The sequence below is a fragment of the Staurois parvus genome, unplaced genomic scaffold (genome assembly GCF_062004578.1).
Source record: "Staurois parvus isolate SC_StPar_1 unplaced genomic scaffold, SC_StPar_1.0 ptg000346l, whole genome shotgun sequence".
NCBI lineage: Eukaryota > Metazoa > Chordata > Amphibia > Anura > Ranidae > Staurois > Staurois parvus.
This window is the reverse complement of record NW_028318142.1, coordinates 268093-385988: the sequence shown is the minus strand read 5'-3', so window position 1 is coordinate 385988 and position 117896 is coordinate 268093. Positions and strand designations below refer to the sequence as shown.

The 117896-nt window shown below is 41.9% G+C and overlaps 2 protein-coding genes across 2 annotated transcripts; one reads left to right on the top strand and one right to left on the bottom strand.

Annotated features, from left to right (window-relative positions):
- The first annotated feature begins 14433 nt into the window (after positions 1-14433).
- LOC149456866 (solute carrier family 2, facilitated glucose transporter member 5-like) lies at positions 14434-75841 on the top strand. The gene is made up of 12 exons (XM_089684323.1): positions 14434-14576; positions 35186-35284; positions 39595-39755; positions 41506-41630; positions 47650-47802; positions 51107-51232; positions 57777-57964; positions 62265-62375; positions 65977-66078; positions 68530-68605; positions 69842-69969; positions 75418-75841. Exons 1-12 carry the CDS (start codon positions 14529-14531, stop codon positions 75652-75654), a joined length of 1554 nt encoding a protein of 517 aa, XP_089540449.1. The 5' UTR covers positions 14434-14528; the 3' UTR covers positions 75655-75841.
- A 4706-nt stretch (positions 75842-80547) lies between these two features.
- Positions 80548-111795, bottom strand: CA6 (carbonic anhydrase 6). Its single transcript, XM_089684322.1, has 9 exons — positions 111643-111795; positions 107703-107885; positions 104256-104404; positions 104077-104172; positions 101617-101683; positions 99651-99808; positions 98201-98324; positions 95744-95848; positions 80548-94954 (listed from the first exon to the last, which is right to left on the bottom strand). Exons 1-9 carry the CDS (start codon positions 111728-111730, stop codon positions 94338-94340), a joined length of 1587 nt encoding a protein of 528 aa, XP_089540448.1. The 5' UTR covers positions 111731-111795; the 3' UTR covers positions 80548-94337.
- Positions 111796-117896: the final 6101 nt, after the last annotated feature.

The following is a 117896-nucleotide window of genomic DNA, read 5'->3' as shown; positions in this document are numbered from 1 at the left end:
CCCGTACTGGTGCACAGGCTGAGGACCTCTGTAGTGCTGATCTGCTTCCATTGCTATGGGAGATGGATATGCCCACAGAGAGAGTGTCAACAACTCCTGTAAGAGGCTATTCCACCTGCCACGTATACATGTATCATGACACGCTACATGCTAGACCTTCGTTATCCTTGGTAATGTTTGTACTTCACACCAGGGCAAGATCTAGCCTCTGATCTGGGGGTGCAGTTAAAGTGAAGGGGCCCACTTTCAAAACTAAAAAACAATACATAATGAACTGCTATTGTAGTTAGAGTACAGAGCACTGCAGCCAAAAGTATGTACGATACAACAGTAAAAAGTATTTACTACACAGCACAGCATGTAATGTACATATGTATTATACACCACATCATACTGAGTGCAACAGCCATGAGTACAGTCTAGGGGCCATTTGTATTAAAAGCCCTCTTTCCTTAAGCAACAGTCCCAAATGTTACCATCCACTGCTCACCTCTGCACCTCTGTATGCCCCCTGTCCACAGTCCACCTTTGTAACACCCCCCACACACACAGCTCACCTCTGCATCCCTAGTGTACAGCTCTCCTGTGATCCTCCCATCTATAGATGTTCTCTGTATCTCCTGTCTATAGCTCACCTCTGCAATCCCTGTTCACAGCTCTCCTCTGCATTTCTGCCAACAGATCACCTTTGCATCCCTATCCACAGCTAACCTTTGCATTGCCATCCACTGCTCACCTTTGCATCCCTATCCACAGCTCACCTTTGCATTGCCATCCACAGCTCACCTTTGCATCCCTGTCTACAGCTCACCTCTGTGTCACGGTCCACAGCTGACCTTTGCGTCACCGTCCACAGCTGACATTTGCGTCGCCATCCACAGCTCATCTTTGCGTCGCCGTCCACAGCTCACCTTTGTGTCGCGGTCCACAGATTACCTTTGCATCTCCATCCACAGCTCACCTTTGTTTCCCCATCCATAGCTTACCTTTGCAGTGCCGTCCATAGCTCAACTTTACGTCACCATCCACAGCTCACCTTTGCGTCGCCATCCACAGCTGACCTTTGCGTCGCCATCCACAGCTCATCTTTGCATCGCCGTTCACAGTTCACCTGTGCGTCGCCGTCCACAGCCCACCTTTGCATCCCTGTCCACAGCTCACTTTTGTGTCACTGTCCAAAGCTCACCTTTGCATCCCCATCTACAGCTCACCTTTGCGTCCCCATCCACAGCTTACTTTTGCGGTGCCGTCCACAGCTCACCTTTACATCACCATCCACAGCTCACATTTGCACTGCCATCCACAGTTCACCTCTGCATTTCTGCCAACAGATCACATTTGCATCCCTGTCCACAGCTCACCTCTGTCTTGCCATCCACAGCTCACCTTTGCATCTCTGTCCACAGCTCACCTCTGCTTTGCCGTCCACATCTCACCTTTGCATCCCCATTCACAGCTCACTTTTGCGTCTCCATCCACAGCTCACCTTTGCGTCCCCATCCACAGCTCCTTTTTGTGTCCCCATCCACAGCCCACCTTTGCATCCCCATGCAACAGCCAGGAGTACAGTCTAGGGACCATTTATATTAAAAACCTCCTTCCTTAAGCAAGCCCACTCCAGCACCCCCCTAGATACGGCTATGCTCCACACTGTGTTAACTCTTACAGAGCTGTCTTCATACCCCAATGTACTACTGACCCAGATTGGACACTACATGTGTGCTGGTTACTTGCATTACACTCTTTTAGTAACTTCAGACCAGGCAACAAGTTTCAAAATGCTTTACTGCAAAACACAAACATTACAAAGTCCGAGATGCAACACAGTTCTTCACTAATATCCCTAGTCCCTATATTAGGCTGGTGAGCTGCCCTGGCATACCTGCACAGGTACAGTCCACACTTGGAAATGTCTATGATTGGCAGAATCCAGGAGCTGGTATCTTCAGGGTGGACTAGAGGTTCCAACAGTCCCCCTCACATGGTAGAAGGCTCCTGAAGGCAGGTGATCCTGAACTCCAGTTGACAGCAATAAGCCCCAGAGCTGGCAAAAGCATAAGTACACAGGACCCAGACCACTATCCCTGTTTATAGGCACAGGACCAGTGGGTAGGGCCCAAGGAAGCCTACCAAAGAAAAACCCAGGAACACCAATAACCATAACCCTCCCATCCAGGGCAGCACCTATCTAGGCTAACATAAGTAACCTGCTTACAAGTTTCAGAAACACATCACTAATAATCAGGTTTTTTTTTCACATACAATAAGTCAGCAGCCTTATTACTGCAGATAATACAAATGAGTCTTTGTTTTGTAATTCTCTATAGCCAAATTTTTGTAACATAAACAGTGTGATACAAAGTTGAAGTTTAGAAGTTTTGCATTGTTTGGAAACAATATGCTACGATCTGGAATTTTCAGACCAAACATAGAGTATTTGTCAGCAAAATATCAAAGTATGCAAAACCAGTAGAATTAATTCTGGCACTGCTCAAATACAGAGCTATCTAGGATATGACAATGTTTACATCATAAATATTAGTGAAAAAAACATTTTTGAAACCCAAAAATATGATCAGATTTCAAAGTTATTAGAAAGCAGGGAAACAGTGACAGGAAGCAATGGTCTAACACACCTCCTTAATTGTCTCTGTCTGAATGTCTCAGTGCTGATGGCTATATGTGTATTTTTCACATATTTTGGTTAACCTTAGTATGTGGCTGACACAGATATTACAATTTCCAATGATAAACAAAGTTACTTTTAGCCTAGGGTGTAGACAGATTATACAGTAGATGAGTAATTAGATAAATTATATAAAATAAAGTTGATAACTGATCCTCTTATTAGTAGGTTCATGTTGCATAAAACAATTAAATTAGGTCTAAACCTCATATTAGTAGGTACATGTTGGAAAAAAACACTAACGTAGGTCTAAACCCTAAACAGATGACCTCTAGTTTGCTATGTACGGAGTGATAGGATGAAAGCGTCAAGTTATAGAAATTGCTCCCAGTATAAATATTTTATTTCTCACAATAAAAATTTCATCCTTTCATTTCTCACAATAAAAGGATGAAAGCGCCAAGTTATAGAAATTGCTCCCGGTATAAATATTTTATTTCTCACAATAAAAGGGTCTCATCAGTTAACAGCCAACATGGTTTGTACAAAATCCCAAAATGCACTTAGTGTCATTCTGCACTAGCTGAATATACCAGAGACCCCTCTGGTGCCCCATGGGGCAACAGAGTGCAAGCACATTCCAGCAAACAAATGATTTCTTTTCAGTACTTTCCTGAGACAAGCATCTGCAAGACGGATGCAAAGAGAGGCAGCGTGTCAGCCTTTGCATTCTTCTTCTTGTTGCTTGTCTCAGGAAAGTGCTCACAGCTGAGACAAGATGCAGTTATGAATCAGCCATCTCCTTTATAGCTGTTGTTGGACCAGCTATGGCAGGAGGGGAGGGGGGCAGGATAGATCTCATAACTAGGATCAGGAAGCAGTTATAAACCTGATAAAAAGTACTGCATGTACTTTGTCCCATAGAGGACAGAACTATAAAGTAAACATTACAATGATACAACTTTAATTTCAGAATAGAATTTGCTATGAACAATTTTTTTTCCTTTTAGAAAATATTGTTTTAAACTTTATTGGGGGGCTTCCCAGTTCTACTGATTTCCAATATCTCTGCAGTCACTTCCTGCCTACATGCATGCACTCCAGTGGGGACTGCAAATCTGAAATTCGAAATTGCTCAGGGCTGCCTTCCTGATGGTAATGGTGGAACATGCCTACGCAATAGGCATCAGCAGAGCTGCATATAGTCTCTGCAGGAAGCATATATGACAGGGTAATAAGGCATATGGGAGACATTTCTGGTTTTTGGATTTTTCAGTGTAAAGATTTGAATGTGGAATTCTGTATTTTTATGCAGAATGGAATTGAGTTGTGTAAAGCTGTAGTGGGGGAGTTCAGTGCGGTCCATCCTCTATGTAGATGCTTATGCAACCATAGACTCGCCATCTGTTTACCAGGATGACACAACCTGTTGGCACTGTAATAACAGTGCAGAATCTGGAATTAGTGTACGGCAGACACAATCAGTTCTGTGCTATCCAAAGTTCATTATATGAAATGGATCAAAACCTGGGACTAAATGAAGAAAGGAGAAACTGTGAAAGTAATAATAATGATTTAAATAATAATTTTAGCAGCTCTTGCACAATCAAAAAAATACTTTTGTATATCTATAGTGTATATCTATAGTGGCATGTACTTCCTGGACATTCCAGTCTAACAACTATTTCTACAGTTACAGTTAAAATTAATTTAATTCAGGATCCTGTAGCTGCATACAAGTATTAAGTTACAAGCATAAATTGTATTTCAGATACTTAAAGCCTAAGTTTAGTTACTTATAAATCAGCACAATGGACATTCAGTGAAAAATGTCCCCTGTGCTGCTGGCTGGTCTCTTAAAATCTGAAGTCCTGTTGCTTCGAGGTTAACACAGCTGCTGGACCTCAAGAGTACCTTCTATGCCTGCCTTTTCCACCCCCTCCTCCATTCTTAGAATCCTTAGCACTATCCCGCTGTAATTTAACTGGTTCTTTCCCACATTACTGCAGAGGCAGCCAGGTACACAGCAACAGTTCATTCACTCCAGCTCATTAAACAGTCTAGGCCGGGGATGTCTTTGTGTAATTTTATTGCTCAAAAAAACTTATAGACGGTGTAGTGTGATATGGGATTCCCCAGAAACACTGAATAAGGTAGAAAGACACTTCACCTTGCTAATCTTCCAAGAACAGTCTTTATGCAGGAGCAAAGAAAAATGAGTCCTTGCAGGAGCTATATCTCTCAGATCTGCCACTGGCACTTTTACCCAAAGGAAGACAACACACAGTCGCTAAGACACTGAGTTCTGATCAGTACTACAGACTCCCTGTTTGCCTCCTTCCAGTATCCACTGGATACTCTTCATGCTCATGAGGGGTTCATGCTCACAATGCCACAGGTCAGTCGGACTCCTTCCAACCTCCACCAGGACAATTCACTGAGCTCTCCAGAACAGGTCCTTAGGTGAAAATCTCTTGATTATCTCCAGGGAAGGGTTTTAGAATAGCCCACCCAGCTATGCCACAACTGGAACCTTGATAAATATGCAGCAAAATTCCAACAACCTACCCAGAGGAGCAGCACTCCTCAGGCTGGGACTCACCCAAGACTAGACCCAGGAAAGGGCTGCTCCATGTATACATTCTGATAAATGACAGCCCACTCCCTCCCTCCTTCTCCATGCCCACTAACCAGCTAAACACAATGAAGGCAGGATATTACATGCAGATTAATGAAAGCTTCACTTCCGTGGTATTCTAAGACACAGGCTGGAGGGGTGTGAAACAGACTGTGACTGGCAGAAACCCACTCACAACTTGTTATTTCCACAAAATAATAAAGATTGGATTTCAAATATATATTTGTCTGATAATTTAAAACAGATTATTGATATTATTTATTTATTTTTACTCTGTATCCCAAATGCTGATTTTGTTTTTATCTCAAACGTGACCAGCAGCAGAAAACTAGAAGCTCTTCCTGCCACTGTTTCCTTGCAAACAAGCTGGGAAAGAGCTGCGTCATGTGAGAGCTGTATATTGATTAGGAAAAGGGTACTTAGATTTTTTTTTAATTAAAATATTTACAGTGCCATCATCCATATACAGAAACAGAAGGGACAATGTAAATTAAACAGAGTGTGTTTAGTATCACTTTAAATACTTGAACTGGCCTATTAGGTCAGGGTACCACATCCCTTACTGATAAAGTTTAAGGAAAACAGAAAATATGCCAGGATTTTCCAGGGGCTACATATTAGGCCCTGTTCACATCTAGTTATTTGGATTCATGGGCAGAATTGGCACAATTCTGCCCTTGTTTCCAAACAGGGCAGTGGATAAGGGGGTACCACCAATCCTCCTGTACAGGGCCCAGGCTAGTGGGGGGGGGTCCCAGTCAGCTGTTTGAATCAGATGTGGGTAGAGGGGGTGGCTTCTTCTCCACTCCCTCCCGCTGGCTTTCAGATGCTGCAGAGAGCCATACAGGGGGTAGGTTCCAGTAATTGCCCCCACCACACCCACCACCCTCCCTGTGCACCATACATTTCCCCCTGCTGCCCAGGCCCCCACCCCCACAGTGCTACCGGTTTCCCTCCTCTTCTTTCCACCAGCATCTGCAAGCACACAATAGGATCCTTCAGGATGAAGAGTGGGAGAAGGGTTTGGTAAATATGACACATTTACCAGCCCCTTTCCTGAATGAACAGAATAAGTGATCGGTAACAATCACTCACTGTGTCCATTCATAACTGAAGCTTTTTTTTTTTTTTTTTTTTTGGTGAAGGGGCCCTGACAGGTTTGCTGTATGGGGCCCCATGGATTCTAACAGCAGCCCTGTTTCCAAATCATGCTAAAATCGTGACAAAATGTGTGATGCACATATGGATCCCAGTCCTTCTTAATGGTAACTAAAATGCAGTACAATTTTATCCATGATTGTGATGCAACAAAACACATATGAAAAAATGCTCCTGGCTCAAAGCTAAAAATTGATACGTGAGCTTCTTTGATGCAACAAATACGCATAGGGCAGCCTATTTAAGTGAATGGGCTGCCCTATGTGCGACATGCAGAAACGCTTGTAAACAAATCATGAGTGGCAACGCACATCCCCGCTACAAGAAATGTGAACATGGCCTTATATATACTCTTCGGAGTGCACGTTACAGTTGCACTCATTTTCCTCAGAGCTTAGTGAATGGGGTGAAGCTTTACTGAGTTCCATCATCCAATCACGTGCAAGCAAAAATGATTTTTTTTAAATTTTCCTTGCACCTGATTGGCTATTCCTTACAAAGTGAAGCTTCAACGCTTTCACTAAGCTCTGGAAATAATGAGTGAAACTTCACTTCCAAAGTGCACAGTCTATTTGCCTTCAGTAAATCCAGTTCCCATGACAATTGTCTAAGAGGGTTTTTTCCTAACTTTGGAGAGATTTCTTCTTACTTCTTCTTGTGTCTCCAGGACAAAAAAAATTGAGACAATCTTCCTCACTGGCACACAGAAAAAGGAGCTATCATCATTTTTACAATTAAAAAAAAAGTTTCATCAGGAGATACATTGTGATGATCGTCCAATATGTATGCATACCTTAATTCAAAGTTGTAGCTTCCTGCTAAACTAATGTCAGTCAAATATGCTGCTTTAAAGCTGCTCTCCAGGTACAAAAAATGTCATTCAAATATATTCCGCAGTAGCCACAGATGATATAAATCCCGTTTGTGTGCACTAAAAGTCTTTGCAAACTTAGATATTACTTTTTAAATGTAGTGATACCATCACTATATTGTATATAGCCTGTGCAGAGAGCAGAGCTGGGGGAAGGGCTCTTCAGGTCCATCCACTATAGGCTGCCTGCATTAAACTACAGGAGGGGAAGGAGACGAGACCAGTCACCCTGCACAAGAAGACAGGGCAGCAGTGACTGGTCTTTATTCCAGGCAAAATTTCACACTGGATTACTTCACAGACCTGAAAGAAAGACAAAAAGCACAACAAGATTCCAGTAAGAACACACTTGTATTTGAACAATATTTGCTTATCCCTGAGTTCAGCTTTAAATACACTGACCACTGACCTGTACTGCTCTGTTTATCTGGCCATTGATAATGCTTCCATTATTGTAGTATTAATCTGCAAATGCTTGATTATGATTGTTTTTAATAGTGGTTGCCAAAACAAACAGTACATAACACGGAGAACAGAGCAGATTATATTATTTGGTTTACTTTGCCATGAGCAATCTCCAACAGCAGACAGACTTTACCGTTCCATATCCAACAACAAACTGCACACGTTCATTATCAATACACTCACCTTTGAAGAATACCTGTGCTTTAATGTGTATGCTACCCTAAATATTTATTTTTTTCCTATGTGTGTGTGCACAAGTGTATTTATAAATCATAGTCTCTATCATTTTCATGTACTTCTTTGATCTAAAGTACCTAGTTGATCCTGCTAGTGACCTTTCTTCTTTGTTCTAAATGGACCACACAAAGTACAGAAGCTGATTTGTGCTTTAGTGGTCAATGTGAAACTTGAACGTGGACGTGAAATGTGACCATGGCCTTATATACACTTCAGAGTACACTTTACAGTTGCACTCTTTTTTACTCAGAGCTTAGTGAATAAGGTGAAGTTCTACTGAGTTTCATCATCCAATCATGTGCTAGCAAAAATGCATTTTTTTAATTTCCCTTGCACCTGATTGGCTATTCCTTACAAAGTGAATCTTCACCACCTTCATTAAGCTCTGGAATAAATGAGTGCAACTCCACTTCCAAAGTGCACAGTCTATCATTTCACCATAAACCGACCATGACCAGGTGCTCCTCTCAAGATTTCTAACAGAGGAGTGAAAAGAATGATCAGAAGAGTCGTGCAAGAGCCAAGAACCACTTGTGGACAGCTTTAGAAAGACTTGGAATTATCAGGTACATTTGTTTCAAACAAAACAATAAGTAATGCACTTAACCTCCATGGCCTGTATGCACACTCACCATGGAAGAATTACCCCCTTACAGATAGCTAAAAATAACAATGGTGTCAGTGGGAACTTCTCTTAGAATCAGAAATGACTCATTGCTCAAGGAACCCATGCTAACCTCTGCTGAAACCCTGGTTGAGAAACCCTGCTTTAAAGTCCATTTTGCTGTGATATTGGGGAAGTCATTGCTATATCTTTGGACAGGTCTGTTTTGTCTTGTTAGAGAATAGCCATTGTCCTGAAAGTATCCATCTGTCAGACCTTCAAATTGGTGACACCGAGGGGCGGACTGACCATTTGGAAACTCGGGCACTGCCCGAGGGCCCAGGGTCAGTAGGGGGCCCCATGAGATGCCCCTGGTACCTTTCTCATAGGCTTTCTTGAGTTTGGGCAAGGACACAGGGGCCCCATGATTCCCTATTGCCCGTGGGCCCTATGAGTTGCCAGTCCGCCCCTGAATTGACACCCCTCTCCTAAGAGCTCAAGTTCCACACCTTTGTAGGAATACTTGTCTATTCCTAATCCCATTCTGCCTTGTGCATATTTGAGCCAAAGAGATCTCTAAAATAATTGTAAAAAATGTGAGTTTCCTCACTTTATATGACATACAACCAAACGTATCTGTACATCTCACATTACATCTCCTCTGCCTTCAAGAATCCCCTTCATTACAGATCCCATAATAGGAAAGGGCGCCGCACTATCCAAGCCCAATCCAAGTTTGGTTGTTGTGTTGTTTCTTTTTTTCTCTTTTTGCTCCTCCCTTTGATAGGTCATATTATTAGATTATTATTATTATTGTACTCGTATTACACTGTATGATAGAAATGTGCTCTGGTACCTTAGCATAATGTTTTTAACTTTTTTTATAATGTGTTACTGTGCAAGTACATTAAAGGTAATTCAAAAGCATGTAGTTGTGGTGCAATATTTAGATACTGGTACATATAGAAAAGTGACAGCAAAAAAAGATTGAGTGGTCCATCAAGTCTGCCATTTGGTTTTCTTTGGGGGGTGTTTAGTAATAGGTAACAGATCTACATCTAGGTACAAGGTACTTCGATGCTACCCTGAGACTTTCTTGCCTGTAAAAAGTGGCTAGAAATTCTATGCGATTTGCAGTTTCAGATTTATTTGTTGATCTTTCTGCACAATTCTGGGCATTGCCAATAGGGATAAAATAAATATAGAATATTGGGTAAAGCCATCATAACTAGTATTTGGTCCCCTGCTTCAAAAGCTTTCTAATTTAAAAAAAACAGGAGAAATTATCAACATGGAGAGAGGGGTAATAGGAAATCTGATCACCTTTATAAAGGTATGTAGGCACCATGTATAATTATAGGTGTGCCCATATTGGTCTAATTGAGGTTCAGTAATATTTAATGGGATTGCCTCCATTTTAGTAGGGTTCATTACTCTGTGCATTTTATGTTTGTTTTAACATGTGCATTCATTGTTAAAATGGGACTTCAACCCAAAAGGGGCATTCTGCAGCCTTCTGAGACACATCACAGGTCCGATGAGGCTGCGGGTCCATTCACAGCGTGCTGCTTGACTCGAACGTGTACAGTGGGAAGCCAGCTGTGAAGCAGAAAGGAGTCACATCTGGCTTCCCACACTAGACATGGCAGCGCCAGGGTCCCAAACAGCGGTGAATAACTGGCCCAAATGAGGAAAGCGCTAAATGCCTGGACAGGTATGTGTCCTTTTATTGAAATCAGCAGCTACAGTATTTGTAGCTGCGTCCTTATCACCGTCATACCCCACACCAGTGCCATAATCACCACCATACCTCATACCAGCGTTCTGATTACCACCATACCCCATACCAGAGCCCTGATCACAGCCATACCTCATACCAATGCCCTGATCACTGCCATACCACATATCAGCATTCTGATCACCCTCATACCCTATACCAGTGTTCTAATCACCTCCATTATTATTATTATACAGTATTTATATAGCGCCACAGGGTTTGCTCAGCGTTGTACATTAGCGAGAGGGACAGAACATGAGACAATACAGTACAATATAATACACGTGGGGTTCGAGGGCCCTGCTCTTTCGAGCTTACAATCTAGGAGGGAGGGGATAGTGGTACAGGAGGAAGTGGCTGTGGGGGATGGAGTGGTAGGAGGAGTGGAGGAGATCGGTTGTTAGGTGAGGGTGGGGTAGGCTTCCCTGAAGAGATGGGTTTTTCGGGTGCGCCTGAAGGTGAGGAGGGTAGGTGACAGTCTGATGGATTGGGGTAGGGAGTTCCAGTGGATGGGGGAAGTCCTGGAGAAGTCCTGCAGTCGGGCGTGGAAAGAGGAGACCAGGGAGCTGGAGAGTAGGAGGTCCTGTGAGGAGCGAAGGGCACGGGTAGGGTAGTATCTGGGTATCAGGTCAGTTAGGTAGTTTGGGGCAGCGTTGTGAATGGCTTTGTATGTCAGAGTTAGTAGGTTGAATTTAATGCGTTGGGCAATCGGGAGCCATACCTCATACCAGCGACCTGATCACCACCATTCCCCATATCAGCATCCTGACCACTGTCATACCCCATACCAGCGTCCTGATCACTGACATACCTCATACTAGCGTCCTGATCATCACCATACCTCATACCAGCGTTCTGATTACCACCATACCCCATACCAGCTCCTGATCACAGCCATACCTCATACCAATGCCCTGATCACTGCCATACCTCATACCAGCGCCCTGATCACCACCATACCCTATACCAGTGTTCTAATTACCGCCATACCTCATACCAGTGCCCTGATCACCACCATACCCCATATCAGCGTCCTGATCACCATCATACCCCATACCAGCATCCTGATCACTGCCATACCTCATACTAGCATCCTGATCACCACCATAACCCATATTTATCAGCGTCCTGATCACCACCATACCCTATACCAGTGTTCTGATCACTGCCATACCTCATACTAGCGTCCTGATCACTGCCATACCTCATACTAGCGTCCTGATCACTGCCATACCTCATACTAGTGTCCTGATCACCACCATACCCCGAATCAGCACCCTGATTACCACCATACCCTATACCAGTGTTCTGATCACTGCCATACCTCATACCAGCGCCCTGATCACTGCCATACGTCATACTAGCATCCTGATCACCACCATACCCCATATCAACATCCTGATCACTGTCATACCCCATACCAGTGTTCTGATCACTGCCATACCTCATACCAGCGCCCTGATCACCACCATACCTCATACCAGTGTTCTGATCACTGCCATACCTCATACCAGCGCCCTGATCACCACCATACCTCATACCAGTGTTCTGATCACTGCCATAACTCATACCTGCGCCCTGATCACCATCATACCTCATATCAGCGCCCTGATCACCACCATACCCCATACCAGCGCTCTGATCACCACCATACCTCATAATAGTGTCCTGATTACTGCCATACCCCATGCCAGCACCATGAACACTACCATACCCCATACCAGCATGCAGCATTTTAGGGTCTCAATTTTCAGATATATATCCCATACTTTGTACACTCATACCTCATACTAGCATCCTGATCACCACCATACCCCATATCAGTGTTCTGATCACCATCATACCCCATACCAGCGTCCTGATCACTGCCATACCTCATACTAGCATCCTGATCACCACCATACCCCATATCAGCATCCTGATCACCGTCGTACCCCATACCAGTGTCCTGATCACTGCCATACCTCATACTAGCGTCCTGATCACCACCATACCCCATATCAGCGCCATGATCACCGTCATACCCCATATTAGCACCCTGATCCCCGTCATACCCCATACCAGTGCCATGATCACCACCATACCTCATACCAGCGTTCTGATCACCACCATACCCCATACCAGTGCCCTGATCACCACCATACCACATACTAGCATCCTGATCACTGCCATACCCCATGCAAGCATCCTGATCACCGCCAGACCAATGTCCTGATCACTGTCATCCCCCATACCAGCACCCTGAACACTGTCATACCCCATACCAGCATGCAGCATTTTAGGGTCTCAATTTTCAGATATATATCCCATACTTTGTACACTCATACCTCATACTAGCATCCTGATCACCACCATACCCCATATCAGTGTTCTGATCACCATCATACCCCATACCAGCGTCCTGATCACTGCCATACCTCATACTAGCATCCTGATCACCAACATACCCCATATCAGCATCCTGATCACCGTCGTACCCCATACCAGTGTCCTGATCACTGCCATACCTCATACTAGCATCCTGATCACCACCATACCCCATATCAGCGCCATGATCACCGTCATACCCCATATTAGCGCCCTGATCCCCGTCATACCCCATACCAGTGCCATGATCACCACCATACCTCATACCAGCGTTCTGATCACCACCATACCCCATACCAGTGCCCTGATCACCACCATACCACATACTAGCATCCTGATCACTGCCATACCCCATGCAAGCATCCTGATCACCGCCAGACCAATGTCCTGATCACTGTCATCCCACATACCAGCACCCTGAACACTGCCATACCCCATACCAGCATGCAGCATTTTAGGGTCTCAATTTTCAGATATATATCCCATAGTTTGTACACTCTATAACTTTCACACAGACTAAATAAAATACACTGTTTGGGGTTATTTTTACCCCCAAAATATATCAGAATACATTTTGGTCTAAATTTATGAAGAAAGATAATTTATTTGCAAAGTTTATAACAAAAACTAAGTAAAAACATTTTTTTTAAATTTTGGTATTTTTTCTATTTGTGTGAAAAACAATGATACAAATTTCATATGGGTACAGTGTTGTATGACTGAATCATTTTTATTTGAAGTCCAACAGCGCTGAATGCTACAAATTGGCCTGGACTGGAAGGAGGTGAAAGTGTCCAGACTTGAAATGGTTAAGGAACATATGCAGAAAACAGACTTTGCCAAATAACTTTCTACATTTCTTTCCATTTTTTCATGCGGTGATCCAGCCAGTCAGTCAGTGCTTTTTTTTCAAAAGAACAAGCTCTCCTGCAGATGTAGCAGTTAGTTGGTTGAGACAAATCATTTACCACTTACAAGGTTGCTTACAATGATCAGCTTTTATTTTTTCTTGTAAAACCTTTATCCCAAAAGGGAAAAAATGATGGTGTAACTGCTCATAAGGTCTAAGCTGGAGTTCAGCTTCATTTTGTTAGTGTATTTAAATCTGCTAGTGCATCTAACACTCCCCTCCCCAGATTAGCTATGCTGCTGTCCAAAGGTGGCCCTTGTGCTCCTTCATCCAGAGTGAAGGCACTCTAATACAGAAGATGTGTTACTGGCCAGATTACCAGGTGAAAACAGAGGGGAAAAAAAGCCTACAAAAATAATGCAGCCACCACATCTAATGATTGATAAGCCACAATATTTTACATTTTAGGTTTTGCATTTAAATAAATCAGACGCCTTTCTATGAACAATGGCAAAACAAGTAGCAATAGTAATAACATAATAAAAAAAAATAGTGAAAATAAATCAGTTATTAATCTATCCCTTAGGGAATTCATACTCTGCTCCTCAGGTTATAGTCCTATTAAACATTGATTTGGTTATTAAACTGCTAAAAGACTTGGATAACAGACAGACTCATATAGATAATTCTTTTGAAAATTCACGATTACATTTAGCCCAACACCATCCAATGTGGTTAAACATTATAGATAACAGCATTGCTTGCTCTTGTTTAGTCAGTGAGTTGTGCTTAATGGAGAAAAAAAATCCAGAACAAAACAGTTAACATCTCTTGATTTGATAACACGATCAAAGTTCAGAACAAAGGCCCACTGACGTTTTGTGTTTTCACAGTGGTGGCTGGTGGATTGTGAGGACTGAGGGACTCCTGCAGGAATGGCAGAGCTGGAAGACGGCAAAAAAGAGCCGGAGGAGAGGAAGGGGGTAAGTACAAGCACATCCCACCTTATTCTAACTGAACCAAAATAAACACTGCACTAAAAGTACTGCAAAAATAATAATAATAAATATGTAGTAACCAATAATTCATATTATGCAAACCATAAAAATAAAGTTTTCTTTTAAAGGGAAATGCTAATTGGTTTCTTTAGGCAACATAATGAAAAAAATACTAACATTATTATTATTATTATTATTATAATGCAGGATTTATATAGCGCCAACAGTTTGCTCAGCGCTTTACAATATAACGGGAGACAATACAGCAACAATACAGTTCAATACAAGAGGGTTAGGAGGGCCCTGCTCCTTGGAGCTCACAATCTAAGAGGGAGCTTAAAGTGTTACTAAACCCACAACAGTAAAATCAGTCTGTATATGCAGTAAAACATACTTGTTATACTCACTGTGGAACCCAAGGGGTTAATCCTCCGCTTTGTGTAGAAAGGATATTTGATCCTATCTTCTCTGATCCTCCCCTTCTTCCACTGTCCCCAATCCATCTACTGGTAGAACAGAGCATGGTGAGCAAGCTGCACATGCTCAGTTTGTCGTGTATTGGTAGAGAGTTGGGTTTTTTTCTTGGAAGAGTGCATGTGATCAACACAGGGCCAATCAGTGTTGTCCAGACAGAGGGTCAGGGGTTATCCAGCCTCATACTACAGTCAGGGGATAATTAAAACTCCTCTTACCAGCTTTAACCAGTGCTCTGCTGGACACTGATAGCAGTCACAAGACTGCTCTAACTGCTGATGAGAAAAAGTATTTAGCAGTTTATATTTAGTAAAATAATTGCATTTCCATCTTCTGTGTACTGTGGGAGACCAGATATAGTGAATACAGGGTCCTGGGTTTAGTAACACTGCATATAAATGCTGGACAGGAAGCTTTGCTGAGATTGTGCACCCAGGAGCTCAGCGATCTGTGTTGCCCGGACGCAGTGGATCACATTACTGCTGTGTCTGGGTGATCACATGGTGTTTTACCATGTGAGTGCTGTGACCAATCACAGCACTCACATAGTAAATGGAAATTAAAACTAAAGATAACGTCTCTCTGCTCTCTGTGTGAGAAAGGACAGAAATGACCCTGCAACCTGTGAGTGTACAGCAGCTTGTGAAGCTGCTTGTACACTCACAGACTGCTGTGTGAGCCACCCCAGTGTCCCAGACAGGGGCGGACTGACCATTTGGAAACTCGGGCACTGCCCGAGGGCCCGGGGTCATTAGGGGGGCTCATGAGATGCCCCTGGTACCTTTTTCATAGGCTTTTTTGAGTTTGGGCAAGGACACAGGGGCCCCATGATCCCCTATTGCCAGGGGGCCCCATGAGTTGTCAGTCCACCCATGGTCCCAGTTTAGTGTCCCAGTGTTTCTAATCATTGCCCCAGTATTTTCATAATAAATAACGCAGCCAGCCCATGTCACCTGCTCCAGTGTGCACAAAAACACCCCCATACACCATACCAGTGTCCTGATCACCACCATACCCCAAACTAATGACCTGATCACCACCATACTTCAAACTAATGCCCTGATCACGGCCATACCCCAAAACAACACCCTGATCACGGCCATACCCCAAAACAACACCCTGATCACGGCCATAGGCCAAACCAGCACCCTGATCACCGCCATATACCATAACAGCACTCTGATCACCGTCATACCCCATACCAGCACCCTGACCTCCGCCATATACCATACCAGAGCTTTGATCATGGCCATACCCCATACCAGCATCCTGATCAGTGCCATGCCCTATACCAGTATCCTGATAACCCCATATGCTATACTAGCGTCCTGATCACTGACATACCCTATACCAGCGTTCTGATCACTTCCATACCCCATACCAGCATCCTGATCACCGCCATACCCCATACCAGCATCCTGACCACCGCCATACTCCACACAAACGTTCTGATCACCACCACACCCCATACCAGCGTCCTGGTCACTGCCATACCCCATACCAGCATCCTGATCAGCGCCATGCCCCATACCAGTATCCTGATCATCGCTATGCCCTATACCAGTATCCTGATAACCCCATATGCTATACCAGCATCCTGATCGCTGCCATACCCTATACCAGCTTTCTGATAACTGCCATACCCCATACCAGCATCCTGATCACCACCATACTCCATACCAGCATCCTGATCACTGCCATACTCCATACAAATGTCCTGATCACCACCATACCCCATACCAGAATCCTGATCAGTGCCATGCCCTATACCAGTATCCTGATAATCCCATATGCTATACCAGCGTCCTGATCACTGCCATACCCTATACCAGCATTCTGATCACTGCAATACCCCATACCAGCATCCTGATCACTGCCATACACCATACCAGCGTTCTGATCACCACCATACCCCATACCAGCATCCTGATCAGCACCATGCCCCATACCAGCATCTTGATCAGCGCCATGCCCCATACCAGCATCCGGATCACCGCCATACCCCATACCAGAATCCTGATCACCGTCATACCCCATACCAGCATCCTTATTACCGTCATACTCCATACAAATGTCCTGATCAACAGCATAACCCATATCAGCATCCTGATAAGCGTCATGCCCCATACCAGTATCCTGATAACCCCATATGCTATACCAGTGTCCTGATCACTGTCCTACCCCATACCAGCCTCCTGATCACTGCCATATGCCATACCAGCAACCTAATCACACTCATACCAGCATCCTGACTACCGCCATACCAGCGTCCTGATCACCGCCATACCCCATGCTAACATCCTGATCACTGCCATACCCCATACCAGCGTCCTGATCACTAACATACATCATACCAGCTTCCGGCACTTTAGGGTCTCAGCGAATCAATTTTCAAATATATATCCGATAGTTTTCACACAGACTGAATAATATACACTGTTTTAGGTTATTTTTACCCCAAAAATGTAGCAGAATACATTTTGGCCTAAATTTATGAAGAAAGATTATTTGTTTGCAAAACTTTATAACATAAACTATGCAAAAACATTTATTTTCAGAATTTTCTGTATTTTTTCATTTACATAGCAAAAAATAAAAAACCCAGTAGTGATCAAATACCACTAAAAGAAAGCTCTATCTGTCCAAAAAAAAAAAAAGGATAAAAATGTCAGTATTGCATGACTGAGTAATTGTCACTAAAATTGTGATAGTACTGAAAGCTGAAAATTGGCCTGGACTGAAAGTGGGTGAAAGTGTTCGGACTGGAAGTGGTTAATGCAAAGGGGAACTTAACAGTAATGTTTTTTATTCTTGGAGAACAGAATCTTCTCAAACACTATTCCATACACAAGACTTAGTGTGACTTAACATGTATTTTTTAGAGAAAACCTAGATATACAGTACCTATATGTGTAATGCTAATTGTATATAATGTGCTAATAAGATCACAATTTCAAAGTGAAACAAAAAGTTCAGCACAACACACATAAAAATGTGCTAATCAACTGCAGTGAAACACAGTTCGTACAGTTCATGTTGTGTAAAACAAAAAAAAGTGCTTTGTGCCAAAAAAAAAAAAAGAGAAGTGAAAAAAGTGTCCACGTGATAATACATCCAGTGATGAATGAATAGATCTCCTCTGAAGTCATACATATTTAACCACCACCTCTGTGGAGATATCCTAAATGAACTTTCCAGACTGCTAGACCAACAATGATCAGCAGTCTTATTGCACTTAATGAGGGCTTTTTATCAGGGGGAAAGTGGGGGACCGCAGTTCCAGCACCTCCAGCACAGAATGTACTTGGTTCTGTATTCTCTAAAAGGTTGTCTACCAGAATGTGGGTAGGAGGTGGAACTAAGGGGTGGTGCTCATATGTGGGTAGGGGGTGGAGACAAGAAGTGAATCAGAAAGGGGGGGCTGTTCTGCATCTATGCTCTGAGAAAAAAAAAACTCCTTGCTCCAAAAGGATTTCCTGTAGTGTAGGAAATAATTATTGAAGCTCAACTCTGGGAAAAGTAAGAACCCTTTAAATTCTCATTTCTGTCTAGGGCAGGGGTCTCTGAACTTTATAGAAAAAGGGCCAGTTTACTGTCCTTCAGACTTTAGGAGGGCAGGACTGTGACCTTGCCCCAAACAATGCCCCATCTTTGGTGTCAGTGGGAGGAATTGTGCCACATCTTTGGTGTCAGTAAGAGGAACTGTGCCCCATCAATGGGTCCCATTGTTGGTGTCATTGGAAGAAATCGTGACCCATCGTTGGCGTCATTGGGAGGAATTGTGCCCCATAATTGGTGTCATATGGAGGAATAGGATCCCATTATTTGTATCAGTAGGGGGAATTATGCCCCATCATTGGTGTCAACGGTCCCATTGTTGGTGTCATTGGGAGAAATTGTGCCCCATCATTGCTGTCATTGGGAGGAAATGTACCCCATCATTGGTGTCATTGGGAGGAATTGTGCTCCATCATTGGTGTCAATGGGGGGAATTATGCCCCATTGTTGGTATCAGTGGATGAAATAGTGCCCCAAGGGCCAGATAAAAGCAAGCAAAGGGCCACATCTGGCCCTCAGGCTGCAGTTTGGAGACCACTGGTCTAGGGGATGGGTAAAGCATTTTTACTTACTGATATTCCTTTCCCCTGGCAGACAGCATTCCACCATGCTGCTCAGCATCCTTATGTCCAATGTAGGACAACAGACCCTAGACCACCTTAGAATAGATGTGAAAAGGGTGCCAGGACTGAGTTAACAGCACAGAGGAGCCTGCTACAGCAGAGGATCGGGTAAGTAAAACTGCTTTTCCTAGTCTCCGAGATATATTGCAAAGTGGGCGCAGCAAGGGAGCATTCTTAACTTTTCCACCTTACAGTGCTGAGTGTTTTTGTAAGCTCTGGAACAAATAGCATAGAATTCATTAGCATACATCTGAGACACCTTAGCTGTTCCTGTGTCCTCCCATGTGTGCTAATGCTCTTGACAAAGTGATGTCACATTCAAGGTCACAGCACTTCATCCAAAAATGGACTTAATCAGGAGCTATTGAAGGTGGCTTCTCACAAAGCACTATATACACCAAGCAATCGTGACTCTTTCCTTTCCGGTAACAACATTAGGTATGACAGTAAACGGTCCTTGAGCTTTGTTTTGTTAATTTATAAAGTGGTTAACAACTTGGTAGGAGTCTAGGGGTATACAGGATGCCAAAGGAAACTGTAAACATGGGGACAACTTAGAGCAACTATGTACAAAAAACAAAAAATGTGGACAAAAATAGTCTCTCCTTTAAGAGCATCCAAAGCTCTTTGGTGTACCTCCTCAGACCCCAGGTGAATCCACCTCTTCTGCCTGAGGGTATTCCTGGGCAAGGGGGCCCAAGAGCTGTAGATTTAGAACAGTCCCAGATGAAGACTAGTTGGGTATTGCACCTGAGTGCCCTATCTGGCCCATGGGATGTAGGAGTACTCACTCTGTCTTACCCTGTTTTATTGGTGGCTGCCTTCAGGGCTTATGCTTGGCTGGTTCCTTCCCTGTTTCACAAGCTGTCCTCCCAGGGAGACAATGGGACAGAGGAGATCCTCCCTTCCAGAATCCTGCCAGCAGGTAGGCTCCCCTCCCTGGGGTCCCTCCCAGGCTCCTCACTCCAGCCTTCCTCTCAGTCCATTTTCCACCTGACACTGCCCCCACTCCTCCCAGGCTCTGTGATACTTAAGGGTTGCCTTGGTCACCATGCCCAGCTTCCTGCCACGGGATTGGCCAAGGTCCCTCAAGCATACAGATCTGAGCCTTCTCCCCTCCTCTGTCCCTCCTCCAGAAAGCTCTCAGGTTTCTGGAAAGGTAGGAGGGCTCCAGAAGCTCTGACCTTCAGAACCTCCCTAGCCTGTCCTGAGGTGAACTCCTGCCTCACTCACAGGCTGACACATCCCAGGCTGCTACACAGCCTCTGCCTATAAAGAAAACAAACCAGCCTATCTTTGTTGTGGTGGTTTATGTAAGGATATATATTATTTATAAAGGGCGTGTCCCTTTCCCTTAGATGAAATATTACAGTGCCTCCAGCCGTTAAAATACGGCAAATATTTAGTAAACCAATAATTTGGACACTTTGATAATTTGATCACCACTTATTATTATACCTTGAATTCTTTTAGCCAATATGATTTCGTACCATACACACAAAATTTGCCTTATAATAGATAAATATAAAAATTTATTTATGTACAAAAATTATATATATATTAACACAAAACGCAAAAGACTGGTGATAAATGAATATTGGTACACACAATCAAAAATATATCCTACCAATGTAAGACACACTAATAAGGTCTCTAACTAATTACATCAATCACAAATTTTAAATGATATGATATTTATTAAATTTATTAATAATTAATAATTTCGAATATCTCAAAGGTTATATTCTTACAAGCCGTGGCCATAGGATTGCAAGAAGCAAGCCCTTGATATATGATACTCTGGTTATTAATATTCAATAAATTATGAAATATGAAAAAAATTTATAATATGGCAATAAACAATTTTTAACAGTAACACAGTATCTTTCTACATATATCTAACTACCCAATATTGTTATGATACACTGAGGTAATTTTATGATTCCACACAACAGAGAAAATAATTAATACAAAAATCAAATAAATATCTCACCACACCCGGAATTCAGACTAGGCAACTCTCCCGTGGATTTAGCTGGCAGTGGAACGCCTTTAGACTGATATATAGGGCAAGTGATAGATTCAGTAGGGGAGAATGTAGGAAGTTATAAGATTAGAGGTTTAAAGTTTTAGGAAGTTTGAAAAGATGGAAGAGTAGTTATTCAGCAGATCTTCTTCAGATGTCAGGTCTTTCCATGAGGTTTTTATGAGGGATCTCTCCATGAGGTTTTTATGAGGGATCTCCCATGAGGTTTTTATGAGGGATCTCCCATGAGGTTTTTATGAGGGATCCTCTTTTCTTAAAGCACATGGGCTTTTATATCCACTAGTCCATTGTTCTAAGATACCTTCCCACCAGGCTTCCTGATTGGCTAGTTGAGAAATGTGTGTACATAAGCTATTTCTCACCTGCCCGCCAGGTGGCGGTCATGTATCACAGAACAATGTGAGTATTTGAGATGACTCATACCTTGGGTGGAATCTTCAGGTAATTTCAGGAATAAAATATACGGCTCTATCCAGATATAGCAGTGATACCTATATTATTCTAAATAGGGACCATGGAATATAGGTGTATATTCAGTTATTCCTCCTTGAAGTACCATCCTGTTTGTTTCCTGATAAGACATGTAACTAATGCTAGTCTATAATACATCTTACTTCCCATCATCTCAATACTCAAATTAGTGATATATAGTTCCCATTGCTGAGTATTTAGTGGTGTTTAAAATCTATAACATCTTATTTATGATATGTTTTTGTAGTATATTTTTGTCATGATATACAGTGAACTTTTAGACTTAAATGTCCTGAATTTCACCCCTTTGTTTCAGAATCAACATTTTCTCTGTGTAGGAAAAAAAACTCTCTGTTTGCATGGCCCTTGTATTGGACTCATGGTAAACAATTGTTAATGCTTTCACCCTTGGTGAACAATAGTATATGGTAATAGTTTCAGAGGTCTGTTAGTTCATCACACTCTACAGGTTTTGGTTAAGCTTTCAACCAGTTGAGTTCCCGTCTCATTCTTGTTGAAATGTTTAAAAGTCAAAGTCCTATCTGGCTATGTGTTTGACTTTTCTGTATGTGCATTCTTCTCAACCTCCATATACAAATAGTCCTTGTTGACAGTTCAAACAGTCTTATTGTCTTGAAAAAGTTTTACTCCCCCATTCTCTCCATTTCTTTAACTAGAATTCTTGATGGTTCAACCAAGACAAAATTAACTCTTAGCATCCGGCTATGCTGAGCTGTTTGCCATATAATATTATGTCTTGATAAAAGTCATATTTTTGAGACATGATTCAAAAGCCCACAACAAATCCCCCTTTGTTTTTGGGGTATAGGCACGCGTAGAGGGGTGTCTGTATCGAAAAACATGAGTGGGACTTTTGGTTAGAGTGATCGTTCGTCTTCTCCGGTGAAGTGAATGAAATTAAAAAAAAAATTTTTTTTTTTTTTTTTTTATAATAATAAAATGGCAGCGGTGATGCTGGTTGGTCCTCAACTTGACTCGGCGTCTTTAGATGGACACTTCCGATGACGATCCTGGTCTTGTGATGAGGCCGGCCTGGCACATCCACCTTGGGGTCCATGGGTCCTCCGCACGACAGATCTCTTAGATGGTCTCCTAGGCGGGTCTTTTCCTCTGGACTGGCCCTTGGTGGCCTGGGACATCAGGTTATCGTCTCCGGATCGATCTCTGGCATCTGGTCTTTCCCACAGGACATTATAGCTTCCTTCTAGGGTCTGGTCATTGACACCTCCGATCGCCGGTCTGATCACAGTCTGGGCCTTCCTTTCTAAATTATTAAAATGAACAGTTTGAGTAATGGATATACATAAAATTATATTACTGGATCCTGTAAGGCAAAAGATGAATTATATGTTCAAAGGAAATATAAGAATGATCTCAATATCTCCAGATAGGAATTGGTGGGTTCAGTCTTCCAACAACTGCAATTGAGACTTCGGATGGCAAGCACGTAATTGATTGATGTGCACCCATCTATCACTGATTTCACCATACCGGGTAACCTGCAATTTATATGCGACCGGAGAGATTTTATCAATGATAGAGAACGGACCTTTCCAAGATGGAAGGAATTTCCGTTCCTTGATCTGGTCTCTTGCAAAGTTGTATAAATAGACCTTGTCACCAATCTCATATTCCTTCTTGGAGGTTTTGAGATCATAGTATGTCTTAGCACTAGTTGCAGCTCTTTCCAAATTTCGCTGGGCAAAGGCAAAAGCATATTGCAGATGTTTACGTAAATCCTCTATGTACTGGTGTGTGGTGGTAGCATTGATCAAATTTTGATCTGTAGTGCGATACAATAAGTGCTGGGGCAGTACCATCCGTCTACCTGTCATCAGTTCAAAAGATGACATTTTTGTAACTGTATTCGGAGTAGCCCTCAACGCCATCAGGACCAATGGCAGTTTGACATCCCAATCTTTGCCTGTTTCCTTAACAAATTTCTTAAGGACATTAACGATGGTCTGATTGTATCGTTCTACACCACCACTAGAGGCTGGCCGATAGGCGATATGCAATTTCCTTTTAACCCCCAAAATTTTCCACAATTTGGCCATCACTTCGCTAGTGAAGTGCGATCCTCTATCAGACTCTATCCTCTGAGGTAAACCAAAACGTGAAAATACATGATTTATTAGCAATGCAGCACATGTCTCGGAGCTATTATTTGGTGCTGGTATACATTCGACATACTTGGTGAATAAACATGTAACTGTTAACATATACCGATTTCCTCGTGAAGATTTTGTTACTGGCCCAATAAAATCCATCTGAAGGTCTGACCAAGGCATACATATCCCCCTCTTCTGGAGAGGTGCTCTGTGAGTTGGCTTGGTAGGTTGAAATTGGGGACATATTAGGCAACCTTGGCAGTACTCCTTCACATCACGTAACATATGAGGCCAGTAGGCATAATCCCGCAGGATCTCATACGTGATCTTCTCTCCACGATGACCGGAAGTGGGAGCATCATGGGCATGCTGTAGCATCAAACCTCTAAATTTAAGTGGGACGACCCATTGTTGTACGCCACCCTTTGAGGTTCGTATCAACAATCCCTGGTATAAAGAGAATTGGGATTTGGATTTCATTAAGATACGTAAATCCTCCTTCCCACTACATACTTCCTTATTTATGGGATTTTGGTTGGGATCTTCTATATGACTATAAAATAAGCCAATTATTGGGTCTTCTTTTTGGGCAGTAATTAAATCCTCACTAGGAGAATCGTGACTCCATTGTAATGCATTCGGATCACCAGCTGTTCTGGCCTGTTGCCTGGTGACAGCTTCAACCTGTACGGTACCTAAAAATTGATCAATGTCTAACAGTTCACCGGTGATTGCCCCTTCCTTGGCTAGAAAATCGGCCAGATCGTTCCCTTCTTTCTCGGCACCTAGAACCTTGGAGTGGCCTTTGGTCTTCTTGAAGTGCAGGGTGAGATCATTGGACCTTACCAGTTCATCGATGTGACAAAAGAGCTTACCATGTTTCACGGGTTTGTGATTACTCTTGTTCATGTTGTTTCGCCTCCACCTAGGGAAATACTCCACAAAACTATTCCTGACATAATTGGAATCGGTTATGATGGCACACTCTCTGATGTTGAACTCTATAGCCATCTCAACTGCTCTAAGAATTGCAGTAAGTTCAGCAACCTGACTGCTTTTTGGTCCAAGTTTGTATCCCACAGAAATTGGGGTGACACCTTGGGTCCAAACGATTCCAATACCTGCCACTAGTTGGAGCTGTTCCCCATCCTTGTGATGAAAAGCACAACCATCCACATATACACACGGCAGCTGTTTACAGTATTCTTCATCGTAAACCTTGTAGGGAGAGAACAGTTGTTCTTCCAGAAAGTCAGTGTCCGGGCCCTCCATAGCAGGCGTAGTTGCGGAACAATCATGGAGCTCGGCTAGGCCCTGGGCTACTGGACTTTCCTTGTTCTGTTTGTACCGAATTTCAAGAGGCCACCCTTGCAAAGACAAAGTCCAAGCAGTGATGCGGCTATTAGACACATTTCCTCCCTTGATACGTTCACTCTTTAAATACTGTAAAGGCTGGTGTGCCGTTTCAACAATGATTCTCTCTCCCTGAATGTAACTGCGGAAATTCTGTAATGCCCACACGGTGGACAATAGAGCTTTTTCACAGTCACTGAACTTTACTTCAACCGGGGACAAAGTTTTACTGGCATAGGCAATCACCTTACTGACATCATCACGTTTCTGGTAAAGAACAGAACTCATACTTACCTGCGTAAACCCTGTCTCTAGATAGAAATTTTTACCCCCTTCGGGATATCCGAGACACGGGGCTTGTGTGAGACGTTCCTTTAATTCCTTCATGGCGTCCTCCTGTTTCTTACCCCACGACCATTCGACATCCTTCTTCAGTAGGTGAAGCAGTGGCTTGCTTATCTCGGCGTAATTATCAATAAACTTACGCGAGTAGTTTACCATACCTAGGAATGATCTCAATTCTTTAAGGTTAGTAGGGACTTTACAGTTCAGAACCGCCTCAACTTTCTTCTTTTGTGGGTTCAAACCTTCAGCAGTAACTTCATGGCCTAGGAAGTTTACCTTCGTGCGACACCACTGGGCTTTTTGTAAGGACAGTTTAACTCCTGCTGCTTTTAATTGGCCCAGGACATGCCGAAGTTCTGTAATGTGTTTGGCCATATCTGTACTTTTGATCAGGATATCGTCCACATATGCCAACGTCCCCCTTTCGAAGGCGTCTGGCATGGCCTTGTGCATGAACACAGCAAATTCATGTCCGGAATTTATGAATCCGAAAGGCATTCTCACCCAACAATATTGTCGATTCCCAAAACTGAAAGCCAGTTTGTATTGGTCTTCCTCACTCACCTTTATGGTCCAATACCCCTGTGTACAATCCAAGGCTGTGAAAACTTGGGATCCTTGGAGCTGGGCGAGACATTGGTCTATGTATGGGACAGGCCATCCTGACATGTACACACGTTTGTTTAGCTGACGGAGGTCAGCGCACAAACGCCATTGTCCATTGGGTTTTAAAATACCCAGGATCGGGTGGTTGTAGGAGCTGTGGATGGGCCTAATTATACCCCTTTCATGTAACTTCCTAATAATCTCAGCTAGAGATTCATAGGAAGCTAATGGTAACCTATACTGTCTTACGAATACTGGTGGGGCATCTGGATCTGTTTGGATCCTAGCGATGTGTAGGTCAGTAGTCCCACAATCGTAAGAATCCTTGGCAAAGATCTCTTGGAATTCAAGGAGAAGCTCTCGGAGCAATTGTCGGTCGAGATCACTGGCACACGCGTCGGCGAGGGCCACCATCTCTTCCACTAACTCCTTGAATCCAGGAAAGCTTTCCGGCTGACCTATCTCATATGCCTCTTCAAGTTTCGTGGTGAGGTCATTGGGTATGTGATGTGTGTGTGTGTTCTCCTGCCATCCAGGTTCTTTGGGGTACTCTTGTTCTTTGATTGGGTGATCAAAGACAATTGATGTCTCTTCGATTCGACAGGTGCCATCTTTAGAATCGAATGGATAAATGGACTCTATGGTGAAAATACCCTCTGGTAATGAATGGAATGTTTGTTCAATTAATTGTTCCTCCGACAAATATTCATCGGGGATGAGTCCAATCACCTGGTTAGTGACCCCAAAGGTGTAATATTCAGTCTCTACCGCTAGACCAATAAGGGTCTCTTTGGGTAAGACGATGTCCTGATTAGACAGATTATGTATGTAAATGTACATCTGGGATTGATGTGTGTTGACTAGGGGCGTGTGTGTAATGTTCAGTCCCTCCCCCTGCATTTTATGGGAGAGGCATACTAATGCATCTGACCCCTTCAGTCTATGTCCCTTTTTAACTTGGATGGGGAGTATGAAATTATTTATGCCCTTAGGAATTGTAATCTTTTGGGCTACCTGGACTTCAACAGCATAAGGCATCTGTTGCTGGGATTTTAAAGCTAAGTCCAGATTTTGGTATTTTTCGGGGTCCCCCTTTAGTCGACTCCATAAACAGTCATTAATTAGGTCGATTTGCATTGCAAAGCGATGTAATATATCGTTGCCAAAATAAATTTTAGTTTGGGGATTATCCAAGACTAGGAACACATGGGTGGCTGTTTTGTTTCCTACAGTGACGTTTAAGAGACACCTAGCCATTGAATTGTGATCATCAGAGTCATCAAGGGAGTCTGAAATCCAATGACGCTGAGGTGTGGAGAAACGGATCATTTCCATTTCGGTCAGGTGTTTTATCAGCCCATGGCTTACAAAGCTGTGTTCCTGTCTCAAATCTAGTTTGGCATATTTTGACCTATTAAGACCATTTATCCGGATGGGGATAAACAAGTCGCTGTTAACCCTTTCAATACCTGTCAAGAATTGGGTATGATCTCCCCCTTTTCTTGGTTTATCCTCCTGATGAAAAGATATCGTAAGGATGTCATCTTGGAGGGAGATATCTTTTATTTTCTCTTGGGGAATTCTAAAAATGTGTTCCTCATCTCTTCTGATAGGGTTATGGTCATCAGGTTTGATAACCGTTACATCAGGAAGTTGGCTGTTCCTGAAATGGATTTCTAATGATCCAGGCCTTTCTTCCACCAGGTGGCAGTGTTGTCGGGAATGGGGAGTTTTAAGTTTCCCATATTTAATCGGGGTATTTACCTGTGACCACAGTACTTGGTCCACACAGTCAACTATGGTGTTCAGCCTTTTTAGGAAGTCCATCCCAATTATCATGTGGTGCCGGGAGATGCTGGCAATGATGATGGGGTGTCTCAGTTCCTTATTACCCAGTTTTAGTTTAAGCCAGGCGGTACCCATGACCTGTGAAGGGTCTCCACCTACACCAATCAATGAGCTGTCAAAGCTTTTAAGTCTCGGCTTGGTGGGCATGACATTCGCCACTTTATCAAAATGTGCCTGTGACATGATGGTGGCTTGGGATCCAGTGTCTATTAGGCCGACAATAGAAAGATCACTGGCATCCTGCACCTGTACTGTGGCATAATATCTCCCATCAGATTCAGTCAACTCACACATGAAATTGGTGTGGTTGAAGATCTGTGGGCCCTTCAATAACATATTACTAGCTCTTATCTCACCGCATGTGGTGGACACATTACCCTTATCCTCCCTGGTGGGATTCTTGGACTGTCTCAAGACAGAAGCACAACTAGAAGTTGGTGCTCCGTCTGGCTTGTCAATCCTGACGACTTCCGATGCCGCGACTATATTAGGGGCAATAGATGGACACTGAAAAACAGGAGAATCATTAATAACCAACAACTGGTCCCCCTTTGCCTGAGAACTAGCTTCTCCATTAGTAGGCGTGTCAGGGACGGGGCACACATCTCCTGTCATTTGACTCAGTGTCCTCCCCTGTTGGTTTAAGGCTTGGTTGCCTGTTAATTCTGTGACCCTTGGTTGGTCACAGGAGCTGCTCCTAAAAAAGGATTGGATGGAAATTGAGTGACAAGCCTGTCCATTTGTTCAGCCATTTTGCTGACCTGTGCCTCTATTTGTCCAATACGCTCAGAGGAGTCATTCTGTTGATTCTCCCTCTTCCTATACTTACGCTTGTATTTTGGACGGGACTGGTAATGAGACTCAGAGTCAGAACTACTGCTCTGGTCCCGACGCCATTGTTCTCTCTGAGGTTTTGGGGTCTCCCTGTTATTAAAGGGAGCCTGGGGTACTGTATCCCCCCTTTGAGCTTGAGGGTGTTCTTGGCGTGGAGGAAATCTTTGGAAGTTGGAGCTCTTATTAAAATTGGGGTTCTTATTATAATTATGGTTCCTGTTGAAATTGGGGTTCCCATAAAAATTCCCATGTTGGTTTTGGCGAGGATAATAGAACCTCTGAGGATACCATTGACTCCTTTGGTTCTCATCACTGTACTGACCCTTACCATACTTTTTATTCTTCTCACTTCCACTACCGTAGTTTCCTGGCTTTTGTCTATCCTTTCTTACCCACTGGTTTTGGGGTGCAAAGTTATGGACCTCCTTCACTTGCTGGGTTTGAGGTACAAATCTAGGGGAACCATTGGTTTTACCCCCACGGACTACTTCCGCATATGATTTCTTCTCTGCCTGCAAATTTGGATTTGGAGGGGAGACGGTAGTGGCTGCTACTATCTTGGGGCTATTTTTAGGTTCTCTTTTTATCCCGCCCTCACTGGACTGTTGGATCGAGAATAAATAGTCACTCTCTCTCACCAACCAATCAAGAGAGCATCCCTTTCTGTAATCCTTTGCAAGTCCCAATTTTATGTAAGCAGGTAATGCTTCATAGAATAGTGTCTTGAATTCTGGCTGGTTAGGATTGGGATCCTTTTCAGCCAGGAAATAGGCATTTCTGAGGACAGCCAGAAATTCTGCAGGGCTTTGGTGAGGACCACACTTTAAATTGTAGGCCGCAGCCTTGGCAGAGGTTACAGTTTTATAAGGCCCAAATTCCATGTGGCACTTATGTTTAACTTCTCTCCAGGACTGACTGGAATAGGCCCTCAAGGTCTCAAAGAATTGCCGGTATTTCTCTTCAAACACCCATGGCAGCAATTCTATTTTGGTGTGGTCATCTCTAATGCCCAGAATCTCTAACGTCTGTTCATATGTTTTCATGTGTTCGGTGATCTCAAGGGACCCTTTCTTAGAAAACATAGGAACAGTGTCCTTCAGGAACTTAATGACCTTTGGGGTGTCATATCTCCTGAATGACCCCTGGGATTTCCCTTCCTGCCTATATGAAACCTCATACTTTTCTTCTGAGCGCTCTGGAGTATATCTTGAAAGCCTAGGAGGTGACCTATATTCTGACCCTGACTCACTATCAGATACTTCGCTGTGATGCGGGTATCTCCGCTCATCAGCCTCTGGCTTGACTGGGTTGGTCCGTCTTTGGACCCCAGAATTTATTTGGGCCGTCAACCTTATAATCTGCTCCTCCAGAGTTTTCTGCTCAGATTTTATCAAGGTAAGTTCTGACTGGTCATGCTTATCCCCTGGGTGAACTTTAATTTTGACAGGAGATAACCTCTCTGATCTGAAGTACTCCACCTCATCTTTTAAGTCCTGATACTTCTTTTGAAGTTGTTTTAATTCCTAAAAGTTTCTTTCATATAGGTCCTGAGCACTTCGAAAGTCTCCGACCAATCTATCATAATGTTTCTCGGATTCGTCTAAACGAACACCGGCATGACCAAGCTTCCCTTTCAAAGACTCAATGTCCTGATTTTTGCTTTCTAACAAGAGGCAGGCCTCTGACAACTCTTCCCTTAGAGTCATGGTCCGCTGGGCAGCTCCAGCGGTCATGAACCATAACATGGGCCAAGCTTCTAGGAGAAGTCTGTCACGGCTTCTATCACTTTCTGCTCCAGCAAATGCTATTAAAAACCCAACAACCTGGCCCTTTTGGTTGAACAGGTCCTCAAAGGTGCTAATAGCCTGCTTTTTCTCTTCATCCACAAATTCCTTATTGCTATCCCCCAAACTTAATCTCTTGCGGAGATAATCTATTACTTCACATTCAACATACTTCTGCCAAGCACCGGCAGCTTTCCGAGCTGGCTTCATAACTTCCTGCTCAATGCCTTGAGCCGCCATATTTTCCTCGTTATGCTTGGAAGAGGTGGATCCGTGATTACTGGATGCCATTTTGATACAAAATATATGTTTGATAAAGTGTACAAATATACAATCACCAGTGCGTTTTGTGTTATGGTACGATTTCTATGTATCTCAGCAGTGCCTCCAAGTTTATGTTGTGGTGGTTTATGTAAGGATATATATTATTTATAAAGGGCGTGTCCCTTTCCCTTAGATGAAATATTACAGTGCCTCCAGCCGTTAAAATACGGCAAATATTTAGTAAACCAATAATTTGGACACTTTGATAATTTGATCACCACTTATTATTATACCTTGAATTCTTTTAGCCAATATGATTTCGTACCATACACACAAAATTTGCCTTATAATAGATAAATATAAAAATTTATTTATGTACAAAAATTATATATATATTAACACAAAACGCAAAAGACTGGTGATAAATGAATATTGGTACACACAATCAAAAATATATCCTACCAATGTAAGACACACTAATAAGGTCTCTAACTAATTACATCAATCACAAATTTTAAATGATATGATATTTATTAAATTTATTAATAATTAATAATTTCGAATATCTCAAAGGTTATATTCTTACAAGCCGTGGCCATAGGATTGCAAGAAGCAAGCCCTTGATATATGATACTCTGGTTATTAATATTCAATAAATTATGAAATATGAAAAAAATTTATAATATGGCAATAAACAATTTTTAACAGTAACACAGTATCTTTCTACATATATCTAACTACCCAATATTGTTATGATACACTGAGGTAATTTTATGATTCCACACAACAGAGAAAATAATTAATACAAAAATCAAATAAATATCTCACCACACCCGGAATTCAGACTAGGCAACTCTCCCGTGGATTTAGCTGGCAGTGGAACGCCTTTAGACTGATATATAGGGCAAGTGATAGATTCAGTAGGGGAGAATGTAGGAAGTTATAAGATTAGTGGTTTAAAGTTTTAGGAAGTTTGAAAAGATGGAAGAGTAGTTATTCAGCAGATCTTCTTCAGATGTCAGGTCTTTCCATGAGGTTTTTATGAGGGATCTCTCCATGAGGTTTTTATGAGGGATCTCCCATGAGGTTTTTATGAGGGATCTCCCATGAGGTTTTTATGAGGGATCCTCTTTTCTTAAAGCACATGGGCTTTTATATCCACTTGTCCATTGTTCTAAGATACCTTCCCACCAGGCTTCCTGATTGGCTAGTTGAGAAATGTGTGTACATAAGCTATTTCTCACCTGCCCGCCAGGTGGCGGTCATGTATCACAGAACAATGTGAGTATTTGAGATGACTCATACCTTGGGTGGAATCTTCAGGTAATTTCAGGAATAAAATATACGGCTCTATCCAGATATAGCAGTGATACCTATATTATTCTAAATAGGGACCATGGAATATAGGTGTATATTCAGTTATTCCTCCTTGAAGTACCATCCTGTTTGTTTCCTGATAAGACATGTAACTAATGCTAGTCTATAATACATCTTACTTCCCATCATCTCAATACTCAAATTAGTGATATATAGTTCCCATTGCTGAGTATTTAGTGGTGTTTAAAATCTATAACATCTTATTTATGATATGTTTTTGTAGTATATTTTTGTCATGATATACAGTGAACTTTTAGACTTAAATGTCCTGAATTTCACCCCTTTGTTTCAGAATCAACATTTTCTCTGTGTAGGAAAAAAAACTCTCTGTTTGCATGGCCCTTGTATTGGACTCATGGTAAACAATTGTTAATGCTTTCACCCTTGGTGAACAATAGTATATGGTAATAGTTTCAGAGGTCTGTTAGTTCATCACACTCTACAGGTTTTGGTTAAGCTTTCAACCAGTTGAGTTCCCGTCTCATTCTTGTTGAAATGTTTAAAAGTCAAAGTCCTATCTGGCTATGTGTTTGACTTTTCTGTATGTGCATTCTTCTCAACCTCCATATACAAATAGTCCTTGTTGACAGTTCAAACAGTCTTATTGTCTTGAAAAAGTTTTACTCCCCCATTCTCTCCATTTCTTTAACTAGAATTCTTGATGGTTCAACCAAGACAAAATTAACTCTTAGCATCCGGCTATGCTGAGCTGTTTGCCATATAATATTATGTCTTGATAAAAGTCATATTTTTGAGACATGATTCAAAAGCCCACAACATCTTGCAAACCTGGAAGGTTACAAATCTTTTCTATTCTCCTTCCTCCTATGTAGGCTACTGATAGGTCATCCAAATAGAATTATAATTCCACTTCTGTTTTCCATAATGTGCAAGTACTGTATGCATAGCATACTTACAACATTATGACAGAGTCACCTCTCTGTTCAGAGCGGCTCTACTCTGTCTTTTGCCATTCTATCCATAGACACTGTGCCCCTCCTCTTCGACCACTGTGCATGCGCACAGGAATAACATTGTCTGAGCACCAGGTTCCATTCTGGCAATCTCCCTAATGTTTGAAATTAATCAGTAGTGTACACTGCACTGTGCATGTCTCACCAGCAATGTTCATAAAATAAAAAATTCTTCGGAGTAAGAGGAAAGATTTTTTTTGGCTAAAGAGACATACAAAGTCTCTTCTGCCAACAAAACCTTTATCTCCTAGCAAATTCTTATGTAATGTTCTACTTTAAAATAGGAGCTGATGACCCCCAGACCAGCACTATCTACAGTGCCTTGAAAAAGTATTCATACCCCTTGAAATTTTCTAACTTTTTTCATGTTACAACCAAAAATGTAAATATATAGTATTTTATTGGGAATTTATGTGGTAGACCAACACAAAGTGGCACATAATTGCGAAGTGGAAGAAAAATGATACATTTTTTTTTTACAAATAAATATCTGAAAAGTGTGGTGTGCATTTGTATTCAGCCCCCTTTACTCTGATACCCCTAACTTTAATCTAGTGGAACCAATTGTCTTCAGAAGTCACCTAATTAGTAAATAGAGCTCACCTGTGTGTAATATAATCTCAGTATAAATACAGCTGTTCTTTGAAGCCCTCAGAGGTTTGGTAGAGAACATTAGAGAACAAACAGCATCTTGAAGGCCAAGGAATATACCAGACAGGTCAGGGATAAAGTTGTGGAGAAGTTCAGCGCAGGGTTAGATTATAAAAAAATATCACAAGCTTTGAACATCTTGCGGAGCACTGTTCAATCCATCATCCAAAACTGGAAAGAGTATGGCACAACTGCAAACCTACCAAGACATGGCCGTCCACCTAAACTGACAGGCCGGGCAAGGAGAACATTAATCAGAGAAGCAGCCAAGAAGCCCATGGTAACTCTAGAGGAGCTGCAGAGATCCACCGCTCAGGTGGGAGAATCTGTCCACAGGACAACTATTAGTCGTGCACTCCACAAATCTGTCCTTTATGGAAGAGTGGCAAGAAGAAAGCCATTGTTGAAAGAAAGCCATAAGAAGTCCCGTAGCCAGAGCTACAATGGAATGGTTTAGATCAAAGCCTATTCATGTGTTAGAATGGCCCAGTCAAAGTCCAGACCTAATCCAACTGAGAATCTGTGGCAAGACTTGAAAATTGCTGTTCACAGACGCCCTCCATCCAATCTGACAGAGCTTGAGCTATTTTGCAAAGAGGAATGGGCAAAAATTTCACCCTGTAGATGTGCAAAGCTGGTCAAGACATACCCAAAAAGACTTGCAGCTGAAATTGCAGCGAAAGGTGGTCCTACAAAGTACTTACTCAAGGGGGCTGAATACAAATATACACCACACTTTTCAGATATTTATTTGTAAACAGTTTTGAAAACCATTTATCATTTTCCTTCCACTTCACAATTATGTGCCACTTTTTGTTGGTCTATCATATAAAATCCCAATAAAATACATTTACGTATTTGGTTGTAACATGACAAAATGTGGAAAATTTCAATGGGTATGAATACTTTTTCAAGGCACTGTGTGTCAAGTAGTACATACAAAGAAAATTTTCTTGATAGTGACCAAAATAAGTGCAATATTACAGAACCTTTTACAACAAATACAGCTTTAGAAATGTTTTCTACTGGTAATCTACAAACAGATAAAGGTGATTTTTAGAAACGTACACTTCTTTTTTGGCCAACAGATGGGAATAACTGTGTAGGGTAGAAAAGTAATGGTTTGAACAATTGTCTTGCACAGGTGGATACTTCTGTACATTTATATCATGTTATTCTAGTAATGCAGTTAAAAAGTATAAAAAATTACCAATATATATTCAGGTAAAAATCTGTTCCTCCTTCTTTTTTAGCGACTGACAGCAACACTCGTCTTGGTGACTTTGGTGGCGACCATTGGATCATCTTTCCAGTATGGGTACAATGTGGCTTCTGTAAATTCTCCAACCCCTGTGAGTACTTAAAGAACCTCATTAAAAGCTATTTACTGTATATCTAGAATGGTAACATTTAAACTGTAGATCAGGGGTGTCCAAACTTTTTTCAAAGAGGGCCAGATTGGATGAAGTGAACATGGTGGAGGGCCGAACATTTTTCCGAACATTCTTTGAACCATTACAATTAAATGCAAATAAATTATTTTATGCCAAGTTAATTGCAAACGACATACTTTTCATTTCATAACATTAAGATCAACTGACAGCTGAGTTTTCACAATGTATTGAAAATAAATTTAAAAAAAACTTACCTGCACTAATGTGAAGGGTGAAAAATGTAGCTGGAGCTGAAGTCTCTGCTCGGCAGCCGGGAGGGGAAGAGAAACACATTTCATGCTGGAAGCCCGGACCTGACGTCACCGCCCTCTGTCGCTCCCAGCGTGGCGCAGTCACGCATGCGCACTGCTCTCAAGCAGAAGACTGTCTGCCACAGAAGGGAGGGCCGTGCGACAGCCGCATTTACACAGACCAGGGAGAACGCGCCGCAGTCAGGCATGCGCACTGCCCTCTGCTCTCAAGCAGAAGACTGTCTGCCATAGAAGGGAGGGCCGTGGGAGGGCCACATTACACAGAGCAGGGAGGGCTGTTGGAGGGCCGTATTAAACTGACCAAACGGCCGTAAATGGCCCGCGGGCCGGACTTTGGACATGCCTGCTGTAGATAAAGGCAAACTTATGTGGAAGAAAGTTAAAGTGGAACTAAACCCTCCTATCCTTTACAGCCAAGCAAGCTGCCATCTGAGCCTCTGTTTGATCTGCAGATGCCATGGTGCTGCACATGTGATCAGCTATGATACCAGCCATTTGATGGCCCGACAGTTAAGCTGAGACCTAACATAGGCACACTAGTTTAGTTATTACTTATGGCATGCCTTGAATATAACTGTTTTGGGAAACAGTGAAAGTGGTACTAAACCCAGGACCCTGCATTCACTATATCTGGTCTCCCACAGTACACAGAATGTGGAAATGCAATTGTTTTAGTAAATATAAACTGCTAAATACCTTTTCTTATCAGTAGTATATAACAGTCTTGTGACTTCTATCAGTGTACAGCAGAGCACTGGTTAAAGCTTGTAGGAGGAGTTTTAATTTTCTCCTGATTGTCCTGTGAGGCTACAGGACCCCTCACCCTCCGCCTGGACAGTGCTGGTTGGCCCTGTGCTGATCGAATGCAAGGAAAAAAAAAACTATCTAGGAATACACATCAAATGAAGCATGTGCAGTTTGCCCCAAGGCTCAACTATCAGGAGATGGATTGGGGACAGTAGAAGAAGGGGAGGATCAGAGAAGACACTATCAAACATCCTTTTTACACAATGCGGAGGATTAACCCCTTAGGTTCCACAGTGAGTATAACAAGCATGCTTTACTGCATATACAGACTGATTTTACTGTTGTGGGTTTAGTAACACTTTAAATTGATGGGTTTAGTTCAGCTTTCATCATGTTTTATGTATACATTTTTGTTATTATACACAAACACTTCTGTTCCTTCTCCTACACAGTGGAGTAGATTTACAGGAGAAAAAACTTAGCTAGTCCAATGCAATGGAATAATTTCCAGTTCTACTCTTGCATGATGTGTAATATCATTTAGGAGAATGTAATGGAGGGGGCTTAGATATGTGACTAAACATGGTGTACATTAGCTGCTGTCCAGTTACAATAAATAAAATAAAGACATTAAAAAAAAACTGCGAAAAATATGTAGGGTGTTATTCCTGGCATCTCCTCAAAATTTTAGTTGCTTGGCTGTCATGTTGATCCAACGGCTGCAATACATTCTAATTTACTAAAAGTAGAAAAAATATGCTGAACAGATCTGGTTTCACTTATTGCACATTTATTCTGGATGAGTGTTTCAAAAACAGTGAAGAACGTATTCAATACAGTACGACAAGTAGCGATTTCAGATGAAAGTTAGCAACGACAGTTACTGTATATGATTGTCTTTGTGCAGTCTTCCTTCCATCAACTCATCTTTATAAAACAATAGCTAGCTTTTAATTTGTTTGGAATTGTTGCTTTATGGAAACCTGGTGTAAAAGAAATTTGCACGCTGCTATTCTTAACCCTTACCTTTGAAAATTCAAATTATCTGGCTGTCATAAAGATGGTTCGACTTAAACTAATAGTAAAGCCTAACATTGAAGGAGAAGTGCAGCCAAAGCTTTTTTAGCTGTACTATTCCTGTGGATCACAGGAGTGCAGTCCTGTGACCTTTTAGCTGACAGTGGACTGAAGTCCGCTGACGGCTGACGTCACTCAGCTGGTCCAGGCTGAGGAAAGATCCCCAAAGTCGGGATCCACCCCAGAGTCTTGACTGGCACCTAGCTCAGCCTCTCAGAGAAGCCCTGAGAGCCTGAGTTGGCCGCTGTCTCCCCTCCACAGCCCAGTGATAGCTGGGGAGGCTGAGCAGAGTGCAATAATGTATTTAGGTTTTGTGCTGCCCTAGGCAACACAAAAATCGCTGTCCCCTGCAGAGAGAGCCTAAAAACAACCAACACCACCACCCCCCCATCCAAGAAAGCCTTCCACTCCCACCACCTTCCATACACTGGCCACCCCCACTCACCTTCACAGCTCCAGACATCTCCTGGGGAGAGTCAGGCTCTGCATACACCGTCAAGCAGCCCGCAGCCTCTCTCGGATTCCACCTGGTCCCCATGTTGCTTGAGTCTCTTCTTCTGTCCCTTCATCCAGGGAGTGGTGCTGCCCCCCCTGAAAAATTCCACCCTAGGGAAATGCCTTGTTTGCCTTGTGGTAAATACACCCCTGGCAGAGAGCGGTGACTGACAGTCACCGCTCTCTGCTAAGAGCAGCTGTGAGAACTCGGTGATCAGCGGCCATGTGATCGCTAAGTTCTCACCCTTAGGGTTGGCAGGAGATAGATGCAGCATTGGACTGATGCTGCATCCACCTAGGTAAGTATAAATAGGGGAAAATAAGCCCTACTTATTTTTATTTCAGGTACTTATATAGCACTGTCAATTTACACAGCGCTTTGCATATATATAGTACATTCACATCAGTCCCTAACCCTCAAGGGGTGTGCAATCTAAGGTGCCTAACTCACATTCATACATACACATACTAGGGCCAATTTAGACAGGATCCAATTAACCTACCAACATGTCTTTGGAGTTTGAGAGGAAACCGGAGTACCCAGAGGAAACCCACACAGGCACAGGGAGAACATGCAAACTCCAGGCAGGTGGTGCCATGGTTGGTATTTGAACCAAGGACGCTAGTACTGCCAGGCGGAAGTGCTAATCTTTTAGCCACAGTGCTGCCCTACTTCTCTTTTAACTATTCTTACAAATGTTCCTTCCCTCCTCCTCCTGTCTATCTTGCATACCCTGTATAAAAAAGACCTCTTTTAAATCCGCTCTGGTCAGATCTTGTGATCCTTGCAGCCATGGTGCCACATGCTTTGGATTGCTTCAGTACAACATCCTGCAGCTCAGCCACTAATTGAGCTATTAGGCTCTGTACATTTGTTTTAGATATGCTAATTCAAGGGCACTTGTCAGGGTCCAAACTGCCAGCCAAGCTCATAAAAGTGCAGGAAAGGGCATAGTGTAAGCAAGCCTTCTTTTACTCATCTAAGAGTCTGAGAAGAGAAATTAAAAGTTTGTACTGGTGATATTTCTTAAATACTGGAGTTGAGTCCAACTGCTGCAGAGCCTTTTCTATGAAAATGTCTACATTTCTTTTTTTTTTTTTTAATCCAATCAACTTTTATTGTCAATGAACAAAAATGGAACAGAGTTTACAGAATCTTCAATAATATTACTGCACCAGCAGAATTGTACATAGATAGAACAATGTGGATACGCAGATTCTGTAACATACAGTATAACTGAAGCAGTGACCAATCATAGCAGGGAACACATGGGTCCAAGGCTATCTTGATAATACATAACTTTTTTCCTATTACCTTTTATTCCTCCCTGTCTAGATGTATATATAAATGGGGGAAATGAACAAAATCAAAAACAAACCATCATGAAAAAACAACTGGTTCGCTGGAGACATCCCGTCAGAGAAAACTGAATACACATGAAAATGTCTACATTTCTAATGCTGGAGACACTCTTAAGATTTTACAGGACAATACCATCACCTAGTGGCCAATTTTAATTAAAACAGTCTTCGGACTTATGATTTATTTTAACACCTTCAAAGTAATTTATCTTTCATGTGTTTACATATATTTGGCTGTTATCATGCCTATAAATAATATGAATTCTTTCCCTGTAGTTCATGAAGACATTTTACAATGAAACCTACACGAGTCGCTATGGCTCTACCTATACTACAAGTTTACAGAATGTGTTGTGGTCTCTCACCGTGTCCTTATACCCACTCGGTGGATTCTTTGGCTCTTTAATGGTGGGGCCTCTAGTTAACACAATTGGGAGGTAAGTGTAGAATCATGTTCTAAGGATATCTAGAGAGAAACAGAACCATTGCCTAAATATTGTTCTATCATAGCAGTGTTGAGCTTGGGCATGTTCGGACTAGGATGAGGCCCTATATTTGTGAGCCCCCCAGGAAGCTGTCCTCTTTGTGGGCCAAACATCTGAAGCTGGGGCATTCCCCAGCCCACAGCTACACATATACAGTACATGCGGGAATGTCCCAGCTGCAGATGATTGGCCTGTACAGGTTGACAGCTTCCTGGCAGGCTCACTTACGTGGGTTCAGATCATAGTTCCAACACTAATTGTAAGAGGTTTCCCCAAGGCTGATGATAGAAACTATACAGCCAACCTGACAGGTACCTCCCCCTTAAAAAAAAACAAAACACATTTTACTATGTGTCAGTTATGAATGAACACAGTGAGTGCTTAGCACCAATCACTCATTGTGTTCATTCAGGAAACAAAGGGGATGGTAAATGTAACATATTTACCAGGACCTTTCCCCACTCTCCATCCTCAAAGATCCTATTGTGTGCTCGCAGATGGCGGTGGAAAGGAGAGGAGGGAAGCTGGTAGAACTGTGGTGGTGGGGGGCACACAGGGGGAAATATATGGTGCAAAGGGAGGGTGATGGGTGTGGCAGGGGGCAATTACTGGAACTGATCCCCTGTAGGGCTCTCTCTGCAGCAGCTGCCAGCGGGAGGGAGAGCAGAAGAAGCTAGCTTTCAGTTGCTGCAAAGAGAGCCATGCAGGTTCCAGTAATTGCCCCCCGCTGTGTCAATCACCCTCCCTGCCCACATCTGATTCACCCACCCTGCTAGCTTGGGCCCCGTACAGGAGGACCTATTTATTTATATTTTTCTCAATATACGAGGGCTTATTTAAAAGACAGTACAAGAACGCAAATGTAATTTGGAAGAACATTGGTCTTCTGTGAGATTTCAGGTTTCAGCAGAGAATATGAATGGAATATGTGCTGTAGGCCAAAGTAAGAGAGGTCTCTACAGACTAAGGGGAAAATATAAAAAATAAAAAGAATAGCGGAACTGTGTGAGTTTTTTTACCCCCCTTCACCCTCTCAGCCATCACTGATTTTTTATTAATTCTTATGCTTCTAGCATTGATAAATGGATAGGAAAGTATATAATATTTACTTGTTTTAAACTTTTTTTTTTTTACATTTCTTCAGTTACTTCCTGGTTTCCATGTCTAGGCAAATGATGTAACACCTCGCAGGAGCCTTCAGGAGGGGAGGAGGGTTTTTTTTAGTTAAGGACACTCTTTTGCTTGCATGCCTGAGATAAGGGCAGATGGATTCCAGGAAGTAAATGATACATGAATCATCTCCCCTTACTCAATATAGCCACTGCCAGAAATGCAAGGGGATGTTTTTCAGTGTGATTTCTCAGCAAAATAATGCATGGAGTCATGGATGGATGGCCGAGTTTTCTTTGAATATTAAAAACGAATTTAACAGTGTTTTTGGTTTGTAGTGCTCAGATGCAGTAGTGTTCGCTTTAACTATGAAATTAAAGCCAGTCATAAGAATTGAAGGGATCTGAACATAGTACATGGTGCAAAGTCAATGAAAAACACTATAAAACTGTCAGGATAAAATTAGTGTTTCTTTCATTGAAAATAACATATTCATGGTATATAAGAAATTAGGAAGTCTATAGAATGCAATACATTTTAATAAACCATGGGAGTTAAAAGTCTTTCTGAACATTGTCTCTGGTTATCTTAGGAAGGGAACCTTGCTGCTCAACAACATATTTTCCATTGTCCCTGCTATTTTAATGGGCACCAGCGTCCTGGCCAAGTCTTTTGAGGTCATCATTGCTTGCCGACTGATAATAGGAATCTGTGCAGGTAGGAAACCAACACCGAATAGACAAAAAGTATAAAATCATGGTTAAATCATAGGCTTGTTATTGTATGGGATGTAATAGTCCATGAATTGTACAGAGAAATAGGTGGTAGCCAAGGACCACAGGTTATTTCCCTATACAGTTACTTTTATCAAACGTATTAAAATGCAAACACCAATAATCCAGGTGGTAATGGTATTTAATGGAATTCTATTTTTATATGATTCTTTTCAAATATCCAAATGAGGAAATGTACTCCTAGATGGTTTGACTTGTTATGTGATTAAATTATAGTGATATTTATAGTGTAGCTATAAGGGAAAAGGCTAGCCTATGTTATATTTTAGGACAGTGTTAACGTTTTTTAATTGGTGAGAAAATGTTCCTATTGGTGTTTGTATCTGATACATTTTATAAAAGTAATTTTTATCACCATCTGTAATGTAAAAAAAAGATTCTGTCCGGTTTCCATTTTGAAATGAACAAAATAATATTGAGGCTTTGGGAACTTGTTTGACATCTTTATGAACATTTTATTTTGAGAGAATAAGAATCCTGCAGCACTGCTGAAAAAAGTCTGTGAACCTTCAGGGGAACTATACAGAAAATATTCCTACCATACTTTCCCAGGGCTATATACAGTGCTGTGTTGTGATGTGTTTTATGTGTGTGTGTACACACATATATATATATATATATATATATATATATATATATATACATATATATATACATATATATACAGTATCTCCTAGAAGTGAGTGCACCCCTCACATTTTTGTAAATATTTTATTCTATCTTTTCGTGTGACAACACTGAAGAAATAACACTACAATGTAAAGTAGTGTAAATTTGCTGTCCTCTCAAAATAACTCAACACACAGCCATTAATGTCTAAACTGCTGGCAACAAAAGTGAGCACACCCCTAAGTGAAAATGTCCACATTGGGCCCAATTAGCCATTTTCCCTCCCTGGTGTCATGTGACTCGTTAGTGTTAGAAGGTCTTAATGGGGAGCAGGTGTGTCAAATTTGGTGTTGTCATTCTCACTCTCTCATACTAGTCACTGGAAGTTCAACATGGCACCTCATGGCAAAGAACTCCCTGAGGATCTGAAAAAAAGAATTGTTGCTCTACATAAAGATGGCCTAGGCTATAAGAAGATTGCCAAGACCCTGAAACTGAGCTGCAACACGGTGGCCAAGACCATACAGCAGTTTAACAAGACAGGTTCCACTCAGAACAGGCCTCACCATGGTCGACCACAGAAGTTGAGTGCATGTGCTCAGCGTCATATCCAGAGGTTGTCTTTTGGAAATAGACATATGAGTGCTGCCAGCATTGCTTCAGAGGTTGAAGGGGTGGGGGGGTCAGCCTGTCTGTGCTCAGACCATACGCCCCATACTGCATCAAATTGGTCTGCATGGCTGTTGTCCCATAAGGAAGCCTCTTCTAAAGATGGTGCACAAGAAAGCCACAACAGTTTGCTGAAGACAAGCAGACTAAGGACATGGATTACTGGAATCATGTCCTGTGGTCTGATGAGACCAAGATAAACTGATTTGGTTCAGATGGTGTCAAGCGTGTCTGGCGGCAACTAGGTGAGGAGTACAAAGACAAGTGTGTTGCCTACAGTCAAGCATGGTGGTGGGAGCATCATGGTCTGGGGCTGCATGAGTGCTGCCGACACTGGGGAGCTACAGTTCATTGAGGGAACCATGAATGCCAACATGTACTGTGACATACTGAAGCAGAGCATGATCCCCTCCCTTCGGAGACTGTGCCGCAGGGTAGTATTACAACATGATAACGACTCCAAACACACCTCCAAGACGACCACTGCCTTGCTAAAGTCACTGAGCGTAAAGGTGATGGACTGGCCAAGTATGTCTCCAGACCTAAACCCTATTGAGCATCTGTGGGGCATCCTCAAATGGAAGGTGGAGGAGTGCAAAGTCTCTAACATCCACCAGCTCTATGATGCCGTCATGGAGGAGTAGAAGAGGACTCCAGTGGCAACCTGTGAAGCTCTGGTGAACTCCATGCCCAAGAGGGTTAAGGCAGTGCTGGAAAATAATGGTGGTCACACAAAATATTGACACTGGGCCCATTTGGACATTTTCACTTAGGGGTGTACTCACTTTTGTTGCCAGAGGTTTAGACATTAATGGCTGTGTGTTGAGTTATTTTGAGGGGACTGCAAATGTACACTGTTATACAAGCTGTACACTCACTACTTTACATTGTAGCAACATGTCATTTCTTCAATGTCACATGAAAAGATATAATAACATTTTTACAAAAATGTGAGGGGTGTACTCACTTCTGTGAGATACTGTATATATGTGGGTATGGGTAATGGCTCTCACCGTGGTTTCCTGGAGTCCCAAAGCCTTAGGCTTTGTGACCCTTTCCAGAGTGATACATGTCAATTACTTTCTTTCTCATCTGTTCTTGAATTTCTTTAGATCGTGACATGATGTGTTGCTTTTTTAGATCTTTTAGCATGCTTCACTTTGTCAGACAGCTTGTATTAAAGTGATTTCTTGACTCAACAGGTCTGGCAGTAATCAGGCCTGGGTGTGGCAAGTGAAATTTAACTCAGCTTTCCAAAAAAAGTGGTTCATCGCAGTTCTTTCCTGATTTAGCAAGGAGGAGGGGTGCAATTACTTTTTCACATAGGGCCAGGCAGGTTTGGACACCTTTTTTTCCTTAATAAATGGTAATTTAATAAAAACTGCATTTTGGATTTACTCGGGTTATCTTTGTGTAGCAATAAAATTTGTTTGATGATCTGAATCATTTAAGTGTGGCAAATATGCAAAAAAAAAAGTCAGGAAGGGGGCAAATACTTTTCCACAGCACTGTATATGTAGCATAGACCCCAAGCCAGTCTTGCTGTTTGTCTCAGGTTCTATTCCCTAAAGGGTGCACAGTAACCAGGCACACAGCAGTTTCAGTCTCACCACACAAAAACCAAGCAGAAGTTTCTTCTTTTGGATTTACTGTTTGAAGAAATTGAATGGGGAATAAAGTGAGCCTATGGGTACTCCAGAACAAGTGCAACTTTAACTGAGGACACTCTTTAACAGGAATTAACCTCTTCAGAGGCCTCTAGCACAAAGGGATATGGACGTACAGCTTCAGGGTGATCCCACACTGGAAACAGCCCTGAGCCAGCAAATCTGGAACAGTTTCTCACAAAAGGAGGTCATGCAGCAAAAGATTCTCCAGGATCTCTCTCTGAGGTCTGTACTCACTGTGTCCCTGTATACATGGATGCCTCCCTCCAGTATCAGGCAGACCCTGTACGGTGAGCCTCCAGGCCAGATCCTCAGCAGACTCTTCTCCAGACTGTTATCTCGGCTTCAGAAGTCTTTCTGAGCTGGGAACATAATGAACCTCCTATAGTCCTCAACTAAATGGCGTAGGAGGGCATACAGGCCCTCCAGGCTGGGTCTCCCTCCACCAAGGCAAAAGACCCAAGATGATTTTAGCACACCTCAGCCCCCTGCTGGTCACCCTCTGGACCAGGGATTGGCTGAGGCTGCATGAATATTCAGCTCAGGGTCCACCTTTCCCAACTCACTATATTCCAGAATTTACTGGAATGCAGGGGGAAGTAACGAGCTTGTAGCCAGCAGACCCTAAAATAGCCAAAAGCAATGAAAGAAGGAAAAGGATGAGCACTGCCAGAGCCCTACAAAATGACCTCCAGCAGGCCACTGGTGTGAATGTCTCTGACCAAACATTCAGAAATAGACTTCATGAGGGTGGCCTGAGGGCCTGATGTTAGTGGGCCGGTGCTCACTGCCTGGCACCATAGAGCTCGATTGGCATTTGAACACCAGAATTGGCAGGTCCGCCACTGGCACCCTGTGCTTTTCACAGATGAGAGCAGGTTCACCCTGAGCACATGTGACAGACGCGAAAGGGTTTGAAGAAGGCGCAGAGAACGTTATGCTGCCTGTAACATCATTCAGCATGACTTTTTTGGTGGTGGGTCAGTGATGGCCTGGGGAGGCATATCCATGGAGGCACGTACAGACCTCTACAAGCTAGACAATGGCACCCTGACTGCCCTTAGGTATCTGAATGAAATCCTTGGTCCTATTGTCAGACCCTACTCCTGGTGCACGCCAATGCCCAGCCTATTGTGGTAAGAGTATGCAGGCAGTTCCTGGAGGCTTATCCATGTAGGGATGCACAGACCTCAACAGGCTAGACAGTGGCACCCAGACTGCCATTAGGTATTGGAGTGAAATCCTTGGACCCATTGTCAAATCCTACGCTGGTGCAGGGGTCCTGTGTTCTTCCTGGTGCAAAGCAATACCCGACCTCATGTGGCAAGAGTATGCAGGCAGTTCCTGGAGGATGAAGGAATTGATACCATTGAATGGCCCCCACACTCACCTGACCTAAATCCAATAGAACACCTCTGGGATATCATGTTTTGGTCCACCCGACACCGTCAGGTTGCATCTCAGACTGCCCAGGAGCTCAGTGATGCCCTGGTCCAGATCTGGGAGGAAATACCCCAGGATACCATCTGTCATCTCATTAGGAGTATACCCCGATGTTGTCAGCCATGCATACAAGCACGTGGGGGCCATACAAACTATGGAGTACCATTTTGAGTTGCTGCAATGAAATTTCAGCAAAATGGACTAAGCTGCTGCATCATTTTTTTACTTTGATTTTTGGGGTGTCTTTGAATTCAGTCCTCTGTAGGTTGATAATTTTCACTTCCATCAAATGATGGGGCATCCTTATGTTCCTAACATATTACCCAGCCCATATCAGTATAGATATCCAGCATGATATTTTTCCCCATTGAGATATGATATGTTTTCAAAGTGTTTTTTTGAGCAGTGTATATATATATATATATATATATATCACAAGATCAAAATAAGATGCTAATTCCTGACCTATCCTCTAACATCCTTTGTCGCAGATCATTCACCATTACTTTGAATATACTGCAGGAGCTGCAAATTTTTCTGAGATCCTTTGCTTCACATTTACTGTATATCTACTGCAATGACAACTGACTAGCTATATCATAACTAAACCTATTAAAGAGGAACTAAACTCTTTCATAAATAACTATTTTTATTCCTTATGCTGCTAGCCTTTGTAAATAAATAGGAAGATGTTATGTTTGCTTGTTTTAAACTTTTTGCTTCTTCAGTTGCTTCCTGGTTTTTGGCCTAGATCAAAATGATGCCATACATCCGAGAAGTCTTCGTGGGCATTTTTTTTCTTTCACCTGGAGGAGGGCTTTCCTAGCTAAGCACACCCTCCTGTTTCCATGCCTGAGCTAAGGTCAGATGCATTCCAGGAAGTAAATGATATATGAATCATCTGGCATTACTAAAGATGGCTGTGGCTAGAAATGCTGGGGGGGTCAAAGTGATTTGTTAACAAAGTAAAGCATTGAGACATAGATAGATAAGTGAGTTTTCTTTGAATTGGTGACTTCCGCTTTAAATACTGTACATCTAGAGCAGGGGTGTCAAACTCAATTTCATCATGGGCCACATCAGCATTAGGTTGCCTTCAAAAGACTGGTTTTATCCGTAAGACTATGTATGCAGAGTTCAGGAGTACCACTATATACAGAGTGCAGGGCTTTAGGGGTGCGCTACATGCAGAGTGCAGAAGTGTGCTGTGTACAGTGTGCAGGGTTCAGCCCTCTTTCAAGGGCTTTCCACATCTCTTTTCCACCTCTCCTTCTCAGCTTTTACCTCTACAACACTCTGCCACTTTCCGGCTACAAAAGCCCTGGGTGTGAGGGCCACGTGAAATGACTTGGCGGGCCGGATACGGCCCCCGGGCCTTGTGTTTGACACATGTGATCTAGAGGATTAGTGGTGATACCAAACTAAACATGCAGTGTACTATGTTGCACTAAACATTGGCAGTCAGGTGCTGCTACAGGTGAATTATATTTGCATACACATATTTACTTTACATTATTACTATAACATAATTGATGTGTATTGATTTTTGCCCAGGTTTATGTTCCAATGTGGTCCCCATGTACCTTGGAGAAATGTCCCCTAAAAATCTTAGAGGAGGTATTGGGGTGATGCCTCAGCTGTTGATCACCATTGGTATTCTTATGGCACAGATTTTCGGGATCCGATTCATCCTTGGAAATATGCAAGGTAAGGGTTTGTGATATTTATAATACTACATACAGTAGAGAATCCACTTTCTCAGCGGTCAGCCCTCCTAGCCAACAAAGAGTTTTATTGGGCAGGCAACTAAACTAATAAAAGAAATGGATATTTTTACAATATGCTAAGAATTTTACAGTGTACTAAGAATTAGGTATGTTCATCCCAAGGATAGTACAAAGGACAAGGCGATATACAGTTAGTTGCCTATGGAGTAGGATTTTACAATAAGTTAAGAAAGGGGTTATTTACAGTAAGAGCGGCTGAGCCCTGAATGAGGTAGTGTTGACAAAGGTAATTGTTGAATTTGAAAAAAAAGACTGGGTGATGATCTTGCAAATAGTAATATGTAAATTTGTACTTACTAACGATTAATAGAATGGAATTATGACCCAGAGAATTGGTAATACTACCTTTGGGTGGTCCGCAAGGATTGTTTTTGTTCTGGTGTGGCTAACATTTTGCTTTGCCTTGCTATAGACCAGAATTTCAATTGTAAGACATTGGACTTGAAGAGCATCATGCTTTTCTAACTTTTTGTAACTATGTAATTAGAAGGAACCTAATAGTTGTAATGGTAAAATCACCAACTTCAGAATCTGCCTAAACATTTGATAGTAGCTCTGGAAGTTTGCTGCTTATAGATTTTATTGTAAGGCTCCAGAATTGGGTACAATTGTGAATAGTATAGAAAGTCAGCATGTTAGGCCCTAGAGTAGCTATTCTCTCCTAGGGGTCCCCCAGGGCTCACTAGGGGTTCCTCGAGCTGTTGCTGATTGACCACCCATTTAGTGATGTGTGCATAGTTCCAGGACTAGTGCCGCTTGACAGCCAGCTGCATGATCTCAATGATCTATTTCCACTGACCCCAGTGAATTGGTTTTAGCAGGAGTTCTCTAAGATCTGAAAACGACTTCAAGATTCTCTCTGAAGCAGGGGCGGACTGACAACTCATGGGGCCCCCGGGCAATAGGGGATCATGGGGCCCCTGTGTCTTTGCCCAAACTCAAAAAAGCCTATGAAAAAGGTACCAGTGGCATCTCATGGGGCCTCCTACTGACCCCAGGCCCTCGGGCAGTGCCCGAGTTTCCTAATGGTCAGCCCACCCCTGCTCTGAAGAAAACAAATTAAAAAAAGGCAGCCTTAGAGTGTTCCTCAATATTTAACCTACCCCATCCTGAACGTTGACACTTAACTATCCTCTAAAGTGAACCCTTAACACTAAATATCCCTAACACTGAATTTAACCCCTAATGTGAACTAAGTCCTAATACTAAACTAAGTCCTAATACTATCCTCTGGGCCTTCTGCACTGATAGCAAGCAGTCTTGCACCAAAAACATGTAGTGCCAACCAGACCTGTCCTGGGAATCTGCTCCCTTAGAGTGGTTTCACACTGCTGAGCTGTAATTTGGCTGCAGCATGGGTGCAGCACAGTGTACCCACTGTTTTTGTGCGGGTTACCCATGGTTTCCCACTTTCAGAAAACACAGCTAAAACACAGGATGTAATAGAAATCTCTGGGAAACAGTGGGTAACCCGCACAAACACCACAGATACATTGCGCTGAACAAAAGCTGCGGCCACACCACAGTGCAGCAGTGTAAAATAGCTCTTACAGAAACAATTTAGATTCAGGGGTTGGGATTTTGCGCAGTGGTTTAATTTAGACATTTTCAGTTTGCTACATTTTTTTTTTTAAAGAAGTTTAGAAAACCATTTATCATTTTCCTTGCACTTCACAATTATGTGCCACTTCATGTTGGTCTATCACAAAAAAAACCCAATAAAATACATTTACGTTTTTAGTTGTAACATGACAAAATGTGGAAAATGTCAAGGGGTATGAATACTTTTTAAAGGCACTGTAGCTGTTAGCTCTCAAAAATATTTTCTATATTGCCAAAGGAAATACTGCTATGTGTATACATAAATATATTTGTGTATAAACTGTATATAATATATATATATATATATATATATACACACTTTATTGCCAAAAGTATTGGGACACCCCTCCAAATCATTGGATTCAGGTGTTCCAATCACAGCCATGGCCAGAGGTGTGTAAAATCAACCACCTAGGCATGCAGACTGCTTCTACAAACATTTGTGAAAGAATGGGTCACTCTCAGGAGCTCAGTGAATTCAAGTGTGGTACTGTGATGGGTTGCCATTTGTGCAATAAGTCCATCTATGACATTTCCTTGCTACTAAATATTCTACAGTCAACTGTTAATAGTATTATAACAAAATGGAAGCAACTGGGAACAGCAACTCGCCACCAAGTGGTAGGCCACATAAAATGACAGAGCAGGGTCAGCACATGCTGAAGCGCTCAGTGCGCAGAAGTCACCAACTGTCTAAGTCAATAGCTAAAGACTTCCAAACTGCATGTGGTCTTCAAATTAGCACAACAGTAGTGTGTAGAGAGCTTCATGAATTGGGTTTTCATGACCGAGCAGGTACATCCAAGCCTTACATCACCAAGTGCAATGCAAAGCGTTGAATGTACTGGTGTAAAGCATGCTGCCACTGGACTCTAGATCTGTGGAGACATGTTCTTAGGAGTGACAAAACATTCTTCTCTGTCTGGCAATCTGATGATGTGACTGGGTTTGGCAGTTGCCAAGAGAACAGTACTTGCCTGACTGCATTGTGCCAAGTGTAAAGTTTGGTGGAGGGGGATTATGGTGTGGGGTTGTTTTTCAGGGGTTGGGCTTGGCCCCTTAGTTCCAGTGAAGGGAACTCTTAAGGCATCAGAATACCAAGACATTTTGGCGAATTTCATGCTCCCAACTTTGTGGGAACAGTTTGGGGATGGCCCTTTCCTGTTCCAACATGATTGCACACCAGTGCACAAAGCAAGGTCCATAAAGACATGGGTGAGCGAGTTTGGGGTGGAGGAACTTGCTCAGAGTCCTATCCTCAACCTGATAGAACAACTTTGGGATGAATTAGAGCAGAGACTGTGAGCCAGGCCCTCTTGTCCAACATCAGTGCCTGACCTCACAAATGCGCTTCTGGAAGAATGGTCAAACATTCCCATAGACACACTCCTAAACCTTGTGGACAGCCTTCCCAGAAGAGTTGAAGCTATTATAGCTGTAAAGGGTGGGCCAACTCAATATTGAACTCTACGGACTAAGACTGGGATGCCATTAAAGTTCATGTTTGTTTAATGGCAGGCATCCCAATACTTTTGGCAATATAGTGTATATTATATACATATATACATTTAGTGAAGACTTTGTGCCACTTCTAACGATTCTCATGCTCACAATCCACACAGGTTGGCCCATACTGCTGGCTCTCACCGGAATTCCTGCTGTACTAGAGCTTATTGTACTGCCCTTCTTTCCTGAAAGTCCAAGATACACACTGCTGCACAAGGGCAACGAGGAAAAAGCCAGAAATGGTAAGTGTTGCCTAATGTAGAAAAATGTATGTATTAACCCTTGCATGACAAGAGTATTTTATAAAGCTTAGATGCATTGACCAAGTCTATCAGTGTTGCAATGAAGGTTATTTACTAAAACTGCGTGGTGCAAAATCTGTTGTATCTCTGCATAGAAACTAATCAGCTGGGGACGTATTGCACATTTGGTGGTCGTGCCCGCGATTGATAGGCTTCTGGTCTAGGGATTTTGGTTTGCTACAAACGCTATTTCATATTACGGTCCGTAGGGATGCAAGGGTGGCCCTCCTGCACTGCCCAATTTTGGGTCTGTCTAGGTCTCAGCAGAAATTGGCATCCTAAATATTTATTTCGGCCAAACGTGCTATAGCTCAGGCTTGGAGAACCCCTTCAGTTGTCTTCCAGGGGGTGAAGGCCCGGATGAATGCTATGTTGATCAATGAACAGATGTCCAGCATTCTTCATGATTCTCATCCGAGATTCCTTAAGGTTTGGGAACCTTGGATATGTTATTCCTTGCCATCCCTGCCTCCTACCAGTTATGGCCTCTTATAGTTGCTGTCTGTGCTAGCCCTGGATCCGTGACTCTTCTAGTTTTCCTTTCCTCCATGTTTTCTTTTTGATTTTTTTTTTTCTCTTCTTCTTTCTTCTTTTTTCCTCTTCTTTTTCCAGTAATATGATGGATTGCTGCTGCTATTATTTGGTTTGGCTTTTTACCATCCCTCCTTGATGTCATTGGACATTCCGCTATTTGAATAATACAAGTGAGCAGAATGTATCTAATTATGTGTTATTGTTCTGCTCTGCCCCTGCGTGGGTGTATCTTGAGCTTGTTGTATTCCTAAAACAAAACTTTCTTAATAAAATATTGAAACAGAAACCGATCAGTTTCCAGATTTTGTTGTCAAACCTCAATTTAATAAGCTAAAATTAGAAGCTGATTGGCTACCATGCACAGCTACATCAGTTTCTGAATGCTCCAGTTTTAATAAACCTTCCCCAATGTGTCAGTTAACTTGACTTCATAACAATAACAGCAGGTTTGAGAACAAGGGATGGCTAGGAATAATCACTTACCTGGTTTTCTTTTGCAAGGTTTATTAACAATCTCAGATTGTGAGAGGTGGACTTAAAAAGGTATATTATAACAGTCACAAAGGTGTTAACATATACATTTATAGAAACATAGAGATAAAATCCAACTTAATACATCTTTGGTAATGTTTCCAGCAAACACACATTTAGTATGGATGAATTTTAAACAGGGTTGGTGCTTCCACTAGGCAAACTAGGTGGCCTCCTAGGGTGTACTGCCACCTAGGGGCGCCTGGGCTTAGCACACACTCTGATGTCTCATGTCTGTGTGACTGTGACCCAGCCGGCCATCCATCAGGTGAAAAATGTCAGTGAGTGATGACATCATCAGGATCCCACAGCCTGCTCTTTTAGTGCCTGCTGGTCCTGCAGATCTGTGTCAGTGTTGGTGGTGGTGTGTTGTGTCTGATCTGTCACTGTGTGGGATCGCTCAGTTTAGCTGCATGCTGTCACAATATTTTATCTCACGCCACTGCATGGGGAATTCTAGCCTGGGACCTGTCAGAGTGTGGATCCATCATCCTCCACTCACTGCAACTGTCACCCTGCCACTGCCAGCCACAGTTACAGTCTGTTTGTGATACTGATTTTTAATATTGGTGATGGCGGCATCTTATGGCACTCTTTTTTGCAAATTAAAAGAAATTTAGCAGTTTCATGTTTTGTTGATTTAATATGTTCTACTGTTTGTTTTAATTATTTTTTTTAGGGTGGGGCACAAGTAGCTGGTCTTGCCTAGGACATAAAATAGTCTAGCACCGGCCCTGATTTTAAATATTTAAAGTGCCTAGTACTCCTGTAAACCACACACTGTACTGAAACTGCAACACATGGAAATGCAGAGGTATGAATTTTGTCTTACAAAGATCCCAAAGCAATCAGTGTCCTAGAAAATTTAAGTAACTTTACTGGTTGCTGTCAGCTATGATATAAATATACATTCAGTCCTTTGCATGAAAATAGAGGACGCACATTTTTTATTCTTACAGTGCCTCATCTCTCATCTTTCTGAGATAGAAGGGGAAACAAATATTTAAAGTGTAACTAAACTTTATTTTATTTTGTTTAAATTAAAGGGGGTTATAACCCAGGTCAGTTTTTTTGGTCATCTGTGTCCCATCGGGGAGATTTACCTTCACTTCCTGTCCCATAACCAATACAGGAAATGAGAGGATATCCCTCCAAAGGGAAGGAATCCCGGTGTGTGACCAGGCTCACCAGAACTAGTGTCCCCACTGGAAGATTTCCCCTCTGTTACTGTTCTGATGTCAACCCAAAATTTGGGCTTTCCTTATACTTTCACTTTCAATGATAACAGTAAACAGGATAAATAGAGAGGGTTAATCTCCCTAAAAGGGGCACAGACAGAAATCAAAACTAATATGTGTTCTAATCCCTCTCCACTCTAAAAAAAAAAGAAAAACACATTTTGCCTTTAGTTATACTTTAAAATGCATCTAAAGCCAAAACATTTTTTAGTTATGGATGGAGTAGGGAAGGATTAGAACCACTGTCAATTGTTATTGTCCCCAGGTCAGAAAATGATGGATAAATAAAAAATGTACAGTTGTCACCAGAACAGGAATTCAGGGAAACCTTCCAATGAAGATTCTTAGTCCAGTGACAACTACTGTATGTAAGTGGGGACTTCTCACTCTGGCAAATTCTTGGATTTCCTCCACTTCCTGTTATGTCTTTGGAAAAGGAAGTAAAGAGTAATCTCTTCAATGAGCGTTTCTCTAATCTAACCAAAGCTTTGACTTTAGCCACTCTTTTTTTTTAATTCTTTGCATAAAGATTTTTGTATTGGAATTTACAGAAAAAAGATAGATTCTAACCAACAGATTTTCTATTTTTGGACTCAGAATTGCACTAATATTGAGGGATATCTCTCCAGTTGGGGCACTCAAAGGAGCACCCTATATCAAATTTGTCTTATTTTATATTCTCTGTAAAGAAGGGAACTAGTGAGGCACCCTGCATCAGACAACTTTAGTTCGATATAGGAACTAGGAACTCGGTTGACAGGGACCATATCCTATACATTTTAGCGGGGCATCTTCTGCTGTTGTGTGCTGCTTTATATAGAGGCAAAACAGAAATAATCAAAGATTTTCAATGTTCCAGGGTTGGAGTGGTTGAGGACTTCCAGATTAATACAAATGCTATTCTAGCATAAAATAACAGTAGACTAAGTAGTATTCTGGTCAATTTCCACATAGCCAAGGGTTCCACCAGACTCAAAAGACAAATACCTGGATCCTGAGGGATTGAGGTGTCATTTAAGGATGTGATATACTTTAACATTTGAGTCGCTTATTCTTCCACATGTCCAGAAGATGTGGATAAAGTCCATCAGTGCATCAGGTCTGGAGGAACTGGGTGAGATCCTTCCTAATCTTGCAAATGTAAGATAAGAACTGTGTATAATTCTAAACAAGCTAATCCCTGCCTGAGAGTAATTCTTGGAATGGGTACTCCCAGACATCTTCCCAATCATCATTGTCCAAGCTTGTAATATCCCATGGTCAGTGCGCCTGACACTTAGTCATAGTTGAGGTTGTGGGGTTTTACAAAGCCTAATAGATATTAGGGTGGACTTGTGGTAAAGACCCAGCTCGTAAAAGGGATTCCAGTCCAGTGATGGTCAGCTTAACTGTTGTCAAGCCAAACCGAGAAATATACGCATTGTGCAACTGGAGATATCAAAACAAATACCAGCTGGGAAGAGGATATTGATATTTGAATTCAGTAAAGGAGGCAAATTTATCATTGGCAAACAGGTCCCCTCAATACCTTTATTCCACTTGACACCCAAATAACTGAATCCAGGATCATGAGTAAGTGAGGGAGTGTAGGGTTATTCCACAAGGGAGCATGTGGGGACCATTGGTTAACAGGGGTTTATGCATATTCTAAACTCTATTTCATGCTTTGATTGTCATTCTCATAGCACAAGAGAGGCTGTATGGTGCATTACAGCCTTTATATAATGGGTGCTGCAAGGCCTCAAACAAACCTAAGTTTGCAGCTACAGTACAGCTGCAACTGAGGCATTTTAGTTATTGAGCGTGAGCCAACTATGCACTTGAGCATTGTCCTGCCAAAAAATAACCCCCTCCCTCAAACAATATCTCCCTTAGCTTCGAGAAGGAGCAAGTTCTATGTCTATATGTTAAAGAAGTTCTCTACAAACATGATTAAAGTAGAGTTCCAGGTAACCCTAACTAATCTTAAAAATTCTCCCTCCCTACTCCTAGCACCTCTGCTTGCTAACCTGTGTAAGAACGATGCACATACTTACCTATTTTCATGCTGTTCCAGTTCAATCACGTGATTCACCTCTGTGTCAGCCAGCGGCCAGATATAGGGGAGAGGTAGGAATGCTCAACATTGGCTGGCAATGCCTGGTAGTGATGATGTAACCCATAGGCTTGCTATGACCCATCTGTTGTTGGTGTTCCCTCTTCTCCACTGCAGCAGTGCTGGATAGACACATGCAGAACAAAAAACATTTATTTTGTTTCGTTAAGTTTCTAATTTAGTTTCATTGCATTCATAACGAAATTCGTTTAGTCTAGTTTACTAGTTTTCGACCCAATTCAAAATTTTTACAATGGATTCGAAGTATTCAAATCAAATTGGAATAAAAAATCCATTAAAATTCACTGTGAAGAATAGCTGGTTGTCAAGGAGCTGGGTGGCCTCCCGACTGCCATCGTGTCCTTAACAACCATGGCTCATCTACTGTCAGCAGGATTCCCACTCACAGCAGAATATAACAAACCAGTGCCAACCTTCTGGTCTGGTATGGATTTTAAGCAGAACCCCACGCCTCCAAAATCCATATCAGAGATTCCCAACCGGCACTCAGCGATCACCAAGGAACACTGACGGGGCAGAGATCTGTAAAGTTTCATTTGGGTGCAGCGTTGCATGACCGCGCAATTGTCAGTTCAAATAATGCAGAGCCGTATTGCAAACAATGCCCTGCTCAGGAAGGGGGGTAAATCCTCTGGAGGGCAAGTGGTTAATTAATAAATCATTTAGATTTGTTTAAATTCGTTATTGGTGTATTCAGAAATTTGGATACATCCGAATTTCCAAATAATGAAAAATTTGTCCAAATTTCAAATGAAGCACACATGTCTAGTGCTGGCTGACACAGAGCAGCAGATTGAACATAATTAAGTATATGCATATTTTTTAGATAGGTTAGTAAGCCATAAGCGTTAGGAGGGGGAGGGAAAATTTTTAAAATGAGTTATTTTTTCCAAGATCTGCTGCAAAGCATTGTTCAGTTTGCTGTAGAGATTATATTATACCCTAGAGGGCTTTATTATGGGTAGTTCTGGTATTTTTGATCAATAAGATATATTCCCTTTAAATCGAGGCATCCCATTCCATTTCTGAGATCTATTCTGTTCTTCCATGTTTTGATTTAGCCACACTTTAACGCCTTTCTGCTGACATAACACATATATGCAACATCACAGAGGTGGGCTTTCTTTCATGGTGCCAAATATATGCAGCATCTGAGTGTTTTTGTGGTGGGAAAGCACTTGTTTGAGCTCCCCTAGCAGGGAGACTGAGCTGTCACAGGCAGTTCCTGGTCCTGGATCAACAGGAGGACCGGCTAGGATTGCCACCTCATCCCTTTAAAACTGAACACATATTAATTACACATGTTCTCAGGCTAATTTAATGCAGATAAGGCATCAAGTGAGTTCATATACCACCTTAATCAGCCACAGAACCTGTGTAAATAATATGTGTTTGGTTTTAAAGGGATGAGGTGGCAACCCTGGGACCGGCTCCCACTATAGCTAACCAGTGATCACTAGTTTTAGAACATTCCCCTATATCTTTTTCCTCTGTGAGTAAAAAGAAAATACATTGCAAGTTTCTCCCCACTAGAAGTGTGAAGAAAAAAAATCCGCAAACAAAATAATTAAATAAATAAAGATAGATCAGGGCTTCATCTAGGTTAGTGTTAGGGTCAGTGTGTTTAGGTAGGATAAAAAAGTCAAATGCGCACTATTTCATCTGGGCCCTAATACAGGTACAAACAACAAAAAAATGCTCACATACAGTACATCGTATCCCATGGAGAAGTTCTATTAGGTTGTTTTTTGGAAGTGGATCATGGTAATGGTTAAAATTTTAAAAATACTAGTTTTTACTACTTTGGGGCAGACTTCATTTAATAATAATAAAAAAAAAATAGGAGCTATCCATTAACAAATACAAACACAAAAAGAACCAATTTGTACAAAATAAAGAGATAATGAATCATTAATCTGAATACACTTGTTAGCTATGTAGAGTTCTACATACGCAAGTTGCAAAACTAGATTCAGGAGTTCATATTTGTTGTAACTTTTGACATTTATAGGGGAGTGTTTACTCATTAAGCTAAAGTTCTGAACCTTCTTTATTTTTCACAAAGCCTTAAAGCGCTTGAGAGGTTGGGAAGATGTTGACAGCGAAATCCAGGAAATGTATCAAGAGGATCAGTCAGAAAAAGTAGAAGGACGCCTATCAGTCAAGAACTTGTGCTCATTTCGTCCACTGCGTTGGCAGCTCATCTCTATCATTGTCATGAATATGGGGCAGCAGTTGTCTGGAATCAATGCAGTGAGTGATAGAAATTATACTACTTTTCTTTCAATCTGATCATTTTAACAAATTCCCACTATTAAAGCTACATATGGTACAAGCATTGTTTTATGTCTTAGGCAAACCACACAGCCAACAGGTGGAAGGACAAAAAATGATCTGATTCTCCAATCCACACATTTGAGGTGGATGGGGGAATCCTTCCCGTTCTGCTATTGTGTGTTGATCCAGGGAATATCCGATTGCCTCTCGAGGGATCGGGAAGGAATTTTTTTTCTCTGCAGGAGTAAATTGGATCATGCTTTGCTGGGTTTTTTTGTCTTCCTCTGGATCAACTGTGGGTATAGGATTATAACTTTTTTTTTATGGTTGCACTGGATGGACTTTTGTCTTTTTTCAGCCAGACTAACTATGTAACTGTATTCTGACAGCAGAGAGCCTACAATGTTGGCCATAGCCTGCAGCACTGATCATTTGTTTAAAACCCGAAAGGTTGGTTGTACATAAGTCAACTTGTGAACAACCAGCTTGCCCATGCATGGATCGAAATATGGCAGGTCCCTGCTAAACCGGCCAAATTTTAATAAAAGGAATGGCTGGCTTTAGAATCTAGGCAAAATTGGCACATAAAAATCAGAACACGTCTCAAAGATAAAATCAATTGAGTTGCACATTTACAGCTTTTGTTTATGACCCTTTCAGTTATATTATCATGTCATTCGAAAGGCAATACATCTCAATTTAGATTGAATTAAATTATTTACTATCATTATATTCCGTACACAAAAGCTTACATGGTAGCTCTCAACAGCAATAAATACTGTACATGAATAAGTTTATCCACACATGCAATGGCAAGAAAAAGTATGTGAACCTTTGGAATTAACTGGGTTTTGTGCAGTAATTTGCCATAAAATGTGACTTGATCCTCATCTAATTCTGAACGAATGACAACTGCGCAGTCATGCAACATTGTACCCATATGAATTTTTTAGCATTTTTTTGAGACAGATAAAACTTTATTTTGGTGATATTTATTCACCACTGGGGTTTTTTTTTTTTTGCTATATAAATGAAAGTCCAAAAAATGTTTTTAAAAAAAGTGTTTTTCTTTTAAAATTTTGAAAATAAATAATCTTTCTTCATAAATCTTGGCCAACATTTATTCAGTTATCTTTTTAGTTAAGAAAAACAACACAAATTAGTTTATAACCAAAAATTATAATTTTTCAAAAAAAATTTACATTTTTATTTTATATTATTTATGTTTTTTTTTTTTGTTTTTGTTTTTTTACATACTGTCACCCTAGCAGTACATTGTTACCATAGTGACACTGTACTACTTGTGGGGGGTGATGAAGATTTTTTTTTTGTTTTTTTACACTGATGGCTTTTATACCCATAAAGGCTGTAAAAGCAATCATCTATCTTTCTCTCTGGCTGCATTCTTGCAGCCTTTGAGAAATACTGTGTGAGCTGTGATTGGTCACAGCTTGTCGCATGGTACAAGGCTGTTGTGAATAGCCTTGTACCATGTGATCTCTGTGATCATTCACAGATTTCACACGTAGTAAGCAATGATGTCAAAAGTGACATCTTGCTTACTACTATTCATGTGATCACTGATTGGCCAATCAGTGATCACATGATCGAGACTTCGCACAGAGGTCCCGTACAGTGATCGGTGTTCTGCTGTGTCACACAGGGAGTGTGCACAGGCTAATATAGCGGGTCCCGTTTATGAACGGCAACCCACTCCTACACTGCTCCCATTCAGCCTGAGGGTCCTGAGCGTCTGACATCCTCTAGTGCAGGGGCGGACTGACAACTCATGGGGCCCCCAGGCTATAGGGGATCATGGGGTCCTTGTGTCCTTGCCCAAACTCAAAAAAGCCTATGAAAAAGGTACCAGGGGTATGCCCCCCCACGCTCGCCTGACCTAAATTGAATAGAACACCTCTGGGATATCATGTTTCGTTCCATCCGATGCCACCTGATTGCACCTCAGACTGTCCAGGAGCTCAGTGATGCCCTGGTTCAGATCTAGGAGGAAATACCCCAGGACACTATCCAACGTCTCATTAGGAGCATGCCACAACGTTACCAGGCATGCAAACAAGCACATGGGGGCCATACAAACAACTGAGTACCATTTTGAGTTGCTGCAATGAAATTTCAGCAAAATGGACTTGCTTGCTGTATCTGTTTTTCATTTTGATTTTCGGGGGGGGCCTTCAAATTCAGTCCTCTGTAGGTTGATAATTTTAATTTCCAACAAATGATGGGGCATCCTTACCTTCTTAACACATTACCCAGTCGATATCAGTAAAGATATCCAGCATGATATTTTTCCCTATTGAGATCTGATGTGTTTTCAAAGTGTTCCTTTAATTTTTTGAGCAGTGTATATACAGTTGTGTTCAAAATAATAGCAGTCAGACATCACTAACCTGATCAATCACTGTTTTTGGTAGAAATTATATTTCTACATGGTAAATAATTTACTAGCAGGTGTAGTAGAGTAATAGAAATCCAACAGACCCAACAGTCATGACATGCATGCTGCTGATTCTGTGTAATTGAATCACTAATTAAAAGGGGCATGTTCAAAATAATAGCAGTGTGGAGTTCTATTAGTGAGTTCATTCATTCTTTGAAAAACAGGTGGCAATTATTGCCCTTTTTTAAGGAAGGAAGGCAGCAAACGTTGTACATGCTGGTTACAGTGCATTTCTCTGAAATTCTGAGGAAACTGGGCCGTTCCAGACATTGTTCAGCAGAACAGCGTACCTTGATTAAAAGGTTGAATGGAGAGGGGAAAACATATAAAGAAGTGCAGAAAATGATAGGCTGCTCAGCTAAAATGATCACAAATGCTTTAAAATGGCAACCAAACCCTGAAAGACATGGAAGAAAGTGAAAAACCACCATTCGAATGGATAGAAGAATAGCCAAAATGGCAAGGAATCAGCTCCAGGAAGATCAAAGAAAGTCTTAAGTTACCTGTGAGTACTGTTACAATTAGAAGACGCCTATGTGAAGCCAAGCTATCTGCAAGAAGCCCCCGCAAAGTCCCACTGTTGAAAAAAAAGACGTGCTGAAGAGGTTACAATTTGCCAAAGAGCACATTGACTGGCCTAAAGAGAAATGGTGCAACATTTTGTGGACTGATGAAAGTAAGATTGTTCTTTTTGGGTCTAATGACCGGAGACAGTTTGGCAGACGACCCCCAAACACTGAATTCAAGCCACAGTACACTGTGAAGACAGTGAAGCATGGTTGTGCAAGCATCATGATATGGGGACGTTTCTCATACTACGGTGTTGGGCCTATTTATTGCATACCAGAGATCATGGATCAGTTTGAATACATCAGAATACTTGAAGAGGTCATGCTGCCTTATGCTGAAGAGCAAATGCCCTTGAAATGAGTGTTCCAACAAGACAACGACCTCAAACACACCAGTAAACGTGCAACATCTTGGTTCCAGACCAACAAGATTGACGTTATGGAGTGGCCAGCCCAATCCCTGGATCTTAATCCAATAGAAAACTTGTGGGGTGACATAAAAAATGCAGTTTCTGAGGCAAAACCAAGAAATAGAGGAGAACTGTGGAATGTAGTCCAATCATCCTGGGCTGGAATACCTGCTCACAGGTGCCAGAAGTTGGTTGACTCCATGCAACACAGATGTACAGCAGTTCTCAGAAACAGTGCTTATACAACTAAATATTCATTAAGTGATTCAAAGGAAAGCAAAATCTTCAAATATTTTTCTGTTTATATAGTGAATGTTTGAGTTTGTAAAGAATAATACAAACACTGCTATTTTTTTGAACAGTGTAATACTCACTTTTCTTCAATTTTTTTAGAGGAACAACACAAATTTGATATATTTTTCTTCATGTTTTGATTTGGAATAGAATGTGTAGTGTTCCCAATGCATTTGTGTGTATGGAAATAAAAGCTATTAGAAGGATTTTGAGCTTTATTCACTTTTTTCAACACACTGCTATTATTTTGAACACAACTGTATACACTGATACATACAGTACATACATTGCACACCAATAAAATGTAAGCAATAGCCCTGGTAAGTAGTGTGAATGGGTTTAAATTAACGCAAATATTAGAAAAGTAAAAAAAAGGACACTAATAAAATATTTGCCTAAAAACCATATAATAGAGCATTAACATTTTTGGAAGTTTGTATGGAGTAATGGATAGTACAGCGCTGGGAAAGAAACTGTACTTCAATCTGTTAATACAGATACTTCTCCATTATATTTCATGTTTACTAACTTTTGTTTCCTTTCAGGTATATTACTATGCGGACAGTATATACAGAGCAGCTGGTGTGGCAGATGACACTGTTCAGTATGTCACAGTAGCAACTGGATCTGTCAATGTTCTAATGACACTGGGTGCGGTGAGTTCTGTGGTTGCCCAATGCCCATAGATGATCAGATTTATGCTAGGAAACAACAAGCAGGGAGGTATCTTCCTGTCCTATTCACTACAATATTTGACTGATGATGTAGGTGGCATATACATTAGGTGGTTCTTTGTTCCTATATGGTTCTTTTTTTCTAGGATCATGAGCTGAGATGGAAAACCTCTGTGTATATTAACACACATCTTAGAATGTCTGAGGCTTTCTAATGCTGTCCACACACTAGTAGAATTTCAAACAAATGTTTTTATGAGGATTCATGTGGACATACCTACAAAAATTAACGTTATATTTGATGACTTGATAAATGTTCAAAACTACATTCAAATGTCGTTTGCTTTTAACATTTGATTTTAGAATGAATGAACTTTCCCAATTGAAAACCACATACACTGTTAGAATTCTGTTTGTTCAAGAAAAATTTTCCAGCCTGCAACTTCACATTTTCTGCAGTTGAGAAAAAATGTCAGTTTGACCCCACTTACTCTTCAAATCAAATCAAATGACCACTCATAAAATGAAAAATTTTGAATTACTGTATTTTTCGCTCCATAAGAAGCACCTGACCATAAGTTTTAGAGGAGGAAAGCAAAGAAGAAAGCAAGAAGAAAAAAAATATTCTGAACCAATGGACTGCAGACATAGTACAGGAGTTGACCAGAGACGGCAGACATAGTACAGGAGATGACCAGAGACAGCAGACATAGTACAGGAAATGACCAAAGACTGCAGACTTAGTACAGGAAATGACCAGAGACTTCAGACTTAGTACAGGAGATGACCAGAGACTGCAGACATAGTACAGGAAATGAACAGAGACTGCAGACTTAGCACAGGAGATGACCAGAGACTGCAGACTTAATACAGGAGATGACCAGAGACTGCAGACATAGTACAGGAGATAACCAGAGACTGCAGACTTAGTACAGGAGATGACCAGAGACTGCAGCCTCTCCCCCTGTAGTCTTTTAGGACATGTGACAGGTCCCAGAAGACTACAGGACCATTCACAAAGCGCAGCACTTCTCGGACATGCGCAGTGGGCACCCGGCTGTGAAGCCGTAAGCTGTCACAGCCGGGTGCCCACACTGATGATGCCGGCACCAGGGGGAGAAGACGGACGGTGAAAAAACATGGAGAACACCGCTGGGCCGAGAAACAGGTAAGACCCAGGAGCAGGTAGGACCGAGGAGCAGGTTCTGCTGCACAGAAGAGCCGAATGGCCGGCCCGGTATTCTAACATGGCGGCGGCGACGGGGAGAATACCAGGCCGGCGGCACCATATTCGCTCCATAAGACGCACAGACATTTCCCCCCATTTTCTGGGGGGAAGAAAAGTGCGTCTTATGGAGCGAAAAATACGGTAAATTCTGCTAGAGTATGGCCAGCTTTAATGTCCTTTAAGGGGTTACAAAAAGATGTGACCATGGAAAGGAAATATATTTTTTGCGGAGTTCAATGGAGCAAATAGTTCCAGCACTGTGTGTCTTATTATCCTAAAGTTATTATCAAGATCTCCACTGTACAGATATCTCCCTCACCCTACACTTCTTGTCCACCTGCACAATCTATACTTCCCTGGTTTAACCCAGCTACTATAGAGGAGGTTGGTATACTTTTTTCTAAAGCCCACCTAACCACCTGCCCCCTGGACCCTGTTCCCTCGCAAATACTATGGTCACACTCTGGCTCTATCCTTCATTCTTTAACTCATATCTTCAATCTCTCCCTTTCTACTGGCCTCTTCCCCAATTCTCTAAAATATGCGCTAGTCACCCCCATACTTAAAAAGGCCTCACTGGACCCCACCAATCTTAGGAACCTAAGACCCATCTCCTTACTCCCTTTTGCCTCCAAACTCCTTGAACGTCTGGTCTACAACCAGCTGGGCTGCCACTTTATTGAGAATCACCTTCTTTACCCCCTTCAGTCTGGATTCCACCCACAACACTGCACAGAAACTGCTCTCCTAAAACTCAGAAACGACTTACTAACCGCTAAAACCAATGGTCACTATTCCGTACTCTTACTCTTGGACCTCTCCGCTGCCTTTGACACAGTTGACCACCCCCTCCTCCTCAAAAAACTTTACTTGGTCTCCGTGACTGTACTCTCCATTGGTTTTAATCTTACCTATCTCACCACATCTTCAGTGTCACTTACAACTCTACTTCCTCCTCTCCTACTCCTCTTACTGTAGGGGTCCCCCAAGGTTCTGTCCTTGGACCTCTCCTATTCTCAATCTACACTTCTTCCTTGGGTCAGCTGCTAGCTTCCCATGGTTTCCAAAACCATTTCTATGCTGTTGAGACACAAATCTATCTCTCTACTCCTCAGCTCACCCCATCATTTTCCTCACGTATCACCGATTTACTAACAGACATATCAGACTGGATGTCACAGAACTTCCTAAAACTCAATCTATCCAAAACTGAGCTCATAATATTTCCTCCCCCACGTGCTTCTTCCCCTGATTTCTTGGTCAGGATCAATAACACCACTATCAACCCATCCCTGCATAACAGGGTGCTAGGTGTAACCCTGGATTCTGAACTATTCTCTCAGGCTCACATCCAGTCCCTGTCCAAATCATGCCGCCTCAACCTCAGCAACATCTCCAGAATACACCCCTTTTTAACCAATGATTCCTCAAAGCTCTTAATTGACTCCCTGGTCATCTCTCGCCTCGGCTACTGCAACTCCCTCCTCATTGGCTTACCTTTACATAGGCTATGCCCCCTCCAGTTCATCATGAATGCTGCTGCCAGGCTCATCCACCTTACCAACCGTTCCGTTCAGTGTCTGCTACCCCTCTCTGCCAATCCCTTTACTGGCTTCCGCCCAACGAATAAAATTAGAAATAATAGCAACGACTTACAAAGCCATCCACAACGCTGCCCCAGCTATATCACCAACCTGGTCTCAAAATATCAACCAAACTGCTCTCTTCGATCCTCCCAAGACCTTCTGCTCTCTAGTTCCTGTGTCACGTCCTCCCTTGCTCACCTTCAGGACTTTTCCCAAGCTTCTCCCATCCTATGGAACTCCCTACTCCAATCTGTCTGATTATCTCCTAATCTATCCACCTTTAGACGATCCCTGAAAACCTTTCTCTTTAAAGAAGCCTATCCTGCTTCTAAATTGTAAACTGCCATTTATTTCCTCCATCAGCTCATCCCCCACAGCAATTACCTTTTGTCCCTTCCTTTTAGATTATAAGCTCCAATGAGCAGGACCCTCTATATTAAATTGTATTGTAACTGTAATGTCTACCTTCATTTTGTAAACTGTGCGCAAACTGTTGGTGCTATATAAATCCTGTATAATATTATTATTATTAATAATAAAAATAAAAAAGTGGAACTATGGGCAAAATCAAAAATTTAATTTTTGTCCATAGTTTCACTTTAATCTGTTTGCGTTTCTACTTCCATACAATTTTGCATAGCCTTTCAAAATAAATGCAGTCGTATTATTTTCTGTAACATGATTTCTAATTTTCGTCAGCTGTTGTATATTCTTTGTGAATGCTCTGTTGCCAATATAAATGTGTCATGCCTTTACTTTGTGGTTGCAGGTCTTCATTGTGGATTCATGGGGTAGACGACTGTTACTGCTCATAGGTTTCGGGACATGTTGCATTGCATGTATAGTGTTAACTATTGCTCTGATTTATCAGGTAGGAGTATTGCGGCTTTTTAAAGACTATACACTGAATATTCGGTCTCGAACACTGAATTGATCATACAGTTAAGATTCAAATTACTATAAATGGTTGCTTGTGTATCTAACCCTAACTCACAGGACCTCAGATCAGTGAACATTTTTACTTCATTAGCTGTTTCAAAAGCTTCCTTCCCAAAATGCACCTTGTTTTGCAATTATTGTGTTATAGTCAGTAGCTAAAACCACATCTCCATCTCTAACCATCCTCCTGGCTGATGATGTATGCCTACAGCCCTACGGAAAGCAGTGACAAATAACAGGTACAGCAAGGGCAGAGATGTAATTGATATGCGCACTGTTATTGACAGCCAGGGCCAGATCTAGGGGGGTGCTGTGGTGGGCTGTGCCCCCCCCCCAGCACTGTTATTGACAGCCAGGGCCAGATCTAGGGGGGTGCTGTGGTGGGCTGTGCCCCCCCCCCCAGCACTGTTATTAACAGCCAGGGCCAGATCTAGGGGGATGCTGTGGTGTGCTGTGCCCCCCCCCCAGATTTTAGCTGGGCCCCCCCCGGTTTCTCAGAGTGCATTCACTGACTCATGTGACCCATTCATATGGGGCCAATCCATTTAAAGGGGCACTCTGATGGAGACACCTGTCATAAGGGGACACTCTGATGGGGACACGATGTAAGGGGACACTCTAATGTGGACACCTGATGTAAGGGGGCACTCTAATGGGGATAACTGATCATATGTAAGGGGACACTTTGATGGGGATAACTGATCATAGATAAGGGGGGTGACAGTAACCACAAACCAGGCAGAGACAGAAAGAGCAGTTAAAATCACACCTTTAATGAGATAGCAAAAATAACACAGTCCAGGAGCATAGTCAAAACAGAAACCAAGATTTGGATGCCAGAGCGGGTAATCAGATGAGCCAGAGTCAGGAAACCAGAAGTCAGCATAGTCAGGAGCCAAAAATCAGGAACAAGAATTAGAATAGGGCTGGCTGTAGGCTGTACTAGTGAGGCAGGTGAGTCACTGTGGAGACGAGTGTCTGGTAATTAACCGACAACTGAGCAGCTTCTGAGCACTGAAAGAAAAGAGCTGCTCATAAATAGCAGAAGCCTATCCCTGACAGGGGGCACTGTGATGGGGACTCTGATGTAAAGGGGCACTGTGATAGGGACATCTAATATATAGGGGGCACAGGTTCTCTTTAATCATCCTAATCTAATGACAGCCTAATACATACTAATGTTTACCAGGTCATAACACTGTGTGACAGACTGTCAATGACTCATACATATTGTTGACATTATGTCCACTGGCTTTTATTTTTGTACTGCACCCCCAGATTAGATAGATCCGGCCCTGTTGACAGCCTGGCTTCACCTTGTATATTCTGTAAAAGGGACAAAATGGTGAAGCCCAAAGGTGAGATGCAGTTGGGAGGATCCTCACTTATACAAATTCATCGCCAACATTATGTTTTATGAACTAAAGCAGACCTTCACCCTATCATGTTATGTTGCCCTGCCTCCTCCCCTCTCCCCTTATACAAATGACATTTTTTTTTCACAAAGTATTTTATTTGTGCATTTCTCCCCTAGTAGACAATTTCTCCCCACCCCTGCACATGTATAGATGTGCCATGGGGCTAGGGTTTAGAGAGAGTCCTGTGGCATATCTTCACATGTGCTGGTTTCCCTGGGCATCTGCACACAGGCAGGATTTCCTAAAAACTTGAAAAGACTGCTATTAGGGTAGTCCAAAGTCCGAAATCTTCCCTGTCTTTGCATGTGTACAGAAAATCTTGTGTGCAGATGTGCCGATGGGCTCTGCCAGGACCCGAAGGCTGGGCACAGTCTGTGGTTACATCTGTGTATGTTCCAAGGGGGAGAGTTTTGCTTTAAAGTGAAAATAAAACATATAAAGATGGTGAAAAGTATAGGCAAATTGCAGATCTTAAAACTGTGGCCTATCTCTTGTAAATAAAAAAAAGTATTATATACAGTAAGTGTGGGCCACTCGGGGTGTAATCTCAGATTTAGAGTGGCAGCAGTTAGAAGAGTGAGAAATAACCCCTCACTCAGAATATACAGTATTTATTTTAAACCTAACTAAAAATTCTAGATGTACACACTAAAATCCATAGATACTGTAGATCAAATACACATATAAATCAATAAATTATTCATTCCAGGTATTTATATAGCACTGGCAATTTTGACAGCGCTATACATATATTTTACATTCATAGCAGTCCCTGCCCTCATCAAGCTTTTTAAAAGATTGCTAATTATGTAGAAGAAAAGATGCTTTGCTCAAAACTACAACAAATACTTAAAAAAAATAAATAAGAAAATCAAAAAGTTATTTTGTAAGGATTACACTCTAATTGTGTAATAAAATATATTAAATATGGATGTATATAATTGTTGACCCTAATTTCCATTTAGACCACTGTACATTGGATGCCATACCTAAGCATAGCCTGCGTGATTGTCTATGTCATCGGCCATGCCATTGGACCAAGTAAGTAGAATATAATTCTGGCTAATTAAGTGGGTAAACACAACATTAAAGCGGAACTACATTGCATCTGAGCACAACAAACCAAAACGGCTATTTTCATTAATTTGTATTATTCAAACCAAACGCATCCATCAATCCATGTCCCCATCCTTTATTTTGCTGAGAAAACACTTTGAAAACCCCCCCTAGCATTTTTGGCCGTGGCCGTCTTCAGTAAGGGCAGATGATTCATCTAGCATTTCTGGAATCCATATGCCTTTAGCTCAGGCATGTAGTCAGGAGGGTGTGCGTAGCTGAGAAAACTTCTCCCCCTTCCTGAAGACTCTTGGGGTGTATGCAGGGGCGTATTTATCACAAGGAGAACAAGGCTTTTGCCTGGGGCGGCATTTTTCAGGGGGGCAGCGGCATCTTTGAGGGGGGCAGCAGAACCTTTCAGGGAAGCAGTGCCACCCCCCCTAAAAGAAGGGATGGAAGAAGGGACACGCAGCATGGGGACCAGGTGGGATCTGAGAGAGGCTGCAGGCTGCTTGGTGGGTTATGCAGAGCCCGACTCTTGTTCCCGGGGATGTCCGGAGCTGTGAAAGTGAGTGTCTTTTCTCTCGCAGGGATAGGGGGGGGTTGCCAGTGTATGGGGTGGGAGGTGTAGTGGAAGGCTCTCTTCGGTGGGGCTAGGGTGTTGTTGGTCAATGTAAGGTTATCTTCGTGGAGGAGGGGGGGTATTGGTCGGTGTCAAGATCTCTGCGTGAGGGGAGGGGATGGTGATTTTTATGTTGCCTAGGGAAGCACAAAACCTAAATACACCACTGGGTGTATGACATCATTTCCCTAGGTATAAGAACCAGGAAGTAACTGAGCAAATGTAAAAAAAAAAGTTTAAAATAAGTAAATATAATATTCTTTCATATCTATTTACTAATGCTAGTAGCGTAAGGATTTAAAATAGTCAGTGTTGATTGAGAGAGTGAAGTCCCACTTTAAAGCAGAATTAAACCAAGAATTTAAAGTCCCACTTTAAAGCAGAATGTGAAAAAATAAAATGGGCTTCAAGAGCTTTAGGCTTTATGCCCTGAGGGTGTTGGTTAGTGTTAGGGTTTTAGGGTGGGTTGTTGTAAAGGATAGCTAAGGGTGTGGCACAATGCATATCAAAAGCTACTATTGTTATGCTCCAGGAGCTGAAATTTAGTGTATCGGTCACTCAATATGTAATATAAAATACCTTTTTCTCTTGTCCAATAGGTCCCATCCCTTACGTGATTACAACTGAAATGTTTCGCCAGGCTTCCCGTCCTGCTGCCTTTATGGTAGCTGGAAGTGTTCACTGGTTATCAAACTTCACTGTTGGGCTCATATTTGAATTCCTTATGGTAAGAGCATGTTCATTATTTATTGGTTGCTGAAACTGGCCACAGACATAATGATAAATAAACAATTATGGATTCAGCAATTCACTGTAAAATGAATATTTGACACAACAAAGATAAAGATACATTTGGCCAAACTTGCTGAATCTTCTATTAGGATCAAATGTTTTTTTTTTCAATGAAAACAATTGTTTATTGATCAAACACTTATTTGAGACTTAAATCAGAACTTTACCTTTAACGATCTGATAATAAAATAATCTTCTCTAGCAAGTAAGATACATTCCACATTACTAATTATACTACCAAATTAGTGTGTGTTGTAAATTCCCTCCAGCATTGTCCATGTTTCTTCTTGCTGGAGGCTGCCATTTTGCTGAAGCCCAGAGCCCCTGAGCAGCAGTAAATCTTTAGACTGCCAGCAGATGGCCTCTAGTGGCTTTGATTTTAGGCACAGTGCCGAAAACTAAATAGCAACTGAGCATGTGCAAAGCAGGGTGAGACAGTGTATTACTGGATTTTAAACAGTATAGGCACTTACTTTTAATGTTTTACATAGCTACAGTATCTCACAGAAGTGAGTACACCCTTCACATTTTGTAAATATTTTATTATATATTTTCATGTGCCAACACTGAAGAAATGACACTTTGCTACAATGTAAAGTAGTGAGTGTACAGCTTGTATAACAGTGTATATTTGCTGTCCCCTCAAAATAACTCAACACACAGCCATTAATGTCTAAACTGCTGTCAATATTTTGTGTGGCCATCATATTCCAGCACTGTCTTAACCCTCTTGGGCAAGGAGTTCACCATAACTTCACAGGTTGCCACTGGAATCTCCTTCCACTCCATCACGGAGTTGGTGGATGTTAGAGACCTTGCGCTCCTCCACCTTCCGTTTGAGGATGTCCAACAGATGCTCAATAGGGTTTTTATTTGGAGACATGCTTGGCCAGTCCATCACCTTTACCCTCAGCTTCTTTAGCAAGGCAGTGGTTATCTTGGAGGTGTGTTTGGGGTCATTATCGTGTTGGAATATTGCCCTGCAGCCCAGTCTCCGAAGGGAGAGGATCATGCTCTGCTTCAGTATGTCAAAGTACATGTTGGCATTTATGGTTCCCTCAATGAACTGTAGCTTCCCAGTGCTGGCAGCACTCATGCAGCCCCAGACCATGACACTCTCACCACCATGCTTGACCATGGCGGGGCCTGTTCTGAGTGGAACCTGTCCTGTATGGTCTTGGCCACCATGCTGCAGCTCAGTTTCAAGGTCTTGGTAATCTTCTTATAGCCTAGGCCAGTGGTGGGCAACCTTTTTTTTCAACTGAGCCAAATCTCGCCAAAACCACGATTGAAATTTATTTTGAGAGCCACATTTTTAAAACTGAAAATACATCCCCCATATAGTAATTCATCCCCCATAGTAATTCATCCCCCATATAGTAATTCATCCCCCATAGTAATTCATCCCCCATATAGTAATTCATCCCCCATAGTAATTAATTCCCCATATAGTAATTCATCCCCCATAGTAATTCATCCCCCATATAGTAATTAATCCCCCATATAGTAATTCATCCCCCATAGTAATTCATCCCCCATATAGTAATTCATCCCCCCTATAGTAATTCATCCCCCACAGTAATTCATCCCCAACATAGTAATTCATCCCCCATATAGTAATTCATCCCCCATAGTAATTCATCCCCCATATAGTAATTCATCCCCCATATAGTAATTCACCCCCCCTATAGTAATTCATCCCCCATAGTAATTAATCCCTCATATAGTAATTAATCCCCCATATAGTAATTCATCCCCCATAGTAATTCATCCCCCATATAGTAATTCATCCCCCATATAGTAATTCATCCCCCATATAGTAATTCATCCCCCATAGTAATTCATTCCCCATATAGTAATTCATCCCCATAGTAATTAATCCCCCATATAGTAAGTCATCCCCCATAGTAATTAATCCCCCATATAGTAATTCATCCCCCATAGTAATTAATCCCCCATATAGTAATTCATCCCCCATAGTAATTCATTCCCCATATAGTAATTCATCCCCCATAGTAATTCATCCCCCATATAGTAATTCATCCCCCATAGTAATTCATCCCCCATAGTAATTCATAACCCATATAGTAATTCATCCCCCATAGTAATTCATCCCCCCTATAGTAATTAATCCCCCATATAGTAATTCATCCCCCCATATAGTAATTCATCCCCCCATAGTAATTCATCCCCCATATAGTAATTCATCCCCCATAGTAATTCATCCCCCATATAGTAATTCATCCCCCCTATAGTAATTCATCCCCCCTATAGTAATTCATTCCCCATATTGTGTCAATTCACTTACCTTTGCTCCGCGCGTTCCTCTCGCTGTGTTCCCGCGCTGTTCCGGTCTTCAGGGCGGACTGTGAGAGGAGAGGAGTTCGTCACACTGCCCCGCCTACATCCTGACAGCCAATGTTTGCCACGCTCCGCGGGCCGGATTAAAAGGTCCGCCGGGCCGTAGTTTGCCCATTGCTGACTTTTGGGGTGGCCGCCCGAGAGGAGGGAGGGGAGCGGGCACCCGGCACACAGAAGAGCCGCATTAGAGTGTGTAAAGAGCCGCATGTGGCTCGCGAGCCGCGGCTTGCCGACCACTGGCCTAGGCCATCTTTATGTAGAGCAACAATTCTTTTTTTCAGATGCTCAGAGAGTTCTTTGCCATGAGGTGCCATGTTGAACTTCCAGTGACCAGTATGAGAGAGTGAGAGCGATAACACCAAATTTAACACACCTGTTCCCCATCCACACCTGAGACTTTGTAACACTAACAAGTCACATGACACCGGGGAGAGAAAATGGCAAATTGGGCCCAATTTGCACATTGTCACTTAGGGGTATATTCACTTTTGTTGCCAGCGGTTTAGACATTAATGGCTGTGTGTTGATTTATTTTGAGGGGACAGCAATTTTACACTGTTATACAAGCTGTACACTCACTACTTTACATTGTAGCAAAGTGTAATTTCTTCAGTGTTGTCACATGAAAAGATACAATAAAATATTTACAAAAATGTGAGGGGTGTACTCACTTCTGGGAGAAACTGTATACCTGCAAAAGGGACCAGCCTGAAGTGATCTAGCAGGACCTAATTTTCTGACTAAAGACCCACTTTAAGAGTCTTATGGCATGGTCATTATCGTGTTGGAATATTGCCCTGCAGCCCAGTCTCCGAAGGGAGAGGATCATGCTCTGCTTCAGTATGTCAAAGTACATGTTGGCATTTATGGTTCCCTCAATGAACTGTAGCTTCCCAGTGCTGGCAGCACTCATGCAGTCCCAGACCATGACACTCTCACCACCATGCTTGACCATGGCGGGGCCTGTTCTGAGTGGAACCTGTCCTGTATTGTCTTGGCCACCATGCTGCAGCTCAGTTTCAAGGTCTTGGTAATCTTCTTATAGCCTAGGCCAGTGGTGGGCAACCTTTTTTTTCAACTGAGCCAAATCTCGCCAAAACCACGATTGAAATTTATTTTGAGAGCCACATTTTTAAAACTGAAAATACATCCCCCATATAGTAATTCATCCCCCATAGTAATTCATCCCCCATATAGTAATTCATCCCCCATAGTAATTCATCCCCCATATAGTAATTCATCCCCCATAGTAATTAATTCCCCATATAGTAATTCATCCCCCATAGTAATTCATCCCCCATATAGTAATTAATCCCCCATATAGTAATTCATCCCCCATAGTAATTCATCCCCCATATAGTAATTCATCCCCCCTATAGTAATTCATCCCCCACAGTAATTCATCCCCAACATAGTAATTCATCCCCCATATAGTAATTCATCCCCCATAGTAATTCATCCCCCATATAGTAATTCATCCCCCATATAGTAATTCACCCCCCCTATAGTAATTCATCCCCCATAGTAATTAATCCCCCATATAGTAATTAATCCCCCATATAGTAATTCATCCCCCATAGTAATTCATCCCCCATATAGTAATTCATCCCCCATATAGTAATTCATCCCCCATATAGTAATTCATCCCCCATAGTAATTCATTCCCCATATAGTAATTCATCCCCATAGTAATTAATCCCCCATATAGTAAGTCATCCCCCATAGTAATTCATCCCCCATATAGTAATTCATCCCCCATAGTAATTAATCCCCCATATAGTAATTCATCCCCCATAGTAATTCATCCCCCATATAGTAATTCATCCCCCATAGTAATTCATCCCCCATATAGTAATTCATCCCCCCTATAGTAATTAATCCCCCATATAGTAATTCATCCCCCCATATAGTAATTCATCCCCCCATAGTAATTCATCCCCCATATAGTAATTCATCCCCCATAGTAATTCATCCCCCATATAGTAATTCATCCCCCCTATAGTAATTCATTCCCCATATTGTGTCAATTCACTTACCTTTGCTCCGCGCGTTCCTCTCGCTGTGTTCCCGCGCTGTTCCGGTCTTCAGGGCGGACTGTGAGAGGAGAGGAGTTCATCACACTGCCCCGCCTACATCCTGACAGCCAATGTTTGCCACGCTCCGCGGGCCGGATTAAAAGGTCCGCCGGGCCGTAGTTTGCCCATTGCTGACTTTTGGGGCGGCCGCCCGAGAGGAGGGAGGGGAGCGGGCACCCGGCACACAGAAGAGCCGCATTAGAGTGTGTAAAGAGCCGCATGTGGCTCGCGAGCCGCGGCTTGCCGACCACTGGCCTAGGCCATCTTTATGTAGAGCAACAATTCTTTTTTTCAGATGCTCAGAGAGTTCTTTGCCATGAGGTGCCATGTTGAACTTCCAGTGACCAGTATGAGAGAGTGAGAGCGATAACACCAAATTTAACACACCTGTTCCCCATCCACACCTGAGACTTTGTAACACTAACAAGTCACATGACACCGGGGAGAGAAAATGGCAAATTGGGCCCAATTTGCACATTGTCACTTAGGGGTATATTCACTTTTGTTGCCAGCGGTTTAGACATTAATGGCTGTGTGTTGATTTATTTTGAGGGGACAGCAATTTTACACTGTTATACAAGCTGTACACTCACTACTTTACATTGTAGCAAAGTGTAATTTCTTCAGTGTTGTCACATGAAAAGATACAATAAAATATTTACAAAAATGTGAGGGGTGTACTCACTTCTGGGAGAAACTGTATACCTGCAAAAGGGACCAGCCTGAAGTGATCTAGCAGGACCTAATTTTCTGACTAAAGACCCACTTTAAGAGTCTTATGGCATAGGTCAATATTTAAATCCATGTGGCCAACCTAAGCATCTCCTGAAATAATAGGGTTTTACTACTGAACACAAATGGGTATTTGTGATTGTCATTGGAGGAAAATCTCTGTTATCATATGGAGATTGTTCCCTTTTCTTTATGTGATATTTTTTCTGTTGCAGAGTGGATTAGGCTCCTACTGTTTCATCCTCTTTGCTGCCATCTGCCTTGCCACATTCATCTTTATATATTTTATTGTTCCTGAAACCAAAGGAAAAACTTTCCTTGAAATCAGTCAACTAATGGCAAAGAGAAATGGACTTGAAGAGAAAACAGATTCCAGGGAATTTGAAGACCTAACATCACCAACATCCAAGAGCATCCCATTAGAGGAAGATGTCATCAAAAGTGCACTGTGACCGAATGTCTACACTGAGTACTCTCTGTAGCTTATTGCTGTTGGAGTCTGCTCTTTTAATACCCACAAGTCAAGCATGTGAAGTTCTTTGCATTGTAAGGGAGCTTGTGTACCTCATTTATACAGTATTTCCTTATTTCTCTGTGGATTTGTAACACTAATTTAAAAAAGCAACTACTATCTTTCAAGCATTAGTTTTTTGTTGTGGCTCCAATGTGTTATTATCATTGACTATTTGTTCCCCTGTAGCTTCAAAGTCTCTCACCATCACCTACAGCAGGGGTGTCCAACCTGCAGCCTGGAAGAGTTCAACGTGCAGCCCAGGCAGTGTTTTCAACCAGCAGTAAATGTCTGTTGTCCGTTACCGCCGTTGTCCATGCTGCTTGGAGGTGGATGAATTTTTTTTTTTATTATTGCTACCTGCCGCAGACAGCTCCACCACCCACCCGCCGCTGTTGTTGACAGTTCTAGTGGTTGGTTGCCCAGTGCTCTTATCAACCAACCACATGCTTGCTCTGCCCCACAGTCAGAGGAGCAAGAAGATGGAGCCAGATTAAGCATTGGGGACCTGTCGCTGTGAGTGTGGGAGCCAGGCAGAGAAGGACAGATGGTGCTGGGGCCTGGAGGACAGATGACAGTAGGAGGGATGGGAGGGTAGGAGGTGGCCCAAGCAGAAGAGGTGGATGGAGGGAGCTCCCAGAGCAGCAGCTGGGAGGAGGAGGAGGACACAGCTGGAACTTAGGAGGAGGGGGCCGGGACACTGATCTAGAGGGGGAGTGGAAAGGAGCATACTGCTGTGTGGCAGGGTAGCCCCAGTAGTGAACATCTCCTCATGCTGTGTGTCCCGAGTTGAGGAATGGGAGCCTGCTTTGTTGGGATTTGTAGTGCCATAGAGAGCCTCTCCCTCCCCCCAACCCCGACCTGCACTCCCTCCCTTTCTGTGTCTCTCTCCCCCCTTTCTCCCCCCCCAACCCCCCGACCTGCACTCCCTCCCTCTCTGTGTCTCCCCCCCCTTCTCTCCCCCACTCTCTCCTCCCTTTCTCCCCCCACTCTCTCTCTCTCTCCCACTCTCTCTCTCTCTCTCTCTCTCTCCCACACTCTCTTTCTCTCTCTTTCTCTTTCCCACACTCTCTCCTCCCTTTCCCCCCCTCTCTATATCCCCCACTCCCTCTCTCTCCCCCCACGCTCTCTTTCTCTTCCCCCCACTCTCTCCTCCACACTCTCTCTCTCTCTCTCATCTATCTCCCCCCTCTCTCTTTATCTATCTCTCTCTCTCTCTCTCTCTGCTCTCCCCCTCCCTTTCTCTCTCTTTCTCCGCTCTCCTTCTCTCACTGTCCTCCCCCTCCCTCTCTCTCTCCCTGTCCTCCTCTTCCCTCTCTCTCCTTGTCTCTACCCCCTCGCTCTCTGCTCCCCCCTCTCTCTCTCTCTCCCCCTGTCTCTCTCCCCCTCCCTCTCTCTCTCTCCCCTCTCCCTCCCCCCTCTCCCTCCCTCCCTCCCTCTCTCTATCTCCCCCCGTCTCTCCCCCTCTCTGTCTCTCCCCCTCTGTCTTTCTCTGTCCCTTTCCCCTCTGTCTCTCTCTCTCTCCTCTCTCTCTCCCCTACCTCTCTCGGCTCTCCCCCTTCCTTCCCTCTCTCTCTGCTCTCCCCCTCCCTGCCTCTCTCTCTCTCCTGTCCTCCCTGTGTTCCCTGCCCCCTCCCCCCCTCTCTCTCTCTGCCCCCCTCCCTCCCTCTCTCTCCCTCTCTCCCTCTCCCCCTCTCCCCTGTCCTCCCCCTCCCTCTCTCTCTCCCTCTCTGTCTCTCTCTCTGCTCCCCCTCCCTCTCTCTCCCCGTCTCTCTCTCTGCTGCCCCCTGTCTCTCTCTCCCTCTCTCTCTTTGCTCTCCCCCTCTCTCCCCCTCTCTGCTCCCCCTCACCCTCTCCCCGTCTCTCTCTCTGCCCCCTCCCTCTCTCTCTCCCTGTCTCTCTCTCTCTCTTTGCTCGCCCCCGTGTCTCTCTCTCTCTCTCTCTCTCTCTCTCTCTCTGCTCTCCCCTCCCTCTCTCTCCCTCTCTCTTCTCCCTCTCCCCCTCTCTCTCTGCTCTCCCCCCTCTCTCTCTGCTCTCCCTGTCTCTGTCTCCCTCTCTCTCTCTCTGCTCTCCCCTCCCTCTCTCCCTCTTCTCTCCCTCCCTCTCTCTCCCCCCCTCTCTCTTCTACCCCCCCCCTCTCTGCTCTCCCCCCCCTCTCTCCTTGTCGCTCTCTCTCCCTGTCTCTTTCTCTCTGCTCTCCCCCTTCCTCTCTCTCTCTTAATGCCACCCCCAATCATCTAAAAATGAAGTGCATTTTCAGGTGTGGGAACCAACAGGAAATTGCATGGTGGAAAAACACCATGAAATTTCCCAGCCACTGCAATTCAAAAACATTTTATTAGTCAGATAGATACATTATCTATATCTGTGATTGTTAACTTGTGATCTGCCCAACTTTTTCTGCTCATCAGCTACCCTTATTGTTAGTGTATTTTATGTGCGGACCAAAACAGTTCCTCTTCCTGTGACCCAGGAATGTCAGAAGGTTGGACACCCGCCTTAAAACAAAAATGGCTTTCCACACATTTTCAAAAAAACTAAGGTCTAATTTCTCATTTTAAGATAGTGGGTGGAGCTATGCAGATATATGTCATTTTCATACTGTAGCAAGCTGTACATCAAGAACCTCTATTTTACAGCATGGGCAGAGTCTATCTTTAGAGTGGTCTATCCAACTTGCCTGCAGCTTTTTTTAGGTTAATTGTTCATCATAAGTGCAATATATGAAGAACAATGTGGCTCTTTGGATTACGTATTGTGGTCACCTTCGCTACAATTTCAAAACACAAAGGACTTTTTCCGCATATAGGGACAGTGAGTAGGGCCTTTTTCCCATGGTTTACTGTGCATCCAGAACAGCATCCAGAATACCACATGTCCAACCAGACTTAAAGTAACTCCAATACAAAGTGCCCCCTGCAAAAAATTGGTTCATTCTTACTTCTCCCACTGTTTATGCTGTCCTTCAGCTCTGTACTGCAGAGATACCACTGCACCACAATCCAGCAACTCTGGTAGTTTCTCCCTGCTGAAGGACACCCTTTGCAGGCATAAAGTAAGAAGACTATTGCCTACACCCCCTCCATACTGCAGATATGTGGAGCATGAAGAATGAATATGCAAAAAGTGATTAGCTAAAACCATAAATATTTTTTTTCACCACTACTTTTCATTTATACTGGCATTTTAAAGTGAAATAAGTACAGTAATAAGTTAAAGGCTAGATGAAAGGTTTTGGTGCAGTATAACACTTTTATATTTAATGTGCTTTTATAGAGGTATGTGCATCAGACCAAAAATTGGGATAGTTAAAGCTAGCCCTACACCCATAGATTTCTTTTGTTCATTCTGCAGGTCTTTCAAAAAAAAAAAATCAAACAGATTTTTCCATCCACACTAAACAGTAGAAATGCGCAGAACACAAAAATGTGTTTAGTTTTGTTAGTTATTTAAATCATTTTGTTTAGTTAAATTCGTTTAGATAGTTTCATTTGTTTTTGGAACTCGTTTAATTTATTCGTTTTCTAATTTGTTTAGAATTCTCTGAATTCAGTCAAATTTAACTCAATTCTACCGAATTTGGAAAATTCAAATCGGCATCCGAATTTATTCTATTACAGTAACAATGAACAGTAGTGTTCTGCTGTAATCTCTAGCAACCAATTAATGAGCAATAATGATGTTCAGTAACCTCTAGTAACCAATCAGTTAGCAGTAATGATGTACAGTAACCTCTAGCATCAATGAGCAGGAATGATGTGCAGTAACCTCTAGCAGGCAATCAGTGAGTGGTAATGATGTGCAGTAACCTCTAGCAACCAATGGGTGAGTGGTAATGATGTGCAGTAGTCTCTAGCAACCAATCAGTGAGCAGTAACAATGTGTAGTAATGTCTAGCAATCAATCATGTGCTGTAACCTCTAGCAACTAATCAGTGAGCCGCAATGTGTGCAGTAACCTCTAGCAACCAGTCAGTGAGCAGTAATGATATGCTGTAACCTCCAGCAACCAACTGCAATTTCTGCCTGATCTGCTGCAGTAAACTGATTTTGAGTCTAGCTTCTATTTATTATGTCTCAAAGCAGGTGGAGAGGAAAATTGTATAGGTGGGGGGCAAGAAAATACTTGGCCAGGGTCCAATCAATATAAAAAACAGCCCTGGACAGGTGACAGTGGCAACACTAGACCATAATTGTGCATTTTATGTCTACATGGACTCTACTTGGAATCTCTACTGGGGAACAATGTGACAGGATGACAAAGCAATAAAACAAATGGGAGACAGGTATTGAGCTATGTCACCCTATAACAGAAAGTTCCTGGACAAGCACCTTTATGGCAAGATCACCAGGTATTATTTTTATGAAAGCCACAGATTTGACAATACCGAATATGACTTTTGAGTTTACTTATCATGTTAGAACGTATATGAAATTTAGTAATTCGATTTCCATACTTTGAGTAAAACATTTATCAAAGTCAGGGGAAGATGTTTGCTTGTAGTGCCTGATGGTGGTTGGAAAGGAACTTTAAAGGTGCTATTTTCCAGTAGGGTGGAAATAATTAATATGGGCTATAAAGATACAGCAGTGACTATGACATTCACCAAACATTCACTGCAGGTTAATCTTCCAGGTGTGTGTAGTTTGCATGACGGTGGTTGACTCACCACTAATAAAAGTTTGGTGAAAGTTACATTCAGTACTGTATAAATATACCCCTTTGTGTTATGTACATTATACATTCATCTTGCCCCATTTTATGTATCAGCTATGGGTGGAGTAGCAATGTCTAATACTGTAGATCTAAATTCACAGCCAAACATCTTACCAAATTTATTTTTTCTCTTTTTTTATTACCAGCAAAAAAAAACACAGATGCAGTCTAAATACTGATCAAATATTACTGAATAACAAGCTTAATTAATAAGGCAAAGATCAAAGAACAGCAAACCACTACCACCAAACACAATTCATCATTCACTGTTCTGAAGCTCTAAATTGATGAACATTTAGTCACATATGTTTATCATCTTGTTTATCACATAAGGCTAAGTGTAAGTACTGTATATCCTGAAATATGTTATAAAGAGGGACACATTTAGAAAATGAAAAAACATAAAATGTTGTGTATTTATAACAAAACATATTTGGTTCTGCTTATGAATACAATGCAGCTATAGGGTACACTGTGCAGAATTCACTGGTTTTACAGACATATCATATATGGTTAATGATTTACCTGGTTATTCTGATTTTAGAAAACTGATCATTTACAAATGTAAGGTGTTTTTATACAAATTGGCATATCCAAAAGGACTAAATATAAAACAAGTAAACAATTTAGATATTTTACTGTATAGCAGATACAGACTCACCACTCATTTTTGATGGGTACTTGCTCCCAAAAAAAAAAAATTTTAGTCTTGCCTAGGGCAGCACAAAACCAAAATACACCACTGGGCGTCAAGGGGTTAATATAACACTATAAAGCTCAATAAATAGGTTAAAGCAGTATTAAAGCCCAAAACAAAAATACAATTTATTGCACCATACACCAGTTGTTATATGTAGTGGCTGCATTATTTTTCTTTTTTAAGCTTTTGTTTCCTTTATTTTCATCCGGTGATGTGGCCAGTAACACACTTCCTGTCTTAGGGTGTCTCCACTCTGGATGAAGGAGCAACAGAGACACCTATGGACAACAGCATTATCATTCTGAGGAGAGGGTAATATTAGATGCACTCAGGACTGCTGCTAGAAATCACGGGGCCCCAAACAGCCTACCTGACAGGGTCCCCCACCCCCTTGAAAATATCAAAATTATATTTTCACAAAAAATACACAAAAATCATTCTTTCTTTCTTTCTTTCTTTCTTTCTTTCTTTCTTTCTTTCTTTCTTTCCCTGTTGTCTCAGCAGCATTGAATTTAAATGAACGGGAGACAGGGGCTCCTGTTCATTGATAAACTGAAGCCCCATGCCCCTGCAGCAGCCGGCAGAGCTGCGGAGGGACAAGGGGGGCGGTAATACTGGAGGGAATCAGATTTGGGCAGCACAGGGAGGGACATAGGTGCGGGGTGGGGGACAAATACAGAATGATGTCCTATGTCTGTGCCAGTGTTGCCAACCCTTGATTACTTTTTTTTACTGTCAAAACATGCAAAATGTATTGACAGAGCACATTTTTTAGTGACAACCTGATGTTTAAACAGTATAAGCATGATATGTAGATAATGACAATATCCATAACAAGTTTACACCTAAAAAGTCACTATGGCCAATATGGTCAATATATCAGCGCCAATGGGATACAGTTGAAAAACAAGTTCTGCTTTGCATGCCACAAAGAGATGGTTAGAGACTGACCTGGTACAGGAGACGGTCAGAGACTGCGGACCTGGTACTGGAGACGGTCAGAGACTACAGTCATAGTACAGGCGATGGTCACAGACTGCAGACATACTACAGGAGATGGCACAGACTGCAGACATACTACAGGAGATGGCACAGACTGCAGACATACTACAGGAGATGGTCAGAGACTGCAGACATGGTACAGGAAATGGTCAGAGACTGCAGGCATGGTACAGGAAATGGTCAGAGACTGCAGACATAGTACAGGAGATGGTCAGAGACTGCAGACATAGTACAGGAGATGGTCAGAGACTGCAGACATACTACAGGAGATGACCAGAGACTGCGGACATAGTACAGGAGACGGTCAGAGACTGCAAACATGGTACAGGCGACGGTCACAGATTGCAGACATGGTACAGGAGACAGTCACAGACTGCAGCCATAATACAGGAGATGGTCAGAGACTGCAGACATGGTACAGGAGATGGTCAGAGACCGCAGACATGGTACAGGAGATGGTCAGAGACCGCAGACATGGTACAGGAGATGGTCAGAGACCGCAGACATGGTACAGGAGATGGTCAGAGACCGCAGACATGGTACAGGAGATGGTCAGAGACCGCAGACATGTTACAGGAGATGGTCAGAGACCGCAGACATACTACAGGAGATGGACACAGACTGCAGGCATAGTACAGGCTATGGTCACAGACTGCAGGCATAGTACAGGTGATGGTCACAGACTGCAGGCATACTACATGAGATGGTCAGAGACTGCAGGCATAGTACAGGCGATGGTCACAGACTGCAGACATACTACAGGAGATGGCACAGACTGCAGACATACTACAGGAGATGGTCAGAGACTGCAGACATGGTACAGGAAATGGTCAGAGACTGCAGACATGGTACAGGAAATGGTCAGAGACTGCAGACATAGTACAGGAGATGGTCAGAGACTGCAGACATAGTACAGGAGATGGTCAGAGACTGCAGACATAGTACAGGAGATGGTCAGAGACTGCAGACATACTACAGGAGATGACCAGAGACTGCGGACATAGTACAGGAGACAGTCAGAGACTGCAAACATGGTACAGGCGACGGTCACAGATTGCAGACATGGTACAGGAGACAGTCACAGACTGCAGCCATAATACAGGAGATGGTCAGAGACTGCAGACATGGTACAGGAGATGGTCAGAGACCGCAGACATGGTACAGGAGATAGTCAGAGACCGCAGACATGGTACAGGAGATGGTCAGAGACCGCAGACATGGTACAGGAGATGGTCAGAGACCGCAGACATGTTACAGGAGATGGTCAGAGACCGCAGACATACTACAGGAGATGGACACAGACTGCAGGCATAGTACAGGCTATGGTCACAGACTGCAGGCATAGTACAGGTGATGGTCACAGACTGCAGGCATACTACATGAGATGGTCAGAGACTGCATACATACTACAGGAGATGGTCACAGACTGCAGGCATAGTACAGGAGATGGTCACAGACTGCAGGCATAGTACAGGAGATGGTCACAGACTGCAGGCATAGTACAGGAGATGGTCACAGACTGTAGGCATAGTACAGGGGATGGTCACAGACTGCAGACATACTACATGAGATGGTCAGAGACCGCAGACATAGTATATGAGATGGTCAGAGACCGCAGACATAGTACATGAGATGGTCACAGACCGCAGGCATAGTACAGGAGATGGTCACAGACTGCAGGCATACTACATGAGATGGTCAGAGACCGCAGACATACTACAGGAGATGGTCACAGACCGCAGACATAGTGCAGGAGAAGGTCAGAGACTGCAGGCATAGTACAAGAGATGGTCACAGACTACAGGCATACTACATGAGATGGTCAGAGACTGCAGACATAGTACAGGAGATGGTCACAGACTGCAGACATAGTACAGGAGATGGTCACAGACTGCAGACATAGTACATGAGATGGTCAGAGACTGCAGACATAGTACAGGAGATGGTCAGAGACTGCAGACATAGTACAGGAGATGGTCACAGACTGCAGGCATACTACATGAGATGGTCAGAGACTGCAGAAATAGTACATGAGATGGTCATAGACTGCAGACATAGTACATGAGATGGTCACAGACTGCAGACATAGTACAGGAGATGGTCACAGACTGCAGGCATACTACATGAGATGGTCAGAGACTGCAGACATAGTACATGAGATGGTCACAGACTGCAGACATAGTACATGAGATGGTCATAGACTGCAGACATAATACAAGTATGTCCTAGTGGTGACCAGTGTTCTTCCATTGTGAAAAAACATTGATCTCTGTACTACGTGTAACAGAGACTTATAAGATATAATAAATTGCCAAAAACAAGCAGCAGTTCCAACTTCTACTTTGCTAACAGTCCATTGCTCAAGCACAGGACAATAAACAGTTAACAAGTCTGTGAAGCTCCTAGCCTGCCTCAGCTAAATCCTGCAAAGGTAACATAAAAGGAAAGGACTGACAACTCTGACACAAATATCTCTATAGAAAAAGCTGAAGATCTTTGCTAACATGTCCCACACTCACATGTAATGCAGACTTTAGCATCTTCCAGAAGTCTAGTCATCATCATCCGTGTGTTCACCTGGCCATCTGAGCGGGGTACAGTGTAAATAAAACACAGATAAGAAGCAGTGTGAGAAGATGGAGGGAAGTCGTTCTCTGAGCAGTGTGTTCATTACTTAATCTGCACACAGGACCAGAGAACTCACTGATGATGATGAGACTTCTGCAACCGGAAGTACATGTGTGTGACATGTTCTTAGTGACCAGAGTCCTGTGTGGGTGCTGTCCTGTGTGATGTGTTCGATCTAAATGTGATCGTACTTCTTCATACTTCGGTATGTCAGATCCTCTCCATCCCACCCCGCTGTAACCTCCAGCATCTGCTCAAATGTGGCGGGCTGGGTAAGGGGTGGGTTACAGATGCTGATTGGCTAAGCAGGTGGCGGAGTAACCTATCAGCAGTCACACCCTCCACTCAGATGAGCAGTGCTATTGGTTGGCAACATCGGTCCGTGCCTCTCTCCAGCAGCTGAAAACTGGCAGGAGGAATTGGATTTCAGCTGCTTCAGGGAGCCGTACAGGGCATCGCTTCACAATTGCTATCCCCCCACCCACTCCACCGATCCCTCTGCTGTTCGGGGCCCCCTGTATGGCCAGACCCCCTACAGAGGACCAGAGGTACCCCCCTATCGGCGGCCCTGGATGCACTAGTAAATTTAGATGGACTTTAGCTGATGCTTTTAAAGTAGTTACAGCAACTTTTCTTTTACTTTTGAGATAAAGGTTTTGCCTAAATGAACAAACTCTAACTTTGTAAGCACCCCTGTCAGTGTTAAATGGTTTGTCTCAACCCTCTAATGGCTGCTTTTACTGGACAACCTGGTTTGTTAAAGAAGTTGAAAGATAACAGACTTAACGGTCAGATCACCAGGTGAAAAAAAAGTGTAAAAGGCCTAAAAAATAAAATGATTGCAGCCACCACATCTAAGAATTGGTAAGCTGCAATATTTTGCATTCATTTTTGTTTTTGGGTTTAATATTGCTTTAAGGTACTACATTGTTCTCAATCTATATTTATGTCAATACCCAAATACCTTAAACTTTGAGTAAAACAACTAAAACCACAAATATGACTCCCGATATGCCTATATCTTTGGCTATCTTGACTGTCATGGCCAGGATGACGTAACTTACACACATGCCCACAGGAGTTTTTTGTAATTCCAGCACCAATATGTGCCAGGAAGGCACATTAAGGGGAACTTTACTGTAACTGAGCACCATAAACTAAAAATGCTATTTGATTAATTTTTCATATTTAAGGCAAACTCACACATCCATTCGTGTCTCCATGATTTATTTTGTTGAAAAAATACCCCCTAGCATTTATAGCTACAGCTATCTTGAGTGAGGGCAGATGATTCATGCAACCTAAAAATCCATCTGCCCTTACCTCAGGCATGCAGGTAGGAGGGTGTGCTTAGCTGTGAAAGCCCCTCCTCCCTTCATTGAGATGAAAAAAAAATGCTCATGACGACTACTGAAATGTATGATAGAATGTTGGCCTAGGCCAGAAACCAGGAAGCAACTGAAGAAATGTAAAAAAAAAAAAAAAAAAGTTAACAAGAAAATATAATACACATTCCCATCAATTTTCTAAGGCAAGCAGCATACAGATTAAAAATAGTTCATTTTGATTGAGAGAGTTTAGTTCCACTTTAAGCTTGACATGCACAGTTCAGTGTACAATCATTCAAAACATCTTGCAAGAAGATAGAAAAGAAGCCTTTAGTTCATAATATGTATCTTCTGCAATACAAATCCCTTCTGAGCGCACATTTTTAAATTCAGGACTAAGTTCTGCTTTAAAATATACACCATATAAAAGTAAAAAGGAGATGCCATTTGCTGATGGGGAAAGTTTGGTGTATAAATCTAAGTCCAAAATCTATAACTGACAGCAAAAGCCATTTGCGTGTGGAGCAGTTCCGATTATATGAAAAAAAGAGAAAAAGAACTGTTACTTGCATAGATTGAAATAACCTCACAGAAAACATGGCATACTTAATGAAACCAAGCCATGAATAAATCAATAAAATGTCATCTCGCTCCAGGAGCTGGGTAACTTGGTCTACAGGGGCCCCAGGGCTAATGCTGATCTACCAAACTCCACTAGGACAATTGTTAGGGTCTGGGTTGGTGCTAGGAAGTGGTTTTTGTAGCCTAGAGAATGGACCCTGTACCATCCGCTTTGGGGTAACCCTAATCTGCTTAATTTTGCTGCTGCCCAACCCCCAACTCTGGGCCCAACTTGGAATTAAAGCTTTGAAGCATGTCTTTGCCGCTGGAGCCTTGTTCTCCTTTAGAGATCTCCTCAGCAAATTTAGCCTCCCTAGATGGACGTATTTTAGATACTTCCAGTTGCGACACGCGGATACGGCCCAGTTTCCTGCACCTCCCCAGCTATCTACTGACTCAAGAATCCCTATCCAAACCGCTTTCTTCTCACTATTCAGCTTTACTTTGTGTGGAGTCCCCCAAAATGAAAGCCCTCTCGGAGGCCTGGAAGGCTGATATTCCCACCTTAGATTGGGAGGACTGTTTCAAGGACAGCTTAAGACTAATGGTCTCCTCCAGGGACCAACTCATTCGGAAAAAATTTCTACACAGGGTGTATTACACTCCTCAGAGATTGCGCAGGATTTATCCTCAATGGTCCTAAGACTGTCCCCATTGCCAAACAGCAATTGGCACTTATTAAATGTTCTTGCATGGCAAGACCACTTAGGCTACGTTCACACTAGCCTTGTGTGCAGGCGGCAGAGAGTCGTTTGGTAAGCGTTTTTACCGCTTCCCAAATGCCTCTGCCAATTCTGCACATTACAGCACATGGTGATGTTCTAACGGGAGCGTTTGCGTCGCGTCGCGTTGCGTCGTGGCAAAACGGACGCCTCTGGACGAGTCAGGAGGCTTTGAAGCCCCCTTTTCTCGTCTATGGTGCCGCTCCGCAAATGCCCGGCCGGCGTTTGCGGTGCGGTTGCGACGCGGTTGCGGGGCGTTTGCGGAGTGGTAACACCACTCAAACTGTATTATAGGCGTTTGTGGGGCGTTATTAACGCTCGGCAAACTCCTAGCAACCGGCGCTAAACCGCGCATGCGGCGTTTGCGGAGCGTTTGCCGAGCGTTAATAACGCTGCGCAAACGCCGGACCAACGCTTGCCAAACGCTATAGGGGCGTTTGGCAAGCGTTGGCAAAACAGCCTAGTGTGAACGAGCCCTTACACTACATAGACAAGTAATATGCCGAAAGGTGCGGATTGTTCCCGATTGGTGTGGCTATTACTTTGTGGAACTTTTCTCCGAATGGTTCACGAAATATCGCCGTTTCTGTGGTGAAATTGGTCCCATAGGAATGAATGGCGCAATGTTCAAAACTAGAGTGGGAGCTGACAAAAGCTAGAGCTGAAAAATCAGGACATGATTTCTAAACTTCCATCACTCCCTCATTTTGAAGCCCACCTACACAAATCTTATATCAAAACATTCAGCTATCCCTGCTGCCACTAAAAATGTTCACGGCTAAGCCATAGTCCTGATAGTTTTCACAATATGACCATTTGTTTGCAACTCACGCCGCCCATTGACGTTCATTGAAACTCCACTCTAGCCACCTGAAATTTGAAGGGCAATTTCTAAACTGCGACTGTGCCTTTATTTTTAATATTTCAGAGACATACTATGCATCAAAATGTAGGTCTGGGTCTTGTGATTCTCACAATATAAAGCTCTTCACTGTAGAATATAGGATTATAGTTTTAAAACTACAACCGTTTGAAGATGGCAACCGCCAGTGAAGTGAGCAACTTGGAGCAGTTTGTTTTTAAATGCTCTTCTCTGCCCTTGCTGTAGAGTGAGCTGCCATAGGAACCCAGGTGTGTAAGCAGGCAGCAGAGTGACGGAAGCTACTCTGCCCACTGCAGTTATAGACTACTGGTGGAGGCAAGAACACTTCACACAATATCCCCAGAAATTGTAGATTTTCTAGTTACCATATGTTTTGGTATTATCCGGAGGCATCCAGTTTCTGGGTGTCAGGGCAGGAGCTGAGGAACGGACAGGCAGGCCTAACAATGTAACGCACTGGCTGACGACAACCACCACCCACAGACCGAAGTCCCTCAGGGCGCGGAGTCTAAGTCCCAGGCTGCCCTTCACCAGGGCCCCTGATGGTGGGGATGGACTTGACGCAGCCAGGAACCAGGTCGCGGCCCCCGAGACACCTCAGCTGCGGTAATGGCCGCCGCCAATGGCGTGTAGCTGGTGGAAGAGACAAAAGAGTAGTCAGACAAGCCGGGGTCAACAACAACAGGACAGGACAGTACAGGACAGCAGACGAGAATCACAGGTCACGAGCCGGGTTCAGCAACAGAGGGTCAGATCAAAGGAGAATACAAAGAATAGTCAAGACAAGCCGAATCAGATACCAGGAGAGTCACGAGAGTCAGAACAGAGTAACAGCAACACAAAGACACAAGACACAAGTGCAAAGAGCATGTGCGGGCCACAGGCTTATATGTCATCAGCCACACCCCTCTGGAGGATGGACCACAGAAACCTGAAGGCATAAAAGGGCTCCCATCATGCACAGCAGAATCCAAGATGGACACCAGCACATGAAGTAACATAACCACAGGGAAAAGGTAGGACCTTGACACTGGGCAGTGATGTTTGAGCTCATTAACCTCTGTCTGCAGCTGCCTCTTCCGGTCTCCCCTGCATTGGCATTGCTCGGCATCCAGTACACCAAATTGCTAGTTTCTTACTTACTATGCCAAGAAAGAAATTGTACTCAAATGGAATGCATCCTCCCTCCTCTCGTTGATTCGTGGGAAAAAGATGTTAATGAAGTCCTTCCCATGTACTGTATAAATGAACCTACATAAAAAGGAATTGCCCACAGAAATTTGACAAGGTATGGCAGCCGTGGATGGCCCAATAAATGAGCCCCTCCTTCTGGCGATTCAACTATGCATGGGCCTCAACATGGCTGCGATCCCCTCTCACATATGCTCCAGGAGCATGTGTGTGATGATACTGTTTGTGACATAGGTGGATTCTTTATTAGAAGACTGTATTTGATCATTTGTGTGTTTGGCCTATATCTCTGCCAATAGCTTTTTTTTTACCCTAACTTCTATGTGAATTTGTACCAATCAAGGAACATTTTGGCTGTTAAAAAATTTCAGTCACGAATTGGGGCTGGTTGGCTCCATATGTGGTCTATGCTCTCAAATCCTTGGCTCATATAATAAATGCTCAACTTTGTGTTTTTGATATAGGCATATTTAGAGTCATATTTGAAGTTTTCATTAGAGATGGTGAAAAATGTAGTGCCTTAAAAAGATATTAAACCCTCAGTTTTTGAAGCACTTTTGGCAGCTGATTTAATTACTTACTGAGTATAGAGTTTCTTCTTAGTTTATTCTTAGTCTACAGGTAAAACTTGAAAAATTTGAATATCGTGCAAAAGTTCATTTATTTCAGTAATGCAACTTAAAAGGTGAAACTAATATATGAGATAGACTCCTTACATGCAAAGCAAGATAGTTCAAGCCGTGATTTGTCATAATTGTGATGATTTTGATTTACAGCTCATGAAAACCCCAAATCCACAATCTCAGAACATTAGAATATTGTGAAAAGGTGCAATATTCTCGGCTCAAAGTGTCCCACTCTAATCAGCTAATTAAGCCATAATATCTGCAAAGGGTTCCTGAGCCTTTAAATGGTCTCTCAGTCTGGTTCAGTAGGAATCACAAATCGTGGGAAAGACTGCTGACCTGACAGTTGTGCAGAAAACCATCATTGACACCCTCCATAAGGAGGGAAAGCCTCAAAAATGTAATTACAAAAGAAGTTGGATGTTCCCAAAGTGCTGTATCAAAGCACATTAATAGAAAGTTATGTGGAAGGGAAAAGTGTGGAAGAAAAAGGTGCACAAGCAGCAGGGATGACCTCAGCCTGGAGAGGATTGTCAGGAAAAGGCCATTCAAAAATGTTGGGGACTTTCACAAGGACTGGACTGAGGCTGGAGTCAGTGCATCAAGAGCCACCACACACAGACGGATCCTGGACATGGGCTTCAAATGTCGTATTCCTCTTGATAAGCCGCTCCTGAACAACAAACAATGTCAGAAGCGTCTTACCTGGGCTAAAGAAAAACAGATCTGGTCTGTTGCTCAGTGGTCCAAAATCCTCTTTTCTGATGAGAGCAACTTTTGCATCTCATTTGGAAACCAAGGACCCAAAGTATGGAGGAAGAATGGAGAGGCACACACTGCAAGATGCTTGAAGTCCAGTGTGAAGTTTCTACAGTCTGTGTTGATTTTGGGAGCCATATCATCTGCTGGTGTTGGTCCACCGTGCTTCATTGAGTCCAGGGTCAACGAAGCCATCTACCAGGAAATTTTGGAGCACTTCATGCTTCCTTCCACAGACGAGCTTTATGGGGATGCTGACTTCATTTTCCAGCAGGACTTGGCACCTGCCCATAGTGCCAAAAGCACCAAAACCTGGTTCAATGACCGTGGGATTACTGTGCTTGATTGGCCAGCAAACTCGCCTGAACTGAACACCATAGAGAATCTATGGGGCATTGCCAAGAGAAAGATGAGAGACATGAGACCGAACAATGCAGAAGAGCTGAAGGCCGCTATTGAAGCATCCTGGTCTTCCATAACACTTCAGCAGTGCCACAGGCTGATAGCTTCCATGCCACGCCGCATTGAGGCAGTAATTGCTGCAAAAGGGGCCCAAACCAAGTACTGAGTACATATGCATGCTTATACTTTTCAGAGGTCTGATATTGTTCTATGTACAATCCTTGTTTTATTGATTGCATGTAATATTCTAATTTTCTGAGATTGTGGATTTGGGGTTTTCATAAGCTGTAAACCATAATCCTCACAATTATGACAAATCACAGCTTGAACTATCTTGCTTTGCATGTAATGAGTCTATCTCATATATTAGTTTCACCTTTTAAGTCGCATTACTGAAATAAATTAACTTTTGCACAATATTCTAATTTTCGAGTTTCACCCGTGTGTTCCAGTTTAAGCTGGTGCCCTGATCACGGTCCAAGGATTCCTTTTTCAGGGTAGCACCTTTTGTCTTACAGTATCCTGTAGATTCACCCTTGCATCCAGGGACTAGAGCTTTTTCTCCCTACACTGTGGTGCATCAATAGAAACACACAGCCCTGTAGACTTGGGTGGCAAGGCATCCCTTGCTCTTCCCTCCTGCTTCCCCCTCCCTTCTCCAAACTAACAGACTGGCTGGAGCATGCACTGTCCACTGTTAACTCTTTCTTGTGAAAAATGGATGTACAAGGAAGCAACACTGAAAAAGCAGGAGCCAGGGGCAGTGAAAGTTGTAAAATGCACATGCTGAGGTGGGAATTTTTACAAATTATTTACTGGGGAATGTTTACTTTATTGTGCTCAATATGTTAGGACTGAGGGTTTAATTCTACTTTAACCTATTTATTGAGATTTATGATGTTTTATGATAAACTATAAAAAATATATATATATTTGTAAATGAATAGATATATCCGACAAAAGTAGTGTACATGGCCATAGGAAAACTGTATTCAAAATAGCAGGGGTGGACATACTGGCTGTGCAACCTGTACAGCTACACAGGAGCCCTAATGGACAAAGGGCCCCAATAAAGAAACCTCAAAAAGAACCTGCTATAGCAGAATTAAGCCAAAGACGTCTTTCATACAGGTGTTCCATCAGTATATTTTTGACCCATCATTAAGCGAATCAAAAATGACTGAAATGCTTCCCTACTGGCAGCCAGGTGTAAGCAGATCCATTTACATCCAAGTCTGTTCAGATTAGTTGCACCAAATGCAAGAAGTTTGCATCCAGGTCTGCTATAGACTGGATATATGTGAATGCATGCCCACTTACATCTGGCTGCCTAAAGGAATTTCATGGGTCTAGTATTTTCTCCACCACAAGATAAAGACAAAAATGTAACAGAAATGGATGTCACATCTATTTCTGTTCTGTCCTGATGGAGTGGAGGGAATCCATGTGAAAGGGGCCTAAATCAAGATAATGGAAAGTATTACAGAAGGTCAGCTGACTATGGTGATGTCAAAAGAAATGGAGAGGGTGGTGGTGCTGCTGATTTCAAGACTGAATGGGTCTGTTAATGATGATATTAAATGAAGGCAAGCCCAGGAACGACAAGTAAAGCTTGGAGATACAATGTAAGTTCCTAGGGTGCATAAAGTATAGTCACAAGTAAGGCAGCCCTAGGTTTAACAGAAGAATAAGCTCAGAAGAAGGGTTAAAAAGGAAGAAGACCTTAAGGCGAATGAAATGTTATTTCTCCCCGGGGCTACCTAAATTTAGACTAATTTGGCCAGTCCAATCTCTAGGTGTAGATCTATTTTAAATGTGACAGTAAGTAAAAGTATGAATGCCATTTTTGAAATGCAAAAATAAACAATGCTCCATTGTGCATCTTGTTCACAGGCAACAATGAAATTATCTATGTGAAGTAAAAAAATGTCTGTTGGGGCAATCCAAGGCAGGAAAAAAAAATCTAAAACGTGATCTCGCAAAGGTTGCTTGAAAAGACAGATGGGAGACCTTTGTTAAGACAATTTCATAGTCCTTGAAAAATGGGTGCCTGCCCAAAGGGTTACCAAACAGGACAACGGGCACTAGGTTAGGTTGTGCATAGATACAATGGGAACATAAGACGATTATGTAATTCAAAGCAAAATAAACTATTGCCTATTATTTATGCAGCTAATAAAACTTTACAGTCATTCGACTGACGCAAGCTTCTCACAGTCTCATTGGATCCTCATATACCAGACAAAATCAGTCAATCAATCTAAAGCATCCTTGAAAGGATCTACTGAAAGTAAAGGCTGTACATTACACATCAGTTTGACCTGCTATTTGCAAATTGAACTGAGGTGTGGTAGTTTCCTTTCAAGTACATAGGTCATTGAAATCTCATACAGAAGGCCAATTTGTTGTATTTAACAGTAAACATTAAATACAGGCTTATCATTTAAGTCAGCAAGATAACAGCATTCCCTGTGACCGTGATTGTTTGCAGAATGGCAAAATATTAATGGCGTCCTTGCTTCGACTAGAAAATGTCTGTGGCCAGCATTACAACAGACTGTTTAAAAAGGAAAACTGCACTATAAGTATTTTGGGGCAATCAAACAGGCCAAGTAAATGATATGGACAATTGAAAATGCTTGGTCAGACAAAAATGGTATTTTGAACTGGCCAGCCCGCATAATCCTAAATAGTTATGTAGAGGTTTTATTCTCCTTAGTCCTAACTGTAGGTTGTATGCAGTTGGGCTAGGTTGGAATATATTTCCTTTTGTATGCAGCTAAGAGTCACAGTCTAGATATTCTGTACTTTTTTTACATGCTTGCATGTCATGGGCCTACATTTTCTGTACCTCAATTGCATGTTATGGACAGGGATTGACAGAACCAAGGGTTCAGAGTCAAAAGCAGCATTTGTGCTCCATGAGATATTTCTAATATTCACAGTGCCTGTTCAATTTCCCCAAGCTGCCTTATGATTGCAGCTGAATGGAAGATGAGACTGAAAATCAGTTTTTGGAAATGCTTCTAAATTAGAAAAGGAGAGTTTAACAAAAGCGGTTATCTTGCTCAAGAATAACTCCTCCTGCTACAGTCACGGTAGTCTCCCCCCAAGATATGATATCCCCTTTAAGACCAGATGTTTGACACTTGCTTAAAGACATTATTTCTTCAGCACTCAGTAGAGAACTCCAAAGATGCAGATGACTTAATTTTCCGTAGAAATTATTGTTATATATTCCCATGAGATCAAAGCGTTCCTTTCCCAGAAGAGCCAGCCCTCCTGGTTTCACTGTGTACCCTTTCTGGGCAATCTTCTCCTTGCCTTGCAAGCCACTCACAAAGAGATCTGTCCTTCCTGTGGCTGAGTCCCAGCGCAAACAGTAATGCACCCAGTCTTCAGTTGTATGGTGTATATTAAAGTCAACCAGTGTCCCACCCACCCAGAGCCTAACATCAGACCCTACACTCAGGACAAGCTCATTGTCAGACTTTGTAGTGGAGTAGGAAAATACTTTTTGAAGGCCTTCTGGTTTGGTTTTTATCCAAGAACAGAGCGTGAATTGGGTCAGCTGGAGAGGTTTTGATAGCTGGATTTCAACATAACAAGCTGGGTACTTCTTGGAAAAGTGAAAAGATGGATAAAACTGTACAGCAGAAGCACCTGGAGGAGAAATAGAAAACTTAAGATGTAATGGAATGAGATTAGAATGTTAAAAAAAAAGAAAAAAGAAACATTAGCTAGTGATGCACTGAGCAGATATTTATGACTGTCAGTACATCCCTAACAGGAAGACCTCATTTAAGCCGTTGGGAGAAATTTTGGAGAGCCAAAATTTCAGCCCATGTTAAATTCTGAAAATACAAATCAAATAGGATGGCACAGTTCAGTAACATGGCCAACCTACTGAACCACATGCCCTGTGTTCTAATTCTTACTTTCCTCTGAGAGGAATGGAGTGGTAGAGTTAGTTTTATCTTTAATCAACAATGAAGAAGTTGGGTAGTGGCACTGGAATTTTCGCACATAGCTGAATTTAGTTTAGTTTTATTTGTAATTGTAAGTTTACTATATACTCGTATACAATTGTCCCAAGGGTATCTTCCACTCTATTTGTAAGGTCCATATGCTCTCCCATAAAGAGATATCCATACAAATGCAAAAAATGTATAGAGGCACTTGTGAGTCTTGCAGTACAGATACGGCAAAGACAGTAAAATGCTGCTACTTTAACTTTACTCAGCCCAAGACCTGTGAGTGTTTATATACCTTTTCAAATTTGTAGAGAGATAGATTAGATAGGATAGATATGTTAGAAAGATAGATTAGATAGAGAGGGAAAAAAAGGGTACATTAAGAGAGAGGGAGAGAGAACTATAAGAATTGTATTTGTTTATTATATTATGAATCCCTCAAGCCCTTCTTTTAGCCATGTACTATGTGATCACTTGCCTGTTCGGCCCTTTAAAGGATCAGTCGCCACCCGTTTCTTCACATCTAGAAGTTCCGTCTCAATCACGGACAATTTAGTGCTGATCTCCTGCTGACATACTTCACCTGAAGATGTGCATTAATATAAAGAAATAATCATGGTCAGAAAAGTAAAAAAATATATCATATCAAAATATTGTTTAAAGGATAACCACCTTTTTTTCGGCCAGAATTTAACTTTTCATAATAAAATGGAAGAATTTTACAAAGCCATTTCTGGTCCAGCCATCCCAATGCGCTTTTCTCTCACTTACCTTATCCACAGGAGGTTTATTTTTGCCAGTTTATTTGAACTAATTTTCAGATTCCACCATTTCTCAGCATTCACTTCCTGAAGGCCACCTCTCAGAAGCCTTCACTTCCTTTTCGCATCACAAAAGAGGGTGTGATAGGGTGTGTTCACTACTCTAGACCACACCTCCCTCATTACTATACTGCCGTCCGCCATCTTCCTATACAACCTGATTGTACAATCTCCTTTAGATCTCCCATCTGCTGTGTAGTAGCCATGTAAAGACAACACAAACACAATGCACATTCGCAGCGTTTCTGAAAACGCATGGCAAAGTGCGCATTTTCTGTGTAGATTGCCATGCGTTCGGAAACACAGATGTGAATGGAGGCTCATTGTTCTTGTGTAAACAAACCAATTTAACTTTCAGGCCCCATTAATCCCTAGAGTAGGGCAGCCCGTTTATTTAAATGGACTACGCTACACGTTGCAAAGTAGCTCATGGGACATTTTTACATGGTGCGAGTTGCACGCTTTTTACTGCACAGTTTGCTGCATTTGTCAGCTGTTTTTACATGTGGCAAAATGTGTGCTTGTTTCTGTGTTACTGTTAACATTAATGACACTAAAAGTGCAACTAGTTGATTTTAGGTGTATAAATGTGGCCACACACTACACAATCTGATTGTACAATCTTCTTTAGATTTACCAAGACTATATAATAGGAGAACACACCATCTATCCAATCACTCTGTATCGAATCAAGCAGACCCTTGCACTACATCAGGGCTGCACGAGGTCCAAGGGAGTTTAGTATGTGGCCTGAGCCCAATTGAAGGGACGTTGGGGTAGCCAGGCAAATGCACATATGAAGAGATGCCGGGGAAGCTGTGAAGAAAAGTTGATGAGTGAAGGGTGTGTGTTTTAATGAAGTCAGTGCAGGATGTGAGTGCTAATGAGATCAGGTGGTAATCTGCTTCCTGCGTCCTACTGGCTCCTCTGTTCTAAATCTACATGTCAAGACGTGATGATGCCGTCTAAAAAATGAAGCAAGGGCTAAGGTAAGGCCTTGTTCTCAAAATCAAAGAGCTTGTATTTTTTGCAACTGAGGTACACTAATGCTTTATTGGTGCATAAGGGAGCTGGATTTTAGAAAAAAAAAGTGAACTCAGCCTTTAACTGCTTCCCATCGACCCTATAGCAGTAATACGGCTACAGGATTGTATATATACACATGATTTTGCATGTCCGGGTAGGGGGCGCGTGTGAGCCCTACCTGTGCCGCTATTCGCAGCCTCAGCTATCAATCATTAGGTCCCGGTCGGTGATTATTCGCTAACAGCCAATGATCGAGGATTATTAGCAACAGAGGCTGTTAGCTCCTGCACACTGCTATGCATGGCTTTGCATAGCAGAACCATGCAAAACAGCGTGCTTACAGTGAAGCACACACTCAGCTTACAGTAAAACAGCCCACCGTTAATCCTTTGATCGCCCCACATGTTAACCCCTTCCTGCCCAGTGCCATTAGGACAGTGTCAGTGCTTTTTTTATTAGCACTGATCACTATATTGGTGTCACTGGGGATGTCAGTGACACCAAGTCAATTCCCCCCAGTGTCAGAAAGTCCACCGCAGTCCTGCTGTATGTCGCTGATTGCCGCCATTGCTAGTATAAAAAAATTTTTTAAAGTCCCCGTATATATACCGCCATTTGTAAATGTTATAACTTTCACGTAAACCAATTAGTTTACATGTATTGAGATTTTTTTTTAGCAAAGACGTAGCAGAATACATTTTGGGCTAAATTTATGATGAAATTTGATTTTTTAAATTTTTTTGCTGGACATGTTTAATGGCAAAAAGTCAAAAATATGTTTATTTTTCTCAAAATTGTTGGTCTTTTTTTTTTTGTTACAGCGGAAAAAAAAATAAAAAAAACATGCAGGCAACCAAATACCACTGAAAGAAAGCTCTATTCGTGGGGGGAAAAAAAAGACATAAATTTCATTTGGGTGCAGGGTTGCTTGACAGGGAAGTGGTTAATTGACTACCTGAGCTGATCAAGATTTCTATACCCGATTTATAAAATATGATGCATCCATTCCATCCACAATACCCTGAACTATTATAAAGTCATCCAGAAACACTACAGTTCAGGACTTTATTTAATTATGCTGTACTCACCTTTTGGCATTTTAACACGGAAAGAGGACTTTACAACGCGGTCATTGAGAGGCTGGGCATGGCGATAATCATTACGTAAGGTTTTATTGTGCCAGTCCAATAGAGTGTTTTCCAGCAGCTTGATCTGTAGAATATATTGTATTTAAATCATCTATACAAGAAATAATGCCATGTATATCCACGATATACTGTATATCTGGTTTCAGCCTCTTTGGGGAAACTAATAAATGACATGAAAATCAAACTCTGCTGATTGACATTTTCTCCCGATATGATCAGCTGTATCTTGGACTTTCCCACTGACCACCAATGTAAGAGGCACTTCTCCACTGACAACCAATGTAGGGGTAGCTTTTCTCCAATGACCACCAACGTAATGGGCACTTCTCTGCTGGTCAAAAATGTAAGAGGAAACTCTTCTACTGACCACCAAATGTAAGGGAGAAATGTCTCCCCTGCACACCAGTAAAAGGGCATTCCTCCCCTAAATATCAAAGCAAGAGGGCATTTCTCCCTTAACCACCAATGTAAGGGGTAATTTCTCAAATGACCACTAATATAAGAGGGATTTTCTTCCCCACCAATGTAGGGTCACATTTCACCAATGACCACAAATGTAACAAGGCTTTTCTCCACTGACCACCAATGAAAAAGAATGCTACAATTGTAATGTTTTTTTTTCTGGAAATTACTATTATTTGTCATATAGAACAGGAGGCTGTATATGAAAAATATCTACCCTAGGCAAATTAGGTATACCCCACAGATAAGTTGTTAATATAATGTTTTTAGAAGTTTCCTGAGGCCTGAAAATTATTCAAATGCTCTGCCATAGTAAAAAGGTTGAGAAAAGCTAGTATAGGCATTAGATGGAAATACTCTCAGGATAAATGCTTTACAGACTGCTAATCAAATATTTACATGCAACTTGGCTATGTGTACATTTTTTACAATAGAGGATGGAGGGTCCTAAGGACTCAGGAGAAATCCTGCTAATCTCCACTAGCAACTTGGCAAGGTTTAATGTGTAACAGAAAAGGTCATGGCAGATGGTGGCATGTTTGAGGAGACTATTTTGCCCATTCAGAGTAAATCAAAAGGTTTTATTCAAGGAACAATCCTCCACCCACAAAACTCACTTCTTCTTCCACTCTATTCCTCTGTTGGATTCCAAACCTTTTGTAAACCCTGAGCCTCCGCCATATACAGGGCTAAAGTCTTCCTACCATACTTCATGTGTCACTGCAATGGAAGTCACTTGCTCCCCCATACCTGGGAGCATTATGTATTTCCAGAGGTTTCTGATGGAGCAATGGAGTGGCAGGAGAGGGTTACCAGCAGGTGGGGAGTTCTTTCAAAAGAACCTGCCAGTTTTCCTTAAATGGGCACAGACCAATTGATCTTTTTGGACTCTTTCCTGTGATTCAGTCTGCCAGTGTGGACAATTTACCTGGTTTTGAGACAGGATCACTTTTGAGTCAAACACTGTCCATAGCACATTCTCTGTACAGGGAGGAGTCGTCAGAGAGCCCTGATAACGATAGAAGTTCTCCAGGTTTTCAGGAAGCATTGCCAGGGGATCAAGAATTTTTACTTTGGTCACTTGGCCTGAACACAAAGAGAAAAACTGTATCAACACCCACTGTATCATTCAGAACTCAGTAAGGGCCTGTTCACACTGCCCAGTCATGTCCAGTGCTGAAATACCAGTCACTACCCTATGGGTGAATAAGCCCTAACAAGTGCATTAGCCCAGCAGCCAACCTCCATATGACATGCATTTCACCTGCTTCAAGCAGGTTTTTCATTCCTATAGACTTGTATGGGCAACCCATCTGTTACAAACAAAAACCCATCAACGCTACGACTGGGGCAAATATACACCATGGCTTTCACACAGAGAGCGGTCTTATCTGCAGGTGACTGTCAGAGTACTGTATTTCTACTAGTGCTGTAGATAAATTAAAAGCCAGCTCTAAGTAGGATATTTAAAAAGTTTTCTTGCATCTTAATTTCTCTAATTAGTTTAGAGTAAAAACTGAGATTTAAATCTGCCAAAAATGAAATTGGAATTATTATCCAGGTATATACACACACACGCTGTCTACCTAACAACACTGCAGATTATAACAGGAGTCAGGCTATTTGTCTTAAAAGGCCCAGACATCAAAAATAGACAGGGCCTGTTTCAAGATAATCATTTGGGAGTGATTTGATGGAGTGCCCTGTATTGTGTCTTGTTTTACATTTTTTAGAGTAAAACCTAAGTTGTCAAAGTTCACAACTATATAACTGATATGCAAGCGTTTTTGTGATCAGCTCTTTTGTGATCGTTTTCCTTTCACTTTTAAAGTATATGTGAACCCTTACCCTGTCAAACAACTCAGTTTACAATAGAAATGCAAGCCAAAACAGTTGTGTTTAAAAAAAAAAAAAGCTAAATACCCTTTTTTTTACAAGCGATCACATGATTTCTGTTCTCAGTTGCATAAGGGGCTTAGAGAACTGGGGATGTAGACTACATGTGGTGCGTACCAGCAGGAGGCAAAGAAACAGCAGTACACTGATTTTTCCAGTGAATAGGTATGCAGGGGGGTTGTCAGCACAGGCATGACCATTGGATTACAGACAGGCTGTGCTCCCAAGTAGAATACAAAGCAGAAAACAGACCATGTTAGGACAGATGTGTTTTCATGCTTGGCATGATCAGTATGACATAGAAAAGTAGGAGGACTGGCAGGATCACCAGGTATTTCACACAAAGAAAGCAATGCAAAAAGAGCAGGATACTTTTTTTCATACAAGTACTGTATGGTAACACAGACACATATCAGGAATATGACCAGGGGCGGACTGACAACTCATTTGGCCCCCGGGCAATAGGGGATCATGGGGCCCCTATGTCCTTGCCCAAACACAAAAAAGCCTATGAAAAAGGTACCAGGGCTATCTCATGGGGCCCCCTACTGACCCCGGGCCCTCGGGCAGTGCCCGAGTTTCCAAATGGTCAGTCCGCCCCTGAATATGACATAAAGCGGAGTAAAGCGATGCTGGAAGTGAGATGTTTTTTATTACAATGCTTAGAATGATCATGTGATTATATCAAAAGACAAAAAACTTTCTACTTGGCATTGTTTGCCATTAAGTGTACTGACATGCCTCATCTCCAAAGCTACAGAGGCAAATAAGAATCTGTAATAAACATTCCAAAAATACTCCGGAAAAACAATTATATTTGCTCTAATGTTGTAATTTTCTTCAAGAAAATTCTAAATGAAATTCTTGGTGGGTATGTTATGATGTTAAAGTGGAACAGTGAAATAAAAGTAAGTATGTATTTGAAGGAAGGAAACAAAAAGTACACACTATGTGTACACTTAAAGTAAAGTTGTCCTTCAAATAAAGCAGATTAGTACCTGCATAGCGAATTGAAGTAAGTTTGGAAATGACCTCACTATAGTATGTGTTTTCAAAGTGGCCATCCTGGAAATTAAAAAAAAATATACAGATCAGAAAAAAGTATTATAAAAACACAACACCCAAACATTCAAATGTTCTTTATGCATATACTGTGCATCAAATTAGACATTTAAAAACAAAATTAAACAGTGCACTGAACTGAAGGAATAAATATTCAATTGCCACACTGCGTCTAATGTAATAGAAGACTGTAGCATTCATCCAAGTGCTTAACATAATTAGAATTGCAACATACATTTTTTTTTTTAAAGATTAAGTAACCCTAATACAACCCTGTTGCTATACAAAAAATTACTAAAGGTAAGATTCACCTGTAAGAAAAACTATAAGTCTTCATCTGTAATCTTTTCTGTTGCAGCACTGCTGAATGTGACCTCCAGCCTGAGAAATCATTCCCTAAAGTCCATTGGGAAACCAAGATTTCCAGGATTGTGGATCTCCTGAGACCTTTGCATATCTTACCAATTCCTCTTTCTGACCTCCATGCCATTACAGGATATAGTAGTGACGTAGAGGTCAGCAGGAGGAACCAGTGTGAACTGCGGGGGAGGGATTAAGAATAAAGGCATTGGCCCCCTAGTGGTCTACAGAGGGTGACGTTTCTGAAGCAATAGGGCAGCAAGCAGGCTAACATTCACCAGTTTGACATACCTGCAGGCTAAAGACTCTATCCCTGCCCCCCACTGCCATTGAGTCTTCCAACTCCTGCTGGATAAGAACTTTCATACCTCTTGCTGCAATCTACATATTGCAAAAAAGACAGGAAGAGTCAGAAACCCTTCTGTAGTGGCTGTGATAGGTGGACAGATCTGTGACCTTAGGTAGGGATACCTCCCACCTGGAGTTCCAAGGAAATCTGATCTTAGATTACAATCAATGTACAACAATTCAACCACCTGTATAGTAATACTCAGGGCTTTTCTTCTCATAGAATACATGCAGATACCCCCTTTTCCCCAAGTGCCTGCCACTTACCCACCTCCCAGTACTGCCGCTTTTAGAGAATACAGAAAAAAGTATCATTTTGTTGTGCTAAGAAATTTGTATGACATTTTTAACAAGAAAGGCAGTAAATTAGATCCCCTGCAGCCAACAATAGACCAACATTAGATCCCCTCAGCAACAATAGATCCCACCCCAACAATACTCCCCCCAGCAACAATAAATCCGCCCTCCCAACAACAGACCCCCCAGCTACAAAATTTCACCTACCAGCAACAACAGATCCACCACAGCAACAATAGAACCCCCTGCAGACAGCAGCAATAGAATTTCACCTCCCAGCAACAGTAGATCCTCCCCAACAACAATAGCCTCCCCTAGCAACAGAATGTCCCCCAGTGGCCAGGATCAATAGACCCTCCAGCACAATGAAACACCCCTTGTCAGTACATACATTCAGTGCTGGAACTGAGTACCACTGCGTTCTGTCTGAAAAAAGTCCTGGCAATATTACTTTTGCAATGTATTATAGGATATATTAATATGCTACGTTTCTAACATGAACCACATTTTTGGGAAGAACAAAACAAACCACCTGCTAGGGCTTTAAACTCTGAGATATTTTGCTAACTGCAAGTTGCAGTTTTATTTATTTCAGGTACTTATATAGCACCAACAATCTAAGGTCCCTAACTCTCATTCATATATACACATACTAGGGCCAATTTAGACAGGAACCAATTGACCTATCAGCATGTCTTTGGAGTGTGGAAAGTAACCGGAGTACCCAGAGGGAACCCACGCAGGCACAGGGAGAACATGCAAACTCCAGGTAGGTGATGCCATGGTTGGGATTCAAACCAATGGCCCTAGTACTGCCAGACGGAAGAGTTACGCATTTAGCCACTGTTCTGTCCCTTTATCTATGTGTAATAATACTGGTGAATATTTCTAAAGTATGAATCAAAAATCACAATTTTGGGCCCAACCACCAAAAGTATCTACTACATTTACATCTTGTAAACATACTGAATCACATATGGCATATTCTCTAATTTGTACAGCAAATATTCACAAAATAAATCATGATTTTATAAGTACTTACAGATTCTAAATGCCTTTTTGAATATGTTCAACACATTTTGTACCCTTTTTATAGCTAGCACATATCCACTGCTTTACCTCTCTAAATTTGTTTGTTCCTTTTAACTGCATACAAATATTTTTTAGACAATTTTTAGTTTCTAGACAGCAAAAACCATGCTTTGAGAAACAATTACATATAACGTTTGTACAGAACTTGCCTGTAAAGACCAATTAGCTTTCATCCCTTGATTTAACCCCCCCCCCCAAAAAAAAAAAAAAAACACACACAAGAAATTTGATTGGCCAATATGGGTAGGTTTTTAATGTAAGTAGAGAAGTTTATTTTACGCATTTTTTATATAACTTACCTCATAAAGAAATGCAAGCACAGCAAGGCCTTCAGGCTTATCCTTGGCCTCATCAAAGCTACCATATAACTCAGAGTTATAGTGCACAATGTGCAGCTGCAATGACAAGGGAGGGGACATCAGTGCTAACATATTAGCATGAATTACATGACACACAAAGAATGATATGCAGTGCTCACCTCTGCCATGTACCTCATTCCATCAATAGTATGCTCCGAACCGCTGGTTTCCAGGTCAAGGCCACCCCAGTGAAGGTGCATCTGTACTGCAGTGTACACATGGGGGAGCCCTTTTTTAATTTTCATTGTGAATGGTAGTCCTATCTGCACTGAAATGAAGAACAGTTTAATTAATTTACAGTTTTTGTTGTTAAAGCTGAACTCCATAAATGATCTTTATTACATACTTTCATTATTTCAGTTTGATACAATGTAAAGTATGAATAGCTCACACTTGATGGGCTATTGGGAAAGCTGACAACCACTGTAGAAGTCAATGCTAACCCAGTGATAGCGAGCAGATTCCCCTCTGCATACTGACCACAGGAAGTCGCCAGCTTGGCACTGCTGCCGTTCAAAGGACACCTTGTATTTATTTAAAAAAATACATAGCATTCTCTGATTGGACAAGATGACATTTTTAATATCCCTGTCCCTCCACCTCATCCAATCAGAGAATGCTTTGAAAAAAGTACAATTAATTCTGTTAATGGTTGAAGTGCTAAACAATGACCTGTGGTCATTGTGCAGAGGGGAAGCGACTCATGAAAGAACCCCGTCAGGATCAAAAAATTCACAGCCATCAATGTAGTATTGCTATGTAGTAATTTTTAGCTTCCCCAGCAGTTCAATAGGTATGAGATACATTGGGGTTTATTTACTAAAGCTGGAGAGTCCAAAATCAGACTCCCTTCTGCATAGAAACCAATCAGCTTCTAACCTCAGCTTGTTCAATGAAGCTTTGGCAATGAAACCTGGTAGCTGATTGGTTTCTATGCAGAAGGGAGTCTGATTTTGGACTCTCCAGCCTTAGTAAATAAACCCTATTGTGTCAAGCTGGACTAACGTAAGGAATAAAGTTCATTCCTGCTTCAAAGAGCAGGAGAAACACTGCGGTCTTTAGCAGTCAAAGGTGTCTACAGAAATAGAGAACATTTTAAAAGACCAGACCAAGTGAAATGGGTGTCAGCAGGTATCTCCAGATTTTTCTGCTAATACATGGTTCTCTTTTTATAAGCATAAGCCGGCACATTTGCAAATTAGGAACACACGTTTTTACAATGATTTCAGAAAACTGGTTCAGCACTAAACTCAACTGGTAACAGACAGTTATAAAAATATTATTGGCAGAATTTATTAACTTTCATCATTGATCTGTTAAGGAAGGTATGTTAGCACACCTGTCTCCGGGAATAATGACTACCCCAAATTAAAATCATGCAGACTCCCCAATAAGTTTGCTGTTTGTGTTCATTACCACCCCTGACAGCTATGATGTTAGGTAGAAGTTGAACAGCTATCTTTTTAAAAAACTAAATACAAATGATGGTTAGAAGTACAGAAAGAATACAAAGCATCCAAAGCTCATGTCACTGAGGTGGTGTTACTGGGCATTTGGAACACTTACCTATCAATAGCCAGATACAACCTAAATATTGTATTCAGTGTTCATGCTAATGCCCCACAGAGCCATGCCTTTCCTCTGCAGATATACGTATTGAATTGCTTAGCTACACTGTATACCTGGTGCTTTGTAGACAAATGACAGGGTCAGAATTGAATGCCAGGCACCTTTTCTTTTTTTCAGAAGTTTAGAGGAAAACTATACATGAATTAATTCTATGTATTCTGATGTATTTTGTATATGTACTGCAATTATGAACTTAAAAAACACTGACAGCTTAATCCTTTTAGTCAATGTTTTACTTTGGGTGGCGTTAGCATGCAAGCCCTTAAAATATATATTTGGCTGTTTAAAAACAGAACTACTTGTACTTTGCCATCATTGTACCTTTTAAACAAATAGTGTTCCTTTTTAAACAAATAGTAAGAGTTTTGTTGTTCGATGCTTACAATTTTGGCAGGATCAGACGACTTTGGCAAAGCATTTGGGGGCCACCATCATGAAAAATTTGAGTCAATATTTTTTAAGGGCAGAAGAAAGGATGTAGTTTCAGGTGCCTTTCACAAATATTCAATATAAATTATGTAGGTCTAACTCTCTATATTGGATGCTAATGTATTTCTTACTACAAATATAACATCACACTGAGTTCTGACATATACACTACACAAAGCAGGAAGCTTCTGCTCTTGACTGGACTAAATCCGATCAATTAGCTGGTGCATGTGCCATGGTAGCTAATGTTGGATGTGCCTAAGACAATGTTCAGTGCATGCACCAAGCTGAAAGTGGTGCCAGTCTTTTTGGAATTTGACCAAAGTTGCAAAGTTGAGCACAAGCTATAATAGCTTTAGAGAGGTTGTATGTCAAATATATTTTCTTTTAGAGACATGAGATGAAAGTCATATGGACTTTTTTGTGTTGCCAATGCTGTGGAGAGGTATTTGGTATTTTTAAATCTCATGCATTCATTATCTCTTTCTCAACTAAGAAATTTCAACTAATAGCCCCTTATCTTAATCTTAACTATTGGCTCTTCTAAATAAAAAAAATATCCATGAGCACCGTACTTATGGAAGGGATAATTTGACCTCTGTGGCTGCAGTTGTTGTTTTTCTTAGCATTGGAGCTGTGCTGGGCTTCTGGTTTGTTTCTGTACCTTTAAGGAGGTTACCCTCCCAGGGTAACCTGCACTCAATCTATTCATTTTTATATATGTCTCATATCAAGTTCTGTTAGACTGGAGTTAGGGAGCACACGTTTCAGAGGTGCTTGATGCCGTAGTGTGGCTAGTACAGTGTTTCTCAAACTTTTTTCAGTCAAGGCACCCTTTAAAAATTATGGACAGTCCCGAAGCACCCCATTAGAAAATATAAATGAAAACCTGTGGTTTTGTGTAACTAAAAGGCAGGCTTGTTCCACCTGCTGGCTTGTATACAAGTTTTGGGCAATTTTTTTACATTTTGCCAAGGCACCCCTGAAGAAATCTCAAGGCACCCCAGGGTGCCTGGGCACCCTGCTTGAAAAAGGCTGGGCTAGTATGTGCAAATTGGTAAATCAGTTTAGACTGTTTCTTTACCTACTATCAGGTAAGTGTTAACAGGCACGGTTTGTATTGTATTGTTTTGTTAACAGCCCTGTCCACGTTCACCTCACTTATGCGAAGTATAAATTAACTTGAATGGCTGTCATTTTTTTTTTTAATAAAAAGCAGGATGCTTCCATTCAGCCAATCCTAAGGCCAGAAAGAGGGCAGTAAAAGAAATCCAGATGAATAAAAGCTGAGCCAGGGCATTGGGACACCAATTGCTGAGCTAGTGGGACTTGATTGATCATACTTTTGGAAACATAGCTATAGACAGAAGAAACACAAATAAGGAATTTGACAAAAAGAAAAAGATAAAACAAATGGCTGTCTACTCATTCATGATATTCACATGAATGTCTACTCATGGGAATAAACCTATTTGGCTTCCTTTGGGGAACTTTACTTGCCGACTTACCTGAATGACCATTATTGGTGAGTTCAAAATCTCCATGCAATGGCCCATCATACCCTTCAAGTTCAAATGAGGACATTTCACTGTTGTATACAACTTTCTTTTTTTGGATGTCAATGGGAGATTGGTGTGTTGCACCACATAGCGGATACTTTTTTGCCCAGTTTGCTTCATCAACCTCTCCTTCTGTCAAAGGTGTATAAAATAGTCAGTTAAAAAGAATCACTACCCATGTATGTTAAATTAAATGCAAGTATGTTATGATAAATAGCAGAAAACTGTACTATTCTACTGTAAGAGCAGTTTGTTTCCAAGTTGCCTGCCTAAATTCCTGTATCTGAATTAGTTTACAACTCAGTCATAGAAAAGCAGCATTTGCAAATGCTGAGTTTAAAGGAAATTTGTACTGAATGATTATAGAGACTGGCACTGCGGTCTTCTTTTTTTTAAATTGCAAGTTGACTAGCTTTTATGCTAATCCAGTAGCTTTAAAATGGTCTTTGGCACCAAATATACAAATCTTGATCTCTTTCCTGATCCGTGTGCTTGTACCGGTCAGTGACAGTCAGAAAGAATTTTGAAGCTAGAATTGGCCAGGCAGCTAACACTTTATGACAGTTTTTAATTCTTTTAGTACTGGGTCTTTTGAACTATAGAGCTGCAATAGAAGGTCATAGGGTAGTCATATTACATCAATTTGTCCTCATCCTTTTGAATGCAACACGTGTGCAAACATGAAAACTCTTTAACAAAGATTTTATCAAAAGAGTCAGTCAAAGCAATATTAAAGGCTACACTTAACTTTGGAATATGTTACATATTCCACCTGCATTTAGGGTTTAACAACAGCATGTTCCAGCTTTTGCCCCCTTTCCCCCCTCCCTATGACAGTGGGTGGGGGTCTTTCACTTTTTGAAAACAGCGCAGCTGTGCAGGGCTCCACCCACACATCCACATCATTCATTCACAGATTCCTGCAAATGAATAAACTACAAGAACCATCTGCTACCATGACAGATGGACTTGTAGTTTCAGTGGGCTGTGGGGGCACTGATGACATGTCCTCCAGCTTTCAAACAGAAAGGTATGGGCTGGAAGCCAGAGGACTTATCTGCCCACATTACACCCATGATCTACTGATCACTGGTGCAATGCTTCCAGACTATTTCAGGAAATCTGCAGATCTAGCCAGTAAGCCTGTTTTTCAAAAGAACAAGCTCTCTTTCAGATGTAGCAGTTAGAGGGTTGAGACAAACCATTTATCACTGACAGGGGTACTTACTTATTGAAACAAAAAGCTCTGGAGATGCCACCACATGTCCTCTAGATCCTAAATTTTACCTGCCTGGCTTAATGGATGACTAGTTTATTTTGCCAATGGTGCGGAAACCTGTACACAGGACATTGTTTCAGCCGCAAAAACATATAGCAAAATGGTGAACTGCTTCTGCTCCACTGATCATGTCACTTAGATTTCTCTGGTTCACTATATTCTTGTCTCTGAGATGTTGATCAAAGAAGGGGTTACTCAGCTAGATTTGAAAAACTGGGGGGGATTGACTAAATGTCCCTGGCCTAGCCCCCATCTCATTAATTACTGATAGGCTACTCTTCCAAAATAGATTGGCCTCTTTATATTTTTTTTTGTTTTTGTGCTACATCTGCTCTGACCTGATCGCTCACAGTTATGCTTTTTCTTTCTTTCTTTTTCTTTCTTTCTTTCTTTCTCTCTTTCTTTCTTTCTTTCTTTCTTTCTTTCTTTCTTACTGCTGCTAAAGGAATGGGAGCATATATTGTTAATATGTATAATTCACAGCGTTTACTGTACAATGGACAATTAAAGTTATTGTATGTTTCCTAGAAGTTATGTATAGTCATAATTTCTGTATTTCTTTTTGTGCTTGGGGGGGGGGGGCAACTAGACCACACTGGTTCCATTTGTTCATACACTTTGAAAAATGTACCTAATTAATTTTAATATATATGCACTATATTGCCAAAAGTTTTGGGATTCAGGTGTTCCAATCACCTCCATGGTCACACACAGATGTATAAAATCAAGCACATAGGCATGCAGACTGCTTCTACAAACATTTGTCAAAGAATAGGTACCTTTCAGGAGCTCAGGGAAGCATGGTACCATGATAAGTTGCCACCTGTGCAATAAGTCCATCCGTAGAATTTCCTTCCTACTAAAAATTCCACAGTCAACTGTTAGTGGTATTGTAACAAAGTGGAAACAACTGGGAACAACAGCAACTCAGCCACGAAGTGGTAGGCCATGTACAATGACAAAGCAGGATCAGCCCATGCTGAAGCGCACAGTGCGCAGAATTCGCCAACTGTCTGCAGAGTCAATAGCTAAAGACCTCCAAACTTCATGTGGCCTTCAGATTAACACAGCAGTGCGTAGAGAGCTTCATGGAATGGGTTTCCATGGCCGAGCAGCTGCATCCAAGCCTTACATTACCAAGTGTAATGCAAGGAATTGGATACAGTGGTAAAAAGCACGCCACCACTGGATTCTAGAGCAGTGGAGATGTGTTCTCTGGAGTGCTGAATACACTTCTCTGTCTGGCAATATGATGGACATGTCTGGGTTTGGTGGTTGCCAGTAGAACAGTACTTGCCTGACTGCATTGTGCCAAGTGTAAAGTTTGGTGGAGGGGGGACTATGGTGTGGAGTTGTTTTTCAGGGGTTGAGCTTGGACCCTTAGTTCCAGTAAAGGGAACTTTTAAGGCGTCAGAATACCAAGACATTTTGTACAATTTCATGCTTCCAACTTTGTGGGAACACTTTGGGGATGGCCCCTTCCTGTTCCAATTTGACTGCGCACCAGTGCAAAAAAGTAAGGTCCATAAAGACATGGATTTACAAGTTTGGAGTGGAGGAACTTGACTGGCCTGCACAGAGTTTTGACCTCAACCTGATAGAACACCTTTGAGATATATTAGAGTGGAGACTGGGAGCCAGACCTTCTCGTCCGACATCAGTGCCTGACCTCACAAATGCACTTCTGGAAGAATGGTCAAACATTCCCATAGACACACTCCTAAACCTTGTGGACAGCCTTCCCACAAGAGTTGAAGTGGTCATAGCTGCAAAGGGTGGGCAAACTCAAAATTGAACCCTACAGACTAATACTGGGATGCCAAGTTCATGTACGTGTGAAGGCAGGTGTCCCAATACTTTTGGCAATATAGTGTATACACAGTAATAAATACATATATTTATTATTTTCTCTATATTTCAATTGAATGGATATTTATTGTAAACAATTTCTATTGTATTACATGTAAAGGTAAAGTGTACTTTAAAGTATATTTACTGAAATTAATATTTCCAAAAAAAGGACATAAAGTTGATGTGTGTGTGACCAGTTTTTGATCCAGCAAGTGTAGAGACAGACTCAACAGGACCAAGCTTTCTCACCCCTGAGGTAAACAAAGATTTAAACTTATACTGGCCAGTTTTAGTTTTTTAACCAAAAGGCATAATAATAAATCATCCAAGTGTACAGGTTAATGTTAATAAGGTTTGGCCAGATACCTTAAAATTGTCTATATAACAGTAATTCATTTTTATGGGTAAGTAGGCAAAAGCAGCAATAAATAAAATTGAAAAATCAGATAGGACACTTGATCAATATTCAAACCAAATTCAATACAAACTTGGTATACGAGTCCTAGAATATCCTACTAATTTCTGTTCTATGCAACCACAATTGACAGAGCTGACAATTAAGAATTGATGCTTTTCCAAATTCCAATTCTATAATAACATATTGGTTTTGCCATTATGATTATTCAGTATAAATACAATTGTAAACAATACACTGTAGCAAAACAAGGATACAATTTTACATAGTTATCCTATAAATGAGATACTAAACATCCAAAAAGGGTTGCAGACCTAACTGTGCTATTTTCACACTTGACTTACCTTGGTACGTCCACTCCACCACATGGGAGTGACAATTGAACGAGAGCAAGAGAAGTATATAGAAGCTCAGCTGTATGGAGCACCTCATGGCTGGTATAGCATGTGTGTGTCTTGTAGGACGGTGACCTGCCTTATATTCTACAGCTCTGTATGTGTAAATACCAATTTAAAAGTCTGCAAATGACTATTCTCCCTCCCACTCTACAAATGGGCTAGTTCCCCCCACCCTCTCCGCTCTTCTATTTACCTAGAGGAAAGAGAGTTCATACCACAGATCTGCCCATAAGAGGCTTTAATTGATTGACACGCAGAAGCTGGTTAGGTTTTATTAGCCGGGTTTGTGGAGTCAGTGTCATTACCCCACCCTGTGTTCTTAACCTAACTAGGAATCACTGGTCTATTGCCTGTTTTCACTTTATGTGCAAAGCTCCCAACTCAACTACCAAAACATACAAAAATCTGCCAACCTGTTACAACAGTTACTGCAGCTAACTAAAACAGAACTGCTGTGCCATAGGCAGTATACTGAGAGGTGTATAGTTGTAATGACCACTAAAGCATTGGCATTGTTCTAGAATTTCACAAACAAATGGATAATAAAATTCAGTTAAAAAGATCCATTAAGCGTTAAGGATGTACAAGTTATCTGATTCCAGGGGCGGACTGACCATTTGGAAACTTGGGCACTGCCCGAGGGCCCGGGGTCAGTAGGGGGCCCCATGAGATGCCCCTGGTACCTTTTTCATAGGCTTTTTTGAGTTTGGGCAAGGACATAGGGGCCCCATGATCCCCTATTGCCTGGGGGCCCCATGAATTGTCAGTCCGCCCCTGTCTGATTCAATAGACAGCGCAAGCCAGATCACATAAATGTATGTTGATTACTAGAGACAAATGAAATTTAGAGTTTTTTGTCCAAGAATTTCTGCAAACTTTTACCATTTTGTCAAATAGCATTGGTGTCAATGGGAAGGTGAAATTCAGGTGTTTTGTATTAGTCCAATAGGCTTTCAATGCTTTCTTTTGTACCTGTTCTTATGCCAAAAATGGTCACTTATTAGCCTCCTTATTTTGAATTTTCCATTTTGGAATGAAAAAAGCAGACAGCAAAAAAGGGTAAATTAAAAAATGAATGCAGCAATACACAAAAACACGAACAAATTAAATAAATCTATCTACCCTACATGCACTCCCTTAAAAATACACCATCTAAATAAAGATAAAAATATTATATTGATTTTTTTTTCAAGCAAATTTACTAAACCTCTCAGTGAATGAACTTTGAAGTTTATGCTTTGCCAATTTTTCTGACAGTGAAATCGGTAATTTTGTAGTGAAAACCGGCACGGAGTTTGCATGTTCTCCCAGTGCCTGTGTGGGTTTCCACTGGGTGCACAAGTTTCCTCTCACACTTCAAAGACATGTTGCTAGGTTAATTGGCTCCTGTCTAAATTGTCCCTAGTAAGTGTATGAATGAATGTGAGTTAGGGACCTTAGATTGTATGCTCCTTGAGGGATAGGGACTGATGTGAATGTGCACAAACACCTAGTGCATTATCTTTAGGTACTTTATTGGTGAAATATATAAAATCATACTCACAAGATGGATGACACAGCCAGCTTCTACTGTGATTCTATCTATTTCACCAATAAAGTGCCTAAGGATAGTGCACTAGGCATTTTTGTTGTTTTAGTATTGCATTTCCCCGATTTGAGGAGGGCTGCACTGAGTACCCTTTAATTTGGGGTTGTTTGACGTTGGCTTTACTCTGCAGTACAGGATGGGGCCTCCACCAATTGAGTGCTAAAGTGTCAAGTCTTTACTGATGTAAATGTATAATATGTATATGTAAAGCACTGCATACATTGACAGTGCTATATAAGTACCTGTAGTTAATAAATAAATACATTTCACAGAAATGTTTCTATATGATTTGAACATTTTAACCTAAGGCAAGGGTCTCCAAACTTTCTAAACAAAGGGCCGGTTTACTGTCTTTCAGACTTTAGGAGGGCTGGAGTGGCCAGTGGGAGTAGAAAAATGTCCCAGCATCAGTAGGAGTTAAAAGAAATGACATAGGAATAGTGTCCATTCATTGGTATTAGTTGGAGGAATAGTGCCCTATCATTGGTATTTGTGGAATGAATATTGCCCCATATTAGTGTCAGTGGGAGGAACAGTTTCGCATCATTGGTGTCAGAGGGAGGAATAGTGCCCCATCATTGGTATCAAAGAAGGAATAGTGCCCCATCCTTAATATCAGAAGAAGGAATAGTGCCCCATCATTGGTGTCAGTGGGCGGAACAGTTTCCCATCATTGGTGTCAGAGGGAGGAATAGTGCCCCATCATTGGTATCAGAAGAAGGAATAGTGCCCCATCATTGGTATCAGAAGAAGGAATAGTGTCCCATACTTGGTATTAGTTGGAGGAATAGTGCCCCATCCTTGGTATTAGTTGGAGGAATAGTGCCCCATCCTTGGTATTAGTTGGAGGAATAGTACCTAATTGTTTATATCAGTGGGAGGAATTGTGCCCCATCATTGGTGTCATTGGAAGGAAAAATGCCCCATAGTTGGTGCCAGTGGAAGAACTGGTGTCTCTTTGTTGGTATCAGTAGGAGTAATAGTACTCCGAGGGTCGGATAGAGGAAAGCAAAGGGCCGCATTCGGCCCACAGGTCACAGTTCGGAGACCACTGACCTAAGGAATTGACAGTTTTGACTTATAGAGAAATTTGTACTGTGGAACTGTGGATACTTGCTAAAATACTAGTTGTAGGGTTATCATGCTTATTCAGAGGCTTTAGTACATTCTAACTACTGTATTTAGAATATAAGATTGTTAAAATGTGAATATTACATTAAAAAAATTCATTCAATGTATGTCCAGCCAGAACACATTTTTTTTATTTTCAGTTTTGAAAAGAGTGGGGAAAGAATTATGCCTCCTGTCAAGCTACTGCTATCTAGAGCTCCATTAAAGAGATTTGCCCTCACTTCCTGTCCTGATGATGTTCTACCAGACAGGAAGTAATGTATACCTCCCAACTTTAGAACTTAGTTTAGGGAGGTAAGGACCTGTGCTGAGTAATGCACACTGCGGCAAATTGTGAGTTTGGCCAAACTATTAAAAATGGAAGTGTCTTAAGAGGAATGGTTAAACAAAACCCAGGATTCCTTGTACCTATAAAATATGCTTTGATTGCTGCTACAAGCAAACGTCTCGCATATAAATGTCAGAGCAATTATTTAAAAAAGAAAAAATGTTTACATTACATATGGTTTTGCACACATTGAATATTAACAGAGTGCTAACACTTTGTCTGAGCCTACCTTACAGAAGAATTTCATTAAAATAGTATAGGACTGCTTAGCAACCAGAAACTGTTGTGACAATGAACACTTTGGTGAAAAGTATGTAATGTCCAATATAATGCAAACAGTGCAGGAGTCTGTAAGTCAGAATGCATGAGTCTGTAAAGCAGAATTCAGGGGTTAGCAGTGGGCAATGCACAGAGTGCAAGGGTCAGGACACTGCTGCAGTCAGTGTCGGGTTTAGGAATACATAACACAGAGTCCATGGGTCCAGGGTGTGTAATGCAATGTTTTCAAGGATCAGGAGTAAGTAACGCACAAAGTGCTGTAGTCAGTGCCGGGTTTAGGAGTACATGACACACAGACAGCAGGGTCCAGGTGTATGCACAGAATGCAGAGGACAGGAATGTTATGTACAGAATGCAGGGAACATGAGTGTGTAATACACAGTATGCAGAGGACAGGAATGTTAAGCACAGAATGCAGAGGATATGAGTGTGTAATGCACAGAATGCAGGGGACAGGAGTGTGTAATGCACAGTATGCTGAGGACAGGAATGTTATGCACAGAATGCAGAGAACATGAGTGTGTAATGCACAGAATGCAGGGGACAGGAGTGTGTAATGCATAGTAAGAGTAAGGAGTACAACATAAAACAGTGCAGGAGTTAGGGTTGTCTAAAATCTATATTGAGAAAACAGGACAGCCTTCCTCCTGCTGGTGAGCCCACTAGATTTCCCTGTAGCCTAGAATTCTTTCTGCTTTTCCCACAGCATGGCTGCACTCTTTGTTCATTTTGCAATCATCTGAAATAAGTACTCCCAAACCTTTTTCCTCTGTAGTTCTGGCCAACGCTGTACCCCCAATAGTTTACTCAGTCAATGCATTACTTTTACCTAGGTGAATTATTCTACATTTAGAACCACTGAACTGCAGTTTCCACCACTTTGACCAATCTTCCATCAATGCCAAAACATGTCCATGTTACAGACACCTCCAGGGATGTCAAGCCTATTGAACACCTTTGTGTCACCAGCAAAAAGACATACCTTACCCACCAAACCTTTAATTATAGTACATAGAATAAATAGAACAGGACCTAGTACAGAACATTGTGGTACACCACTAGTGACGGGTCTCTGTTTCAAATGAACACCATTTACAACCACACTCTCGTATCCTTTAGCTAACAGCATATCCACAGAACCACCCAGGGGTTAGGTCCTAATTTGTGCAACTTTTTTTAATAGATCATTATGTGGAACCGTATCAAATGCTTTGTTGAAGTCAAGATAGGCTATGTCCATAGCACCACCCTGGTCCAAAATGTTAGTAATATAGTAAAAAAAAGTAGCTAGATTTGACTGATATTATAGGTACAGTATTAGCTGTTTACCAGTCATTGGTAACTTCTCCTGTTAGAAAAGATTGAATAAAAAGATCTGTTAATGGTCCAACACCTATACCTCAAAGTTCTCTAAAAACTCTTGAATGAATACCATCAGGACCCATTGCTTTTTTAAGCTTTAACAGAGCCAGTTCCTTCCTCTACTCCCTCTGTCTCTGTAAATCCTGAAAATGAACCATTATTACTAGAATCAATATGATCCCCCAACTTGTTACTGTTAGTGCAATGTATTTCTGAGAAAACTAAAATAAGTAATTATTTAAATGGGTTGCTACATCCAGGTCTCCCTCAACACAAGTGTTGTGTCCAGTTTTCATTTTAGTGATCCCATTGCATTTTTTCCTTATATCACTGATGTACCTAAAAAGGTTTTTGCAACTTTCTTAATAGATTTAGCCAGTTCCTTCTCTTTATGTGCTTTGGCAGCACAGATAATGTGTTTGGCTTCTTTGTATTTATTTTTTACACTCCTTTATCAGCTACACTTTCTACTTCTCATATATGCTTATTTTTTTCCTCTTTCACTGCCCTATGTACCTATTTAGTCAACCATATTGTTTTTGTCTTCCATGTACTTTTACTAATTTGCCTGACATACACTCACCGCCCACTTTATTAGGTACACCTTGCTAGTGCCAAGAAAATATTCCCCACACCATTAACACCACCACCACCAGCCTGAACCATTGATACAAGGCAGGATGGATCCATGCTTTCATGTTGTTTACATCAAATTCTGATCCTACCATCTGAATGTCACAGCTGAACCAGTCTGCCCATTTTCCTCTGACCTCTGACATCAACAAAGCATTTTCATCCACACAACTGATGCTCTGTAAACCCTAGATATGGCTGTGTGTGAAAATCCCAGTAGATCAGCAGTTTTTGAAATACTCAGACCAGCCTGTCTGGCACTAACAACCATGCCACGTTCATAGTCACTTAATTCCCCTTTTTTCCCTATCCTGATGCTCGGTTTGAACGTCAGCAAGTCATCGTCACCACGTCTACATTCCTAAATGCATTGAGTTGCTGCCATTTGATTGGCTGGTTAGCAATTTGTGTTACCAAGCAATTGAACGGGTGTACCTAATAAAGTGGCTGATGAGCGTATATTCTAGTTGCCTCCAGGATGATATACTTTAACAGTGCTTTAATACCAACCAAAGATATTAGTGATCACTAGAACCCACATTTTCTCCCAACTCAACATCAGTCAATCAATCCCCATTTCTAGAATATGATCTCCTCGGGTCGGGCTTTTTACTAACCGTTTTAGAGAAACTCTTTTTAGAGCCTCCATTACATCCCTGCTCCTGTTTGTAATTGCAGTTTCAGAATTGCAGTTAATGTCAGACATGTTGCAGTCCCCCATAATTAAAACCTTTCCTTTCACCATCATTTGAGTTATCTCATCAATCAAAATGTTATCATAATCTTCAGACTGTACTGGGTGTCTGTATGCTACACCAATTCTAAGGTAGGATCCCCTACATTTATTTTAACCTGCCATGCACAGAAATGCTCCTCATC

Bases quoted from the DNA above. Each gene is read 5' to 3' on its own strand.
- LOC149456866 (XM_089684323.1), top strand. From the start codon at position 14,529: ATGGCAGAGCTGGAAGACGGCAAAAAAGAGCCGGAGGAGAGGAAGGGG. The intron at 35,285-39,594 runs GTGAGTACTTAA...CTTTCCCTGTAG, and splicing joins CTGTAAATTCTCCAACCCCT to TTCATGAAGACATTTTACAA. The intron at 68,606-69,841 runs GTAAGTAGAATA...CTTGTCCAATAG, and splicing joins CGGCCATGCCATTGGACCAA to GTCCCATCCCTTACGTGATT.
- CA6 (XM_089684322.1), bottom strand. From the start codon at position 111,730: ATGAGGTGCTCCATACAGCTGAGCTTCTATATACTTCTCTTGCTCTCG. The intron at 107,886-111,642 runs GTAAGTCAAGTG...CACCTTTGACAG, and splicing joins GGTGGAGTGGACGTACCAAG to AAGGAGAGGTTGATGAAGCA. The intron at 104,405-107,702 runs GTAAGTCGGCAA...TCTTCATTTCAG, and splicing joins CACCAATAATGGTCATTCAG to TGCAGATAGGACTACCATTC.